General features: G+C 43.8%; 1 protein-coding gene and 1 non-coding gene across 5 annotated transcripts; both read left to right on the plus strand.

The window, feature by feature from the left end:
- Positions 1 to 4,429: 4,429 nt before the first annotated feature.
- LOC125347436 lies at positions 4,430 to 4,559 on the plus strand. The gene has a single exon (XR_007210216.1). It is a non-coding gene; the product is annotated as a small nucleolar RNA SNORA51 (small nucleolar RNA).
- Positions 4,560 to 54,645: 50,086 nt separating this feature from the next.
- Positions 54,646 to 121,456, plus strand: Cul1 (cullin 1). Of its 4 annotated transcripts, none has more exons than XM_048340411.1 (22): positions 54,646 to 54,664; positions 76,446 to 76,746; positions 87,979 to 88,153; positions 91,118 to 91,285; positions 95,023 to 95,073; positions 95,320 to 95,410; positions 96,014 to 96,177; positions 100,949 to 101,111; positions 103,494 to 103,624; positions 107,702 to 107,809; positions 107,890 to 107,996; positions 110,657 to 110,705; positions 111,024 to 111,155; positions 111,934 to 112,051; positions 113,211 to 113,287; positions 113,599 to 113,730; positions 117,509 to 117,601; positions 119,162 to 119,209; positions 119,289 to 119,371; positions 119,766 to 119,871; positions 120,071 to 120,184; positions 120,966 to 121,456. In XM_048340411.1, exons 2-22 carry the CDS (start codon positions 76,607 to 76,609, stop codon positions 121,044 to 121,046), a joined length of 2,331 nt encoding a protein of 776 aa, XP_048196368.1. In that variant the 5' UTR covers positions 54,646 to 54,664; positions 76,446 to 76,606; the 3' UTR covers positions 121,047 to 121,456. The 4 variants fall into 4 exon arrangements, with proteins under 4 accessions (XP_048196368.1, XP_048196367.1, XP_048196369.1 ...); XM_048340410.1 differs by lacking the exon at positions 54,646 to 54,664 and adding an exon at positions 54,842 to 54,972; XM_048340412.1 differs by lacking the exon at positions 54,646 to 54,664 and adding an exon at positions 71,662 to 71,682.
- The last annotated feature ends 440 nt before the right edge of the window (positions 121,457 to 121,896 follow it).

Consider the following 121,896-nt stretch of genomic DNA (forward strand, 5'->3'; position numbering starts at 1 on the left):
CTTTCCCTGCTGCTCCTACTCTTAGAAGCTCATGAACTTGACAGGATAGATTTGTCTCCTGTTTCTTCTTGTTGAACTGGCACCTGTCCGGCTTGGATAGAGAATTGCTGCATGGCAGCTGGAGCTGGCAGGGACCTGCACTGGGAGACCCTGCCACCAGCCAGATGGGGGGCACGCGACCCAGACATCCATCTGGCCACTGCGGCTTCCCAGCCTGGACTGCTTACCTTCCACCTCCTTCCAGCATCTACTCCCTACACAGCTGGGTGGCCTCTGGTGAATGCAGTATGGTGGCTCTTCCCTCCCTGGGCTTGGAAACCTTTCTCATAAGTAGCCTTAAATTTTAAACCTATAATAAACTCCTGACAACCCATCCATAGCTACTCACAAGATAGAGCTGTACAAAGCTCTCCCTAGGCAGGAATGTCATGGAAACTGGTAAGGTCCGAGAATCTAGATTCTAAGACTCGGGAATCATTAGCGGCAGATTTCTAAGAAATAAAAGCTTCCGCTGGACGGGGCGGGGGGGGGTGGACTTCAAGGACATTGGAGGCTGTGTGGACTTCAAGGACATTGGAGGCTGGGAGCGGGCTGTGGAGGGGCTCTAGGTCCTAGAGTCTGAGAGAACATGAATTATCAAGTTCATTCAAGGTCAGGGGCCCGGCCTGGTTTTGTTTATTTGTTCTTCTTGAGGTATGACCTCACTATGTAGCCCAGGCTGGCCCTGAACTTTTGCTCCTTCAGCCTCAGCCTCCCAAGGAATGCTTCTTATTTTTCTGGGTTGGGGGGGGTGGAGGAGGCAGTCCTGGGCCTTGAACTCTGGACCTAGGTACTGTCCCTAAGCTCCTTTTGCTCAAGGCTAGAACTCTACCACTTGAGCCACAGCACCATTTCTGGGTTTTTTGGTGACTAGTTGAATACAAGTCTGGCTTTGATCTGCGATCCCCAGACCTCAGCCTCCTGAGTAGCTAGGATTACAGATGTGCTCCACCAGTGCCCAGCAGCATGGTTTTTGTTTGTTTGATTTTTTTTTGTTTGTTTAGCAAAATGGATTTCAGTTGAATGATCAGCAAGGTTGCTTTAGATGCCACTTGGAATCAATTCTCCAAGCCAGTCACCCCCCTTTGCAGACTTCACCTGCTGTTGAAGAGACCGTAACTGAGGACTCTGCGAACCCACATCCGCATGCAGTTAAAATGAGGAAAGTGTCTTTTCTCCACAAGGCTCCAGCTCCCTTCCTGGCCACCTCTAAAGGACACCTGCTCCAGTGTGGACCCCTTCCCCTCCCGGGTCTGTCATCTCAGCCTCTACCTTGCAAGCTTGAGTAATTACATTTCTTTTCCTCCCATCCTGATTTCACCTGCCAGATTAGCCAGAACCAAAAAAGACTGGAGGGCCAGGAATGTGGCCTAGTGGTAGAGTGCTTGCCTAGCATGCATGAAGCCCTGGGTTCGATTCCTCAGTAGCACATAAACAGAAAAAGCTGGAAGTGGTGCCATGGCTTAAGTGGCAGAGTGCTAGCCTCGACAAAAAGAAGCCAGGGACAGTGCCCAGGCCCAGGAAAAGCAAAGAAAGAAAAAAGAAAAGAAAAAAAAATAAATAAATAAAGCATAGCTTCAGCTAACGACAAACGGCTTTTTCTGGACTGTTTCAGTCAATATGATAAAATGAATATTTTACAACAGAACCAGAAGAGAAAGTATGATGAAAATGATGCCTATGGGAAATCAAACTCCTCCCTTCAAAAATACAAAATGCCAGTGACTCATGCCTGTAATCCTAGCCACTCAGGATCTGAGGATCACAGTTCAAAGTCAGCACAGGCAGGAAAGTCCATGAGACTCTTACCTCCAATTAACTACACAAATACACATACACACACACACACACACACACACACACACACACACACACACACCCCAAAAGTGGAGCTGTGACTAAAGTAACAGAGCACTAGCCTTGAGCTTGAGCAGAAAATAAAAGCTCAGTGATAGTGCCCAGACCCTTAGTTCAAGCCCCAGATCTGGTACACACACACACACACACATACACACTCACACACAAACACAGCCTATTTATTGCCTGCTACTCTGGTGCAAGCTCTCGTCCAGGCAAGCCATACTCCATGCCTCTGTAAAAGAATGAGGTTCCTTTATGGTGTCCTGTCAGGTTAGAAAAACAAAAACAAGGGCAGGTTGAGCTGAGGTCAAGTACTTGAGGATGCCAACACCTCATGGAAAAGAAGAAAAGCAGATTTGAGGATGGGCAGAGGACAGAAAAATGAATATCCAGATACATTAAGTTCACAACAGGACAAGTCTAAAGGAAAGCAGTCTTTGGGAGAAGAGCAAATTAAGCAGGGGCTCTGTGAATTGGCAAGTTCAAGGTGATTAAGAAACACCTGCAATAGGTGTGGCTACATTAACTCAGGTATTTGCTAAGTGTCAAGATCTCTTCCCTTGCAACAGGCTCCCAGTGGCTTTAAATGAGCAGAATTCTGAAAACATCAGCAAAGGAACAAAAGCAGTTAATACAAGATGGAGGGGCTGGGAATATGGCCTAGTGGTAAAGTGCTCGCCTCGTATACATGAAGCCCTGGGTTCGATTCCTCAGAACTACATATATAGATAAAAGCCAGAAGTGGCGCTGTGGCTCATGTGGTAGAGCGCTCGCCTTGAGCAAAAAGAAGCCAGGGACAGTGCTCAGGCCCTGAGTCCAAGCCCCAGGACTGGCAACAAAAACAAAACAAATAAACAAGATGGAATCTTGGTTATGCACAGGCACCATCACTACAAGCTCCAAAAGGAAAATCACATGCTAAAGACTGTCACAACTATTGCTTCAACTCTCACTGTAGCAGCCTTGAAACACCAAGTAAAACTGATGAAATACCCTATTACTCATTCAAAATGAGGTATGAGCCAGGTGTGGTGATACAAACCTATACTCCCATCATTCAGGCATTGGAGGCAGAAGAACACCAGGCTTGAGGCCAGCTTGGGCTACATAGGATGGGGGAGAGGAGAGAGAGAGATGCATAGTGACATGTATACACTATATATATTGTGTATGTATGTATGTATGTATGTATGTATATCACATAAACAGAAAAAGCCGGAAGTGGTGCTGTGGCTCAAGAGGTAGAGTGCAAGCCTTGAGCAAAAAGAAGCCAGGGACAGTGCTCAGGCCCTGAGTCCAGGACTGGCAAAAAACAAAACAACAACAACAAAAAAAAAAAACCTTTAAAACAGGATCATAAATATTATCATAAAATGAATGAGGACAAATATAAAAAGATCAATACATTCAGAGAGAAGCTGGGCACCAGTGGCTCACATCTGTAATCCTAGCTACTCAGAAGGCTGAGATCTGAGGATTGTGGTTTGAAACCAGCTCAGGCAGGATAAGTCCATGAGACCTATCTCAGATTAACCACCAAAAACAAACAAGAAACAGATGGAGCTGTGACTCAAGTGGTTGAGGAAAAAAAAACTCAGGGACAGTGCCCAGAACCTGATTAGAAACCCCAGAACACACAGACAGACAGACAGACAGACACACACACACACACACACACACACACACACACGTTAGAGAGAATACAGATAAATGACTGAAAGAACTGAAAGAGAATAAACAATTAAACAATGTAATAAGAAAGAGTACAGGATATGAAAAAAAGACATTAAATAAAAAATTCAGTATACAAATCCCAAAAAAGAATTAAACAAATTCTTGTAATGAAAAGTTCAATTAGTTAATTTTAAAACTGTGGAAAGTCTCTCCAGTAAAATAGATCAAACTGAAGACAGAATATCAGGGTTCAAAGACAAGGTAGAAGTTTATTTAAACAGTTAGGTGGAGAAATAGAAAAAAAAGTGTGAGTGGGATATGGAAAAAAAAAAAAAAACCACTGGAAGGCTACTAAGAGTCCAAACTTTAGAATGATGGACATAGAAGAATATGTGAAAGCTAATGGCTAGAAAGTGTGTTCAATAAAATAAGAGGAAATTTCCCAAATCTTGCAAAGGAAACAGCCATCCAGGCACAGAATGCTTTCGGATACTCAACTGATCAGACCAGGAGACAACCGTTACAATATGTATTATAGTTAAAATACTAAGTGCTTAGAACAAAGGAATACCAAAAGCTATAAGAAAGAAGAGCCAGGGGCTGGGGATATAGCCTAGTGGCAAGAGTGCCTGCCTCGGATACACGAGGCCCTAGGTTCGATTCCCCAGCACCACATATACAGAAAACGGCCAGAAGCGGCGCTGTGGCTCAAGTGGCAGAGTGCTAGCCTTGAGCGGGAAGAAGCCAGGGACAGTGCTCAGGCCCTGAGTCCAAGGCCCAGGACTGGCCAAAAAAAAAAAAAAAAAAAAAAGAAAGAAGAGCCAATCACTTGCGATGGTAAGCCCATCACAATAATGGCTTCCTGGTGCTTACCACGGGCTATATTCTTACATTGACTGTATAGAAAGAGGAGGAAGAGTAAACCTACCCCATGTACACCTCAGCCCAAACACTGGGCCTGGTGTATTGTGAAAGGGGAGACACAAGGTAGGGAAAAATTAAAATGGCAGACTTCTCATGAGAGCCCTTAAGAGCAAATAGGACATGAAATGATATATTTGAAGATCTGGAACTAAACAACTGTCGACCTAAATTACTCTACCCCCAAAAAAGACAACATTCATAACTGAAGCACAAATAATCTTCCATGCTAAATAAATTTAAGCTAATTTATGACTACAAGACAGCACTGTAGTAGATTCTCAAAGGCATCCTCTACACAAAAAAAGAAGATAAAGGTAACTAAAGTATAGGGAAGAAAATATATCCAACCAGAAGAGAAAATAAACAAAGAGTAGTAAAGAATCAAACACTATAAAAACAACAAAATGGCAAGAACTACTCTGTATCAACAATAGTACTAGAACACTAATGGTGTCAGTTTTCCAGTCAATAGATATGTGAGGTAGATTTAAAAGAATAATCCCATCATGTGCTGCCTATAAAAAATATATCTAACTGGCAAAAATAAACATTGGCTTAGGGTGAAAAGATGGGAGGAAAAGGGGCTGAGGATATAGCCTAGTGGCAAGAGTGCCTGCCTCAGATACACGAGGCTCTAGGATCGATTCCCCAGCACCACATATACAGAAAACGGCCAGAAGCGGCGCTGTGGCTCAAGTGGCAGAGTGCTAGCCTTGAGCGGGAAGAAGCCAGGGACAGTGCTCAGGCCCTGAGTCCAAGGCCCAGGACTGGCCAAAAAAAAAAAAAGATGGGAGGAAAAAAAACTACAAGCAAATGGACCCCAAAAGCAGGCAGGAGTATCTGCACTCATATCTGACAAAGTAGACTTCAAACTAAAACAAGTCAGAAGAGACAAAGATCATTTCATATTAATAAAGGGAATGATCAATCAAGAGGAAATAACAATTAACAACATCAAATGTCAGTGTATTCAACTGCATTAAACTACGGGATTTAGAAGCACAGAAAGACCCCAACACAATGATTGTGGGAGACTTCAATACTCCGCTCTCACAAATAGACAGGTCATCAAAACAAAACAAAGCAGCAAAGAAAACTCCGAATTATTAAACTCAGAACTAAAGGAACATAGAATTCAACAGCAAAAAAAAACTATAGAAAATATTCAAACACGAGACTTAGCAACCCATTATTGAATGATGAGTGGGTCTCTGAAGAATTAAGGTAGGACATACAAAAGTTCCTAGAATCTAATGAAAATGAAAGACGCAGGAGAATTGAAATGCAAATTTCTCTCCTTATGTAAGTTGATGTTTAATTATTCTCCAGAACCACAGAGCATTTGAGCAGACCTCAAAAGAAAACAACCGAAAGAAGGAAGGCCCCAAACATAGGCCCCACCTAAAAGAAGTAAAGGCTGTAGCATGGTTCTAGAGCAATAAAAGAAATCATAAAGGGGCTGGGCACCAATGGCTCATGCCTGCAATCCTAGCTACTCAAGAGACTGGGATCTGAGGATCACAGTTCAAAGCCAGCCCAGGCAGGAAAGTCTGTGAGACTCTTATCTCCAGTAAAACACCAGAAGGCTGAGAGTGGCACTGTGGCTCAAGTGGTGGAGTGCTAACCTTAAGCTGAAGAGCTCAAGAACAGGGCCCAGGCCCAGAGTTCAAGGCCCATGACCAATAAAAATAAGTAAAGGGGAACAAACCATTATGACTATCACTAAGTACTCACAAAAACATCATTTCAGGGGCTGGGAAGATGGCTTAGTGGTAGAGTGCTTGCCTTGCATGCATGAAACCCTGGGTTTGATTCCTCAGCACCACATACACAGAAAAAGCTTGACATGGTGCTGTGGCTCAAGTGGCAGAGTGCTAGCCATGAGCAAAAGGAAGCCGGGGACAGTGCTCAGGCCCTGAGTCCAAGCCCCAGAACTGGCAAAAAAAAAAAACAATATAAAACAAAAACATCATTCCAGCTGGGTATTGGTGGTTGACACTGTACTGTACTCCTAGCTATTCAAGAGGCTGGGACCTGAGGATCATGGTTCAAAGCCAGCCCAGGCAGGAAACTCTGTGACACTCTTATCTCCAGTTAACAACCAGAAAACCAGAAGTGGCGCTGTGGCTCAAAGAGGTAGCATGCTAGCCTTCAGCAAAAAGAGCTCAGAGACGGTGCCCTCAGTTTAAGCCCCATAACCAAAACAAAAAAACAAATAATAAATGAAAACAAAAAAAAACAAACAGGATTTCTGAAATGCTAAAAGAAATGACACCGAATCCCCTCTTTGTACAATTAACGTATGCTTTTTAAAAAAAAAATCATTAAATTCAGGTACAGGTGGCTCACAACTATAGTCCTAGCTACCCAGGAGGCTGTTTTAAAGCCACCCTGAGCAAGAAAGTTGGTGAGACCCATCTCCAACCACCAAAAAGCCAGAATTAGGGCTGTGGCTCAAGTGGTGATGATAACCTTGAGCAGAAAAGCTCAAGGACAGCACTCAGACCCTGAGTTCAAGCCCCACAACCACCCCCCAAAAAAGGAAGAAATCAGAGTCCAAATATGGTGACTCTGTGAGATCCAGGATTCTGGGTTATATCTCCTTCATCATCTCAGAGGAAAGCAAGGAAACTTCCTAATTGATAGGGTCTGAAACAAGAATATGCTTATGGATCATTTGGTATTCATTATTAAAAATGTATTTTCCCAAGTCTTATCCCAACAACAACAACAAAAAATGCTTGAATCAATGTTCATAGTGGCAAAAAAAAAACAAAACACGGAAACAACCTAAATGCCTAACAATATCTGAACAAGCTGATATATTTATAGAATGAAATATCATAATAAATAGGAATAAAATAAACAACGGAAAGAAAGAAACTATCAAACCATACCCAACGACGTGATAAACCTCCCGCACAGGTCCTGACTCCCCAAAGCTTCTCAGGCCACAGCCACTGCCAAATCGCCAAAGTTCCAGCCGCCGTGTGGCACTGTCCTTGGAGAAGGCCTACCAGCCCATAGCGAGGTGCGTCATTTCCACCCTGGAGAAGACAGAAATTCACCTGGCTGGGATGACACGGGTATCGAATATACATTTTCCTTCCCAGATCTCCAGGTCTCTAGTCTAGACCTAAAGGAATCTAACTACTAAAATAAAATGGAACCAAAGGACTCACTGTTTTAGCCACAGCCAGGGGCATTCAAATCATGCGATTGCTGATTCGATTGCATACCCTACCACCAAAGGCCCGATGAGAAATGGACAGTCATTTTAAAGAAGTGGCTGGGGTGGGGTGGGGGGGAGGACAAGCTCGCAATGATATCCTGGAAAGATGGAGCATCATCTAACAGCATCACACAATAGCACAGTTATTCCATGGGACCACCTTATATGTTCCTATGTTCACAGAACCTAAGAATGGAAATGGGAATGACTCCATTTCCATCACCCAGCCCCCTCCTTGGGGGAATTAACACTTCCTACCCCACAGCATTGAGCACTGTGAGCATGCAGGTCCTTATCCCCAGCGCTGGGGCCCCTTCCACGCACCGACACAGTAGAACTCTCATTCCACTCTAAGCCATGGCTGGCACCAGTCATGTTAAAAATCCATTTACCAAGAGACCAATACTCAAGAAGGCAAGGGAAAGAGCAGCTATGTCCATCTGCTGCTGCACACATGCGTCAAATACTTGGGACATCTCTTGTCACACCTATGCGAAGATTTGAAGGTAAATAAATGTACAGGTGTCTGTCCATCCCTTCCCAGGCAACAGCCCAGGCTACTGGTTTATGACTGTCTTTCTTCTTTTTTTTTGTCAGTCCTGGGGCTTGAACTCAGGGCTTGGGTGCTGCCCTTGAGCTGTTTTTGCTCATGGCTAGTGCTCTATCACTTTGAGCCACAACTCCACTTTGTTTATTGATGGTTAATTGGAGATAAAGAGTCTCATGGATTTTCCTGCCCTGGCTGGTTTTGAACCACGATCCTCAGATCTCAGCCTCTTGAGTAGCTAGGATAACAGGCATAAGCCATCAGCACCCAGCTCCATCTTTTTAAAAACTGAAAATGTCACTTTTTAGTGAAGTGGAAGAACCCCCTTTTCACATCTATTTCTGGGCAGACATTCTCAGGTTTACCAAAGAAGTGGACAGATTATGGTAGGGCATGCTGAGCTAAGTGGTTATCTTGAATTGAAAAGCCAGATGGGCCAGTGTCATCAGCTTTGTAAGATTTTCTCCATTCACCTCTGCAATTCTCTTCTCTGCTTCAAATCAAGAGGCTCTGCCGCCTCCCTCTTCCTCTCCTCAGACCCAAACCCTGGCTTTGAGGGGTCCAATCTTCACTGAACTTGTTTGATCTTCCTTATCTAAAAACCTCACGATTTCTGAAGTTAGAAAAGTTGCAATCTCTTATTTCTTGCCCAACCCCCCAAAGGCTTTCTTCCCAAGGGTTAAACCACCAAATGGCTACCTGGAGTGCAGAGACAGCCCTCCCTTGCTGGCTGGGTTTTAGATGACGCTGATAAGAAGCATGGTGCGCCTTCCAGCTGCGCTGGGGCCTCTCTACAAGGCTGTGTGGGGTCTGGTTCCCACAGGTGCGTGCACACAGGTCTTAAGCCACAGGGCTCCAACCCCAGGGTCTGAGAACTGACAGCCTCCGAACTGCCTAAATGCCTTTCTTTCCCCTGCAAGTGACCCTTGAGACTCAATCTACTGGCATAGCACAGGAAACTGAAGAATTGCAACCTCAGAGAGATCCTAATTTAAAAGCTAGAGCTCATTCTCTCTTTAGATTCCCTTATCTTTGAGTAATTTAATTAGCTGGAAGCCAATGGGCTTAATTGGGGCATTAGAAACAGAAAAATAACCACTAATATGATTGCTTAGAGCCTGAATTGAAAGCCTAACTCTGCTCCTTTTGAATTATAATTAATTTGTGTTTGTTACGAAATGAGTGCATTTTGGGTACATCAAAACACACTAGACATCTGAAGACCCATAAGGTGTTTGCAATTAGGGGAATCAGGGGGCGCCAATTGATTCCAGATTTATATCGTATTTTTCAGTTCTGGTTTGGACAAAATTCTGAATGGAAGCATGAGGATCTGACTTCAAATTCTATCACTGGCCAAAAAAAAAAAAAAAACCAACTCAGAATAGGGTTAATCTGGATGTTTTTGTTTAGGAAAAAATATTGTATTTTAAGAATTTTCTCTTTTCTTCTCACATTCTCATTTTCTCTCATCTTTCCACCATTGTTCCATCTTTCCCATCCTTCTTTTCATTCTACAACACCTTTTTAAAAAAAGCTGTTTCCCCCACTCGTTGTTTCTCCATTCATTTCTTTAAATCCAAGTAGAAACTTCTCCTTTTCAAAATAATCTTTGGCGGGCTGGGGATATGGCCTAGTGGCAAGAGTGCTCGCCTCCTATACATGAAGCCCTGGGTTCGATTCCCCAGCACCACATATACAGAAAACGGCCAGAAGTGGCGCTGTGGCTCAAGTGGCAGAGTGCTAGCCTTGAGCAAAAAGAAGCCAGGGACAGTGCTCAGGCCGAGTCCAAGCCCCAGGACTGGAAAAAAAAAATCAAAATAATCTTTGGCTGGGCACTGGTGGCTCACACCTATGATCTTAGCTTACTCAGGAGGCTGAGCTCTGCGACTTGTGGTTTGAAGCCAGCCTGGGCAGAAAAGTCCATTAAGACTCTTATCTCCAATTAACCAGAAAAAAACCACAAGGAGAGTGGCTCAAGGGGTAGCAGACCAACTTTGAGCAAAGAAAAGCTCAAGGTGAAAGCTCAAGGCCCTGAGTTCAAGCCTGAGTACCCCCCTCCCCCCCCACACACACACCTACACACAACACTAATTACTATAAGTCGGGAAATGTCCAAGGTGTTAAGAGAGCACACATATTGACAATGGCAACTCAGGGATGTGCATGTGCACACGTGAGTATGGTGGTACTGGAGTTTGAACTCAGTATCTAGTGCTTTCTAGAGAGGTGTTCTTACCACTGAGTCACACCTCCAACCCCTTTTTGTGCTGGTTATTTTTGTGGTAAGGTCTTCCTGTCCTCAGCTAGGATGGCAGGCACATACCACACCACGTCTGGCTCCAGGTTGAAAAGTAATCTTGCAAACTTTTTTGTCTAAACTGTCCTTGAACTGCAATCTTCCCAATCTCAGCCTCCAGAGTAGGTGAGATGTCAGAAGCGAACCCTTAGTGCCTTCAAAATGGCATTTCCTAAGTAAAAAATCAGTAACATAGGCTGGGGATATGGCCTAGTGGCAAAGAGAGCTTGCCTCGTATACACGAGGCCCTGGGTTCAATTCCCCAGCACCACATATACAGAAAATGGCCAGAAGTGGCACTGTGGCTCAAGTGGCAGAGTGCTAGCCTTTGAGCGGGAAGAAGCCAGGGACAGTGCTCAGGCCCTGAGTCCAAGGCCCAGGACTGGCCAAAAAAAAAAAAAAAAATCAGTAACATACCTTATCCTATATCTACCTTAGATAGCCTAGAGATAGCCTTCACTACTTCTCATTCTTTTTCCCTCACATCCAAGTAGTTAGCCAAGTTTGTATGTGCTATGGATCACTGCCTTAGAGGGATGCGATGGATTCAAAATGAGAGAGAGAAAGAAGTTTCCAAGGACCAGACATAGCTCACAGCATAGACAAAAGATAGACAAGCCAACAGCATGTGTAAGATTACCTCACTAGCCAGTGGCTCAAGCCTATAATCCTAACCACTCAGGAGGCTGAGATTTGAGGATTGTGGTTTGAAACCAACCCAGGCAGGAAAGGCAGTGAGACTTCTATCTCCATTTAGCCACCAGAAAGCCAGAAGTAGAGCTGTGGCTCAAAGTGGTAGAGTGCTACCCTTGAACACAAAAGCTCAGAGACAGTGCCCAGGCCCTGAGTTCAAGCCTCACAATGGACCAATCTCCACTCCAGAGCATTTCCAAGGAAGAGCTTAGAAGAAAAGACGGAAACAAATACAGACAGGAAATGTCACTTCATCCCAAGAAGAAAGAGGCTTTTGGTAGAACCTCCAGATGGTAGCAAGATTTCAAAAAGAAAATGAAGGGGGTTGAGAATGTGTCTTGGTGGTAGAGTGCTTGCCTAGCATGCACGAAGCCCTGGGTTCCATTCCTCAGTACCACATAAACAGAAAAAGCCAGGAGTGCTGCTGTGCCTCAAGTGGTAGAGTGCTAGCCTTCAGCAAAAGACGTTTAGAGGCAGTGCCCAGGCCCTGAGTTCAAGCCCCAGGATTGACAAAAAGAAATAAAAGAAAAGGAAAATGGATGAGTGTTGTGTTTAAGCATAATAGGAATAAGCACACTGATTACCACACCAGCCAGAAAGCCTAGAAGTAGCAGAGAAAAATCAAAAGATGAGTCCTGAAGGGCCTTACAGCAAGAAGATGTTCTCCTGGCTGCCTGCACAAGCAGATAAGAGGAAGGGAGGGAAGGAAGGAAGGGAGTTGGGGTTGGGGGACTGACTGTGATGTCTCAGAAGAAAGTGCTGACAGACAAAATTCAGAACCAGACAGGCACCCCCTCCTGATGCTTCAGATTAAGCCCCTAGAATTCGTCATGACCTAAAAACTGGTTGGGACCCCAGCTGAGTTTATTCCAACTCGGTAACAAGTACAACTCCAAACAGACATTAAGCTGTTAAAGAAATCTATAGGAAGAAAGTATTTGTGCCTAGGTTGAATACTAATATCTATACCTTGGACATGTTTATTTCTGTATGGGTCTTATTCTTACTGCTAGGATATTGCTCTCCTGGCTTTATATCTCCTGCAACTACCAGGACAGTAATTTTGCAAAGCAGCTGCTCAATAACTGAACTGTGGAGTGTGTGTGTATGTGTGTGTGTGTGTGTGTGTATGTGTGTGTGTATGTGTGTGTGTGTGTGTGTGTGTGCTGGGGTTGGGTGGGGGCAGGGGCTTGGAAGTCATGGCGTGGGCACTGTCCCTAAGCTATTTTGTTCAAAGCTATCACTCAACCACTTGATTCACAGCTCCACTTCTGGCTTTTTGGTGGTTAATTGGAGATAAGACTCTTAGGGACTTTCCTGTCCATTCAGGCTTTGAACTGTGATCCTCCGATCTCAGCCTTCTGAGTACCTAGGATTACAAGCACGAGCCACCATCATCCATCTAAAAACTAAGTTTTTAGACTGAGTTGAATTGAATGAAACACAGACTGAAAAGTGTATGGCAGTCTTGGATTACTAACAACATTCTTGTTGTTGTTACTGCTTATGGGAAGAGCTCTGAATATTTTGCATATTTTCAGGAGAAAATGAGAACGTTGCACCAATGGGCTGGAAAGGTCAATGGAATGTGCTTCTCCACAACAGTGAGGGTTGTTTGACCCCAATGATTAGAAGAAGTTGGCAGCGTCACTCGTGGTCAGAGAGTGCTTATATTCTTCCAAATTAAACCACAGCATCTGGGAAATGGAAGGGATGTTAGCTATCATCTAACCAATAAATAAGTAGGGGAAACCTGATGTCTAGAAATGTTTGAAAATGTGCCCAAAGTAACATTCAGTGAGATCCACAGCATGAACCCTCTCCCTTTCTGTTCATATCAGCAGGAAGTTTGTGACCCTCTTGTAGACGCTTAACTTTCCTTCGAGTGTCTCCATTACCACCCTCCCCAGCCACAAGGTGGAACTCTACTTGGTTCAAGCCAAGATTTCCTTTCCTGTTCTTTTCTTTTGCAGTACTGTACATTGAACTGAGAGGGTTTGCCAAAGCTCTACCAATTGAGCCATGCTTCCAGCCCTGTTATTTACTGGTTATTTCTGATAGGGTCACACTTCCCACTGAGGGATACGCTTGAGCTGCAGTCCTCCTCCTTTAGACTTTTCCTGGTTACTGGGCTTACAAGGCATGCTCCCTGGAAACACAGTTCTGCCTCACACACATTTCTGCCTGTTCCGGCCTGAATCCACGACGCTCCCACGAAGCACAGCTGTGTGCCGCTGTGCCCAGCTACATGTTGAGAAAAGCTCTCTTGTTTATGTCTGGGCTGGCCTAGAATCACCATCCTGTTCTCAGCCTTCAAAATAGTTGGAATTACAGGTGGGAGCCGCTAACATCTATCTAAGCCAAGATTTCTAATGTCTTTATTTAGGAGAGCCAAGAGCTCTGCTTCAGCCCATCAGAAAGCCTCCTAGATTGGGGCCACCATGAATTCATGACTGCTGGACATGGCGGCACCCAGGGCCTTGTTCCACTGTCTGGGTCTCCAACACTAATCACTTTGTAAGTTCCTCTGCTCTCCAACTCCTGCCCAACTGCCTCCCCTTCTCAAGGTCCTCCTGAAATGAAGTCCTCAGATAAGAAAGGGGCAGGCCGGGAATGTGGCTCAGTAGTACAGTGGTTGCCTACTATGCTCGAAGCCCTGGGTTCGATTCCTCAGTGCCCCATAAACAGAAAAAGCCAGACGTGGTGCTGAGGCTCAAGAGGTAGAGTGCTAGCCTTGAGCAAAAAGAAGCTCAAGGACAGTCCTGAGGCCCTGAGTTCAAGCCCCATGATTGGTAAAATACATACATAGATATATACATACATACAGGAAGGTGCAGACACAGTACCCCCAAAGAGCACATCCATACACAAAGGACACACTCTCCATCCCCCCCCTTCCTGGACACTGTCCTCCCTCTGGGCTCTGAATTCTATCTCCTCTCCAAAGAACTCCTGCTCTGTTTATCCTCTCTCTGCTCCATCTTTCAAGTATCCTGAAGGACTGCGTATCATAAGCACTTGTGTAGCTGTAGCTTATGGCTCTTATATTTCAAAACCAAACCTCCCCGTGTCCTCTTCCCCACCTCTTAGCTTCTCCTCACGCAAGCCGTGGTGGGCTCTCATTATCCGCAATTTCCACCCCAGCCTGGCTTGCTCTCCCAGCACAATTGCTAAACTTACCAGGAGTGTATTAGTTCTCCTCTCGCCAGACAGACCTTCTCCCTGGCCAGCAGGAACTCCTCTTCTTGGAAATGCTCTCTTGCTTGCTGTCTTGGAGTTCTCTGATTTTCTCAGGGTTCTCTAGCCACATCCTGCCAGATGCCAGATTCATTTTCAAGATTTACTTTCACGGTTCATTTTCTCATATCTGTTCTTCATTTATTATTTGTGTGTGTGTGTGTGTGTGTGTGTGTGTGTGTGTGTGTGTGTGTGTGTGTGTGTATGTGTCCATACTAGGGCTTAAACTCAGGACCTCACACTCTTTTTCTTGCCAGTCCTGGGGCTTGGACTCAAGGCCTGAGCACTGTCCCTGCCTTCTTTTTGCTCAAGGCTAGCACTCTACCACTTGAGCCACAGCGCCACTTCCAGCTGTATATGTGGTGCTGTATATGTGTATATATGGTTCTATATATGTGGTGCTGGGGAATTGAACCCAGGGCTTCATGTATACAAGGCAAGCACTCTTGCCACTAGGCCATATCTCCAGCCCTGACCTCATACTCTTGTTTAGCTCTTTTCCACTCAAAGCCAGAGTTGTACCACTAGAGCCACAGCTCCACTTCTGGATTTTCACTGGTTAATTAGATACAAGAATCTTACAGATTTCTCTCTCTGGGGGCTGGTTTGAACCAGGATCCTCAGATCTCAGCCTTCTAAGTATTTAGAATTATAGGCACAAGCCACCAGTGCCCAGTTGTGCCATTCTTTAAATGTTGTTGTCCCTGAGGAGAACTGGGCTATTTCTCTGATCACTCTAAACACTGTCTCTAAGCAATTTCATCTAGTGTTGGCTGCAATTATAATCCATCCTGATGACCTCAAATATGTAGTTGTGTGCTCTGATCTGGTTCCAGGGTCCAAGATCTGTAATTCTGCTCAGCAGTTCCTCATGACACCCAGCGTATCTTCTTTACATGATGTAGTCTGTTCTTGTTGAGAGTTTCATTGTGAAGAAACCTTGTACAATCTCTGCCCTCCCGAGTCTTTACTGTAGTGAGTCTTCATGAAATATGCCCCAGAGACCTTGCATTGTAAAAACCTGTACTTATTTCGGTGGTGACTAGAATATCACACAAGTCTGTGGGCTATTTGAACATGAAGTGATAACTTTAACAACATTTGACAACCTTTCTACTTAAAACTATTTATGAGTTTCAAGTGAGTCGTTAGTAAATTAATGATAGCTCTCACTAAATAGCCCTTCTTTTCTAATGCTTTTGCTGTAATGACTTGTAATAGAGGTAGATAATGTTTGTTTCAGAAAGTAGGAAAAAGAGCACTTCCTTTAGGCTAAAATAGATGAAATTCCAAATGAACATTATTATAATTATCTATATTTTTCATTTTAAAATCTTGGCATTTTTATGTCTGTAGGTACTAGGGGTAAAACATAGGGTCTTACTCACAATATGCAAGCACTGTACCATAGAGCTAAATCACCAACCCTTGCTTGTGCAATATATTCACACCATGGGGTAAAGGATTTACACATATGTATAGTTTATTTATATATGTGGCATGTGCATATATAAATATGTACATGTACACATAAATAGCAAATTCTAACATGTTAATTCCCAAGGCATTTTCATAAATGGTAAGATTTCCATAGGTACCTATGAACATATATGCATATCTATGCACACATACTATGCATAATATTTATGCATAATGTATACATGTATCATATATAGTTATTAATAGTATGCACATGCTGATTTTTACATAGTTTTTATATATAAGCACACATACATATACATAAAATATATTATGTTCATTTTTCTTGTTTATTTCTAGTGTACAGATACGTGACATGTATAATTTATGTATACATGATGTGACTAGATATATTTATGTACTCATGTTCATATGCATCTATGGACATTTTATTCATCGGTAAAGATGACCCCAGAAATTAACTAAAAACAAAGAATATACTAAAAATTAACGTCTACTAGAAAACTATGCCACTATATATGTTAAATTGAATTTTTATTGCCTAGTATATACCACCATTTGAGAGGAAATGTTAGTAATCTTTTTATGTGGTTTAAATTTGATGCATTTCCTTTCTTTCCCACATGGCCATATGAAGAGAAAGTAACTTCAATGTGCTATAGATTTGGGAAGTGAGAAAAGCCTGTAGAGGGAAGGGGTAACATAGCTTTAAAAGAAATGTATTCATTACCTGATTTATATAACTGTAACCCCCCTGTATATCACCTTTATAATAACAATTTTTAAAAATTAACCAAAAAGGGCTGGGAATGTGGCTTAGTGGTAGGGTGCTAGCATGCATGAAGCCTTGGGTTCGATTCCTCAGTATCACATAAACAGAAAAGGCCAGAAGCGGTGCTGTGGCTCAAGTGGCAGAGTGCTAGCCTTGAATAAAATAAACTCAAGGACAGTGCCCAGGTCCTGAGTTCAAGCCCCAGGACTGGCAAAAAATAATAATAATAATAACAAAAAGAAAATCCAACTGGCGGACAGTGATTCATGCCTGAAATCTTAGCTACTCAAGAGGCTGAGATCTAAGTACGGTGGTTCCAAGCCAGGCCAGGGAGGAAAGCGTGTGAGAATCTTACTCCAGGTAACCACCAGAAAACTGCAAGTGGCGCTGTGGCTCAATGTGGTAGAGCTCAGGAGATCATCCAGGACCTGAGTTCAAGACCACAACTGACCAAAAAGAAAAAAAAAAATCCTACAGATATCCCAAACTGTTATAGAGACAGCCCAAAGTCCTTCTGAGGGCTAACTTGTGCGCCCTAGTCCCAGAGGCCAGCTGATCTTTCCAGAAGCAACTAAGGTCCACTCTGTTTACCACTGTTGCAAGAAGAAACGGAGAAGCCGCTCCCCCCTCCCCCTCCCCCCCTCCCCACCAGTGGCTGGCAGGCTGCCTCACTAGTTCCAATGAGCAGACCCTGAGGGTTTCCCTGCCCTGAGTCCCGCCCCCCACCCCAGAAGGAGGGCCAGCCCTCACATGTTTCTATAAACCAAAAAACTGGGCACATTGCTCTCCTTCTCTAGACTTCAGTTTTCTGTCAAGTAAGGGATTAAACCTAAATTATCTCAAAGCCTCTCTCAGCTCTGCCGTTGCGTTCTAACTTCCCAAGTCTCCTTTCATGAATGTGAAAAAATTAGGCCTCTGGCATTCCAGTCTCTGAGTAAAAATGCCCCACAAGTTTCATGAAACTCAAATACCTTCTCCAGCAAATACGAAGCGTGAGATCTAAAAGATTTAGCAGTGGTCAGTACTATAAAAAAAATTTAAAAAGACAATCATGCAGATAAATACATTCTACTAAGGAACTTGAGTTTGTAAAGTAACTTATCTTACTTCTGGAAGTAACAGAAATGGCTGTCACCCCTTCTCCTGGCACAGACTCTGACTGTTCTAACAGGTATAAAAATCTAAGAGAAACTAGGAGAGGTGAAGTGTGGAACACTCAACCCTGTAGTTGTAAGGGTGCAAGGTTTGCAGGAAACCCAACACATGGCTCAGGACGAAAGGAGTTGATGGGGGTGGTAGCAAACTGCCAGTCCATACAAGATGGAGGTGTGGGGAGACAGAGGGGAAGGAAGAAGGGGAAAGAGAGAAAAGAGCAAGAGAGAAAAGGAAAGAGCGTGGTGATTGTGTTGAGCTGGATTATATAGGAAAAGGTGAGGGACATGACCAGGTGGATTGGATGTGACCTCAGAAGGAGGAGGTAACTGCCTCCAGGTGTGCCAGTTACCTAGGTAACTCAGGTACTGGGTGAGGACTTAAACCGGTGGGGGGCATCTACATGGAGCCCTCCCAGGGGTGGGCCTTACACTAGTCATTTATTATATTTAGCTTGCTGACGATTTGCACTGAGGAGGAAAAGATAAGTAAAATTAGTGAAAAGTAGAATTAACCACATCATTTTTGGTTTTTGGCTTTTTTTTTTTTTTGCCAGTCCTGGGGCTTGAACTCAGGGCCTGAGCACTGTCCCTGGCTTCTTTTTGCTCAAGGCTAGCACTCTGCCACTTGAGCCACAGCGCCGCTTCTGGCCGTTTTCTGTATATGTGGTGCTGGGGAATCGAACCTAGGGCCTCGTGTATCCGAGGCAGGCACTCTTGCCACTAGGCTATATCCCCAGCCCCCGGCTTTTTCTATATATGTGGTGCTTCTATGTATGAGGGCTTCATGTATACGAGGCAAGCACTCTACCACTAGGCCATATTCCCAGTCCATCACATCATTTTGAGTGTTTATTTATCAGCAGGAGCTCTCTTGTGTAGGCCTGCTCCTCTTCCCACTGTCCACCAAGAAAGAGAGCATTGAAAGTGAGGTGTCATTTAACAAAAGTTCACAGCATACCCCACTGTGCCAACAAGAAAGAAAAGACATAATTATTTCTCCAGGGAACGCTCTCAGCATCGGAATTCTCCTTAGAACATTTGGAAAACAATGTTCTCAGACCAAGATCAGACAAGAGGGAAGTTTTTGCTTAAGCAAAATAAGAACCAGCATGTTGAACAAAAGATCACTAACTAGTCTAACCAAAAAACTCACTAACCAAAAATCACTGACTAGTCTTTCAAAGGCCTTTAACAAAGGTGTTCACCACATCATTTTACTAATTACTATTTACTAATTACTGGAAATTTTATTTTCAACTAACTGTGACAAGGGGATTAATATTGTTAGTGTTTATATTACCCACTGAAACAGAAACTACTAGTTATTGGTTTTACCCGTTTTCTTCTGTTTCATAATTTTTACAAACTGATGATCTATCACGTGATAAAACATAAAAAAGAAGAAAACAAGCATAACCCACCATAAGAGCAGATAAACATAGCAGGAACAGGGAATCATAGAATGTTAGCATTTCCCCTGCCTCAGGTCCTTAACTCCTCCCATTAGCCCCCAGATCCACTCACACCTAAACCCCACAACCTGCCCCACAACTATAATGGGCCACTCCCACTCAGCATTAAGACTTACTACTTCTCCTTTATCCCCAGAGCAGCCGCCACCTGGAAAAGGTGTGGCCGCCATGTTACTCTCTCTCCTATGGGAGATATGGCTCCACTAATAAACCTCCTTACCAACCTTCTTCTCCTGTCTGTGACTATCTCCGCATGGTCCCCTGGGATGGCTGGGACATATCCTTTCATAGAACACTATAATTTGGAGGGAAAATATCAGGAACTACAATATATCTTTCCATTCAAACACTCAATACCATTATCAGTGGACTTAATTATCCAATCAAAGATATAGAATGGAGAGTGGAATAAAAGGCAAGACCCAACTGCTCTCTACAAAGATCACATGTATGTGACAGAAACAAATACTGGTTTGATTTAAAAGTTGAAGAAGAAAAAAGTCTTCCAAGTAAATGAAAACAGGCAGGGGTGGCCCTACTCATAACCAACAAAGTAAGTCTCAAATCAAAATTAGTCTACACAAAGACAATCACTAGAGGGAATGCTATATCTAAAAGGCATAGCAATTCTTAACATCAATGCACCAAACATCAGGGCACACAACATTTTTATTTTTCTTGCCTGTTTTTTTATTTTTCTTGCCCATCCTGCAGCTTGGATTCAGGGCCTGAGCACTGTACCTGGCTTCTTTTCAAGACTAATACTCTACCACTTGAGCCACAGGGCCACTTCTGGCTTTTTGTTGTTGTTGTTTTTGTGGTGCTGAGGAATCGAACCCAGGGCTTCATGCATGCAAGGCAAGCATGTTACCACTAAGCCACATTCGCAGCCCTAGTATCCAACATTTGTTTATTGTTTGTTTTTGTTTTTGTTGCCAGTCCTCGGGTGTGGACTCAAGGCCTGAGCACTGTCCCTGGCTTCCTTTTTGCTCAAGGCGAGCACTCTACCTCTTGAGCCACAGCGCCACTTCCGGCTTTTTTCTATATATGTGGTGTTGAGGAATCGAACCCAGGGCTTCATGTATATGAAGCGAGCACTTTATCACTAGGCCATATTCCCAACCCAGGTATCCAACATTTTAAACAAACATTATTGAATTTTAAAACACAAAGACTCCAATATCCATGTCAACTGTGAGAGCCCGAAAGGATAGAGAGTTTGGAAGGCCTTCCCCCAACATACTCTCAGAACACGGGAGTTTCCTGAAGAGGGCAATCAGTCTTGGCTTAACAGGAATTCAGTACCCTCCTGGGTGTGGGCTAATTCAACCTAAACTTCCTGAGAGCCTGGGATAGACTAAGGCTTATGCAAAGTGTAAACTATTTACTGTTTAGCTCTGACTCCCAAGATAAGGAGGTCAGCTACAACTTGTATACAAAATATTGTCACTCCTGGAAGTTTATACTTTACTTCCTGCACATATTTCCCTTTTTTTTTTTTTTTTTTTTGGCCAGTCCTGGGCCTTGGACTCAGGGCCTGAGCACTGTCCCTGGCTTCTTCCTGCTCAAGGCTAGCACTCTGCCACTTGAGCCACAGCACCGCTTCCGGCCGTTTTCTGTATATGTGGTGCTGGGGAATCGAACCTAGGGCTTCGTGTATCCGAGGCAGGCACTCTTGCCAGTAGGCTATATCCCCAGCCCCATATTTCCCTTTTTTAAAACCAATAAAAAGGGCTGTGAATAAGGCCTAGTGGTAGAGTGCTTGCCTAGCATACATGAATCCCTGGGTTCAATTCCTCAGCACCACATATATAGAAAAAGCCAGAAGTGGCGCTGTGGCTCAAGTGACAAAGTGCTAATCTTGAGCAAAAAAGAAGCCAGAGACAGTGCTCAGGTCCTGAGTTCAAGCCCAAGGACTGGAAAGAAAAGAAAAGAAAAAACAAAAACAAAAAGGGGTGGGAATATGGCTTGGAGGTAGAGTCCTTGCCTAGCATGCATGAAGCCCTGGGTTCGATTCCTCAGCACCACATACACAGAAAAGGACAGAAGTGGTGCTGTGGCTCAAGTGGTAGAGTGCTAGCCTTGAGCAAAAAGAAGCCAGGGACGGTGCTCAGGCCCTGAGTCCACGCCCCAGGACTGGCAGGATCAGGACTAAAAGAATAGGAATGGACAAATGGAAAAATAAGGGGTGATGGCTGAATACAGTCATAATACTCAATGTACACGGACGAAAATGGAACTAGGAAACTTGGTGAGACTGGAGGGGGGAGAGAGAGTTGGAGAGGGGAGGATGGTTGAAGGGATGAAAATGCACTGGTGAAGATACACTGTACACATACATGGGTATGGTAAATCAAAAGCTTCTTGTGGGGCTGGGAATATGGCCCAGTGGCAAGAGTGCTCGCCTCACATACATGAAGCGCTGGGTTCGATTCCCCAGCACCACATATACAGAAAACGGCCAGAAGTGGCACTGTGGCTCAAGTGGCAGAGTGCTAGCCTTGAGCAAAAAGAAGCCAGGGACAGTGCTCAGGCCCTGAGTCCAAGGCCCAGGACTGGCAAAAAAAAAAAAAAAAAAAAAAAAACCTTCTTGTGCAACTATTTGGAGATAATATTTTCCAAGAAAAGGAGGGGAGACACCCTCAGACATTGAAATCAGGAAGTAAAAATTGAAAATCCAGAACTAGCTCCCCTCCCACCACACTACTTTTAGATGTTAGGTTACAAGAATAGGAGACCTTTATAAAGGGGCTATCTAACTCTGCCTTATCTGCTGTGTTTAAAAATGAAAAGCTATAAACTCTTTACAACAAGCAAAGAGACAGAGAGTTGGAAGGCATGCCTGCCACATGGAAGTTTTAATGTCACCCACTGTTCCTGTGCTGAATGAACCCAGTTCACGGAAGCAGCACGCATCTTACTCACCCAGAACCATCGTCTGAGGATTAGGAGTTACTGAACCACACGACCACATGCAAATCCAACGCAGAGAGAATAAAGGTTGTACAGATAGAAACTAGTATATTACGTCTTTAAATCCCATCTCCTGCCTGAGAGTCAGGAATATTTCTCTTCCCCCCTCCCCCATTTCTTTCTACCCTGTTACACAGAAATAAACAAATTCTTGTTAAAGCTTCACCTTGTGAGTCTTTCCTATTAAGAATCCTTGAAATAATTTTTACAAGTGGATCTCAAGTTCCTTTGAATTTCTTTTTTAATGGAAACTGGAAAGTTAAAGAGGAAAGACCGCAAACCTCCTTCCCCTGCAAAAAAAAAAAAAAAGTCTGGTTGGCAAGTGTGAATCGTACCTCGTTTTAAAATATTTTTTTTTTAAAGAGCTGGGAATATAGCTTAGTGGTACAGTGCTTGCCTTGCATGCATGAAGCCCTGGGTTCGATTCCTCAGCACCACATAAAAGAGAAAAGGCCAGAAGTGGTGCTGTAGCTCAAGAGGTAGAGTGCTAGACTTGAGCAAAAAGGAAGCCAGGCCCCAGGACTGGCAAAACAACAACAAAAACATTTTAAAAACATTTCCTTTTCAATCAAGAAAACACTGTGTCTGTAGTCAAGTTAAAAAAGAGACTCTACTAGAGCTATTGAAAATATTTCAAAATGTGACCCCCTGGAACAGTAAGCACAAATATTATTATGGAGAGATAGATGTGTTCTTATTTGTATCTAAAGCTTGATTTTTAAAGACTAACTTCTCTGCTTATCAACCTTGTTCTTAATTGGATGAGGACAGGATGTTATTTATTGTATTACAATAACTCTTAAGCAACATTGTTGTTAGATCCCAGGAAAGCCTCTCTCCTGTCTAAATCTCTGCCCTATTCCTGCGTTACCTAGGTAACTGGCACACCTGGAGGCAGTCTCCTCCCCCTGCTCTGAGGTCACATTCTGGACTTCCCCTGGTCCCACCTCCCATGGGACCGTGGGAGGGTCCCAGGCTCTGAGGTCCCAGCAGCATCAAGAGTGGCCGCACCTTCTCTCCACCCTTCCCTAGATAAACCCTTGTGGGAAGGTGGCTCTCCCCCCCTTCCCTTGAGGCCACGTGGGTCTCACAATAGCAGTTTGCAATAAAGTTCTCTCTCCTGCCTGAATACTGCATGGTGTTCTCCTTCTCGGTTACCAAATAAAACTTAACAATTGTCATGCACTAAGTAACTGCGAATGGCAGATCCCAAACCTGTGTTTTCCTAATGTGTCATCATAAATTAATAAGCATTGGGGGAGTCAGGAGGCGGTCAGAGACACATTGACAACATTTTGACTTTTCCCTCCAGCTGTTTTTTTTTTTTTTCCGGTCTGTCTTCATTGTTTAGTTATAAAACTGCTCCATCACAACAGACAAGAAACCTGCGCCTGGTAACACAACAGGTGTGGGGTATATGTTTAACAAAATGTCGTTTTATTAATTTAATTAGCACCTGTGATCTGGGACTGCTGACAGTAAGGACAAAAAGCCGAGGCTAAATTCTGTGCAATCTTCCCTCTCCACAGTCCATGTCCTGCTGGCTTATTCTCCTCCATCTCTTGCAGGGTGAAGACGTCTGTCGTGTATTCTAGTTGTCACTCTTGGTTCACTACCTTCTCTGGGATTAAAAAGATGAAAATGAGTCTTACTAGCAATGAGGCAGCTTGTCTTACTATTTTGTTTTTATTTACTCAGAAAAATGTTGGGCAAATTGAGAATCAATGTTCAGTAATATAAATATTTAAAGTAGAAAAATAGAATTTGGAATAATTGCAAGGCATCCTTGCTGTTGTAGGGAGCAGAGCTGACTCCATTTTGACTAGGGAAACATGGTAGGAAATGTTGGGGGGAGTCGAGCTGATTCCATCTTATTAGGTCAACCTGACCCCCAAATTCTGCTTCTGTAATGGCTTGCTTAGCTTGTGTGTTGCTTGCTCTACCCCCTGCGTCAAGCCCCTACATCTGTGCTACGCTTTTACCTTGATAAACCCCAGCTTGAGGGCTGCACGGGGTCACGGTGGCAGCTCCCGAGTCTGCCAGGTGTCCCTGGCCAGTCAGCCCGCTTTTCACTGTTGCAGTTTCAGCTCCCGAGTCTGTGCTCTGTTCCTGACGGGTCAGTTTGCTTTTTGCTTCCCCAATAAATCCATTGTTTTGCTTGAGACTGCCTCGGAGTGGTGGATTCTTGGGAGGACGGAAAACGCCTTCCCTCGAACCCCCGTAACACTTGACATCATCTAACGTCATCAGCTCACTCTAAAAATCTGAGGCCCAGAAAAGTGAGGTGTTTTGTCTAAGGCCATGGGAAAATCTGGGTTGGAACACAAGTCTTTACACTTGGAGGATCTTTCCAGATAGGAGGGTATTCTTTCAGCTTCAAGAGATAATTTTAAGGAAATGTGACACTGAGCTTGAACAGGTTGTGTCTCAGGTTGTGCCCCACAAGTGACATTTCCTAAGTAACCAAGACTTCCTCCTCTCCTGCTCTATGTTGACAGGATTAGGATGAAGACAGACAAAGCACAGTTGTCAATAAATGAATCAAATCAAAGATTAAGTCATCCGAAGGCAATCAGAAAGCACTGGGAATTTAGAAAACTTGTTAACACATGAATTTGGCTCTGCCAGGAAAGTCTCTTAGATGATCAAATGCACCTTTGTTATTCTCTTATTATGACTGAGTACTCAGTACAACCCTGTAAATTTTTCCCCCCAGTGTTATTTCCTTCAGCAAAATACTGCTTTATTTGCACTGTGATTGATACTTCCGTCTTCTTGTAGAAAAATACATCATCAACCCCTGTTGATAGCTTTATATTTCTGGTTCATGGCTACACAGAGCAGTAGTGTTTTCCAGCAAGCCACCATCTTGCCTATATCCCTTTCAACTGATTTTTAAATTGTTCTTTTATTTTGTAATTTTTTTTTTTTTTTGGCCAGTCCTGGGCCTTGGACTCAGGGCCTGAGCACTGTCCCTGGCTTCTTCCCGCTCAAGGCTAGCACTCTGCCTCTTGAGCCACAGCGCCACTTCTGGCCGTTTTCTGTATATGTGGTGCTGGGGAATCGAACCTAGGGCCTCGTGTATCCGAGGCAGGCGCTCTTGCCACTAGGCTATATCCCCAGCCCCTGTAATTTTTTTTAAGTGGTAGAAAATTGGTTCAAAGTGGCCCAGACTCTAGAGGGGCAAAGGCCTTATTCATGTGACAGAAAAGTTTAGGGTATAATACTTTCAGACAAGCTTAGCCCCCGATGTTAAAGGACGCCATTATAAATCCATTTCTACCTGGCTTCCTTCTGTTCGCTTCCTTCTCAAGCCCTCTCTTTGTGGCTGCACACCAGCATCCTATCAACTTGGTGACCTCAGAGGGGCCATGTTCTCATCCAGGAGGTGGAGCCTGTGGTCAAAGGACTTGAAATGCATTAACTGAGCTGGGTGTGGTATATTGGGATGTATCCAACAACCAGATCTGCGGTGGGCAGGAGATCTTTCTTGATCTGTAATGTTTGACAATTTTCCTGGTGTAAATATTCCCACCATGGCATATTTCAAGCTACCAATGTGGTATATGAACATCAAATTGGGAAAAGATGTGAAGAAACAATTGTTCTATTTCTACTGTGTAGATAAATGTGTAGCTCTTCAAGAATATTAATATTAATAAAGTGTAGTAAAATAGGAATTTGAGTTTTGATTATATTTTAATATCATTTATTTAATCATAAGTTTAAAAATAGTTTAATGTTAAATAATGATATATATTATATATACATCTATATGTATAAAATGTTAAATAATGACAGTAGGCTGAATTCTTACAACCTTAATATCTGGCTTCCATCAGTTAATATGAGCCTATTCTATCATTATGCTTGGAAAAGTCTGCAAAAGAAGGCTTCCATTATCAGGGGGAAAAAAAAGAGAAAACATATTGAGTAGGCAAAATAGAATGTTTCAAATAAACGAGAGAGAAGATTTTAGTGCAAGTTGGATATTGATTACATATTGGTGTGTCTTGACATGGAAAAGGAAATTCTCTGTTCTTGCCCGAACTATATTTTAAGGGAAAATCTTCAAAAATTAGAGACCTAAAGATCTTCTATGTATTTTCTCAAAAGGAAATAGCTCTTGAGTATTGCTGCTGCCTTAGCCCTGAGGGTGGATTGTTTCATACAAGAGAACTCCAATGAGCAATACACATGCCTCTGAACATTGAATATCCAGTATAGTGCTCTCACTTAGATCCTCTATAAAGGTTAATATTAATATTGAAGTAAAATGTCGAAAAGCCAGGTGCTAGTGGCTCATGCCTGTAATCCTAGCTACTCAGGAGGCCGAAATCTAAAGTCACACTTCCCAGCTAACCGAGGCAGAAAAGTCCACAAGATTCTTATCTCCAACTAACCATCAAAAAGCCAGAAGTGGCCTTGTGGTTCAAGTGGTAGAATTTCATCCTTAAGCAAAAAAAATAAAATAAAAAATTAAAGAATGGTGTCCAGGCCCTGAGTCCACACTCTAGCATTGATGCACGCGTGTACACACAAACACACACATACACATTCACACATACACACATACAAAAAAATGAAGAAAAATCCTTTGTAAACTGATGGAAGTCTAGATCACTTCTTTTGGAAAGAAGTGAAATTGCATTTTGATTTGTGTTAGTTATTTGTTACTATTTTTAGTTATATTTTCATGGAAACAGCTCAAAGAAGGAAGAATTTTCTTTGGATTATGATTTCAGGCCACGACCACTTGACTCCCTTTTGTCTGGCCTCGTGTGATGAAGCTGGATTGCATGGTGGGATCATGTGCTAGAACAAAGTGACCTGGTACATGGTAGAGAGGCGGTAGAGAATGACAGGAAAGGGCCAAGGAAAAGATATTCTCTAAATACATGTGCCCAGAAACCTTTCTCTAACCTGGCTCCACCTCCTGTTTCCACACCTTCCAATAATGCCATAAACTTATGAATTCATTAATATATTAATCGAGTAGGTCAGAATCCTCATGCTCTAATTCCTTAATAACCCAAAGCTCTACCACTGAACATTGCACTGGGGAAAAAGCCTTCAACAAGGAGCCTTCTGGGGACATTTCATATCAAACTACAGCACCTTCCACGTAGGAAAAAAAGATCCCTTATGAAGTCTGTCCTTACTAACTCAGAATGTATTCGGTCCAGCTTCTCTGGATCTCTACAATATTTAATCATGACAACATTTATGCTACTCTACACTCTGTTATAAAAGTATCTGTGGGGGCTGGGAATATGGCCCAGTGGCAAGAGCGCTTGCCTCCTACACATGAAGCTCTCCGTTCGATTCCCCAGCACCACATATATGAAAAACGGCCAGAAGGGGCGCTGTAGCTCAGGTGGCAGAGTGCTAGCCTTGAGCAGGAAGAAGCCAGGGACAGTGCTCAGGCCCTGAGTCCAAGGCCCAGGACTGGCCAAAAAAAAAAAAAAAAAAGTATCTGTGGGTGAGAGTTTTATTCTGCTAAGCATCCTATTGGCTTCTGAAAGTTTATCGTTATCCTCACTAGTACAAAGCACAGTATTAACTATATAAACTAGATTCCATAAAAAGTATGTTGATATGAAAAACCGAAATAGGGTAACTGGCTTTATGAAAAGACAATGATAATCTGATAACTGGAAAAGTAAATTACTCTTAAATGCTACATCTAAATCCTTAGGAGGGGGCTGGGAATATGGCCTAGTGGCAAGAGTGCTTGCCTCGTATATATGAAGCCCTGGGTTCGATTCCTCAGCACCACATATATAGAAAATGGCCGGAAGTGGCGCTGTGGCTCAAGTGGTGGAGTGCTAGCCTTGAGCAAAAAGAAGCCAGGGACAGTGCTCAGGCCCTGAGTCCAAGGCCCAAGACTGGCAAAAAATAAATAAATAAATAAAAATAAATAAATCCTTAGGAGCACTTGAAAAACATTTAGTTTTTTGAAATTTTATCAAAAAGAATGCAAATTTAGGGCTGGAAATATGGCTTAGTGGCAAGAGTGCTTGCCTCGTATATATGAAGCCCTGGGTTCGATTCCTCAGCAACACACACACACACACACACACACACACACACACACACACACACAAAGGCCAGAAGTGGCGCTGTGGCTCAAGTGGCAGAGTGTTAGCCTTGAACAACAACAACAAAAAAAGCCAGGGACAGTGCTCAGGCCCTGAGTCCAAGGCCCAGGACTGGCAAAAAAAAAAAAAAAAAAAAAAAAGTGGCTGGGCATATGGCCTAGTGGCAAGAGTGCTTGCTTCGTATACGTGATGAGGCCCTGGGTTCAATTCCCCAGCATCACATAGGCAGAAAACAGCCAGAAGTGGTGCTGTGGCTCAAGTGGTAGAGTGCTAGCCTTGAGCAAAAGAAGCCAGGGACAGTGCTCAGGCCCTGAGTCCAAGGCCCAGGACTAGCCAAAAAAAGAAAAAAAAAAAGAATGCAAATTTACTTTTCCAAATGGTTTCACAAAGAGACTATCATAACTGCAAGTTAGGCTCTATTTAAGTTAACTCAAATTATGTTTTTCTCAGGATCTCCTATCAACTACAGGAGATTTCACTGTACATAAAAATTAACAGCATCCATTCTCACTTTGTTGATCCTTTAGGGCCATTGTGCGTGATAAGAAAGCTGGTCATACGCAACAAAATATACAGAATTATGAAAAGAGGTCCGGGAAACCAATGTTTTATGCTATTAGAAAACAGTTCACCTGGGCTGGGAATGTGGCTTACTGGCAGAGTGCTTACCTAGCATGCATAAAGCCATGGGTTCAATTCCTCAGTACCACAAAAACAGAAAAGGCCAGACATGGCACTATGGCTCAAGTGGTACAGTGCTAGCCTTGAGCAAAAGAAACTCAGGCCCTGAGTTCAAGCCCTAGGACTGGCAATAATAAAAAGAAGGAAGGAAGGGAGGGAGGAAAGGAGGGAAGGAGGGAGGGAGGGAGGGAGGAAGGGAGGCAGGGAGGAAGGAAGGAAGGAAGGAAGGAAGGAAGGAAGGAAGGAAGGAAGGAAGGAAGGAAGGGAGGAGAGAAATAAAACAGGTCATCTGTTTTTTAGGATAGAACCTAAGGTTAGACTTTAATTTCAAATGGAAATTCCAAGTGGAATGTGGAACTCAGTCCTAGAATAGTACACAATCATTTTACTTCCCTTTGGAGGCAAAGTCATTTTTCTGGTAAGAAAATTGAAACAATTATCACTTAATCATCTTAATTGTTCATGCCGTACATTAGATCCAGTCGCAGAGTCTCCAATGCTATAATTACAGAGTCTTATTCAGTCTCTGTGGTACAGCTGTTCCCTAGACATTTCTCCCCTCCTCTTGCTAAAATAGTTTCTGGCCAGAATTTCCCAGTTTAAAGGAGATGTATACAATATATCTGAAGCCCTGTTCTTTTCATTTTCATTCCTCAGCCTTGTTGGGCCAGCTGCCTTTAGCAGATGGAAATTTTGTCCCGCTAATAGGCAGCGTCTGTTATGGTACCTGATGGCATCGTTTCTTCCCAGTTCATGTTGAATTGCATATGATTCGGTCTATGGGCTTTTCAAACTATGCTTTAAATTTTAGCTAAATTCAATTTAAATTCTAAACACAACATGTCAGAGCAGCAAATAAAAACAGGTAATTAGAAGTTGGCAAATTTCTGATCTAACAACAATATGAAAGGCACAGAAAACTGTATAAATGTGGAATTTATTTGTGCCAAACTCACAAATGTTGCTCAATCTCTCCTTCCCTCTTCCCATACACAGAGGGACACATACTATTTTTTAAACTGTCATCAATTTTCCTGATATCCCCAGGATTTACAGAATATGATTTTTGCATAGCTAATTTCTCAAGCAGTTGGATAACCATGTCTTTAAGAAAGAAACCTTTAATCATTCTTAATTGAATATGTTTCAAGCTGTACTATATAAAATTTATAAGTATAATCACTTCTTAATGACTTGCCATTAACATTATGAACATTGCTTTGTGCTGCATTGTGGTGACAGCTAACAGGAAGACAAAAATAAGTCCTGCTCATTTCAATACCACAAACATTTGTTTGTTTTCCCTTCCAGTGCCACACATGATGTTGGACTCTAAGAATAGAGATGAAAGAAGCTTGGGCCAGAGTTGCTAATTCTTGCTGATGGTACATGAGAACACAGAAAATGTACAGTGAGAGGTCCAAGACACCCTGGCATTTGATAGGTAAGCAAGAACCAGATCATGGGGGACTTTTGGACTTGACCTTGAAGTGTTCATGAGCAGTAATATGATCATATTCAAGGGATCATCCAAAGGGCAATGTGAGCACTGAACTGGGTAGAGGAAAAAGCACAGCCAGTTAGAGAAGTTTGGAGAAGCTTTCTCTAGCCCAAACAAGAAACGATGCCAATATGAGTTAAGGCAGTAATGAATTTAGGATCTGGTGTCCATCTTAATGAAGGAATAAAGAAGTAATAATCTTGTATAATATCCAAGTCTCTTACCTGGACAAGTATGTAAATGATGCCTTTAACCAAGATGGGGCATTCCGAAAGAACGGGCTTGACAGGAAAGGTATTGAGGTGTTTGTTTGGGAAAGTCTTCTATTTAGCCAACCTGCCTCAGTCTCCCAAGTGCTGGGATTATGAGCTTGTGCCGCCACCACCAGCCTGCCTGGGTTTGGGTTTTCACTCCTTTATTCAACCAATATTTATTGGCCATCCAGTATCTACTAGACTGCCACTGCAGACAGAAGAAAGATAGACAAGATCCCTGACCTACTGGGCTTACAAAAGAGGATCGATTGAGTAATCACGAAAGTACATGTGTGGATACATCAACTGTGATGATTGCCAAAGCACAGAAAGGGCATGGTACTGGGAGGGTTAATCACTGGCGATTTTTTTTTTTTTATTTTTTTGCCTCTTCAGGGGATCAGGTTAACTTCCTGAGGAATTAGTCTTGGAGCAGAGATAGGAAGGATGAGCAAGAGCCAGCTAAGCAATGGAGGGAAGAAAGAGTCCATGTGGATTCTGTAGTCAAAATGAGGTAGAGCTGCGGCTGGAAAGGCGGACCGATGGCAGCTCGCAGGCGGCCATGGAGGCCATGGATGGACCACCCGTCTAGCCCAGTGTGGCCCTGCTGCCATTGAGACATGACATACTTCAGAAGAAAGACAACACACTGGCACATGACCAATTATCCAGGTCTTTCAGCATTCACAGGAGTAAGAGCCAAGGAGGACACTGTCAGGAGAGAACGGGACAGGCACCATGGCTATCAGATCATACAAAACAATGTTTATGCAAATGAACTCCAGGAAGTAGAAACAAGGGGCTTGTTTTGCCTTTGTTGCTGTTTCTGTTTTCTTGTCTTTTTGTCTTGTTTCTTCATTTCTCTCTCTCTAGGAGGGCAAGGGGGCACAGAAATGGTAGGATAAAGGGTGAACAAATACTAGATACTACATTGAAAATGAATACACAAGTTAGAGGTGGAGACAGGAGGTAAAAACTAGGAGAGAGTGAAGGAAGGGGTGACACTGTTGAAAAAGAAATATACTCTTACAATAACAATAAATTAAATAAATACACACAAAGGCAAAAACCTTACACAAAGAATGATATAGAAAGAGGAAGAATAATACAATAAAATTAGAACCAGGAAACAAAAAAGACATTGCTTATTTACATACCAAGTGATAATATCTATTGTACTAAGTTTCCCTGGTGTTCTTGCTACTCCACAGACATGATTCCATCTCTTACCCCACCGCACCCTTTCTGTGCTTCCCCCAAAACCTAGCAAGCAAAAGAGAAATGTCTGGTATGCTGGCCTGTTCTGATGAGTCAGTATCTGTGAAATAATGGCTGTTAAATATTTTGATATGAATAAGGAAACACATCTAAGTATGTGACATGATCCCATACATATTTTGAAAATGTAACTCCAATTGCATGAAGAGATGGGGGGGGGGGTGTCAAACTGAAGGCAGATGGACTATCATTTGGTAAACTGTTATTCATTGATTTCTTTTAGGGTGAAGAAAAAGAAACAGAAAAGAAAGAAAAAAAAGTCCAATCAAAATCCCAGCAGAACTAAACACAAGGGTATATTGCCTGCAAGCCCAGCAACTATGGCAGAGATTGGGAGAATCATCATTTGAAGAGGTAAAGATTGGAATGATCTAGGGGAAAAAGTAAGTCCCAAAGTTCTGGACAAGTGCTCTGTGGATCAAATCCAGGTCCTTGTCATTTCTAGGCAAGTGTTTCTCCACTAAGCTATGTCTCAGCCATTGGTGGGTTTTTTTTGTTGTTGTTTGGCCAGTCCTAGGGCTTGAACTCAGGGCCTGAGCATTGTTCCAAAACATCTTTTGCTCGAGGCTAGCACTCTACCACTTGAGCCACAGTGCCACTTCCGGCTTTTTCTGTTTAGATGGTGCTAAGGGGTTTCATGCATGCTAGGCAAGCACTCTACCACTAGGCCACATTCCCAGATGCCTTTGGTGTTTTGAGATAGGGTATTACTCTATAGCTAAGGCTGGCCTTGAACTTGCCGTGTAGCCCAGATTGACCTCAAACTTGAGACCTTGTGCTTCCATCTCCTGACTAGTAAGATTTCAGGCTTTTTTTTTTTTTTTTTTGGCCAGTCCTGGGGCTTGGACTCAGGGCCTGACCACTGTCCCTGGCTTCTTTTTGCTCAAGGCTAGCACTCTGCCACTTGAGCCACAGCGCCACTTCTGGCCATTTTCTGTATATGTGGTGCTGGGGAATCGAACCCAGGGCTTCATGTATACAAGGTGAGCACTCTTGCCACTAGGCCATATCCCCAGCCCAGATTTCAGGCTTTTGATACATGCCCAGCTCCTAGTCACTGTTAGTTAGATATTGACCAAGCATGTAAGCTCTGTAATCAAATTGCACAGAACCATATTCAAGCACATTAACAATGTGCCCCAATGTGTCAGAATGACCCTCCTTTTCTTCTGCCAGTTTACATTGACCTTGAGGAATGAGATGACCTTCATCTGATCTCCAGCAAGATATGTGACCTCCTGAGCCTTTGTTTTCACATCTGAAATATTGGAATTTTTATTGTGGTAAAATACACATGGCATAAAACTTATCATTTTAATCATTTTAGATGTATAGCTCAGTGGCATTTAATAAATTCCTATTGTTGTTCATCCATGAAAACTACCCATGTCTCCTACTTTTGCTTTCTCCAAAAATGAAAATCTGTACTCATTAAATAATAACTTCTCATTTCTTTCTCCTCATCCTCTGATAATTTATCTACCTTCTGTTGGGCTATCTACCTTCTGTTTCTATGAACTTGACTATTTTAGGTACCTCATATAAGTGGAACCACATGGCATTTTGCATGTGGCTTATTTCACTCATCATATTCTCTTTTTTTTTTGGCCAGTCCTGGGCCTTGAACTCAGGGCCTGAGCACTGTCCCTGGCTTCTTTTTGCTCAAGGCTAGCACTTTGCCACTTGAGCCACAGTGCCACTTCTGGCCATTTTCTGTATATGTGGTGCTGGGGAATTGAACCCAGGGCCTCATGTATACAAGGCAAGCACTCTTGCCACTAGGCCATATCCCCAGCCCTCATCATATTCTCTTCAAGGCTCATTCTTGTTGTTACATATTGTGTCAGAATGCCCTTCCCATTTGTTTCTGCAGTATTGTCAATTGAACCCAGGGACTCAGGCATGTAAGGCAAGTGCTCTATCCTTTCAGTCATGCCTCAAGTCCAGAATGTTCTTCCTTTCTAAGACTGAATAATACCCACCGTGAGGAGAGACTACATTTTGCTTATCTACTCACTGGCTGTTGGGTCCTTGGGTTTCTCCTTGTTAGTTATTGTGAATAATGGAGCCATGAACAAGATAGGACAAGTGTCTATTTGAGTCCCAGTTTTCAATTCTTTGGCATACGTACCCAGAAGCAGAGTTGCAGGATCATGTGGTGATGATTTTAAACCATCATAAACATATGAAGTATAACTGTCTTTGGTAGTAGCAGTGAGGGAGTGTTGTCAGGATGAGGGATAGATGGATAGAATGAAGTGGACGATATGATGAGATCATGGGATACAGTCTTTTAAGCTTTCAAAGAGGAACAGTTCCGGTTGATGGATGAAGAAAGGTCCAGAGTATGACCATAAAGGGAGAGGTTAAGTCACTGAAACTGAAGTTGAGAGGAGCTTAGGGACACTGAATGAAACAAATCACCTTTATACTCTATAAATTCCCCTTAAAAAAAAACCCAGCAGAATGAAGAGAAATGCTCAGCTTGGGGGAATAACTGTAAAATAACAGCTGTGATTGATAAATGTCAGTGATAAGCAAGGAAGGTAGTGTGTGACTGTGAAGTGGAAAGAAGGAGTGACAGGCAGAGAGGAGTGACTGGCTGGCTCACTGTACCCAAAGCGGGCACAATGCAGACACGTCTCCCATACTGTGGTCAATACGAGACAGGAGATGGAAAGCCTGAGGAAAAGCAATTACCTTGAAAACAACAACAACAAACAATCCTCAGGTTTCAGTCAAAATCAGGCAGTATAAAGAGCCTTTTCCAAAGAGTATGGGCCTGTGGGGAAAATAGGGAATCAGAAGGCTCTCAGAAAGAGTGTGGAGAGAAGGGCTGCTCTGCAAGTGGGTGGGGCCAGCATGCCCGCTGCACCTGCCCTTTGAACTATAGGCAACGCTGGGTGTGGTGGGCAGAATAATGGATACCTTTGGGTCCTTGGAACCTGGGAACACATTACCTTACATGGCAAAAAAAAAAAATCATTTTGCAAGTGATTAAGTCAAGGACCTTTACTCTTGGGGAGACTCCTGGGTTATCTAGGAGGGCCCAGTGCAATCACAAAGTCCTTATGAGGGAGGTAGGGAAGTTAGAGCTACTCAAGAAGGAGACGTCATGATATAGAAACAGAGGTTGGATTTCCAGAGTTGTGAGTTAAGAATTGTGGGCTGCTTCCAGGGGCAGGAAAAGATAAAGAAGGGGATTCTCTCCCACCACCCCCAGAAAGAATGAAGACATGCTGATCCATTTTGGACTTCTGATCTTCAGAACGGTAAGGTACATAAGTTGGTGATCTAAAACTTATGTTACTTTGTTAGAGTAGCAATAGGGAACTAATCAGTTGGCAAGGAATGAGAGCTAGTTTGGGGTTGGCTTGCCACAAGAGTTCTCTCTAGACTTGCCAAGGTCCTATCTGGCATTCCACAGTCCTGTCAGAGATTCAAGTGGTAAATGCCTAGGAAGTTGCCTTATCTCAGGAGATATTTCCTGGTGGACAGGGAAGGTAAACTTGTTACTTCTAGGAAGGTAGTACTCACCTGTGGCTGTGTACCAAGTTATCTTCCAACAAATATTTTAAAATCTCACATTTTTCTGTATATCAAGAACTTGAAAGGGCTGCGAATATGACTTAGCAGTAGAGTGCTTGCCTAGCATGCGTGAAGCCCTGGGTTCGATTCCTCAGCACCACATAAACAGGAAAAGCTGGAAATGGCACTGTGGCTCAAGTGATAGAGTGCTAGCCTTGAGAAAAAGGAAGCCAGGGACAGTGCCCAGGCTCTGAGTTCAAGTCCCAGGACTGGCAAAGGAAAAAAGAAGAAGTAGAAAGTGGCTGAGCTGGATGGCTCTGTCTCAGGCTTCCCTTCTTGTCACTGGAGACTGTAGAGCTTTCGAGAGGAAAGAGTGGGCAGGGCAATCTATTCCTATGATGGCTCATTTCCGGGACTGATAACTTAGGCTTTGGGTGTCCACCACTTGGCGATGGCCTTATGACCTGGCAACTAACTCCCTGCAGAGCAAGCGAGCCAAGGGAGCATGAGCAAGGGAAGAGGCCGCCCTGCCTTTATGACCACGTCTCTCAAGAGTAGCAATGTTACTTTTTATTTTACTCTGCTTATTAGAAAGTTAAGTCTTCAAGAAATTTAGCTCCATTTCTTTAAAGAAAAAAGTTGTCTGCATAAGGTCACCTTTAAAGAACATTAATTCCCACACTAGTAAAATTCAGAGTCTGAGGTCTCATCAGGTGGACAGAGTGATATACAACAAATAAAATATACAATTTCGCTGGGAATATGGCCTAGTGGCAAGAGTGCTCGCCTCGTATACATGAAGCCCTGGGTTTGATTCCCCAGTACCACATACATAGAAAACATCCAGAGGTGGCGCTGTGGCTCAAGTGGCAGAGTGCTAGCCTTGAGCAAAAAGAAGCCAGGGACAGTGATCAGGCCCTGAGTCCAAGCTCCAGGACTGGCCAAAAAAAGAAAAAATATACAATTTCACCTAGGCAAACAGTGTCTTCAAAAGATGACAGTTGACACTAGTAGAAGCCATATCATTGCTGACTTTAAAATTAGACAAATAAGCAAATCTCTTTGCATTTATATTTCCCTTGTTAATACAAGGCAGAATGAAAAATCAAATGTTTGGAAAGTTCCACTATTAACAAGGTGCTCTTTTCAGATAATCCTCTTGAAATATTTTGACTATACGTCATGTTATAATTTACCAAAAAAAAAAATCTAAAATACTGAATACCATACTGTACTTGTTTTTTTGTTTTTGGTTTTAGGGTTTTATTTTGTCAGTCATGGGGCTTGAGCTCAATGAATGCCTGGGCACTGTCCCTGAGCTTTTTCACTGAACACCACAATGCCACTTCTAGTTTTCTAGTGATTAACTGAGATAAGAGTCTCACGTATTTTTCTGCCCAGGTGGCTTTAAACTGCAGTCCTTAGCCCTCAACCTCCTGAGTAGCTGGGATTACAGGTGTGAGCCACCGGTGCCTAGCTCCATATTGCACTTGTAACTTGGAAATTTTATTTATATTATTTATTAGCAGTTTGAATGTACTGCTTATTAAATATGTATGTGAAGTCTAAGCACAAGAGACTTAAAAGCCAGAAGAAAATTGTTTCATAAATTCTGAAATTTTTGAGAAGCATCTCTGTAACTTTCCTTTTTAAAAAAATTTTTTTTTATTAAAAAAAATTTTTTTTGGCCAGTCCTGGGCCTTGGACTCAGGGCCTGAGCACTGTCCTTGGCTTCTTTTTGCTCAAGGCTAGCACTCTGCCATTTGAGCCACAGCACCACTTCTGGCCATTTTCTGTATATGTGGAGCTGGGGAATTGAACCCAGGGCTTCATGTATACTAGGCAAGCACTCTTGCCACTAGGCCATATCCCCAGCCCTGTAACTTTCCTTTTTGTTATTTTTCTGATTCTTTTAATTTGACATCGTTTCTTACAATAATTATTCTATACTTATGTTTTGGTTAACTGTGAAAATCAGCATGAGGCTCCTGAATAGCTATAATTAGAACTACCCATATGATCCTTCTATGCCATTTTTGGTCATATATCCAAAGCTAGGTAGGTTAACATACTGACAAGAGACCTGCACGCCTATATGTATAACAGCACTGGTCATAATAGCTAAAACATGAATCAGCCTAGGTGCCCACCAATCATGAATGTATAATGAAAACATGGCATATATACACAATGGTGTGTTATACAGCCTTACAGAATGAAATTATGTTTGTAAGAATGAGGTTGGAACTAGAAATCACTATGTTAAATGAAATAAATCAGACTGTTCTCTCTACTATGCAGAATCTAACCCCTAAAAATGAATGACATAATGTAAAATAGGTTCTCTTGGGGTGTGAGAAAAAGTGGTTCCCTCCTATGAGAAAGGGAAGAGCAAAAGGATAGGGTGAAGAGGGGTAAATGTGGTTGAAGTATTTTATATACATGTATGAACATAGAACAATAAAATCTGTTTGAAGGAGGGAAGGGAGATTAGGGTAAAGGGTAGAGGAGAGGAATTTGATCAGGGTACATTGTATGGAAATATCACAATGGACCCCTTGTACAACTAATCTGGGCTAATGAAAATGTAAAAAAAAAAAAAAGAAGAAAAGATTTTTAAAATAACACACACACAAAAATGCTTTGGCTAGCCATGTGGTGTAATCCTAGCTATTCAGGAGGCTGAGCTCGGAGGATCACAGTTTGAAGCCAGCCCGGGCAGAAAATTCCGTGAGACTCTTACCTCAAATTAATTTCAAAGTGGCACTATGGTTCAAGTGGTAGAACAGTAAGGACTGCTCCCAGGCCTGGAGTTCAAACCCCAGAACCAGCACGCGCGCACACACACACGCACGCACACACACACACACACACACACACACACCTACCTCTTTGCTAAAACACATAATTTCATTACAGTTAACTTTACTTCTTCTAAAAAAAAGGGGGGAAAGACTTAATTTTTTAAAATTGAGTTGAGAATCTTGTTTGAATCTGCTACCTGGCAGGGTGTCTTTCGAAATGAGGCCATACAGATAGATGTGCCTGGACTCGGTGCTACTCCAAGGTACAGCTTCCATGGCATAATATCAGAGGAAATCCTTCACTAGTCCCAGGGTTTGGAAGGTCCTCAGTGGGAGTCATGGTCTCATTCACAATCTGTTTTAAGATTAAGATGGACTGTTCTTTATTTGGAACAAAACACTGGGCAAGACTTTTTGAAAGAATCGTCCCATGTGACCCGCACTTGAAACAGGGGCATCACCATGACTCCTCTTTTAAGGCTCCATAGATAAAAGTAACTTGGTCAACAAGGGCTGAGAGCTGTTGAATCTCTCTCAACTTGTAACTAGTTGGGGCCAAATGCAAACTCTCAGGCTTGTTATTCCCAAGTCCTGGGTCTTTCCACTGTACCAGGTGAGCTCAATTCATACTGATATATAATTGATATATAAGTCGCAGATGTCAAAAGTGTGCGCTGGAACATGGCTGCACAGATGGAGAGAGAAGAAGGTAACTGCTAACTGGTAAATGAAGTGGATAACGGAGTGTGGCTGTCTGGGTCCATGCAGGAGATAGAAGCCACGTGGCAGAGTACACAGGGAAGATGAAATGTAAAGAATTATTCATTAGCAGGTATGGTGGCTCAGGCCTGTAAACTAAGTCATGTGGGAGGCTGAGATTGTAAAGAACATGGTTGCAGACCAGCCCAGGCAGAAAGTCTGAGAGACTCCCATTTCAACCAATAAAATCTGGGTATAGTCACATGTGCCTGAGAAGCATAAATAGAATCACAGTCCTGGTAGGTCTAGGCATAAACGCAAGACCCTATGTGAAAAATAGCTAAAGCAAAAAGGGCTGGGGGTGGTGCTAGCTCAAGTGGTAGAGTGCCACTTGAGACTGCTGAGTTCAGCCCCCCAGTACCACAAAAAAGAAAAGAAAAAAAGAATTATTCATTATGATGAAAGATTGACAAGAAAATAAAAGATACCCTTGGACTGCTCAGGATTTGTGGAGGCTCTGGTTTCTGTGTCCAGATGTTGGGGAAGACCAGGGACTGGTGGCTTACACCTGTAATACTAGCTACTCAGGAGACTGAGCTCTGAGGATCATGGTTCCAAAGTAGCCCAGGTTGGGAAGTATGCAACACTCTTAGCTCCAATAAACCACCAAAAAGCTGGAAGTGGAGCTCTGACTCAAGTGGAAGAGCACTAGCCTTGAGCAAGAAAGCTCTACCAGGCTCAGGCAACGAGGACAAAAAAGTCTGCTTCTCAAAGACCTACAAACTAATTCAGCAATCATTTTACTCACCTTTATAAGACCTCTATTATTGCCTCTTTCAATACAAGTTTATTCAATACCTACGGTGAGTTATCTGCAAAGCAATACAGCAAAGGCACTATAAAAAATGAAGACAGGGGCTGGGAATATGGCCTAGTGGTAAAGTGCTTGCCTTGTATACATGAAGCCCTGGGTTCGATTCCTCAGCACCACATATACAGAAAAAGCCAGAAGTGGCACTATGGCTGAAGTGGTAGAGTGCTAGCCTTGAGCAAAAAGAAGCCAGGGACAGTGCTCAGGCTTGAGTCCAAGCCCCAGGACTGGCAAAAAACAAAACAAAAAAAACCCCACAAACAACAACAACAAAAGAAACAAAAAAACACCAAACAAACAAAAACAAAAAAATGAAGACATGCCTGGCCCTTGAAACTCAGAAATAGTATTTCACAATTTTTTGATAGTTACAAAACCAATCCAATGGAGGAAGGATACCTTTTCCAGCAAATTCAGCTGGAGCAATCAGATCTCCACAGGTGAACAACTGGACCTCCATCTAAACTATACATCCAATACAAAAAAATGAGCTCAAAATGTGCCCCACAGTTAAATGTAAAACTCCAAACTATAACATATTTTTTAAAAGTCTTCTGAGAAAAACCTCAGAACCTAAAGTCCAGTGAGGATTTCTGACACTTGACAGCAAAAGCATGATGCAGAAGGAGAAGAAAAAAAGATGAATCTGACAACATTTTATGAAAATGAAAACATTTTATATTAACTGGAAGAACTGCCAGGTGCTTGTGGCTCACACTTGTAATTCTAGCTACCCAGGAGGCTGAGATCTGAGGGCCTAGGTTTAAAGCCCACCTGGACAAACAAATTTAAGAGGTTCTTATCTAGTTAACCAGCAAAATGCCAGAAGTAGAGGTGTGGCTCGAGTGGTAGAGAATAAACCTTGAGCAAAAGGACTAAGCAAGTACATAAACCTGGAGTTCAAGCCCCAGTACTACACACACACACACACACAGACACACACAGAGAGAGAGAGAGAGAGAGAGAGAGAGAGAGAGAGAGAGAGAGAGAGAGAGAGAGAGAACAAGGGACAGACCGGGAGCCTAGAACTTGGTGAAACAGAACCACAAACTCCAAGGTTGTGATAAGAGATCTAGACAAAGTACCACAGTGACAAAACGGAGGGTAAGTCAACTCAGAGACTCTCACAGGTCTGCTGAGGTGGGAACTGACCTTGTCCTGAAGGACAAGAAGAATTGATCAGGAGGAAAAGGAGCAAAAGCTTGGAGGAAGAAAATGCAGACTGTTGAGACAGTGCTCAGCCCAGTGTAGGTTACGGGATGAGAGAGAGGGGCAGAGACGGCTGGGACACACTGTGTAAGGACATACCCTGTGGATAGCTCCAAACTGCTTATAGCTAGACTATGATAAATACAGTAAGAGATGCAGACGACTCCAGCAGGTGGGAAATGTAGAAGGTCAGAAGAATGAGGGGTTTTTTTTGGCCAGGGTCATTCTGCCACTAATCCTTTTTTTTTTTTTTTTTTGCCTTGAACTCAGGGCCTGATCACTGTCCCTGGCTTCTTTTTGCTGAAAGGTAGCACTCTGTCACTTGAGCCACAGCGCCACTTCTGGCCATTTTCTGTATATGTGGTGCTGGGGAATCGAACCGAGGGCTTCCTGTATATGAGGCAAGCGCTCTTGCCACTAGGCCATATCCCCAGCCCAAGGGTCATTCTGAAAGCTACCTATCTGCTCCATGGAGAGCCTGAGAGCTGGGACAGGAAAGGCAGGCTAGGCCGCCTCCCTCCCTGAGCCTTCCCTCGGCTGCCTCCTACCATGGGTAGAAGCTGGGATACTGCATCTGTCTTTGTCTGCTGGAAGTTCCTTACTTTCTCAGACTGTGGAAAGGACTAGAAAACAGCTGACCTGCTGCTCAATCCCAGTGGGAGCATATCCTGCTCTGCAAGGTAAGAGCCAACCCTACTGCCCGAGCAACAGTGCAGTTCTATGGACTGAGGGAAGAAAGAAGCAAAGTAGGTCAGTTAGTAAGTGGTTCACGAAGTGCTTACTCAAGAAACACATCTCGGTAAATGTTTCACTCTATTTTTCAAACTTGTGCCCACGCTGTGATAAAAGATCACTTTATTTTGACCATTAGAGGTTTATAACCACCCTTTATATCCATTCACCTAATTCTGCCAAGGGAAGTTGTACCCTAATCATCTCAGCCCTAGGTAAATGTTATTCCACTGCCGGTTTGTTCCAGGTATTCTTTCTGGTACCTTTTGCACCATTTAAGGAACATTTCCTAATGTAAAGGCAATTAAATCAACAGTCCTTTTTTTTTTTTTTTTTTAAATCCAGATGGCTATTTACCAGAGAGATATCCAGAGCACCTGCTTGGCATGTAGAGGTCCTGGCTTTGATCTCCAGGACTAAAGAAAAATAAACTAAAACAAATCCCAGGCCCTAGTGACTTATGTTTGTAATCTTACCTACTCAGGAGACTGAGATCTGAAGATCAAGGTTCAAAGCCAGCCTAGACAGACAAATACTATTTCAGAGTACAGGTCCTTCCCTCCACCAGGTAAAGAATTAAGAGCAAGAGGGATAGGCAAGTATAGAAAAGCAGTGAATTCACTGAAAGTGAGAACACAATGTGGACTCTCCATGGAGAGAGGCCCAGAGCCAGGAGTATGATAGTCCTCTCAGAAGGTGATTATTATAGTATGGGCTTCTCACATACCTCCTCCCATGGTCATTGTACAGATTACTTGATCACACACACACACACACACACACATATGTATCAATCACCTCAGCTCTTTCTACTGATTGAATGGGAACCCAGGAAATGATGTGGAAAAGCATTCATGCAGGAACCCAAAGCATTATGGGAGAAGCATTTGAGAGGTGGGCCAAGGGCATTGGGGGAAAAAGAAGTGCCACGATGGGCCACATCTGTGACATCATGTCTGCCTTTTTTTCTTATCTCTATCTACCTAACTGAGGAGGCCTAAATCTCCCTCACAAGTAGGAGAGATTCTTATCTCCAATTAAGCAGCAAAAAACCAGAAGTGGAACTGTGGCTCAAGTGGTAGAGCATCAGCCTTGAGTAAAAAAGCCAAGGGAGAGGTCAGACACCTGTGGTTTATGCCTGTACTTCTAGCTACTTAGGAACCTAAGGTCTGAGGATCACGGTTCAAAGCCAGCCTGATCAGGAAAGTCCGTAAGACCCTTATCTCCAATTAACCACCAAAAAGCTATTGTATTTCATGAAACAATGAGAGTCTGGTTTCTGAACTAATTCAGTCAATAGAATTAGCCAGAGCAATTAATCCAGATTCCAACTCTGAATTGAACACATGGTCATTAAAAAATGGTTAGAGATATTATGCAAATTCTAAAGAAGGATCTTCATTTGCTTTCCCATAAAAAATAAATTAGAGAAAAGCAATTGTTCACAATAAAATAGTAATATAATTGTTTTTTGGTTATTCTTTTTTAATTAATGATTCCAGTCTATAGGCTCTTTTTTTTTTTTGCCAGTTCTGGGCCTTGGACTCAGGGCCTGGGCACTGTCCCTGACTTCTTTTTGCTCAAGGCTAGCACTCTACCTCTTGAGCCACAGCCCACACCTCTGGCCGTTTTCTATATATGTGGTGCTGGGGAATCGAACCGAGGGCTTCATGTATAGGAGGCAAGCACTCTTGCCACTAGGCCGTATTTCCAGCCCTCTACAGGCTCTTTCAATGCCATTTTTCTACCTCAAGAGTGGATATAGACTCAAAAGCAATTGACTTTACAATACAGAAAAACAAACTCCAAGGTCATTATAACTTCTTGAATTCTCTGCATGTTCCCTAAATATAATAGTGGTTCTTTAAAATATATCATACTAGCTGGTACCAGCTGCTCACGCCTGTAATCCTAGCTACTCAGAAGGGTGAGATCTGAGGATCATAGTTCAAAGCCAGTCTGGGCAGGATAGTCCATGCGATTTTTTTTTTTTTTTTTTTTGGCCAGTCCTGGGCCTTGGACTCAGGGCCTGAGCACTGTCCCTGGCTTCTTCCCGCTCAAGGCTAGCACTCTGCCACTTGAGCCACAGCGCCGCTTCTGCCCGTTTTTCTGTATATGTGGTGCTGGGGAATCGAACCTAGGGCCTCGTGTATCCGAGGCAGGCACTCTTGCCGCTAGGCTATATCCCCAGCCCGGTCCATGCGATTTTATCAGAAAACTGAAAGTGTCGCTGTGGCTCAAAGTGGTAGAGCACAGCCTTGAGCAAAAAACTTAGAGTTCCCAGGCCCATGACTGACAAAATAAATAAATATCATATAAATAATTAGTATTGATAGGCTGTAAGATTTCCTATTATGACACTGGATATCGGTGACTCATGCCTGTAATCTTAGCAACTAGGAGGCTGAGGTCTGAAGATCAAAGTTTAAAGCCAACCCAGGCAGGGAAGTCCGTAAGACGTATTATCTGCTACTAACCAGCAAAAAAGCCAGAAATGGAGGTGAGGCTAAAGTGGTAGAGAGCCAGCCTTGAACAAAAGAAAAAGCCTTTCCTGGCATGAATGTACTGTAACCTGGAAAACACACTTCATCATTCATGCCTAGAATATGCACTCTAGTTTACGCCAAGAAAAAACTTAGAATAATCCAAGATATACTTTACACATGTTACATAAGCACATTCATACAAAAGTAGTAGCTCCAAGCTTAGACTCCATTTTTGGCACAGGGGAAGTTTGGGATGAGAAAATGTCTCAGATATTTGGGAACAATCCTCAAGACACAGTGAAGGGACAGAGAGAGAGAAAGAGAGAGAGAGAGAGAGAGGCAGGCTGAGGAAACTTCAGAGAAAATTTGACGTTGAATCAGGATCTGGAAAAATGATGAATATTTTCTTCAGAGAAAAATATTTCTTTCCAAGAAAAGAAGCTACCAAAAGAACCCACATGGCCCGAGAGCATCTGCCTTAGCTTGTGACTACAGCCCACTGTCTGGGAGGAGCTGTGGCCAGATGGATGCTGGGAAGAGAGAATGCGGTCTCCCTGTGGGATTCACTATTGCAGGGCTTATTTCAAAATGTGAAACCATTGAATTTTGTTTTTGTAGCACCAATAAACAATGAGAGTAAATGTTAATACTTCCTACGTATCAAATATCCCACACCGTGAAATATCCCCCTTAGATCCCACACTTATATCTTAAAACTACCCTGTGAAGCTGAGCACTGGTGGGTCAGTCAAGCCTGTAATTTCAGCTACTCAGGAGGCTGAGATCTGAGGATCGTGGCTGGAGCCCAGCCTGGAAAAACAAATTTGAGAGAATCTTTATTATCTACACCTAACCAGCAAAAGCCAGAAGTGGCTCTGGGGCTCAAGTGGTAGAACTCCAGCCTTGAGAGAAAAGGTTAAGCAAGAGTGTAAGGTCCCGAGTAAGAGCCCCAGTATGGCACAAAAAACAACAATAAAAAATGTTCTGTAGGGACTGGGAATATGGCCTAGCGGTAGAGTGCTTGCCTAGCATGCATGAAACCCTGGGTTCAATTCCTTAGCACCACATATATAGAAAAATCCAGAAGTGATGCTGTGGCTCAAGTGGTAGAGTGCTAGCCTCGAGCAAAAAGAAGCCAGGGACGGTGCTCAGGCCCTGAGTTCAAGCCCCAGGACTGGCAAAAACGAAAGAAAACAAAGAAAAATGCCCGAGCATGAGCCTTGAAGAACCTATTAGCAGATTAGTGTTGAGTGATGTTCCAGGGAGGAAGGTCATTGATAGGGAAGAGGCCTTTGCTGGCCCCTTGGGTACCAAGTTCTTGATGTGGTCGTAGACAATAATTTGAGAGGCAGGCACTTCTTCAAAATATGACACGGTAGCCAGGTGCCAGTGGCTCACACCTGTCATCCCAGCTCCTCAGGAGGATAAGATCTGAGGATCGTGGTTCAACGCCAGCCGGGGCAGGAAAGTCCATGCACCTCTTATCTTCAATTAACCATCAGAAAACCAGAAGTGGAGCTGTGGCTCAATGTGGTAGAGTGGTAGCCTTGGGCAAAGGAACTCAGGGACAGCTCCAAGGCTCAGAGTTCAAGCCCAGCAACTGACCGCCCCCCCCCAAAAAAAAACAATTTGAGGAGACATCTAAATGGAGACCAAGAAAGCTTATTAGTCAAGCAAAAAGAAGGAACAATAGCTAGAACACCTCCCAGGCACAGGTGTGGGCACATCTGATAACAGGTGCAAGGAGTGCTTTAACCTCGATGACATTTATGTGAAAAGAAGGTTGGTATTTGGCTCAAATTTAGCTTAGGAAAAATGTTTTCCTTTGTTCTCCCACTTGGCACATTTAATCACTCTTGTTATACTTTTATCAATTTGGTTCGGAGACTTTTAAGACTGACCTGCTCTTTAAACTTTGGTCATTGATATCTGGACACCCCTTTAAAGAAAGGGTGGATTTTGTCACATACTCCCTTCAAGACAGGAGTCCATCCTTGAAATCAGTAAAACTTCTACATACCTTTCCCAAGTGTTTGTTTTTCCAAGGTAAGTATCCTTGAGATAACCTCGCTCAGTTTCCAGAGCACACTACTTACTTTGGGCCAGCAGGCAAGGTCAGAAGGAAAGAGCTGCTCTTTCATTGCAGCTTCTGAGAGAGTGTAAGTTTAAAGCAAGGAAGATAGTGCTTCTGTGTTTCTAATAGAGCTACTCACTAAGACAGTAGTTGTCTCTTGTTGCTAACCGCAACCCAGGCAGCCCGACAGGATCCCGGGCTGAAGAAAATTAGAAAAGGCAGGGGCTGGGAATATGGCCTAATGGCAAGAGTGCTTGCCTTGTATACATGAAGCCCTGAGTTTGATTCCCCAGCACCACATATATAGAAAACAGCCAGAAGTGGCGCTGTGGTTCAAGTGGCAGAGTGCTAGCCTTGAGCAAAAAGAAGCCAGGGCCAGTGCTCAGGCCCTGAGTCCAAGGCCCAGGACTGGCAAAAAAAACCCCAAAAAACACACACACACACTTTTGGCTGGGAATATGGCTTAGTGGCAAGAGTGCTTGCCTCTTATACATGAAGCCCTAGGTTCGATTTCTCAGCACCACATGTATAGAAAGGCCAGAAGTGGCGCTGTGGCTCAAGTGGCAGAGCACTAGCCTTGAGCAAAAATAAATAAATAAAATCTAAATAAGAAAAGGCAGAGACAGAGGGATGGTAAGAGATGAGCATCAGCAGGGCCCCGGGGTTCCCAAGGCTCTCTGGCACTTGGTCCCCAAGTCCCCACAAGCAAGCAGTTATTTTAGTTTACACAAGGAAGGTTACCATGGATACATGCAAAAAAATAAAGCATCTATATTAATATTACAAGCAGAGCTAAAAGTTTGTGAGACACTCGTTCCATTATGTTATTATTATTATTTTGCCAGTCCTAGGGCTTGAATTCAGGGCCTGAGCACTATCCTTGAGCTTTTGCTCCAGGCTAGCATTCTACCACTTGAACCACAGTGCCATTCCAGCTTTTTGTTTACGTGGTACTGAGGAATTGAACTCAGGGCTTCATGCATGCTAGGCAAGCACTCTGCTTCTAAGCCACACTCCCAGCCCTCCCTTATTCTTTTGAGATAGGAGACTGCAGCCCAGGGAAGGTCCAGACACAGTGTCCATATATTTAGCCCAAGGTTAAGTTGCCAAGGCCCCTGGCACAGCTGCCAGCCCAAGGATGGGGGGGGGGGCATCCCAGACTCTTCTCTCTCTCCAGAGCTGCCTGTTTTGACCCTTTCACGGCTAGCTTTCAGCATTACGAGTGCTGTCAAGGTAGCACTACAACCTCTCAAGCCTTTTCCAGGTTGCACAGCTCAGCTTCAGAGTTCCCTACAGTCTCTGTAATTTTGAATTTAGATTCCCATGCCTCATTTTGCCTGATCTACCCTGCTACAAACCCATATTTAGGTGATGGATGTAATAAAGCCAAATGGAAAGCTATCATCTAAAAAAGAGTCACAAGCCAAGTGATGGTGATTCACACCTGTAATACTAGCTATTCCAAGGCTGAGATGTGAGGACCACAGTTCCAAGTCAGCCTAGACAGACAAGTCCGTGAGACTCTTATCTCCAATTAACCAGCAAAAAGATATAGCAGAGTTGTGACTTAAGTGGTAGAGTGGCAGCCGTAAGCAGAAAAAGACAGGCAAGAATATGAGGCCCTGAGAGCAAGACCCAATACTTATACAATAAATAGTAAATCAATAATCTATGAGAATGAAGGAGGTAGGAATGTGCCTTAGTGGTAGAGTGCTTGCCTAGCATGCATGAAGCCCTGGGTTCAATTCCTCAGCACCACATATACAGAAAAGGCTGGAAGTGGTGCTGTGGCTCAAGTGGTAGAGCGCTAGCCTTGAGCAAAAGAAGCTCAGAGACAGTGCCCAGGCCCTGAGTTCAAGCCCTAGTAGGACTGGCAAAAAAAAAAAAAGGGTAAGTGCCTTCCAGGTAGAGAAGTACCATATCAAAGGTAGAAGAGAAATTCCAGATAGGTAGACATGGCTGGAGTACTCCAAGGAAAGAAGTTAATCATTCTAGTGGTAGATATTATTACCTGTCAACTTACTAGGCCATGGTGCCTGGACATTTGATCAAACATTTCTTAATGTTTCTGTGAGTAGATTTTAACACTGCTGATGAGTTCATCTACTAATGAGTTTTGTCATCCATGACATAAGAGTGGGCCTCACCTAATCAGTTGAAGGCTATGTTAGAACAAAGATGTTGTGATTCCCTGAGCAAAGAAGGAATGCTGCCAGAGTTGAAATGCAATGTCAGTTCTTCCCTGGGTGTCCTGTTTGCCAACTCACTCAGCAGAACTTGGATTTGCTGGCCTCCATAAGCATATGGGTAGTGAATCTATTCCTTAAAATAAATATCCATGCTAAAAATCAATGTCTGCCTATCTATCCATCCATCCATTCATCTACTATTTTTCTCTGGAGAACCCTAATATAGTTCTACAGGGATACAAACCATACTTAAGAATGTCTTCAAACCCAGGCACTGGTGGCTCACGCTTGTAATCCTAGCTACTCAGGAGGCTGAGATCTGAGGCTTTCAGCTCAAAAGGGCAGGAAACTCTGTGAGACTCTTATCTCCAAGTAACTACCAGAACACTGGAAGTGGTGCTGTGGCTCAGGAGGCAGAGCACTAGCCTTGAGCTGAAGAGCCCAGGAACAGCACCCACACCCAGAGCTCACTGGCTCATACCTGTAATCCTAGCTACTCATGAGATCTGAGGATCATGGTTCAAAGCCAGACTGGGCAGGAAAGTCCATGAGACTCTTATCTCAAATTACCAAAAAGCCAGAAGTGGAGCTGTGGCTCAAGTGGTAGAGCACTAGCCTTGAACACAAAGGCCCAGGGACAGTGCCCAGGCCCTGAGTTCAAGCCCAAGGACCAGAAAAAGAAAATGTCTTCAAGAAACTTACCCAATGCAAGAAAGGAGAGGATTTCATATCCAGTTGAGGAGCCAGAAAGGTTCCACTAAGGACAGTGCACTTGAGGTGGCCCAGGAGAGACTCGACAGGATAAACAGTGGTTGGTCAAGAGAAACTTCTATGGAGGAAATAGTTGGATGAGAACATACAAGGGCCTGTGCATTTATAGGCATCAGGAATCCAGTTTAAGCTTCCTGTAATACATACTAGAAACCAATAAGGACAAGCCAGAGGGATCAATCCATTGGTGTTTTGGTCTCCAGGATAGACCTCAAAAGATGACTTAATTAATGACTACTTTGTGGCAGCACACTCTGGATTCTGAAACAGATCTAGGACTGGCAACACACAAAAATCAAGGGTTTACATCCTCTCCTGAACTCCCTTCCTGCTTTAAGGTTCCTCTTCTCAGAACCTTGACCAAGCCTTTCATCCTACCTGAGGCGCTGAATGTTTCTGCCAAACTTGATTTGCCCAAAGCATTCCCATTCTAGTTAGAAAGTAGGCAGTCAATCTGATTCATACCTGGTAATCTTTGCTGCAAATCTAGGCAGTAAAAGCAAGGCCTTTACGTTGTCTGAATATATAATTTAGAAGTCAAATGGGAGGGGAGAAGTGGCCTGCTTGTGTAGTCTCACCTATATAGGAAGCTAAAGCAGGAGGATCCCTTAGTCTGTAAGTTCAAGGCTAGCCTAGGAAACACTACCACCTTGTCTAAAAAAACAAAAAAACAAAAAACCCCAACGCTCCCAAACAACAAATAGAAACAAGGAAGAGTGACAAGAGTCCAATTCTAAAGGAGAAAGGAGAGGGGAAAGGAGAGATGATTATGATTAAAGTACTTTACATATGAAAATGGAATTATTAAGCCTGTTAAAAATTATGCAAGCTGGGCACAGATGGCTCATACCTTGAATCCTAACTATTCAGAGGCTGAGATCTGAGGATCACAGTTCAAAACCACCCAGAGCAGACAAATCTGTAGACTCATAACCACCAAAAAATCTGGAAGAAGAGGTGTAGCTCAAATGGTAGAGTGACAGCCTTGGGCAAAAAGAAGCTCAGGGACAGTGCTCAGGCCCTGAGTTCAAGCCCCAGGACTAGCAAAAATAATAATAATAAAGGAGAGCATTCTAGCCCTGAGTTTAAGCCATGTACCAGTACCTTCTTATTCTTCCTGCTACTTACGAGGTTAAGGCAGAATTGCTTGAGCCCAGTTCTTCAAGGCCAACCTGAGCGAAATATACTGAGACCCTGTGTCAAAAACAAAATCTGATTTGGCTCATATTTCTTATAATAACTACACTGTTTCAAAACAATTTTTAGGACATCTGGTAATGCTCAGTAATGGAAAATTTAACATTAGAAACTGGAAGTGACAAAGCAGTAGGAATGGGTCATTAAATCAATGGTTCCCATATTATGGTGGGTCACAATGCAAATGGAAAGACAGGAAAGAGGGGCTGGGAATATGGCCTAGTGGTAGAGTGCTTGCCTCGTATACATGAAGCCCTGGGTTCGATTCCTCAGCACCACATACACAGAAGAAGCTGGAAGTGGCACTGTGGCTCAAGTGGTAGAGTGTTAGCCCTGAGCAAAAGGAAGCCAGGGACAGTGCTCAGGCCCTGAGTTCAGTCCCCAGGACTGGCCAAAAAAAATAAAAAAAAATAAAAAGACAGGAAAGAAACCAGAACCTGGAAAACCATTTGGAAGACTCACGGAACAATGAGGTATGAAAATGCCCTGGTAATAGTTGCTATACATGAGTTTGGTTATGCCATTGGCCAACCTCAGTGGCTTGGAGTAAGTTATAATGCCTACGGCCTATAGGCTTTCTCATTGATGATGATGGTCAAAATAAGGGTTTCTCAAGGACATCGGTAGCTCTAGGATGTCAGGTAATGGGTATCTTTATTTCCAAGCTTGCATCATTCAGAAAATATGAGTAGCAACAGGGAAATTGCTGAACGTCCATTTTGGTGGAAGATGAGGAATGATTCAGATCAGTGAATGATTCAGAAAATACTTAGCGCACACAAGCTCATGAGATACTAGTTTTATTCCCAATTAATAGCTGACATACCTAGAGCAAAATATAGTCATTTGAAGGTGAGGTTGGAAGAGAACAATGAAAGGGTGACTTTGATCAAGATGCATTATACTCATAAAATGACTTGAATTGAAACCCCTGTGTACAACTGAAATAATTTTTGGTTTTGGTTTTGGTTTTTGCCAGTCCTGGAGCTTGGACTGAGGGCCTGAGCACTGTCCCTGGCTTCTTTTTGCTCAAGGCTAGCACTCTACCACTTGAGCCACAGCGCCACTTATGGCTTTTTCTCTATCTGCGGTGCTGAGGAATCGAACCCAGGGCTTCATGTATACAAGGCAAGCACTCTACCACTGGGCCATAATCCCAGCCCCTGAAATATAATTTTTTTTTTTTTTTGGCCAGTCCTGGGCCTTGGACTCAGGGCCCGAGCACTGTCCCTGGCTTCTTCCCGGCTCAAGGCTAGCACTCTGCCACTTGAGCCACAGCGCCGCTTCTGGCCGTTTTCTGTATATGTGGTGCTGGGGAATCGAACCTAGGGCCTCGTGTATCCGAGGCAGGCACTCTTGCCACTAGGCTATATCCCCAGCCCTGAAATATAATTTTTTAAAAGATGCATTATAGTCACAAACTGACATGTCAAATTGGAACAGCTAAAGATAAATTTTTTAAAATAACAAAAAACAAAAAAGTCATTTGAAGCCAGGCACTGGTGGCTCACGCCTGTAATCCTACCTAGCTACTCTGAAGGCTGAAATCTGAGGGTCTAGGTTTGAAGCTAGCCCAGACAGGAAAGTTCGTGAGATTCTTATTTCTAACTAACCACCAGAAAACTGGAGGTAGTGCTGTGGCTCAAAATGGTAGAGCACTAGCCTTGAGCAAAAGAGCTCAGGAACAGTACCCAGGCCCTGAGTTCAAGGCCCATGACTGACCAAAAAAGAGAAGTAAAGTCGTTTGAGTTTGATGTAAACCAAAGTCAATCCAAATCTTATATCTTGAGCTTTTCCAATTATATGATTATTTACTTACTTGTAAACCTATTCATTATTGGTTTGGGCTTGAGAGTCTAGTTTTTGAAACTGTTTTGAACTTTGAGTTTGATGTCTACCAAATGATCTTTACAAACTTTAGGTCATTGAAGAGAGATACCAATTTACTGTCATAGTCAGCTTGAGATGGAAGAAGGGTGTTTTCAAGTGGAACCTGAGCAGGTGGCCCTGTCCTGTTGAGGACAGAGGCAAAGTTCTATGCCCAGGTAGATGCAGTCTGGCTGGAAAGTGGACATGGCGGAGGATGGTTTGTGCAGACATTAGCTAAAGACAGGAGAGTTACACAGAGGCCTTGAGAAGAAGAGAAGGAGTGAAGGAGATTAATTACTTGCCTTTGAAGAAAAACAAGAGGTTGGAGAAAACACTCTCATATTTAGCCATGGGAAGTCACAGAAAAGGAGACTGCATGGAATAATGACATTTGAGAAGCCAGGTTGGGGAGTACAGAGATAAGGCTGTTGTCAATTAAGCAGTACCTAGGGTCAAGTAAGTAAAATAAATGAGTATATTCTAAAATAAAGGCTTGACAGGCACTGGTGGATCATGCCTGTCATCCTAGCTGCTGAGGAGGTTGAGATCTGAGGATCAAAACAAGCCCTGGTAGGAAAGTCCTTGATATTCTTATCTCTAATTAGCCACTAAATACTAGAAGGAGGGCTGTGGCTCAAGTGGGAAAGTGCCAGCCTTGAGAGAAAAATACACACACACACACACACACACACACACACACACACACACTCAGGGACAGTGTTCAGGCCCTGAGTTCACAAAGGCCCTGACTGGCATAAAAATATAAAAAATAAAAGACTCACATCCACAGTGGAAATGGTCCACTATGGACCTTCAAAGAAGTTGCTAATCACATCTACATATAATCTTTTGACTAGGTTAGTTTAAAGCTATGGGATCCCAAAACTAGAACTTTTAATCTGGGGGAGGGGGGGAAGTCAAAGGATTACATGATTTGGGGATAAGCATATGCAAATATGACTTCTAAAGACACTCAACAGAATGACAAAGGACCTCATTTCAACAGAAGGGACCACAGATACCAATGGCATATTTCCTCTGGAAGAAACCCACCTCTGCCAACACAGTTGGGCCCCGACTGGCTGCTCCCTGAAAGGGGTCCTGGAGTCTCAGTGGTGTTCCAGGTTGGGGAGAGGCAGGAAGTGACATCCATGGCCTTTATCTAAAGCCTTCTTTACTCAGGGATGGATGGCAGACGAAGCCACAGCTGGCCAAGGCTAGATGCGGGGTGACGTCCACGCTTGCTCCAGACTCCACACATAGTGATGAGAACTAATTTCAAACAAGTGAGATTAACCGCGTGAAGGATCCATGCGAACGATACTATCTTATAGTCACACACACACACTCATGCCGTGCCCTTGCACAATCAAAACCTATGATTTTATTCATTTGAACTTAACACATACTAGGGTATTTTTTTTTTTTTTGGTTCAAACTTGCCCCCCCCCAATGAGCTGACCGGAAGGGTCTTGGAGAAGCCTAGTTTCAGAGACACCCCCCCCCCCCACTCACACAGGTACGCTCCGGTTCTCGGGAGCTGGTCCCCAAGGCCGGAGCCCGGCTGCCCCAGGAGCCACCTGCCCCACTCGCGTTCCCGCCTGCCCGCCCCCCCCGCCCCCCCCCCGCCGCCCGGGACACCGGGCCTCGGGCGCCGCTTCGCCCCGGGGCGCGGCCCGCCCCCCCGACACCCTCGGCCCCCGGTCCTCCGGGCGCTCCGCCGAGGGTCTCGGCAGTCCCGAGCCCCCCCCGCCGCCCCCCCCCCCCCGCAGCCCGGGTCAGCCCCCCGCGTGTCCCAAGTGGCGGGAACCCGGGCCCGGGGCGCGGGCGGCGGTAAAACCCGGCGGAGGATCGGGCGCGGCCCGGGGCCATGGCCGGCAGGTAGGGCTCGTCCTCGAGCGCGGGGGCCCCGCCGGGGTCGGGGCCGGGGTCGCGGGCGCCCGCGGTCGGCGGGCAGGGTTCGGGGCCCCTCCCGCGCCCGCGGCCGGCGCGGCCATGGCGGTTTCCCGGCTCCCCCGCCCCGGACGCCGATGGCGATGCGTTCCGGCCCTCCTCCCCCCCCCCCACCCCCGCCCCCCGCGTCTCCCCGCGGTCTCCGGAGCCGGTGAGGCCGGGAGGGCGGGGAGCGGCACAGGGCAGGCGGGCGGGCGGCGGCTGCGTGGTGCCGGCGGCGGCGGCGGCAGGAGGCGGAGGAGGAGGAGGAGGAGGAGGAGGAGGAGGAGGAGGAGGAGGAGCAGGGCCGGCGGCGGGCGAGCGGGCAGGGGAGGCGGAGGCGGGCGCCGTGTCGCACGCAGCTCCAGGCGGGGCACCGGGGTGGCTGGGGGACGCGGCGGGACGGGGTTTCTCGGGGCCCGGGCCGAGCGAGCGGGCGGACACGTCGCCGGAGCCGCCGGGGAACGCTGGGAGATGCGGGTGAGTGCCGGCACCGCGGGGACGACCGAGGCCGGCGGCGCAGGCCCGGCCCGAGCCGCGGTGTCGCAGTGACGGGGGCCGCGGCGAGCGAGGCCTCGGCCGCCGGGTCGGGGCCGGGCGGAATGGCGGCCGGGGGGCCGGGGGGCGCTCGTGGGTGGAGGACGCCGGCGGGCGGAGGGGAGCGAGCGGCTCCGGGCCTGAGTCACCTCAGGCCGGCCTCGGGCCTGGCGGGGCCGCGGCCTCGGCGCTGGCAGGCCCGGCTACGCACTGGGGAAAAAAAAAAAGAGAGAGAAAACAAAAAGCCGCCGGATCCACCGCGCCCGGAGGCGACGGCCTGGCGGCCCCGAGCCGGCGCGGCCCCCCGGGGTGGGGGGGAGGTGGGGGGGGTGCCCGGGCGTCCGCGCCGCGCCTCGTGCGGCGACCCTCAGCTCCGCCCGGGGGTGTGTGTGTGTGGAGGGGGGGGTGGGGGTGGAAGGCGCCTCCGCCCTCGGACGTCTGGTTCCTTCTCCCCGGAGCCCGGGCTCGCGCGCCCCGGAGGAGCCTCGGAGCCGGGCGCTTGGGTTTTCCGGCTCCCGGGGTTCCCCCACCCCACGCCCGCTCGCATTGTTGCCGGGCGCGCTCCTCTTGGGTTAATGGCTGTCCTCTTGAGGAGGAGGCACTGGCCGGGCCAGCCCCGCGGGGGATGCCGAGGGTTGGCGGCCGGACCGGGGGGGACCGAGTTCCCCGGCGCCGGCGGGTGAGTGAAGGCCGGGCCCGGCGCCTGGGCCTCTCGGCTCGGCGCGTCCCCGGCCCGGGCGGGCGGGCGGGCGCGCGCGTGCGCTCTGACCCCGGAGGGAACCGGGCGCCCCGCCAGGCTGCGGGAGTCTGGGGGTGCCCCGGGTCCGCGCATCGCTGACTCCTAGCACGCGTGTGGCCCCCGACAGCCCCGTCACCCCGGAACGAGGACCGTGGAGGAGAGCAGGAGCGCTCGCACGCATTCCTTGAGAGCCCTCCTCCCCCCCCCCCCCATCAAGGGTTTCTCTCCCCCCCCCCCCCCGCCCCACTTCTCTCTAGTGTTGCTTTTATGTTGTAGCCGGGGGTTCGTGGCTGGCGAGGGCGCAGATAACAGAATCACCCTCGACTTGCTCAGATATTTCTTTGCCCCCGTGTAATTGCCCTTCCCGGCATCCAGATAGTCAGAAGTTGGGGGGGTGGGGGTGGGCAAGGGGACCACACTTTCTGGTTTGGGCTTTTCTTTTTTTTTTTTTTTTTCTCTTCTACCTGGACAAGTAGCGGATATCCCAAAGACCTGAGAAGTGGATGGGTTTTCTGTAGCTAAGTGATGATACTTAACACCAGCCAAGTCCTTCGTTTCTAAGAAAAGTAGGCTGTGAGGTTTGTCTTTGTCGGCAAGGTTTGGGGGACGCTGGGTTGTTTTGTTTTGTTTTTTTTACTTTGAAAGTTGAGTTTGTTGCTGTTCATAGTTGCATCGGCAACTTTCAAATTCCAGAGCATGCAAACACCAGGCTGGCTGGCTGGCTTTAACTTCTATTATTATGCCCATTTTTGGAGGTTTCAGGAGAGTGCTCATTAAGCTTGAAGGGGATGGCTGAGTTCCTTTTTTTTTTTTTTTTTAAATACTAACCTTTTCTGTTGTTTCATTGGTATCTTTAAAAACCTCTTTGTCCACCCCACCCCCCAACAAAAAATACAAACCAAGTTTAGATATGCTAGGATTTTCCACTAGCCTGCTCAGGCCCATTGGCTTCCCCCACTCCTAATGTGCCACATCCGAATTCTGAGACAAATGTCTGAGCTGGGTCTCTGAAGTGCCCTTAGATATGCATAAACTCCTTTGCCCTTCATGCACTATTGCAGTCCCAAAGTAACAACTTGATTAGGTTATCTTGTGAATTAGTGGTTTTAAAAATAATTTTATTCTCACTACAGGGTTTGACCATACTTGCCCTAATGTTGGCCCTGTAGAGAAAACTGTCACTGTCCTTTAACAATGCAAGCTTTATTATTACCCTGTGGGATGCTTCTTGAGGTCCCTCCTCTTCTTCACCTCCTCTCCCCAGTATCTGGTTACAGTACCCCAGCAGAAGATTGCTCACAGAACAAGTGAGACACTTTTAACAAATCTAGTTTTAAAGTGCAGATTAAAAAAAGTTTTTGTGTTCATTTTGTTAATTTGAAATAAAACTGATTTTCTCCATGGCTGAAATACCACTTTGAACTGAAGCAGTTTGGTGGTGGAGTCTCTCCCTGGTTAGCAAGAAACAACCTTCTAGCATAAAACATTAAAATGAACGGACTTTAAATTTTTTAATCCAATTGTTACTTGTTGTTCTCCAAATTTAAAAAAAAATTAAGAACCAGAAACTTTATGAGCTTGTCATAGATAGGTCCCAAAGCACAGCCTTTCTAGAGTCAGTCTGGGAGACTTGTGGCTTCCTTTTGAACTTATCTTTAGATATGTCTCAAGAAAAAGGTCCTCATTTTTTAAGAGCAATTCATAGTCTACTTTTGAAAAATTACCTGGTAAGCCAAGTGCCTGTAATACTAGCTCCTCAGGTGGCAGAGATCTGAGCGTCACAGTTCAGAGCGGGGAGGGGGAACACAGAAAAATCCCCAGGAAACTCTTATTGCTAATTAACCACTCAAAAACCAGAAATGACACAGTGGCTCAAAGTGACTGAGCAGTAGCCTTGAGCAAAAGAGCTCAGGGACAGCACCCAGGCCCTGAGTTCAAGCCCAATGACTGAAAAAAAATTACCTGGTAAGTTTATTTGTAGCCCCCCCCCCCCAAAAAAAAAAAAATCTCAAGAAATGAGTGTTGAATAATGAATCATTTGGGTGAAATCCTTGTACACTTCAGTGTACATTTACTAGTACACACAATAAGAACAATTACATTTTATGGCTGAAATTTTTTATTTATAGAAATCTTCTAGCTTCTAAAAGAAGTTGTAATTTATTTTTGCTTAGATGTAGGATATTTTGCTTGAGATTTCCCCCCCTGTGGTCCTGTGCATTGAACTTGCTATGCAGTTGCTCTGCCACTGAGCTGTACCCTCAGCCTGAGATGTTCTTGTTGTTGCTGGGGTCTGGAGGTTGTTGTCTTGTGTTTTGATTTTTGAGGTAGGATTACTCTGTAGCACAAGCCATCCTCTAACTCTAGATCCTCTTGCCTAAGCCTCCTGAGAACTAGTGCTGTGCACTGTCACACCCAGCTCTAAGATGGTTAATTGCTATTTTAAGATTTCTTTAGACCTTAGAGCTTGAAGGTTTTACAGGAGTATCCTAACTTTACAACATAAACAATGAGGCGTTGGAAAAACTACCTTCTAGAACATCATGTGTTCGTGTTTGGAAAGTAGAGTTATGAAGTGCAAGTTGGATAATCATTTTTATTTTTCTTTGCGAAACTTGGACCAAGTAAGCACTTCCATGGCTTCCTTGCTGCTTCAACATGATTACAGCTGTGTAGTCCCAATTTTTTATCTCTTCCTTTTCCATTCCTACCACCCGACAGCTCAGGCATTGCCATCTCTTGACAAGCTGGCCCCGCCACCCAGGTTAGGAGCCCTCCCTGGATTCCGGTGATGTTCTGCCCCAGGTACCACCTGAATGCCCAACCTTCTGATGGTCAGTGGTGGTTTCTTTCCCTAGACTGACCTTTAGGTTAGGGACAGTTGTCATCTATCTGACCCCACTGCCTAGCACACTGCTCATGACAGCATTCATGCCTCTTGAAATCTTTACAAACCCCTATGAAATACAGATAGTATGTTTTAACCCTCTTTATTTAAAAGGTAAGTTTCACCTTTTGCATGGTTATGGTCAAGGCTAGAAAGGCTTTTGAGCCCACATTAGAATAAGATAGTAATCCCAGTGCTTGAGCTTTTAGCCAAGTGTTCTGCCTAAGTGTTCAATTGATTACTGAAAAGGTGAGAGAAATCTAGGAGAGAATAAAAGAAGTGTTTTAAGGATTAATGTCTGATAAACTCAGCAGAACTATTATTGACTCCTAGAAGGAGCATATTCTTCCCAGTCTTTGGTAAACACTGGAGGAGAATAATTGGGCACTGATGGCATAGACGTGAACAGCTCTGGAACTTTGGGGCTATTGTTAAATTGGGTGTGATGTTATGACTCATTGGCCTTGCAAAAATTTGTACACGCATTTAAGACTACTCAAATCTTAACAAGCTGTGATTTTTAAAAGGCCTGTGTCAGAAAATAGGAAACACGGTGTGAAATGGGTGCAACCATTTAAAACACAAAGTATACGCACTAGTGAAAGGTACAAAATTGTTATAATTTTAAGGTGGCAAGCATGTGTGATAGGTTTTGTTTTTGTTTGTTTGTTTGTTCTTAGCAATTGTGGGGCTTGATCTCAGGGCCTGGGAACTGTCCCTGAGCTCTTTTGCCCAAGGCTGGTACTCTTCTACTTTGAGCCACTGTACCATTTCCTGTTTTTGAGTGGTTAATTGGAAATAGGAGTCTCACGGGGACTTTTCTGCCCGGGCTGGCTTCCAACTGCAATCCTTAGATCTCAGCCTTCTGAGTAGCTAGGATTACAGGTGTGAACCACTATCACCCGACTGTGTGACTGTTGTTTAGTACTTCTCAGAAAAATACTAAGAACCAAAAGAATAAGATGGAGAAAACCTAAGAATACCAACAGGAGAAGCTGTAAAGGAGAAGATTCATTTGATTACTGTACATAATAATAAAAGAGATATATTCCTTGCATATGAGGGGAAATGAACAAACCCTTAATTTATACAAGGATCAGGAAACATGAAACGTTTTCAGCTTTGCTAATAATATTCCCCATAGTGCAAATCTGTGAGGTTTTTTTTTAAGAAAAATTAACATAGATTAAAAAACTACTTCAGTTGAGAATATGGAGAACTGAGCCCACTTATTGCTAGAAAGACTGATTTAATAGGATTTGAAGAACTAAGTATGCAACAAAAACTCATGAGATATGTATGTCTTTTGAAATAGCTAATCTTCTAGGAATTCAGACAACAATATAAAAAAGTGATTAATGGATTAATTGCCCTGGTTATGTTGTTTAATGCCCTCTTATTGTGCATTTGTTTCCATTTTGGGATTATTGAATGTTTATTGTAACAATGATTGGGAAAAACTTTGCAGTTCTATAATGGTGTATTTGAGTACGAAATACAGACCAGAAACACTATAAAACAACATAAACATATAATGCATATAATTTGGGGGGGAGTGAGTGTATGCATTTTTACATAATGTTAATAGTTTTCCAGAGCACTTATTTTTATATTTTGGCTTTTCTTTTAGATTCCGCCCCCCCCCCCCCCCCCACACACACCCAATGCTGGGGAATTAAAACCTGGGCCTCTGCTTGTTGGGCAGGTACCTACCACTGTACTATACCCATCCCAGGGATTTGATTTACAAAACTTCTAAGAGAACAGAAGCAGGGGACTGCCTGCCTGCACAATGCTGAAGTGACTGGTACTTCCTTTACCTGTAGCTCCTTTGCTGGCTTGTGGGTGCACAGGATTAACCCGATTCGTGCCCTTGTTTCCAGTAGTCAGGTTCTGCCTTTGTCTGCTCTCCCCATTTATACGCCAGTATTTGTAGCCTGTGGACATGGCAGGTTCCCTTCACCAAATTGTCTTACAATTTTATGGAATTCTTTTGGTTTTTACACTTGGTGTTTACTTAAACACTAGAATAAGCACTGACGAATTGCCGTGAGAAGTCTCCTTTTTTTTATTAATAACAGTGAACATCCTATTCTGTCTTGTTTAGTTCCTACCTTCTTGTGATAATTTAGATAGGTGCAATTCTGATTGAATATTTGAACTTAAAATGCCATTATATTTAAGTTTAAATGTGCTAAAAATTAGAAAAATTGAAAGATTATTTGTGGCTTATTTTAAGAAAGATACTCTAAATGAAGAAATAGCTGCCTAGAAATGGGTCACTAAATGACTTTACTAAGAAATTACTTCTAAGTAAAATACTTGCTTATGTCTGATAGCCATCTGAAAGTTAGAATGAGGGGCGAGGGGAAGCATGGCAGCTCAGACCTCCCTTACTGAACAAGGAAAAGGAGGCCAGCTCTGGGCAGAATGGAAGGGAAAGTATGGAACCACACACTAGGCTAATCTTTCCTTAGAAATCTCCTGAGTGGACAGAGAGGCAGGCCCTTTCTCCCCTCCCAGACCTCTCCTCCAGTTTGTCCCATCATCTTCTAGAACTTGGAGGCTTATGTTTGGGGGAGGGCGAAGAAGGAAAAAAAAAATAAGTGTAGTTATTTCTGACTTAAAATTTTGAGCTGGCCAGGTGGCACACAGCTGCAATCTCAGCTACTTGGGAGGCAAGAGGTAGAATTGTCATCAGAGGTGACTCAGGCCAAAGCGCAAGCAAGACCTATCTGAAAAACACTAAAAGCAAAAGATCTTAGGCGCTGCTCAGTGTTACAGTGTTTGTCCAACAGGTACAGGTCTTGAGTTCAATCCCCAATACCACCAAAAAATAAAAAAGGAAGAAAGGATCCCATCTTTGAAAGAGTTAGTTACTTGTTGATTTCTTTCACATGTAATAATAGCACTTAGTGCTCAACATAGAGTACATGCCAAAGACCTGCTGAACACGTTTTGTGACTTAATGGCTGCTTGTTCCTCAGCTTTCTGCTTCTTGCAAATGCCTCATATGTCTGTCTCCACTGCCCTGGTTAAAGTACTTGAACATGAAAGCCCAGCTAAAGGCTTGTATGACATCTGTCCTCTTATAGAGATTCCCTAAATTCAACTCACCTGAAGTAAAGAATTGTTCCTTATCAACAAGGGACCCAAATGTTCAGAAAGGAAGACTTGGGGTTGGTGAAGGCTCACTTGTCTGATTGCACAGTTAATTGTTTTCTTTGTAGGACATCTCATCACTTGGGATATTCTAAGGCTTTTGTTAGTTTTGGTCACTACTATTTTTATAATTACGGATGCTATCACTATTGCTGCATTTTCAGAATGTTTTGTTTAGGCCAAGTTTTCATTGTTTTGCCCCACATATCTTCTATGAACATTCTGAAGAATGCATACAGTCTTTAAAAATCAAAGAATGGAAAATAATGTGCCTTACAGTAGCAGTATGGTATGGAGTAAATCAATAGGTTCCTTTTTTTCTGTCTTCGGTGAGCATGATTGGCCCCTTGAAGCACATAGTGTTCATTTTTAGAACATCGTTTGGGATGTGTCATAGAGGCCAGGATCCTAATGAATTCAGTTGAAGGTTTAGATGTCTAGTAAGGATTTAATTTTTTTCTTCATTAATTTGTATATGTGGGCTTGGGGGTGGTTTGAGTATCAAATCCAGGACCTAGTGCATGGTAGACATAGGAATTTCCCCTCACTTTAGTCCTCCTTATCTGCATCTTGTATTTTCTTTTTTTTTTCCCCTGGTCCAAGCCAGAGACTTGGACTGGGAACCGGTAGCCACTTTAGCCCATTGGCTAGCACTCTACCAAAAGAGGTATGCCTCCAACACCTGTGTCATGTATTCTAAGTGCTGCTACAGGAATTATCTTTACATTTCTCAAAATGTATGGACTGCAATAATTACCACTGAAACAGAACAGCACGTGTGTTTCATTCACATTTTATTGGTAGTATCAAGTACTTGTTAAATTTAGAAAATATTGTTGAAGCATTAACCACCAAGATATTTCAAATTGGGTTTTGTTGTTCTTTGAAAATCTAGATGCTGGGCTGGGAATATGGCCTAGTGGCTCACGGTTTGATTCCCCAGCACCACATATATGGAAAACGGCCAGAAGGGGCGCTGTGGCTCAGGTGGCAGAGTGCTAGCCTTGAGCAGGAAGAAGCCAGGGACCGTGCTCAGGCCCTGAGTCCAAGGCCCAGGACTGGCAAAAAAAAAAAAAAAAAAATCTAGATGCTGAATGGGTAAATCGGGGTAGAATGCTTTCCCAAATATTCAACAAGGACCTGGATTTCATACCCAAGTACCCACTTCCCTTATGCCTGAAACAATGTCTGAAACTTCCAGGTTTTAAAAGTATCTAGGTACTTCCCTTTAAAGTTCTCTTACATTTCTGTTTTGTGAGATTAGTTGTATATCTGTGGCATCTAGAGTGTGAACACTGTGTATATGATGATGTCAGGTCAGATTGCCTTGGGAAAGTAACTACTTCATTTTTCTACAATCTCTTGTCTCTTCTGCAGAGGGGACATAATACCTATTCTCCTACTTTGGGACCAAGTCACCCTTTTTTATGGTAGGCTCTGCTCTATCTTTGCGAGCCCTTCACCACAGTAATCCCTTCTCGTGACGTTTGAGAAAAACCCTGACGGCCTAGTAGTGTGTGCAAGGCTAACATGCTCTCTCTTTATCTACCCTCCCATTCTACTGGCTCTGTTCTGCTACTGGAAAATGCTAGTTCTGGGTTTTTCTCATGATCCTAACTCTTCAAGACAGAATTATGATTTTTAGTAATAACATCAAAATTCCAATAACTTGTGAAAGTTCTGTTAATTTTAAGATTTCATAATACATTATAAATGTTGGAAATTTCTTTTGATAGACAAATTTGCAGAAACATTTGACTAAAGAATTCAAAGATGCCAGGCATTAGTGACCTATGCCAGTAATCCTACCTACTCAGGAGACTGAAATCTGAGGATCATAGTTTGAAGCCAGCCCAGGCAGGAATGTCTGTGAGATTATTATCTCCAATTAGTTGCCAGAAAACCAGAAGTGTCTCTTTGGCTCAAAGTAGTGTCAGAGTGTCAGCCTTGAGCAAAAAAAGCTCAAGGGTAACACCCAGAACCTGAGTTCTAGCTCCACTACCAAGAAAAGAAAAGAAAAAATAATTCAAAGATTTTCAGCAAACCATATATTACACTGAAGTTTCATTTTTAAAGTATGATATGTAAAACAAATGTTTGCTTTTTATGAAAGGTAACATTGTTGTGTGTAACTAGGACAGTAGAGTCCCTTAATAGTTTTAGGAAAAGTGATTGGGGGCGGGGGCAGTCCTGGGGCTTGGGACTCAGGGCCTGAGCACTGTGCCTGGCTTCTTTTTGCTCAAGGCTTGCACTCTACCTCTTGAGCCACAGCACCACTTCCGGCTTTTTCTGTTTATGTGGTGCTGAGGAACCGAACCCAGGGCTTCGTGCATGCTAGGCAAGCACTCTTATCACTAAGCCACATTCCCAACTCCAGGAAAAGTGATTTTAAAGAACACGCCTGTAATCCTAGCTACTCAGGAGGCTGAGATCTGAGGATAGTAGTTTGAAGCCAGCCATGAATCCTGCTAAGGTAGGCACTCTACCACTTGAGCAATGTCTTTGGGGTTTTAACATGTTTACATGCTTCACTGTTTTGTTACTAGTTTTTGTTTGTTGTTTTTGTGAGATACTAGCTCATATTTTATTAAGATATAAACTATATTTTCACCTAGGAATGTACATGATGGTTTTCAGAATAGGTTACCTGGTAAGTAGAAAGCCTCACTTGAGAAGTTAATGAAATAATTTATGTGAAATGAAGAATACTAGTGGTATTTTTCTGATTAGAAAACTGCGGCCCTTCTCTCACCAACCAGTGCAGGGATGGAAGCCTTAGCTTCTCCACTTGTATGTGGCCTGTGCTTTATGCTAACTGAACACAAGCCTCAGGCATGGCTGAGATGCAGGTGCATGGCTTTCTCTTTTCTCTGCCCCTAAATAAATGATCTGGGGGCCAGAGGCAACTGTACTCCCAACTCCTAAGGTGGCTGAACTGGGAAGAGCCCTGGAGTGTGAGCCAGCCTGGGTACATCTCACAGAAACAAAACAATAACCTCCCCAAAGCCCATCATTTGTATACTGACAGGTAAAAACAAGTGCAGAAGCCCAACACTGGTGGTTCACACCTATAGTCCTAGCTACTCAGGAGGCTGAGATCTGAGGATCACAGTTCAAAGCCAATCTGGGCGGAAAGCCCATGAGACTCTTATCTCCAGTAAACTACTCATAAAAAGCTGGAAATGGCGCTGTGGCTCCAAGTGGTAGAGCACTAACCTGTGTGAAAGAAGCTCAAGGACAGCACTCAGGCCCACAGTTCAAGACCCAGGACTGGCAAAGAGAGAGAAAGAGAGAGAGAGAGAGACGAGTGTAAACTATGAGAGGGAAGTTAATTAGAAAGGCCCATCTAGAGAAGGAACAGTCCAATTAAAAATCTTTAGCAAATGTAAAATACTGGAGATGTACCTGTTCTGAAACCATCTTCTGAAGGGACAATGTTATGGGGTTTACTAGATTTTTCTCCTTTGTAATACATATAGCCAGATTGTTTATGGGAAGCAAGGTTGTTGTTTTTTAAAGCTCCTCAAAAGTACAGTTCCTTATTGCCAATGGTATGTTTTCATCACCTCAAAAGACATACAGCAATAATTGATTCAGAAACTGTTTAACCACAGTTTTCCTTTATTGGTTTTAAGCCCACATTTAATTGTACATTTGTGTGTACATAGATGTGTATGTGTCCATATCCTTACACCCTTTTCCCAAAGTTATAGTTTCTGAAGATACTAGTTAGTAAATACTAGCTGTTCTAGTACCTGGAAAGGAAGTCAAGATGGTTTTTGGCAAATGTAGGGAGACCACGTTGGGAGCAGGTGCAGATCCAAATAGTGGAACTCCGGATTCAGGAGATGACATCAAGTTCATTCTGAGCCTTGAAGCATTGCTCATACTCCAGGAACATCTCACCTGAAAGGCCCTGGGTGCACTGCTCATTTCCTTCCCAGGCGTAGACAAAATAGTAAATTGTCTTCAAATGCAAACTGTAGAAGCTCTGATCAAAAGGAGTGGTGCATATTGTTTTAAGCCAATTTGCAATGAAAGAGGAATGTATTTAAATCTTAGACTAACTAGAAAAAGTTGCTGATTAGCATTTTAAATGACTGGGTAGGATTAAAATATTGATCTTAGTGGAAAGATAAGAAATGGAAATGTGTTTTATTGAAAACTTTGATATCACTTCGTGATGTACTAGCTTTCTAAATCTTACTGAGCAGCTATGATTTTCCAGACATACCACCAACCAACTACAAGACAAACTGGTCACTGTACCCATGGCACATTTGGAGGTTCATTGACTAGAATTGAATTCATTAAATGGTAGTCACAGCATTTGTGCATCCTGTACTGAAGCAGGTCTCCCTAGAGGAGTGAGGTAGAGAGAAAGACTTGCTCTACTACCAAGTGTAGCCTCATTCTTTAAGGCCAGCAGATTGTTGGCACTTGGCAATCAATGACTTTTTCATATTCATGCGGTGGCGATCAGGTACACATCTGGATTATCTGGATTCCCATTCTCCAAGGCCTGACCATGTTCCCCAGACCCTTACTTCCCATTTGGCTTTGAAAGCACAGAGCCAGTTTCTGTTTGTGCATTTGGGTCAGCCCAGATTCTGTCACAAAACTGAATAGCAGCTTATACAGTTTAGCACAGCAGCAGCAGCTCATTTCACCTATCTCCAGTAAGACAGGATGGTTAGCAAACACTTTGGCCTGGCCTTGTATTGAAAGCATGTTATTTGCAAAAGCACATATTTCATGGTAGAATGAAAGATTGACATAAATCAAAGAAAATGGGAAGTTTATCACTCAGCTGTTTAAGCTGGATCCTGAGGCCCACTGGGGAACAAAGACATCCTGCCTTCTACAGACAGGAACAGTTTGGCAGGAATTTGGGGAAACAACTGCCCCAGTGTCTTCATTACTAAAGATACTGTGGACTTTTTAGGCCATGTTAATTTTACTTCTTTTTGACATAATACAGCATTTTTGTTCCCATTACAAATAATGAAGTATAGACACTGACACTGAAGGTCAAAAATCTACCCAGGCTCACACTACTAGAGAGTTGTAGAGCCAGAATATCCACATTTATAAGCCCTTTGAAATAGTCTTTTCCCAGTATAATGTTAGTTAGTGCCCTGTGGAGTTATTTCTGTAGTAAGACATGCATTCTGTAGAACAACCCAGTGTATTCACAGGCATGACTGAAAAAGACACACTGAATAGGTCAGGTTGAGCCTCCTTAACCCAGAAACCTGAAGTCTGAAAGAAAGAAATGCTCTTTAGATGTAAAGTTGAGGGCCAGTCACCAGTAGAAAATTCCACACGTGGGACATGATTTGTGGTGGCGCACCGGTGCCTTTAGCCCTTGTGCATGAAGAGTATGTGGAGCATACACCAGTTTGCTTTTAGATCTGCAGAGCCTCTTCTTCCTGTGCAACTTGTGCATTTGGACTGACATTACCCTCCCCTACTTAGTTTTTAAAAATTGCTTTAAATTAGGGAACAGAATTACAGAAGGAAGCAAACGTTGCCTTCTAGTTGGAGTAGTCCTTGGCTTGTTTTGGAATCTATATTGGTCTCTTTGGTATATTTACTCAGTGCCATCTGGTGGTAATCTGAGTTTGGGTCATCTTGATGAAGTTGCCAAAGGGACTCATTTTAGGGGCAGTGAGAAGCATGAGCACCTAGGCAGAATGTGGCCTGTGCCACATTCACATTCAGAGCTGTGTAAATTCAAGTGTGAAATGTATACAGCAATTTTCCTGCTTTTGTCTGGGGGGTGGTGGTATTGGTACTGGGGGCTTGAATTCAGGGCCTTACACTCTAGCTTGGCTTTTTTGCTTATGGCTGGTGCACTACCACTTGAGCCATGCCTCCAGTTTGTTTTTTATAAGGCATGTGGTTTGTTTTGGAAGTTGATGCATATTAGTTGCCATATCTTCATTTGCAAGTTTATAATAGTTATACATCCTTATTGTAGCTTTTTAAGTTATTGTAAATGGATAATATTTATATTCTAGCTTTAGAGCTTCAAAGGAAAACTCAGATGTCACCTGTACTGCCATGTGTAATGGTGAGTGAGGGTAATAGGCATCACATCTCAGCTGCTGGGACACCAGCTGTGTTGCCATTATATTCAATGGGCCATTTTCCATTTCCACTAGGCTACCATTGGTTTTCTTGCTTTCTACTCTTATTTATCCATCCATCTCCCCACTCTCCTGCTAGTTTTGAATTTGAACCCAGGACCACCTTGCTCTACTACCAAGTGTAGCCTCATTCTTTAAGGCCAGCAGATTGTTGGCACTTGGCAATCAATGATTTTTTTCATATTCAACCTTTGATACTGTTGAACTAGAAGCTGTGTTAGCTTTTCTGTTTCAGACTGTGGCTCTCTCATTTCATGCTCTCTGTCTCATAGAAGCATTCTTTGCCCCTTTTTGGGGAGATGGGACTAAAGGAGCACATTGTCCCCATGTCCTATAATAAAAAATTCAGTCTTTAGCTCTGTTTTATTCTTTACAGTTTTAATGTGTTATCCAAGCTGATGCCCATAATTTTACCATTTGGACTAGTTATTTTATTTCTTTAGGTATGATTTCTTTTCAGCTATTTTTTCTTTTTTAATTGCGTTATTCTCTTTTTTTGAAGTTGCTAACTTTATTTTTTATTGTCAAGATGATGTACAGAGGGGTTACAGTTACACACTTAAGGTAGTGAATACATATACATTGTTTGTCATACTTGTTACCCCCTTCCTCATTTTTCTCCCTCCTTCCCCTCCCCTAACCCCTCAACCCACCCACCTTGCTTTCTTCATTAAAAAAAAAAACACACCTTACCCTTGATGTACATTGTCCATCTAGTCTACAATGCTTATGACCGCTATGATTATTAACCGTAAAACGATTCCATCCAGATCAGGTGTTGTATACATGTACATTTCATTTCTTTCCTTTTGCTTAGTGTAGTTTTATATATATATATATATATATATATATATATATATTTTTTTTTTTTTTTTTTGGCCAGTCCTGGGCCTTGGACTCAGGGCCTGAGCACTGTCCCTGGCTTCTTCCCGCTCAAGGCTAGCACTCTGCCACTTGAGCCACGGCGCCGCTTCTGGCTGTTTTCTGTATATGTGGTGCTGGGGAATCGAACCTAGGGCCTCGTGTATCCGAGGCAGGCACTCTTGCCACTAGGCTATATCCCCAGCCCTAGTTTTATATTTTTTAAATGCCTACTTGGTCATTTTCATCTTGATGTCATTTTTTTTTGCCAGTCCTGGGGCTTGGACTCAGGGCCTGAGCACTGTCCCTGGCTTCTTTTTGCTCAAGGCTAGCACTCTGCCACTTGAGCCACAGCGCCACTTCTGGCCATTTTCTGTGTATGTGGTTCTGGGGAATCGAACCCAGGGCCTCATGTATATGAGGCAGGCACTCTTGCCACTAGGCCATATCCCCAGCCCCATCTTTTTTTTTTTTTTGCCAGTCCTGGGCCTTGGACTCAGGACCTGAGCACTGTCCCTGGCTTCTTCCCGCTCAAGGCTACCACTCTGCCACTTGAGCCACAGCGCCGCTTCTGGCCGTTTTTTGTATATGTGGTGCTGTGGAATCGAACCTAGGGCCTCATGTATCCGAGGCAGGCACTCTTGCCACTAGGCTATATCCCCAGCCCCCCAGCCCCATCTTGATGTCATTTTAAAAGTCACATTCAACCTATCTAAAATTAAGCTCTTCATCTCCCCTCTAGCTTAGGCTTCACAAAATATAGCTGCTTTTCTTCACAATCCCCACTTTTTCCTGTAAGGTTTCTTTTTTTCTCCCAAACTTCCTTTTCCCCCTGGGAGTTGCCAGCATAGGATTTTTTTTTTTTCTTTTTTGCCAATCCTGGGGCTTAAACTCAGGGCCTGAGCACTGCCCCTGGCTTCTTTTTGCTCAAGGCTAACACTCTACCTCTTGAGCCACAGTACCACTTTTGACTTTTTCTATTTATGTGGTGCTGAGGAATCGAACCCAGGGCTTCATGCGTGGTAGGCAAGCCCTCTACCGCTAAGCCACATTCCCAGCCCCTGTTAATGGGATTTTATACTTGTGAGTTCATATTTACAGTTAGTGTTATTGCCAAGTGATTATATAAAGCAAGGAGTGCAGTTGGTTTGGATCAGGAGTGAGGAATATCCAACCCTCAGACTGTGTAAGACTCATTTAATATGAGACAGGACAGGCTTATGTTTTTCATATGCTTCTTGTTGGCTGCCTATGGCCTTCTGCCCATGTTCATTTTTCTTTTGTTATTGGTGGTGGTGGTGGTGGTCATGGGGCTTTAATTCAGGGCCTAGGCATTGTCCCTGAGCTCTTTTCCTCAAGGCTAGCTCTTTACCACTTTGAGCCACAGCTCTACTTCTGGTTTTTTAGTGATTAAAGATAAGAGACATGCAGGGCCTTTTCTGCCAGGGCTATCTTCAAACAGATCTTCAGATCTCAGCCTCATGAGTAGCTAGGATTACAGGTGTGAGCCACTGGCTGGCACCTGCCTTGCCTTTTTTTTTTTTTTTTTTTTTTTTTTTTTGGCCAGTCCTGGGGCTTGGACTCAGGGCCTGAGCACTGTCCCTGGCTTCTTTTTGCTCAAGGCTAGCACTCTGCCACTTGAGCCACAGCGCCACTTCTGGCCATTTTCTGTATATGTGGTGCTGGGGAATCGAACCCAGGGCCTCATGTATATGAGGCAGGCACTCTTGCCACTAGGCCATATCCCCAGCCCCCCCTTTTTTTTTAATCATAAAAGATGAAGTGTTATAAACTGTAACTGCTCTCTACATCACCTTTATAATAAAAAACCTTTTTCTAAGATAGTAAAGTACAGCAAACCTGTCCACCCCATAAGTTAACATATTGACTTTGTATTAAAGAGCTAATGGATGAGTCCTATGACTACTATAATTCTGAAATAAGCTTAAATGATGCTGTCATGGGACACTGAAAACTTTTTTGATTTTTTTTTTGACAGAACAAAAACTACTGTGGTCTCTTGCCAGCATTCATAATTGGAGAAACTGTCAAATTTCAATTCAAAGTTAGTGGAAATAAAGGTGTAATTTTCTTCCTTGTCTGCTTTCACAATGCCCTTGAATTGAATTCTCTTATCTGTATGGTCCTACTACTCACTAAAGTCTTGTGTTCACCTACCACCCCCACCCCCCAGCCTGTGTGCTTCCTCCTTAGTGGGTAGTTATTTTCGTGTCCAGTTTATTCTCCTAGGTTTTCTTTTTGAAAAAGAGAACATACCTGTATATGTTAGTATTCACTCTTCCCTATCATACATAGACGTCTGGTGCTTTGTTCTCTTGTTTGTGTCTGGAGAAAGCCCTGTGGTCAGTGCTGGGAGGCCCTCCTCAGTGATTTGCATTCTGCACCAGGCACCATTGTGGAAACTTGTCAGAGTTCATTCTTGTCCCTGTCAGTGGATTTTTGAGTCAATTCCCAATCTTCTGTAATGACTAAGCTTGAGTTTACAGCTTCTTGTGGTTTGGGCCTGTTTATTTGGGGATAGATTCCTAGAAGTGAATTACTGGGTCAAAGGTAAAATATCTGGCATGTTATTTTTAAAAATCCAAATTCCTATTTGGATCATTGAGTATTTTCAGCAGCAATAGCTAAGTTGTTTTAAATTATTAATCTGTTCTCTTTCAAGTTCTGTAACTGGTAATTGAGAGTACATTGTTGGAGGGTTGAAAGCACAAATGTGAATCTACTTTCATTATCTTCAATTTTTTTTTTAAAGACAGGGTCTCACTATATAGTCCAGGGTGGTCTCAAACTCATGATTCTCCTATCTCAGCCTCCTAATTTTGGGATTACAGGTATGTGCCACTTGTGCTTAGTCAGCCTTGATTTTTTTTTTTAACATACTTATCCTACTCATTACTATAATTCTTAGTAGGGCTGTCTTTTCCGCCTGGGCTCTCTTTTTCCGTGACTGTTAGTCTAAGTTGTTATTAATCTGAATTCTCTGTGTCCTCATTAGTTTCATTGCCTATGTCTTTTCTCAGGAAAATTCCACAAAACTGTCAGACCCAGTGTTTTTAAAGTCAGGTCAGTTGTATCCATTTCTTTCTCTGAAACCTCCCATAACTCTTACCCACACAGAGTAAAGGCCTGTTCACTGACTACATACCCACCCATCCTACCTCTTACAGTTTCTTACCCAGATTATTCTTTTAGCTTCATGTTATTTTTTTTTTCCTGCCCCTTGCTTTTATACAGTACCCTGCCTGTTCCTTTGAGAGGTGGTAGGAAGCTCTCATTTTAAAGTCTTCATCATTCTGGACAGGAAGGTCTTCTTTCCTCTCTGATGCAGTGCAGTGCCACTTTGTTGTTGTTGATGTTGGTGGTGGTGGTGGTGGTGGTTGTGGGGCCTGGGTACTGTCCCTGAACTCTTTAGCTCAAGGCTAGCACTCTACCACTTGAGCTACAGTGCCACTTCTGGTTTTCTGGTGGTTAATTGGAGATAAGGGTCTCACAGACTTTCCTGCCCAGGCTGGCTTTGAATCTCCATTCTCAGATCTCAGCCTCCTGAATAGCTAGGATTACAATGTGAGCCACTGGTGCCCAGTGCAAGTGCTCTTTTGAAAAAGCCCCTTCCACTCCAGAGTCCATGGACAAAACAATTACTAGTATCAAAGAGGATATACCCTTGAACATCATCTAGTTTTTCACTTAATGCTTCTCAGTGAAGGAATCTTAATGCACCTTTTTAATCTTGAGAAATAGGCTGTTTGATTACTTCACAGCTGGAATCGTTAGAAAACTTGTTTCATACTGATTCTGTTGACTTTCATCTTCCTTTGGAATAATCTTTTAAATGAGACAAATACTTAAATATACAGCTTCTCTTCTATTAGACCTATTTTGACTGTTGTCTTTCTATTCATTCCATTCTTGTTCCTAAGATGAGGCAAAAACTAGGAATAGCAGCTGGGTTGTAATAATTTGTGCAGGTTTTGAGTCAGTGGTTGTACCATCCACTCTTGCCCTCGGTTGCTGGCATTTGGAAGCTTGGTTTTTTACAAGAAAATGAAGGCTGGGCCTCCCAGAGAGCATTGAGGTAGTGAGGGGACCCAATCACTTCATGGCGGCTCTCATTCCCTGCTCAGCCTGTCCTCCCAAGTCATGAAGCAGCAGACCTGCAGCTTATACATCTTCCAAAATTCGTGTGCCTTCATCACATTTCATAAACCCTGTAATGCCCAGAGTCCTTCTGAAGACAATCTCATTTCCTAAATGTATTTGTTTTGATTATTTATAGGGTCAGGGGACCTCCAAAGCTTTCTGTCTTACACGATATGTTTTATTAGGAAGAGATTTTTACCTCTTACCTGTAAACCATTTGAACCTTCCTAGGTAGAGAAATCTGCCTGAGATTATTGATGGTTTTGATAACCTGGTTATGAGCTGGAGGATATATAGATTGTAGAGTGGCCTGTTCCTGAAAGTTGAACACTGACAGATAAGCCAGGCTTCTGTGGGCATCTGTGTTCCATTTCAGTGCTCTAAGCAGATTTTTTTTTTTTTACAGTGGGTTCCTCCAAACCTTGAGTGATACATAAGTAGAATTAAGTGGGCACTCCACCTAGACTGGAAAAATCCAGGACAGTCTCTATTGTGGCCCTTCAAGGAGGGTCCTGACTGGCCAGCAGCCACCTACAGTCAATTGTTATTTATGCTACATCTAATGTATGTATAAGAGTCATGGTCTTTCCTCTCTTTCTCTCTCTCTCTCTCTCTCTCTCTATATATATATATATACATACGCATGTACATACATACATACACACATACATACTCACAATGACCAGACAGCATAAAACATGACGTAAGTGAGAAATTTAAGCCTAAGAGCTAGTATTTGATGGAAAAAATTAACAAAAAACAAGAATTTTGTTGGTTCTAAAGAGAGATTTTCAGCAAATTCAGATGTTCCGTGATGATGGTTGTTCTTATTTTGGAATCTTACAGCTTTTTAGTTTCTTGACTTATTCTTTGGTTCATTCGTGTAAAACGTTTTTAAAGTTGTGTCTTGTACCCTGTTCTCGCAAGAACACCGGAGTAAAAAGGAGGCCCTGTGCCCTGTCCCTTTCTCACCAGGGCGGCAGGGAGTTGCAGTGAGGGAGCAGACATGAGGTCACCACCTTGAGCAAGCACTGAGAAGGAAACGGCCCACCCAGAGAGCAAACCAAACCTCTTCTGGGGCTTGCCCTGAGTCTCATCTGTGCTATAATAGGACTGGAAGATAGCTCAGAGGACAAGGGCAGTAGCCACAGCCAGAGGTCCTCAGAATAGAAAGCCATGTCCAGAGAAGGGGAAGAACCTGTGCTGCTGTCTTGGAGACAAAAGTATTTTGTAAGCAGATGGAGACAGAGAAAAGGATCTGATTGAACCACAGTAGATTTCTCAGAGCTCTCATTTATTTGCTCTTGGGATAGCAGCCTATTCAGAAATAGGATACAAGCAATTTTAGGCGGACCACCTAAGATGGGATGAGGATGCAAATGGATGATGGCCATCGGGGAGTCCACCTTAGATTACTAAAATAGTGTCCAAAGAGTCAGGATGATGGTTGCAGAAAGAAAAAAAAATGATGGTGAGCAAATGGATTTGAAGTGCCTGTGACAGCTAACATCAATATTTGAGTATGAAAGATGGCACCAGAATTCCTCCTGGATTCCTGACAGGTGGAGGCAGTGGTATGCTGCTTGCTAAGCAGACAGAGGATTTTTCATTGGTTGCTGGTAGAAATTAGAAAAGGAATGTCGAAATGGGTATGAGAAAGTTCCTCAAAGACAGGAGTAACTGCTCTGGTTAGTTGGAATTTATTCAATGTAAGTGATAATTTCCTGGCAGAAGAAAATTAAATGAGAGAGGGAAGGGTAGGTTTAAAAGTTGCTGTCAGGTGGCAGCACCAGATCAGGCATGCTGATTCTTAATAAATGGAGTGTCACTATGGGAAAGATTTAAATTGCCTAGAAAACATTTGCAGAGTGATTGCCTAGTTGTTTGTTTCTTTATACGTGCAACAATGTTTGTGTTCAGATATTTCTATATTTAACATATGAACCTACCTGTTTTAAATACAATACTTCCAGGACCAGGAATGACAATGTGATTTCATAAAATATTGAGGCTATAACTCATTATAAATGTAGAGATGGTTGAGGTTCCAGGAATTCAAAAAATCCATAAACCTGCCCTATTCCTTAAAGGTACTTGGGATTTCAAGGAGTTCTGGTGTGCAGTCAAGGAGTTATTGGGCTATCTATGGGTTTAGACTTGGATTTGCAGAGTTTATTAATGTATGCTTGAAGTTATTTCATATTCCGTTTACTTCACAGTGATACATAGTTGGAGATATTGATATTGTACTGAGGATTTAACTCAGTCCTTTGGGCTTGCTAAACAGCTATTCGTACCACTTGAGCCATTTATTTCTCCAGCCCTTTTTTGTATTGCTTGATGTGTGTATGTGCTTATGCACACACATGTGCATACCTGCACAGTCCTGGGGTTTGAAATCAGGGCCAGGGTGCTGTCTCTGAGCTTTTTTGCTCAAGGCTAGCACTCTCACCTGAGTCACATCTCCACTTCCTGGTTTTTTGGTAGTTAATTAGAGATATGAGTCTCGAAGACTTTTCTGCCTGGCCTGGCTTTAAACGCAGTCCTCAGATCTCAGCCTCCTGAATAGCTAGGATTACAGGTGTAAGCCACTGGTACTCAACTATATTGACTACTTTTAAGGTAGGGTCTTGCTTTATGCCCTGGCCTGCCTAGGTTCTGATCCTCTTATTGTACTTCTGTAGCTGGATAACAGGTGCGCACTACCACCCATCTGTTGGTTGAGATAGAGTATCCCAAACATGCCTGAGGAACATGAAGCCCCTAAAATAATTCATTGATTCTTTATACTAAAAAATACTTAAAACCTCAACATTTTGTTGTGATATACATAGATAACCCTTAAAGTAAGTCTGGAATGTTGCACATTGAGAAGTACTAACTTCATAGAATATGAAGCTCATAGGGGTCTTATACTTATGGATCCAGTATCTAAAGCTTCATACATGGTGTTTTGTAGTAGCTTCTTTTTTTTTTTTTTAGTAGCTTCATACACAGGAAAAATTAGCTGTCACCATTTGTTAAACATGTACTATGCCTTAAATGTTTTATATTATCTTACCTAAACTTTACAGCTGTCATTTGAGGAAAGTAATTGTCCCCATTATCCTCTGCACCTTTTTCCTTTTGGAGATTGTCTACCTAATAGTTACATTGACTGGGTGATTTTATTTTGCGATAACTTCACAAGGTAAAAACGGACAACAGAGTTTGTTGGGCTTAGCAAAGTTTTTCTTAGCTTTTGTTGTGAATGCTAATGGTCGAACATCTTGGGTGAAATGATCTAAGTAAATACAGTTGTATATAGATTGTAAAGTAAATGTGTTTCCATATTGAAAGATAGTACCTGTGAATGTTCAGAGATTATTCCTGACAGTGTATGTCACCCTATTATTTACTTACCCAGGGGTTTTAGAAAGAATTCATCAATTCTCTTTTTTTATTTCCTCTTTAGGTTTTCCTGCAATGAAATTTTCACTCTTTACACTTAAAGGACATCCTTTCTGAACTGTGTGAATAAATTTGGAATGATACTATATATTTTCAACTAATGGAGAATTAGCTGTGTCTTGAACAAGGATTGCTGCACTGGACAACTTCAGAACATTATTCACAATGTCATCAAACAGGAGTCAGAATCCCCATGGACTGAAGCAGATTGGCCTCGACCAGATTTGGGACGACCTCAGAGCTGGAATCCAGCAAGTATATACCAGGCAAAGCATGGCCAAGTCTAGATACATGGAACTTTACACGTATCCTTCTGCTTAAGCTGTGATTAGTTTGTTTAGAATTCTGATTATCTTGTAACATAAAACTTTTGATTTATTAGTACTTTTAATCATGCTTTTTCTCCCCACTTGATCCTGTGATAGAATCAATAAGTTTGCATTGTGTTATTTTAGCAAAAGTAAAAATGACTAGTAAGTAGAGTGAGCACTAATTACATTTAAACAGCTGCCTCTTTATATTCAAGGCAGGACTGGACAGTAGAATGAGCACTACTAACTACATTTAAACATCTGCCTCTCTATATCCATGGGTTCCGCATTCATATATTCAACAACCACAAAGTGATGGTACTTGGTAAAAAATCTTCACTGAGCACACATAGACTTTTTGTTACTTCCTAAGCAATATAGTATAACAACTTTAACATAGCATTTATATTAGGCATTTTAAATAATCTAGAGATATGTGTATGTTGCATGAAAATATTAAGCCTTTTTTATGATGAATTGGAGAATCAGTAGATTTTTGTATTAAGGTGAACCAATTCCCCTTGGACACTGAGGACTAATTTAAAGATTCAGTTCCTTAGTGTGAGCTATATTTTAAGTGCTCTGGAGTCAGATAATAGGACATTTCTGTCAGTGTAGAAGTTCTGTAGGTTAAAGTGGAGTAAATGAAGTTTCTGGCTGCATTTATGTTAAATAAAGGAAAGAATTTTAAGTAGTTGTATCAGAAACAATCTGATCCACAAAGCCTAAAATATTTAGTAGGCCCTGAGCTTGAAAATTTTGTTGATCTAGAACGAAAGCTTTATACTCTTAGGGTCCTATTTTACAAATATGGTATTAATACAGAATTTCTCTCCTTATTTGCTCCACCATAGTCTGTTGTGTGTGTTTGAAGCCAGGTGGGTGTAAATGATGTAGTTCCTGCTGTTACATACTCAGAGGCACACTGTTTTAAGTGATAGAGTTTCTTGGTTCCATACAAATATAAAACAGAAACTAATCTGAAGGATCTATTGCTCAAGTGGTAGAACAGCAGCCATCAGTGAAAAAGCTGAGCAAGAGTTTGAGGCGCTGAGTTCAAGCTCCTGTACCAGCACAAAAAAATATTAATAAAATAAAACTGAAATTTAAACTAACTTAGTAGAGAACAGAGTACAGCTAAAATAACTCAGAGAAGAGATTGTTACTAATTCTAGGACTTTTAAAATCTACTGTTTAATGGAGATTTAGTTGAAAGATGAAGTAACAGTGATAATCAAATAAGGTTTCATCGTATTCCTTCATGTCCTCAAATTTATATTTATATTTTTGTATTGAGTATTAATAGATATTTTATTAATAAGGTACTTATAACATTAATTTATATAGATTATAAATTTAAATTTATATTGAATTTATACATGTTCATGTATGTAAATATATTTTGTTATATAGAATGCTTAACTATAATAGCTTTATTAAAAGAAGATTCACAAATGATAAATTTTATCCACTTAAGAAGTGTACAAGCTGGGTACTGGTGGCTCACACATGTAATCAGGAGGCTGAGATCTGAGGATCACAGTTCATAGCCAGCCCAAGCAGGAAAGTCCGTGAGACTTATCTGCAGAGAGTTAATGATCAAAAAAGCCAGATGTGGACCTGTGGCTCAGGTAGTATATAGTACAGTAATTTTCAGTATATTTGCCATTATTGTCTAACTTTAGAATGTTTTATTACCCCCAAAAGACAATTTGCACCAGTTAGCAAGGGATTCCCATACTCCCCACAATCTCTGGCAACTACTAATGTAGAATTTGTCTATTTTGGACATTTCATGTAGACAGGATTATAGAATAGGAAGTTTTCATGTCATTTACTTTCATTTACTATGTTCTTAAGCTTCCTCATTGAAAAATGTATCAAAACTTCATTGTGACTTCATTGTATGGCTATTTTACATTTTGTTTTTATCCATCCCTCAGTAATGGCTCTGAGTTGTTTTCCCTTATTGGCTGTTAAGAATACTGTTCTGTGCCTGTCCATCCTAACTTCTCAGAAGGCTGAGATCTGAGGATCGTGGCTTGAAGCCAGCCCACACAAGAAAGTCCATTAGACTCAACTTCAAATAACCACCAGAAAAAAAGTAAGGCCAGAAGTGGAACTGTAGAGCAGTAGAGGGCTAGCCTTCAGCATGGAAGTTCCCAGATAGCACACAGGCCCAAGGACTGGTACCAAAATAATAATAATAATAATAATAATAATAATAATAATAATACTGTTACAACATGCTTCCCTGGCTGGAAAATTGTTGGATAAATGCCTGAGATTGGAATTACGGAGTGAGTCAGGGACACAGTAAAGATGGAGTCCACTTTGTGAGGATCGTCTTCACACAGAGCTCGGGCCTGCTGGATAAAACTGATTTTTTTTTTTTTTTTTTGGCCAGTCCTGGGCCTTGGACTCAGGGCCTGAGCACTGTCCCTGGCTTCTCCCCGCTCAAGGCTAGCACTCTGCCACTTGAGCCACAGCGCCGCTTCTGGCCGTTTTCTGTATATGTGGTGCTGGGGAATCGAACCTAGGGCCTCGTGTATCCGAGGCAGGCACTCTTGCCACTAGGCTATATCCCCAGCCCCAAAACTGATTTTTTTGTTGCTGTTGTTAGCAAGTAGACTTGCAAGCTTGTGACTCTAGTGGCAAGTCTTGACACTTGTTGGGACCATAGGAAACTTCATTGCTGAGTCTATGAGGAATTTTTGTTTAGAGAATGTCAGGATCTCATTGTGCAGCCCAGGCAGACGGACCACTCCCTAACCTACTACCTCAGCCTCCCGAGTGAAGGGGATTATAGGCACACACCACTGCTCCCAGCCCTGGGAAATTTGCTAATATGTAATTTCTCACTAAACTGGGTTGGTCCTTTTTCTGCTTTTGCTTGTAGATATGTTGTGTTCTTGCAGATACTACTAAGTTCTTTTTCTCTAAGTAACTGTTTTGTGTCTATTCATACATACAACTTCAATGTTTTTGTACTGCCGTTCAAATTGAGTGTTCTTTTTTCTTTCAATTTTTATCTGAGAAGGCAGCAACTTCATGTATTAACATTGGAGAATCTAACCAAATCAAAAATAATTTTAATTCTCGGGGCTGGGAATATGGCCTAATGGTAAAGTGCTCGCCTCATAGACATGAAGCCCTGGGTTCGATTCCTCAGCACCACATATATAGAAAAGGCTGGAAGTGGTGCTGTGGCTCAAGAGGTAGAGTGCTTGCCTTGAGCAAAAAGAAGCCAGGGACAGTGCTCAGGCCTTGAGTCCAAACCCCAGGACTGGCAACAAAAACAAAACAAATAAACAAGGCATTATCTCATTCCTGTCATAGGATTTTAAAAAATAATAATAATTTTAATTCTTGAGTATTTCTAAAATAATAGCTATCCTTTGAGTCTTGTATGTCAGGCACTGTGCTAGAAACCCTGCACTCCTCACATTATTAGCCTGAGGGTTGGTGGAGTAACTTCCTCTATTGATGTTGGAGAATCTCCAGTAATTGGCCTTGTCCCGCCTCCTTATTTTCTAAAGAAACAACATACTTCTGCTTGCAAAGCAAATGTTCCTAGAGCATTTAGGGACCTCTCATATTTGGAAGAGGGCTTATTAAACATTTTTCTTGATTTTTTTCAATTCAGAATGGTAAGAGAGAAAGGAGTAAAGGAAGGGGAGAAAGTAGCCCAAAGCATCTATTAAGCAAAAATCGGACTTCCATTAACTTTGCTCCCAACCTCTCCTCAAAACTTTCTTCTCCTTGCACCTGTCTTGTCTTGTCCTGTCCATTGAGCACTTCCTACCAGCATTCATCTCTGGTTTTCTATCATATCTTATGCACATGCTGTTACAATACAATATAGTAGATGTCTGTTCTGTGTAGGAAGGTGAATAATAGTATGTTCCCTTTGTGAATTTGAAATAAGTATGGAAATCTCTCTCTCTCTTTGTTTTTGCTTTTCTTTGCAGTCATGGGGCTTGAACTCAGGGCCTGGGTGCTGTCCCTGAGTTCTTTTGCTCAAGTCTAGCACTCTACCACTTGAGCCACAGCTACACTTTTGGTTTTTTGGTGTTTAATTGGAGATAGAGTCTTGGATTCTCCTGCCTCAAATGGCTTTGAACCATGATCAGATCTCAATCTTTGAGTAGCTAGGATGACAGGCGTGAGCCACCAGTGCCTGGCTGAAATCTCTTATTCATTTTGTTGACACCATTCTATTTCATGTAATATACTAGGTCCAGAAAATAAACAGCTAAGTGAAGAGGACTCAAAGGGGTGTAGGGATGTGTGGGGCCCCACCTTGCTTGGCTAAGGGTCAGGCCTGTTTGTTGAGCATTTTATCAAGGGCCCAAAGCTGCCTGCCTCTCATTTCCAGGTCAGAATTTCTTTTTCCTTTTTTTTCCCTCTAGTAATCAAAGTTCAAAGCCCGCAGGGCAAAAATGTCCTTGAGACTCCATCTCCAATTAACTAGCAAAAAAAGCTGGGCTGGAAATATGGCTCAGATGGTAGAGTAGAACCTGTGGGGGGGGGGGGGCAAGTTCAGAGCAAGAATACAGGCAGAGTTCAAGCCTCCAGAACTATCACAAAAATAATTGATTTTCAGCTCACAGCCAACATGATTATCTAGAGCTACAGGTATTTCTCTATAGCTCATCATTTGCAGAGAATCCACTAGTGTGTTCTCTGCTGCTACTCAGTTCACTTAATTTCAGAAAGAAAAGCACAAATTGGCAAAAAACAGGTTTTGGATCTCAAAGTCAAGTACAATAACTTAAAAAAACAAAACTGTGTTAGAGTCTTTTTTTTTTTTTTTGGCCAGTCCTGGGCCTTGGACTCAGGGCCTGAGCACTGTCCCTGGCTTCTTCTTGCTCAAGGCTAGCCACTCTGCCACTTGAGCCACAGCGCTACTTCTGGCCGTTTTCTATATATGTGGTGCTGGGGAATCGAACCCAGGGCCTCATGTATACAAGGCAAGCATTCTTGCCACTAGGTCATCTCCCCAGCCCTGTGTTAGAGTCTTGATCCACATTTCAGTAAAGGATTTCCACCTTGAAGAGAAAGACTTCTCCATTCATAAATTGGGTTTTCTTTCCTTCCTTATTAGACCAAGAGCAGCATTTCATTGTTGGATATTACCACATGTGTAAAATGGGGTTAAAGAAATCACAGGAAGCATCTTCAGTATTCAGCTGTTCTGCCGGTACCGCAGTTCTTCGTGGTTTTTTTTTTGTGTGTGTGTGTGTGTGTGTGTGTGTGTGTGTGTGTGTGTGTTTTAATGTGAACCTGAGGTAGCAGATGTGCCCTTCCATGAATTTCTCTTCAACAGCATAGGAACAAGCAGACCACGCTTGATCACCTGAGGCTCCCCACTCCATGCAGTCTGTTTTTCGAAAGCCCCCTCTCCCCACCAATATCATAATGGTCTCATTCATCCTTCCTAGCCTTGCCGGCTTATCTCTCATCTCTCTCATCTCAGTAACTCATAGCACTGCGTATTCCACACACAGTCCTCTGTTCTGGGGTGCTGTGGTTTGCGATGACTTTTGGTGGGGGCTGTTTGCACTTTTTACCCAGAGTCAGTGGGCTGAGCTCTTGGCTGCCTGCCGCACACACTAGGCAGAGACAGCGTGTCAGGCCACACTGATGCCAGCTGTTGCCGAGCCCCCACCGGGTTCAGTCACATCGCAGCAGCCATTCTTCCCCTCTCAGTTCCCTGGGCCTTCTCCGTTGGTGGGCACTCTGGGTGTAGAGGGTTCTAGGTAACAGATTTCCTACTTCTGCCTGCCTGCTGCCAACCTTGTTTCCTTCATAGAAGAGCAGATCAAGTAGAAGGAATAACAGATGATGATGATCCTCGTCCATTTTGGAATAGCATCTAACCCAACAAATGTTTGAATTTTAGATCTTTTACTCTCTAAGTCTGCTCATCTATGCAAACTACCACTCATATGTCTACATTCATCCATACTCTTAAAATAAGGCTGTAAGAACATAACTAGCTTACAGAAAGAAATGCAGATAGTATGTAGCAAAACGCTAAGGCTCATAGCTATTAAAGTTCAAATGAAAAAAAATTTTAAGGCAGTCAAGAGAAAAATGGTTTTAATGAAATGGTTATTGTCAGGGTTGGTGAGAAGGAAAGCAGGTTTCTGCAGCACAGGTACCAGTGCTAGCCTGCTATCTTTCTGGAGAGAACTGAGAAATATATTCCTTTTTAAAAATTCTTTTTATCCAAGTCCAGAAGTGGACTTGAACAGGGTACCTGATGCTTTTGCTCATTGACTAGTGTTCTGTCAACTGAGCCATGCCTCCAACCCCAAGAAATACATTCCCAAAGACATAAAAATAACCATGCTCCCATGGCTCCCATTTAATCATTCCAGCAGGAATGTGGCTCAAGGCTAACCTGGGCAAAAGAGTTCACTAGACTCCCAACCCCAAAACGCCCAGCAAAAAAGCAGGACTGGAGGTGTGGCTCAAATGATATTGTGCTAAGCATAAGCCCTAAACTCAAACCCCAGTACCACCAAAAAGGGGGGAAACTCAAATATACTTTGGCCCATTGTTTTATTTTTAGTTTTGTTCAGTCTCCAACATGTCTCTTCACACACACACACACACACACACACACACACACACACACACACACACACACACACACACACACAAGAAAGACTGGGAAATTGTGTGTCCTACCAAAAAAAGGCTGAGAAATTGTGTATCCATTTTGGAACAAGAGCCCACAGAAGTTACTGTGGCAGTAATTTTCTGTTTCTCTTCTGACTCTTGCTCATGTTGCCTGGTGCACAGAAGGTGCCCTCCATAGGACCCTGTCACAGCAACTTGTTCCAACCAAACACAAAAACCATGGCATTTCTAGTATGACAGGAAAGTGGTCGGGCCTGCTCCAGAGGCTGAACCAGGCTGGGCTCTGTAACATGATCCACCATCTTAAAGCATGTCTGACCTTCCTGTGTTACCTGAACCTGACAAGCCTCTTGGAGACCGCCATCACTACTCAGGTTCTCAAGTTGGCTCTCCCTTGCCACAATATTCAAGAGGTATAAGTCCATTCCAGTTGACAGAAAAGGGAAGAAACATGAAGCATAGAAAAAGAATTAAAGTATATAATACAAAGGATGGTAGAGGTTAATTCAAATAATGTTACGAAACAGCTTAATTATAAAATTGAACTATCCCATCAGAGACGATCACATTCATTTTTTTAAATGTTTATTATGCTTTAGTGGTTTTTTAGTATACATACCAAAACATAGGATTATAGTTAAAAAGAGAGACCAAAGATATTTGAGGGAAATTCTAACCAAAAGATAGGTATAGCCATATCAATATGAAATACAATAGGTTTCCAAAGCAGTGTTAATAGGAATAAATGCAACTACCTCTTAATGGTAAAAGTCCCAAGTCACCAGGAACATAATTCCAAATTCAAATTGATAATACCTTGAAACATAGGACAGACAGGTGTGTTACCAAGTTATAAAACAAATTGAGGGCTAGGAGTATGACTTAGTGGTAGGGTGATTGTCTAGCATGCATGAAGCTGTGGGTTCAGTTCTTCGGTACCACATACACAGAAAAGCCGAAAGTGGCGCTATTGCTCAAGTGGTAGAGTGCTGGCCTTGAGCGAAAGAAGCTCAGGGACAGTGCCCAGACCCTGAGTTCAAGCCCCAAGACTGGCCAAAAAAGAAAAGTCAACAAGACCATTATTGGATGAAGTACAGTAACAATTTCTCATTAATAGGGGTTGGGAATATGGCCTAGTGGCAAGAGTGCTTGCCTTGTATACATGAAGCCCTGGGTTCGATTCCCCAGCACCACATATATAGAAAATGGCCAGAAGTGGCGCTGTGGCTCAAGTGGCAGATTGCTAGCCTTGAGCAAAAAGAAGCCAGGGACAGTGCTCAGGCCCTGAGCCCAAGGCCCAGGACTGGCAAACAAATAAACAAAGAAACAATTTCTCATTAATAAACAGGCAAGTCAGTAACTATAAGAGATCTGAAGACTATTTGACTAGCAGTCTCTAAGGAGTCTCTACCCAACAGCTAGGGAGTGGCCCTCTGCCCAGCACACAGGGAGTGCTGGAGCACTTCCTCTCCTGCCCAGCTTGTGGAAAGTCTCACCAGTGCTCATTCCAGTATTCTTAACGTACAGTAAGACTTGCAGCTCTGTGTGATTCCCCCACTCCCCTCGTAGGAGGAGAAGTGTTCAAGCTTCAAAATCACACAAGTCTGAAAGGAGAGGGGTGTCATAAAGGCAGCTTTTCTTTTTCTGAGAAAAAATAGACATGTACTACAGAACTATTTGAAATTCCCCATTCACAGTATAAAGCTTAAGGGTAGATAGAATTTTTACGTTTATGAGTATTTGTCTGATTCTGCCTCTTCTTAGCATGGGTAATCTTTATGTGACATATAAAGTGATCTGATGGCCTTATTCGGTCTTTATTTTCTATTCATCAAAGATTTTCCCATGTAGGTTATTGGACATTTACTGTAGCACTATCTAATTTTGAAAGCTGTAAATGGGGCTGGGAATGTGGCTTAGTGATGGAGTGCTTTCCTAGTTCCTAAGTTCTCATAAACAGAAAAATCCAGAAGTGGCACTGTGACTCAAGTGGTGGAGTGCTAGCCTTGAGCAAAAAAAAACTCAGGGACAGTGCCCAGGCTCTGAGTTCAAGCCCCAGGACTGTCAAAAAAACCTAAACAACTAAATAAATTTATACTTTCATCTTGAAACAAGCCTGCTAGTTTGTTTATAAAAGCAAAAATGGAGAGGGAGGCAGGAGTAATTTCAAGTTAAACTATTTTGTACCTAGTGACTTTATGGTGCATTCACTTGAGATACTGACTCAAATTCAGTACAAATTCAGCTATTCATTGCTGCTATTAAAATAAAAGCACCCTCAGTGTCCTTTGTTCTTAAATTTTCAGTAGATAAATGGATATAGGGACACAAGACCACACTGTAACAAATAAAGTTGATTTCTGAAGCATATAAATTGACATCGTTCTACCCTTAAAGAGTTGATCTTAAAGAAAATAGAAGGCCTGACGTCCTGTGGGTCATCTGTATTTGAGTGGCCTTCCCCATCTTAACCACCCAGAACCATTGTCTGAGGAAATGGAATCACTAGATTGACATGACCATGTCCATCAAAACTATAAATAGGTGACACAAAAAAAAATTTTTTTTTTGGTCAGTCCTGGGGCTTGGGACTCAAGCCACTGTCCCTGGCTTCTTTTTGCTTAAGGCTAGCACTCTACCTCTTGAGCCACAGCATCACTTCCAGCTTTTTCTGTTTATGTGGTGCTGAGGAATTGAACCTAGGCCTTCGTGCATGCTAGGCAAGCACTCTACCACTAAGCCTCATTCCCAGCCCAAGTGCCATGATTTTGAGTCTTTAACTCCCATGCAAGAGTTTTTTTGGTCTCTATTTCTTCCTACTTTTTTACCCTGTTATATACTAACTGTAACTAGCTATAACTTATATAGCTAGTTATGGAGTGGACTTGATTATAACTCTTGAGTAATGTGGTAAGGGAAAGCCAACCTGAGCACCTGAGTAGTGATGGCGGTCTCCTAGAGGCTTGTCAGGGTCAGGTAACACAGGGAGGTCAGACATGCTTTAAGATGATGGATCATGTTACAGAGCTATAACTTTATATATAACTGCTATATACTAACTATAACTTTTTTAAAAAGTTGATCTTAAGAGTATGGCTGAACATCTCCATATCAGTGTAAAGTCAGCAAATAGGCATTAGAGAATCTTTTAAGAGAAGAGTAAACATGAAGGCAGGACACTTGCACAGACATATACAGTTGAAATATACAGTTTTCTACAAGTGAAAAACTTAGAGTGAGGACAAGGTGGAGTAGCTAATTGGCTCGAGATTTAGAAACCATTGCTCATCTGAGCAGAAAGTACACTGCAGACCCCACTAAGGAAGTCGGGTCTAGGTGAACAGACTGTTGAAACATTGACAGAGGGAGGATTACCTAAACCTGGCACAAAGCATCACAAGCCATCCCAGAGAATTAGCATAAAGTTTGTGGTGATAAATTAAGGATTTCCTTTTCTCCCTGTGGTTTCCACCGGAACAGGTTATGTCACGAACAAGAAGACAATTGGGGTATCTATCATTAATGGACCCATGTTCCCAATTCAGGTCCAAAAGAGAGCTCTGTTACTCAGTGGGTAGCAGAAACACTCCTCTGTGTGTGTAGCCTTTTTGAAATGAGGATTTTTTTTTAATGAGTTACATATTGCAAAATGTACAGATCTTCAGTGTATGACTTGAATACATGGGGAGGGGGCAGAACTGGAGATTTTTTTTTTATTTTTTGTCTGCATTCAAGGTACTACATATTGGGTAAGTTCCGTGTATTTATTTATTTATTTTTATTTTTTAATTTTTTGCCAGTCCTGGGCTTGAACTCAGGGCCTGAGCACTGTCCCTAGCTTCTTTTTCTGCTCAAGGCTAGCACTCTGCCTCTTGAACCACAGTGCCACTTCTGGCCATTTTCTATATATGTGGTGCTGGGGAATCAAACCCAGGGCTTCATGTATATGAGGCATGCACTCTTGCCACTAGGCCATATTCCCAGCCCCAGAACTGGAGATTTAATGCAGGATTTCACTTTTTTTTTTGCCAGTCCTGGGGCTTGGACTCAGGGCCTGGGCATTGTCCCTGGCTTCTTTTTGTTCAAGGCTAGCACTCTACCACTTTGAGCCACAGCTCCACTTCCGGTTTTCTGGTGGTTATTTGGAGATAAGCGTCTCAATGGACTTTTCTGCCTGGGCTGGCTTTGAACCCTAACCCTCAGATCTCAGCTTACTGAGTAGCTAGGATTACCTGTGTGAGCTACTAGCACCTGGCAGCTTTTTGTTTTCTGTGAAGTAAATTCTATAATTGTTTTTCATTTATAAACTTTCTTGAGGTTTCCATATAGTCAAAGTCCAGGTTTCCCTGGTGTTCTTCCTCCTGGAATGTTCTTTTCCAGGCCTGTGGGCATACTTGTAAATGGAGCTGCTAGCTTTCAGCTTTATCGATAAGAGTAGAATCTTTTTTCCATTCTGGTTTTTGACAGATTCTGGCCAATATATTGTTATTGTATTGACATTGAAAGAAATATGCTCATCTTATGAGATCACTGTTGCCATTTGTGTTGCATATTAATTCCTTTAACTTCTCCAAGTCATGTTTATAACTACTGTACTAGTGTACACCAGTCCAATCAAGCACGGGGCGCTGGAGTCCCTCCTTCCAAGTCGAAAAAGGGGCAGACACCTGGAGGAGCTCAGTTTGTTGGCCTGGAACTATACAAACGACTTAAGGAATTTTTGAAGAATTACTTGACAAATCTTCTTAAGGTAAGATTATTTATTGCTCTATTGAGCGTAGGATAAGATGTTTAAAAAGTCGCCATTCTTGTACCTTAAAAGCTAAACGTTTCATGTGACTTGATCACTGCTTCCCTTGAACATGTACTTGGAGATGGTTGAATATTGCTTAGTGTTTTACCTATAATGAAGAAAAACCATATACCATATTCTGTTCTTTTACTTTGTGAAATTAGACACTTTTGATAACTTTACATAGTATTATTTTTTTCTTCTTAGCTAATTTATATCTGATGTTAAGGTCGATGAGTCTTCTCATTTAGTGCATATAATTGTATACTCAGATTACTCTTACTTTGAGTCCAATGTATTTGTTCTTCAAGATACATCAATAAGGACATATAGCTCAATTATAGCGCACTTACCCAGCAGGTTCAAGGCCCTGAGTTTCATCCTTCCCCTGCACTGTCCCTCTCTCCAAAAATCAAGTGTAAAAGAAATGCCAAGATTATGTAGATTTTAGCCATTGTGTTGTCAGATGTCATACAGCTGCTTTATGAAGAATATTTCAAATGGCGACCATAAACTAGTTTGCATGTCACGACACATATCCGTGTCCTTTGAGTCGGAGCCTTTGCTCGGGCAGCAGGAGGGCTCTTTTCCCTTTTCTTCAGTCTCCATGCTCTAGCAAAGGCAATGTGATTCTTGACACCAGCCACTGGTGGGCAGGTAACTCCTTCATCTATGCTGTGCATGCTAGGCAGTGAGCAAAGACTTCTCTCAAGTTCTTCAGTGACTCTTCGCTGTGTATGGCCAAAATCATTTTATTTCATTTTATTTTTGCCAGTCCTAGGGGGCTTGATCTTAATCTCTGGGCCTGGGCACTGTCCTGATCTTTTTGCTACCACTTGAGCCACAGCACCACTCCCAGCCTTTTCTGAGTAGTGTATTGGAGATAAGTGTCTCACAGACTTTGCTGCCCAAGCTGGCTTTGAACCATGATCCTCAGATCTCAGCCTCCTCAGTAGCTAGGATTGATTATAGGCATGAGCCACCCGTACCCAGCATGGCAGAAATTTTTTACAAAGAAAATATGCAAAAATTTTGTCATGCTGAAGATTGCTTTCCTTAATTATTTTATAACCTAATTAGGAACACATTATCCTAACAGACCATAATTGATTGGCACAAATTGTGGTTTGTGTAATATAACTTCCATGTTCCTCAGTGTTTATGAAGCAGCCATTTTGTCCACAATGTCCTTGGTATTTGCAGCACCTTATTATTGCTTGGTACCAAAGTGAAGGAAAAGTGCATTGTGCTGTATAAAAAACGAGATTGCCAGAGCTAGGTAGGTGCCTACAATCCAAGCTACTCAGGAGGTTGAGATCTGAGGATCATGGTTCAAAGCCAGCCCGGGCAGAGAAGTCTGTGAGAGTTTTATCTCCAGTTAGCCACCAAAAAAGCTGAAAGTTGAGATGTGGTTCAAGTGGTAAAGCGCTAGCTGTGGGCAAAAGAAATTCAGAGACTGAGTTCAAGCACCAGGACTGGCACAAAAAATAATTAAAAATGAAAACATGAGATAGCCAGGCCATCAATGATGTGTTTGCATTTTTTGAAAACTCTATACCATCTATCATCTAGAATAGTTTGGCTTTACATCTTAAAGATTTCATGATATTCAAATGAACAAAAAAATTGTGTTTAGACATGATCATATCTTTTTTTTTTTTTTTTTTTTTTTTGGCCAGTCCTGGGCCTTGGACTCCGGGCCTGAGCACTGTCCCTGGTTTCTTCCCGCTCAAGGCTAGCACTCTGCCACTTGAGCCACAGCGCCGCTTCTGGCCGTTTTCTGTATATGTGGTGCTGGGGAAGCGAACCCAGGGCCTCGTGTATCCGAGGCAGGCACTCTTGCCTCTAGGCTATATCCCCAGCCCTAGACATGATCATATCTTGACATGAGTGGTTGAGTCACTTGAGGACCTGATTTGTGGAGCTTCAATTCTGCAGACCTTTGGCTCTTTTTTATTTTTTTAATTATTTTCTATTTTTGTTGGTTGTGGGGCTTGGACTCAGGGCCTGAATGCTGTGCTGTCCCTGAACTTTTTCACTCAAGGTTAGTGCTTTACCACTTTGAGCCACACATACACTTGCATTTTTGGTGGTCACTTAGAGATAAGAGTCTTAGGGACTTTATGGACTTTTCTGCCTGAGCTGGCTTTGAACTGAGATATTCAGATCTCAGCCTCCTGAGTAGCAAGGATTATAGGTCTGATCCATTAGCGCCTGCCTGTCTGTGGCTCTTCTGGAAATCAAGGAAGCTTGAGAGACATGCAGCTCCTACCAGCTTTTCCTGCCTTCTCTTGCAGCGTGTGTTACAGCACCTGTGAAATGAAAGAAGTATTTTTAAAGTCAGGACACACTTTGTAGATGCCATTAATACCTAGGAAAAGTTTCCAGCTCATTTCCTCCATGTAGAAATTTGAGGTTTAATTATAGAAATCTCAATAAACATGATCTTAATGAATGTAATTTTTTACGATGTTATTAGTACCATTGTATTCATTTTGTTTTTGTAAAATGCAACTGACCAACAGGCATATCTTTTATGATTTTCAATCAACTTAGCTGGGTGATTAAATTGTACTAAATTATTAGTAAGACAGTAAGCTTTTAAGCTGGGAAATCAGCAAAAGTAGAGATGATTTTGAAGTGAATTTTTTTATAAAAAGAAACTCTCCTGTTAGTCTAAAAGTTCAGGGTACATTTCATGAGTGTATATGCATGTTTAATGGCATGAATTTGATGTGAAAGAGTTCTTTGTTGTGCAGTTGTCAGAATTCAACTAGCATAGTTTTATTCAAAGTAAGTTAAGGAACCCACCTGTGATCATTTATATCAGTGTCTTTTGATATAATAGATTTTTTTTGTTAACTTTTATCTTTAAGGTTTTATGTGATAAAGTTATTACTGCTTTCGTGTTCTTGTTTTTAGGATGGAGAGGATTTGATGGATGAGAGTGTACTCAAGTTCTACACCCAGCAGTGGGAAGACTACCGATTCTCCAGCAAAGTGCTGAATGGAATCTGTGCCTACCTCAATAGACATTGGGTCCGCCGTGAATGTGATGAAGGACGGAAAGGAATATATGAAATCTATTCAGTAAGCTTCATTTTTTTAGTAATTCAGATGTGAGTTTCTTAATGACATATTATCTTTCAGTAAAGGGATCTAAGCCATTGTTCCACTGTTTTCATAGTAATTATCAATAAATGACCATTAAATATTTGGGGCTAGGAAAGTAGAAGGCTGAAAATTTGCCCCATCCCCACCCCCCATTTTAGTGTGTGAAGCTTGAACTCAGGGCCTGGGTGCTGTCCCTGAGCTTTTTTGCTTGAGGCTAGCGCTCTACCCCTTTGAGCCACAGCACCACTTCCAGTTTTCTGGTGGTTAATTGGAATCTCATGACTTTCCTGCCTGGGCTGTCTTTGAACCAGGATACTCAGATCTCGGCCTCCCGAGTAGCTAGGATTAGAGGGGTGAGCCACCAGCTCCTGGTTTAACTTACTGACCCACCACCCCACATCCCAGTGGAGTCTGAATTTAGGGTCTTGTGCTTACCAAGCAGTTTCTCTACCACTTGAGCCACACTCTAGCCCTCTATTTTTTGAATAGCATCTTCACTTTTTGACCTAGCCAGCCTGGACCACTATCTTACTTACTATTCATACTTCCCATGGAGCTGGGATGACAGGCCTGTATCACAGAGCCTAGCATTTTATTCATTGAGGTGGGGGGTCTCATAACTTTTTTTGCCTGCCGACCTTGAACTTCTGTCTTCCTGATCTCAGTTTCCCAAGTAGCTAGGCCTGGCCTAACATGTTGTTTATATTTATATCCACACCACCTAGAGGCATTTTTCATGTACTTACATACTTTCAACAAAACTTTATAGGTCTATTTTTTTATTTGAAGTTTTTATGTTTCCCTTTTTTAAAAGTATTTTTACAGTTGACAAAAATATTCTACATTTATCACCTATAGCATGTTTTGAAATGTTTGTTTCGATTGGCAAGTGTGCTTCTGCTTGGCTTTTCCATGTACAGATGCCGTCTTGAGGCTGAGTTGGCCAGCCGGCATGGTTCGGTTGGTTCCCTTTGAGGACCCCATTTTTGACCTGAAGTACTGTGTTTACCCAACAGCAGCCATAGACTCCAGAAGTCTTTCTTTTTGCATACTTCATCCCAGCCAACTAAGATTTAAGTGGTCTACTTCCAAAACACACGCTCTCTACATCCTTAGATGCTGTGGCTGCTTTTAGAAACGCCACCTAAGTTCAGCGTCTCCACCTAGAAAGGGTTCCACAGGGGGCCTGCAGAGCAGCACAGTGTACATAGTACGTGGGATAGTGCCAGCCTCCAGATGCGCTCCTTTGTCATAAAATCACCTCACAACAAATTAGGAAATGTGCCCCTCCCCCATGACACTAGAGCTTCTAACTATAGAAGATTGCTTGTTTTCCTCTAATTAACCAGAGGACGTAAGTTAAATTTCATTCTTAATTTACTAATGGGTTTCAGCAAGACTTTACCCACCCACCCCCCCCCAACAACTGGTTATGAAATGTCTTGGGTTTACTCTTAGTCCTGCTTTCTCACTCTGCCTGGCTTCTTTGAAAGTGACAAATTATCCAGAGTCAAATTACCTGTGTGGAAGGTGGTCATGACTGAGGAGGGAGGTTATTTTTAAAGTATACTAGTTCTTTGTTAGAAGTCAGTGGCATTATGACATTTTCCCTGCTGCCTCACTCCTGTCTGAGGGGGCTGAAGAGTACAGGGGTAGCAGCGGAGACTGTCTAGGTTAAGAGGGGACTTCGGGGCACCGCCCCCCACCCTCACCCCCCAGGTGGCTCTGTCCTGCAGAACAAGGCTCCTGCAGCACCTTCCAAACATCATAGCACAGAATTTGTCTTAATATTATAGTCTTGGGCTATACATGGCTTTATGTTGAAATTCTGCATCCATGCTGTTTCAGTGGTTATATCATTTTGAAAGTTCCTTATAAAATATAAAATTTACATATAGTCTTTTCAGAAGGGTGTATACCTTATAAACCCAGTTTTATCTCTAGTTAAATTTAGGAAATATAAGACTGGTGACACTTAGGCTTAAATGATTTTCTCAGAAGTTAGGTTTTTTTTTGTTTTTTTGCCAGTCCTGGGGCTTGAACTTGGGGTCTAGGCACTGTCCCAAGGGTCCAAAAGAGGCTCAAGGCTAGCTATCACAACACTACTTCCGGCTTTTTCTGTTTATGTGGCACTGAGGAATCGAACCCAGGGCTTCATGTATGCGAGGCAAGCACTGTAAGCCACATTCACAGCCCCCGATTATTTTTTGCTAAACTTAAAAACTTGAATATTATTTGACACATTCTTTTCCCAGCAGTTTCAAAGTCATGTTTAAACTAAACATGGTCATGCACTTCTGTAATTCTAGTGCTCCACAGACTGAGGCAGAAAATCATGAATATGAGGTCAGCTTGGGCTACATAGCAAGTCCCTGCCTGTCACAAACAAATTACCTAATTAATTAATTAATGGGGAAATTGTGTATAAATTCTAACACTTTCTTTTAGAGAACTTTTTTTTTTTTTTGGCCAGTCCTGGGGTTTGGGACTCAGGGCCTGAGCACTGTCCCTGGCTTCCTTTTGCTCAAGGCTAGCACTCTGCCACTTGAGCCACAGTGCCTCTTGGCTTTTTCTGTTTATGTGGTGCTGAGGAATTGAACCCAGGGTTTCATGCATGCTAGGCAAGCATTCTACCACTAAGCCATATTCCCAGCGCTAGAGAACATTTTTATAATAATTAGTCTTGGCATTCCTCCTATAGGAAGTTTAGGGAAGTGGGAAAAATACAGCATGTCATATTCAGTTTATAAATGTATGTCTCACACATACGCACAAACACAAGTACATTGGGAAGTCTGAATAATTTATGTACAATACTGTACACATTTAAAGAGTGGTTTACATTTACTTGTATACGCTTGAAGCCTTATACAAGTGTAGAAGGACTTTGCAGGACTTGAAATGTTTTATAACCTATGATTTCTCTTGCTGAGTTTTAAGAAACTATGATAATAAATGAAATTAGTTGTTATCAAGTGTTTTGCCTCAAAAATTAAATTTGTTTGGCCCAGGGAACAAATTTATAGATGAATCTTCTTTTCTCCTTTAAGCTGATAGAAAGGTTCTTCTTAAATCAAAGGGTTTTTTTGTATCTTAACTGTGAGCTGATAAAAGAAAAGTATGAGCTGATAAACACCTATGCTTCTATACTACTTGAAGTAGTCAACCTCAAGACTGGCACTATGATGATGATACATTTTACTTTTATAAAATTTAGGATTTAAACCAGGCGCTGGTGGCTCACACCTGTAATCCTCGCCACTCAGGAGGCTCAAATCTGAGGGTCACGGCTTGAAGCCAGCCTGGGCAGGAAACTTCCATGAGACTCTTATCTCCAATAAATTACTCAAAAAACAAATAAAACTACAAGACACCATGTTGAAAATGAACTATACAACTTGCGGGTGGAATGGGAGGGAAAAACTGGGAGAGAGCAAGGGAAGGGGAAGCACTGTGCAAAAGGAAATATATTCTTTGCCTGACTTACATAATGCTTCTGCTTAATAAAGGTTTTTTAATTAAAAAAAATAAAACTACAAAACAAACAAAACCCAGAGGTGGCTCTGTGGCTCAAGTGGTAGAGTGCGTGGGACAGAGCCCAGGCCCAGTGTGTAAGCCCCCAGGACCAGCAAAAATAAATAAACAGGATTTGCGTTATTTTCTATTAGTCTTGGGAAAAACATAGATTTTAATACTTCTCTCTTTTCATCCAGCTTGCATTGGTGACCTGGAGAGATTGTCTGTTCAGGCCATTGAATAAACAGGTACCTACTTGTGTGCATGTGTGCATTCATGTGTGTGTGCATGGGTGTGTTCCCATATGCACTTGTCCATGCCTGCATGCCTCTGTGTGTACATGTGAAAGAGGCTGTATTTTATTAGAATCCCTTCCCACTTTCATCACCGAGCCTTCATCTTCCTCCAATCTCTGGAATGTTTGAGGGCTATGTAGCCATTGTGTTCTGCAATCTCTAATATCTTACATCTGCTTATATATTTTTTTTCTAAAGGTAACAAATGCTGTTTTAAAACTGATTGAAAAGGAAAGAAATGGTGAAACCATCAATACAAGGCTGATTAGTGGAGTTGTACAATCTTACGGTAAATCATTTTCCTTTAATTTGCTCAGTATTCATATCACATGGAAATTATAATAATGCCCTAATATATTTATGTTAAAAACATTTTACTAGTATTTGCTAGCATTTCCAAAGGTACCTATCATTTTCTTTAGGTCAGTGATTTTATTAGATTTTGTCCATCATAAAAGTTGTTTTAACCCTGTGCCTTAAGGACATTTTTAATGAAAAAGAAATTTGAATTCTTTTCTGGTCTCATATAAACTATGATAGAGTTGTTAATCAGATCTATATCAGCTTGAAAAATTGAGATTGTATTTCCTTGAAAGCTTAAAATGAAAAAAATTTAACTAGTTTTGGAAATGTATAAGTTCTCTGAATGAACTTCATGATAATTTTGAAGATACCTGGCCATAAATCAGAATTATTTGTGTTTAATACATCTTGAATTTTTTTCTTTTACTGAAATAAGTGTACCTTAATACTAGTGGCTAAGAGTGACCTTGTACCCTCCATTTCACATTGATCTTTTTACACATAACTAAATGAATGCTACACCTAAGTATTTTCTGTGAAATATAACAAAAAATAGGGTAATTGAAATATAGCTCATATTTATTTCTAGTGGAATTGGGGCTGAATGAAGATGATGCATTTGCAAAGGGCCCTACGTTAACAGTGTATAAAGAATCCTTTGAATCTCAATTTTTGGCTGACACAGAGAGATTTTATACCAGAGAGAGTACTGAATTCTTGCAGCAGAACCCAGTTACTGAATATATGAAAAAGGTAAGCTTAACTATAGTACCTAAAGTAGACGTAAGTTGAGTCGTTATTGCTCCTGGACGCGCTGTCAGGCAGCGTCCTTAGCAAGCACAGGCACTTCTCTCCTTCAGGGAACCGTTATAAGCTGTTCTGGTAATCACAACTGAGTGTTCCTTTGGCCATCCTAGTGATAAACTCTTGGTAGCTGCATGCCTTCTGTATTTTGAAGTGTCTTTTCTGGAATGTGGATCTGTGCCTAATGGGTGTCAGTGAGAATGTTAAGAAACAGTTTGTAGTAAGGGACAGGGCCTTTTGCAACAGAAGGACCTAAATGCTGATTTGGGAGAAAAAAAGATCCAAGATGGATCTTTCTAGCTGATGCTCCCAGGAAGTTCTAGAAGGGGTGGTTATTTGTTCTTTCCTAAAAATTGAAGTGTTCTGGATATAGGCTGGGGAATGACCAGAAATCAGCAAACTTTCTTTTCCACAGAGTCAGGTAGTAAATAGGTTAGGCTTTGCTAGCTATGTTTGCTTTCTGTTAAAGCTCTTCCTCTCTGTCATGAGATAAAAGTTTATTTTCAGAATCAAATTAGGCAGTAGCAGGATTTGACCTACAGGCTAGAGTTTGCTGACCCCCGACCTAGAAGTACTAGATATCCAGGTAATCTGAGTCATGCTAAGTCTGATATCTGCTGTTCCCTTTCTTTCCTACCCCTTTGTAGATCTAGTGAATCAGCTGCAGAGATAGAAAGTAAAAGCACCCGATCTGCTCTTGTTGAATAAAATCTACCCAGTTTGTGATATGGGAGACAATGTTTGTAAGTAGGGCTTTCAAGTTTAAAGTGAAAGTCCTCTACAAATTTCAATATCTCAAAATCCGACAAAAAGGGAATTATATTTAGAATAGTAATAGTTAATTTGTCTATATTTTGGGTTGATTTTGCATGCTGACTGAAACCTAAGAAGCTCATTCAGAGTTTCAGACAAATGCCTCACAAATAAGACTTTTCAAACCTCATCTGCTGTGAATCGTAGCACCTATGTTCTGTAGAACAGGTTTCTCGTTGAACTCTACCATCAATGGTGATTCTTTTAAACTGTGTTTTTAAAGTGGAACTTCTGTCAGGGCCCTTGCCCGTCTGTAGAGTTCCTCTTCTGTTGTGGCCTTCATTCTCTCTTGCCCATGGTGTGGAAGGGGTAGCACGCTGTGAGGGCCACAGCTTGTTTTATACGGAGCGATGTGATTACTCCCGAAGCAGGGAGGCAGATAGGGAGCAGCGATGTCCAGTGCACTTAAGGAATGCTTCCTATCCCCCCCCCTCTTTTTTTTTTGCCAGTCCTGGGGCTTGAACTCAGGGCCTGAGCACTGTCCCTGAGCTTCTTTTGCTCAAGGCTAGCACTCTGTCACTTGAGCCACAGCGCCATTTACGGCCTTTTCTGTTTATGTGGTGCTGAGGAATTGAGCCCAGGGCTTTGAGCATGCTAGGCAAGCACTCTACCACTAAGCCACATTCCCAGCCCCCAAATACATTTCTTGCTAGAGGAATTTTAGGTTTGTCCGACATCCACTTAGCTCATACCAATCCCATTGTGCAGGGAAGCTACAAGAATAAAACCAGAATTTAACCACAGAAACTTCTCATATTTTTTAGTCGTTCATCTCAAGCTAGATTGTGAGCCCAGTTTTAAAACTTCATCTCATCATTTATTATTCTTTTCCTCAATGTTCTCACTTGTAAAGGGGGAATAATACAGGATAGCAATGAAAATTGAATGAACTAATTTTGAAATAATCGAACATGAGATGTAAAGGTGTGGTGTGTGTGTGTGTGTGTGTGTGTGTGTGTGTGTGTGTGTGTGTGTGTGTGTGAAGATATACAAGCAAGTGTATGACAAAAATAAACCTGATGGGAAGGTTTGTTCTTAGACATACCCACCTCACAGAGCTTCCGTTGTGGTGCCAACTTTCAATTCAATAATTTAAGGAAAAGTTATGCCTATCAAAACACACAAATAGAAAGCCAAGCCCATGAATAGTGCTGTGATAGTAAACCCTTAGGAAGCATCTTGCTTGCTTTCCCCAGCAGTTTGGGTTAATCTTCACATCCCCTAGGATCTCTATTAACTTTGCTGTTGCTGGAAATACTTTAGTGGAAACATGAAAGTCTTTGACCCATCTTTGTGAGGATGGATTTGATGACTGGACACTGCAAGTCATTTTATTAAAATATACCATTTCCTGTGACTGAGATTAATCTGAGCTCTAAAAATTGTGTGACTATTCTAGTGTCCTAGTGTTTTGTTTTGTTTTAACTTCAGAAATAAAATGCTAGCCAGGTGCTGGTGGTTCATACCTGTAATCCTAAGCTACTCAGATCAAGGTTGAAGACAGCCTAGGCAGTAAAATCCATGAGACTCTTATCTCCAATTACCCACCAGAAAACTAGAAGCGGAGCTGTGGCGCAAAGTGATAGAGCTGTAGCCTTGAGCACAAAAGCTCAGGGACAGTGCCCAAGCCCAGAGTTCAAGCCCCCCAAAATAAATAAGTAAATAAAATGCTGACCCTTTGGGGACCTGTTCTTTTATTTTTATTGGGAACTGATTAAAATAGAATTTATTAGGGGGGAAGTCCTTAATAAATTAAAATTAAGTTATTAATTTAGTCATTTGAATTGGTCTTGGTGTTCTGATAGTCATTATTTGGAATCAGTAAAGATCATAAATGGCTATCCTTTCTAAAACCTAATGACAACACTCAGGACTTGGGTTTCTTTACCAATCAATATATGAAATAAGCTACGTTGGAGGCCCTTCTGGCCACCATGGCTCCCTCACCATGTAGGTACCTGCTTCTTCCCTCCTGCTGCTCGCCCGCCCTCTTCAGGAAAGATCTAGAGAGGACAACTACTTTCTCTAGCTAAAAAGGCAGAAAGCCAGTAGCACTCGAGTGAATCAGCAGTGACACCAACGTGCTAATCTTTCCTCTTGGGGAAGGATGCAGGTTTGTTTTGCTGCTCAGAGTGATAGTCTTCCAAGAAACCAGTGTAACGTGAAGCAGAAAGTAATGCTACTTGGTCTGCATGTTCCATCTCATCAACTTCTGCCCTTGAGGTAACAGGTTGGATGAAACACAGGAATGCAGCAGCAGATGTCAACATACAACTTGTGGGTTCATGCTCATAAGGATTCTTGGAAGAGATACAAAAATGCACATTAATTTTAGACGTTTTAAAAAATATGAATGATATAAACATGCAAGTCTTGGGGCACTGTTAGCAGTTATGGGTGTGAAGCAGCTTGGGATGGGGCTATCGGCTTTTTTGTAACCTTTTCATTAATGATTTGTTAGCATATATAACTTAGTTTAGCGCCTTTTATGTTTTTGCTTTGTTTTGGTTTTGGTACTGGGGCGTGAACTCAGGATCTTGTTCTTGCCAAGTAGACAGACACTCTGCCACTTGGGTCATGCCCCCAGCCCAGCACATTTTAATCTTATAAATTAATTTTACTTGTTACTGGTTTTTTGCCAGTCCTGGGGCTTGAACTCAGGGCCTGAGCACTGTCCCTGGCTTCTTTTAGCTCAAGGCTAGCACTCTACCACTTGAGCCATAGCCACTTCCAACTTATTCTGTTTATGTGATGTTGAGGAATCGAGCCCAGGGCTTCATGCATGCTAGGCAAGCACTCAACCACTAGGCTACATTCCCAGCCCTTTACTTGAAATTTAATGAATTCAAGGTTTTTATTATAGATTTATAAATTACTCCCTTTCTCTTGTTTTCATTTGGATATGTGCATGTTGACTTGTTAGAGACCATTGCATAGGAAGGTTGCTGGGCTTTTGATATACACTGTAGATGCAATCCAGGTTTATTTTCTTGGTGAGCCCTTTCTGTAGAGTGTGTAATTAGACAACAGCCTCTTTTGGTGGTGCAGCAACTGACCACGGTTAATTTTGATGATGCAAACATTGCCTACTTAGTTGCTTATGTTTTCTTGACTACCAAGTATAACTTTGTTTACAACTAAATTTTTCCAATATATCTAAAATTATACCAAATCTGAAAATCATTTTGGAGAGTTGGAGTTTTTACAATCCAAAATATATAATTTTTATCTATCTTTGTTCAGACCACCTGGATAATTTTAGTTTATCAGTGAAATTTCTATCTTGCTTTGGTGATTTAGTGGTTCCTAAGTGACTCTTCACACATTCATTTTTGTGATGGATTCTAACACATACTGACATTTGATCACTTTACTGCTATATTAAATTGCATATTTTTCTGTCTGCCATGGAGGGTAACACAAAAAGTTGAGATGTATAAATAACCCAGTAGATTTCAGATGTACATATTCAGTGATTGGCAATAGTTTTGTTGTTGTTGTTACTAAGGCCTCTTCCCTGCTAGTCATTTCTAGGACTATGTTGAGGTGATCCTTGACTTGAGGCCTCTTTCCATCGGAGGTAGAGCCTTGTAATGAGGTGTCCATACATAGAGAGCTTCCGGGTTTCTCAGAGGGTCAGGAGGTATGCTGTCCCCTGAGGATGAAGTATCATCACTTACGTGAAGGAAAAAGTGTTAACGATGTTTGAACTGGTTACGATAACATTTTAAGGAAGAATTGAAGCATATAAATTGCAGAGAGAAAATGGAGCATATCAATGGCTATTTAAATATGGTTAGCCTTTACCCTAAAATCAGAAAGCCTCATGCCTTTTTTTTCCTGAATCCTATTTTATTGGAGCAGATATATGAACTGAGTTTGCTGTTATTCACATAATTTTCTGTAGGCAGAGGCTCGTCTGCTTGAGGAACAGCGAAGAGTTCAGGTTTATCTTCATGAGAGCACACAGGATGAATTAGCAAGGAAATGTGAACAGGTCCTCATTGAAAAACACTTGGAGATTTTCCACACAGAGTTTCAGAATTTGCTGGATGCTGACAAGAATGAAGGTAAGCCACTAAGACTCCTCTTACACTCTTTATAATCTCAAGTGTGGGAGTCATTTGAAATTCCTGGAGTTTGCACCTCCAGTGCTAGCATTTTCTGTTTAAAAAAAAAAAAAAAAAAAAAGCCTGATATGGGCCTTGTTACATAGTTACTTCAGATTTCTTTCTTTTTTTTTTTTTTTTTTTGGCCAGTCCTGGGCCTTGGACTCAGGGCCTGAGCACTGTCCCTGGCTTCTTCCCACTCAAGCTAGCACTCTGCCACCTGAGCCACAGCGCCCCTTCTGGCCGTTTTCCATATATGTGGTGCTGGGGAATCGAACCAAGAGCTTCGTGTGTAGGAGGCAAGCGCTCTTGCCACTAGGCCATATTCCCAGCCCCGTTACTTCAGATTTCTGATTTTTTTTTTTGTTTTTGTTTTTGTTTTGTAAGTTACGGGGCTTGACTCAGGGACTAGGTGCTGTCCCTGAGCTTTTTGCTCAAGGCTAGCACTCTGCCGTTGTTTTGAGCCACTTTTTAGGTGGTTAATTGGAGATAAGAGTCTCACAGACTTTCTTGCCCAGGCTGGCCTCCAACTATGATGATCAGATCTCAGCCTCCTGGGTACCTAGGATTACTGGCGTAAGCCACCAATGCCGCGGGGTGAACAACTCCGGAAAAACATCTTTCTGATTTAATTTGGATTATATAATTTGTTCCATACACTTTAGTGTTAAATTATTTCACCCATAACGTTTCTCTGAGTATTTCTCCTTTGAAAGCTCTCTGAGATAGAAGAACACTTCTGTTTTACAGCATAAAGAACCTCAATGAAAGCTGTTGATCAGCAGAGGAGAGGGCAGGGAAAGAAACAGGCTCTATGGACGGAGTGTTACTGTCAGAAGGGTCTTAGGGCTAACAAGGAGGTTGATTATGGTTAGGATACTTTGTTTCCATTTATGAAGATAGACTAAAGAAAGCTGTTGAAGGATTGAGAAAGGAGGAAAAGAGAAAAGGGAAAGTGGTAGAGGGGTTGAAATGGATTGAAATACATTGCAAAGGTGTGGGAATGGATAACTAATATAAACTAATGATAATATAATCTTTTAAATTTCCTTTAATTGCTTTCTCTTAATTCTTAGGAACCAAACAATCATTGATGTTTGGATTTGGGGGTTTTTATGTTGAACCTTGGAGGGCCCTTTTGTGCCATGTTTGGAATAGTTGAAATAACTGCCTATATTCTCCTTAAGTATATTCATTTTTTGAGGTTCATTGTTTATTTAATAAATTTTATTGACAGGGTGACATACAGAGGGGGTACAGTTACACAATAAGGTAGTGAGTACATTTCCCATCACATTTGCTATATTCTCCCTAATTTTTCCTTCCCTTCCCTAGTTCAGATAAGCACATATTAAGTATATTCATTTTTAATGTAAATATTTGAGTGCTTATTTATCAGGGTATAACAGCTTAATCTTGAGGATTAAATATTTTAAGAAGCATTAAATGTAGTTTCTGATTAAGAAAAATCTTTTACTTCCTAGTGCCATATAATCCTAACTACTCAGGATGCTACGGTCTGAAAATAGTTGTTCGGAGCCAGCCCCGGCAGACAGATTTCACAGACTCTTATCTCCAATTAACCAGCCAAAAGTAGAGATGTGGCTCATCTCCAGCTATAATTTTTTTTTAAATGAGTGAGAATGTGAGGCCCTGAGTTCAAGCCCTGACCAAAACCAATCCTTTCTAAACCAGGCGCTGGTGGTTCACACCTGTATTTTAGCTATCAGGAGACTGAGATCACGGTTCAAAGTCAGCCCAGGCAAGAAAGTCCATGAGATTCTTATCTCCAATTAAACATCTGAAGTGTGTCTGTATCTCAAAGTGGTAGGGCACTAGTATCGAGCAAAAGAGCTCAGAGACAGAGCCCAGGTTCAAGCCAAAAAACCAACTTTATTCTTATGGTAGTAGATGCTCATAGTAAGGGGGGAATCAATTTCTATAATAGCCTAATTTCTTTTACTTTTGCAAAAATGTAATCATGTGGGCTGGGAATATGGCCTAGTGGCAAGAGTGCTTCCCTCCTACACATGAAGCTCTTGGTTCGATTCCCCGGCACCACATATATGGAAAACGGCCAGAAGGGGCGCTGTGGCTCAGGTGGCAGAGTGCTAGAGCGGGACGAAGCCAGGGACAGTGCTCAGGCCCTGAGTCCAAGGCCCAGGACTGGCCAAAAAAAATGTAATCATATAGAAAATAGTTTCAATGATATACTTTTGTTTATTAATAGCTTAATAACCACCATCTTATTTCACATTATCTCTCATCCCAGTATAAATACATAATTAGCAGAATCGATATGTACAGTTTGTTTCTGTGCATAAAGGTGACCATCTCTTTCAGATTTGGGCCGTATGTATAATCTTGTATCTAGAATCCAGGATGGCTTAGGAGAATTGAAGAAACTGCTGGAAACACATATTCATAATCAGGGTCTTGCAGCAATTGAGAAGTGTGGTGAAGCTGCTTTAAATGTAAGTCATCCTTGCTTGATTGAATAACAAGTGTAACTTTTCGTGCGTAGTGGCGGCATGTGTTGTGCTTCTCCGCGTGAGAATCCAGCAGATAAGAGGTTGCTGAGGCAGTGGCTCTACGCTTCAAGATGGTAGAGCACTAACTTGGAACGAAAAAGCTCGGGGACAGCGCCCAGGACCTGAGTTCAATTCAAGCCCCACAAAAGAATGTTGCTAAAATTCCCGTAGAAAACCTATCTTGGGATTTTGAAGTAGCAGGTTGACAAGCATTTCTGTTTAGAAAATATCTCTATAAGTCATTTTCCGGCATCTTCTGGTCATTGGAGATGTCAGCTTTCCCGTTATGTCTTTGCCCTATTGCCCCTTTCTCCCATAGAAAGCTGTGAGCCAGTGGATACCTGTAACTGCAGCTACTCAGGAGGTTGAGATATGAGGATTGTGGTTTGAAGCCAGCTAAGGAAGGAAAGTCCATGAGACTTTTATCTCCATTTAATTACCCCTAAACCAGAAATGGAGCCGTGGCTCTAGTGGAGCTGTGCTAGCCTTGAGCAAAAGAAGCTCTGAGACAGACTCCAGGCCCTGCGTTGAAGCCCCAGGACCAGCACAAAAAATAAAAGAAAGAAAAGGTCCTAGGAATGTATGTTCAGCCGTTTATACTTGTAGTGGCTCAAGTAACTTTGATCTGAGTAGTAAGCCAGTGTGGTTTGCCTCACGCATACTGAATAAAGCAGCAGCAAAAGTTGTTCAAATGAAAACAAAATCACAATTATTACATAAAAGTCTTGATGGGATTTAATTATTGTGAGAACATGGCTTTCAAACTCTGGGAACCTTTGCCTAGTTGAATTGGATCCTAGCATATGAGAATCGGTTATGATGAGGGTATTTTATACCAACAAGGCACACTATTGTAATTGAATGTTTAAGGGCAAAAGAGTTGCTTCAAGTTAGGCTTGTCTCCTTGTTTTGCACTATGCTACTGTATGTTAACTCCCAGAGTGTTCTTAAACTTCTGAGAGACCTAAATGGAGTTCTTTTCCTGGTCGTTCTGTGATTCTGTTTATCTAGAATAATTTGGTTAGAAAACCAGCTTTACTGCTATTTGATGCCTGACCTAGATTAAAGTTATTGGTTTTATAATGTGATTCCAACAGATTTTAGTGGTTAGATGCTTTTCTGAAGGCTTTTTCAAATAGAACCATTAAGAAGGAAAGGTTCAGGGGGGAATTTCCCGTGGTGCCTCACTCCCAGCCCCTGAGAAAGTTGGCAGGAGCCCTGCACCATGCACTGCCCTGCCAGACACCGAGCCAGCCCTCTGGGAACACCACAGCTGCCTCCCTCGGCCTCCCTGGGTGCACAGCATGAAGTGGTCGGTGTGGGCCTGTCATGCACACCTGCAAGATCCCGGTGTATTTGAAGAGCCCTGTCCAGCCTCACCTGGGGGCTGGGGCACTCATGCCCCACTGCTGTGCTGCAGGACAAATGAGCAGACTGCATTTGGGCACCAGGATATGGAATGCTTTATGTACACACACGCGCACACGCACACACACATTCAGATAGAAGATTCAAAACTGGTTTAGAGCAGAGAAAAGATAGCTTGACTTAGATTGGAAAGAGAGAGGGACAGCAGACTAAATTAGCACATTTAACATTATGAGACTTTCTACCTTTTTGGTAAATCAAAAACTTGTGTGTGCTTGCATTAATGAACCAAAGGAAAATTAAGTTCATTGGTGGCAGTTTCGTAAATCTGCAGTAATGCGTACAAAGAGCCTGGGCCCCACACACTTGGAGAGCACTTTGAAAGCAGGGACCATACCTCCCTATGGTCATTTTAAAAGACACAGAATGCTATGGGTGGGGCTGGGAATATGGCCTAGTGGCAAGAGTGCTTGCCTTGTACACATGAAGCCCTGAGTTCAATTCCCCAGCACCACATATATAGAAAATGGCCAGAAGTGGCACTTTGGTCAAGTGGCAGAGTACTAGCTTTGAGCAAAAAGAAGCTAGGGACAGTGCTCAGGCCCTGAGTCCAAGGCCCAGGACTGTCAAAAAAAAAAAAAAATGCTATGGGTGTATGGCCCTGTAGTAGATTTTCCCCATTTTTTAATCTCCCAAAACAATTAGCTATTGGATGATGCTATTGATTTTACAACTTAGACCCAACAAATGTTTCAGATAAACTCCAAAGAAATATTTTCATCTCTCAGTAAACCCTTAACAGCAATTCTATGTTAAGTTTGGTTGGTTGGGTTTGTTTTTTTTGGGGGGGGGGCGTTGTTTTGAGGGGAAGGTTCAGTCCTGGGTATTGAACTCATGATGCTTTTTAGACAAGTGTTCTACCCCTTAAGCCATACTCCCTACCCCTTTTGCTTTTGTTTATTCGTTTCTTTTCCTTTTTTTTTTTTGGTAGTACTAGGGCTTGCACCAGGGACTGTACAACTTGAACCATACCTTTACACTGCTTTCTTCTGGGTTTTCTGTGTATATATTTTAGTTTTGTTTGTTTGTTGAAGATAGCATCTCCCAGATTTTTCTGCCCAGGTTGAACCAGCAAGAACCTCTAGATCTCAGCCTCCCAAGCCTCCCAAGGAGCTAGGATTATAAATAGGAGCCTTCAGCATCCAGCTTTAGTTTGTTTTTTTTTAGATAGGATTTTCTGTTTTGCCTAGGTCAAATTTGGACAACAGTCTTACTGCCCCCTGCCCACCACCACTTTGTATGTAGGAATACAGACCTGTAAAACCACACATAGCCTTTGTGTGTGTGTGTGTCTATATCTGTGTGTCTCCACTGTGGAATTTCAACTCAGGGCCTGGGCTCTGTCCCTTAGCTCATTTGCTCAAGGCTAGCACTCTTTGAAGCCACTTTGAACCACAGCTCCACTTCCAGTTTTTGAGTGGTTAATTGGAGATAAGAGTCTCATGGGGACTTTTCTGACCAGGCTGGCTTCAAACCACGATCCTCAGATCTCAGCCTCTTGAATAACTAGGATTAGTGAGCCACCGAAGCCCAGCCACACATAACCTTTTTTGTATGTACTTAATGATACTGTATTTCCAAAATGAAACATCAATGGAACATTTCAGTTCCATGAACCTTTGGTTTGTGATGAGCAAGTCAGGAGCCCTACTGGCCTGCCTTCCTGGCTCCTCTTGTGTCAGTTGGGCCATCAGGACTGCCCAGGCCTGGTAGTGGTCTCAGCAAGTTTCATGTGGCCTTCTGATAAGGTACCTGGGCTGCTTCCTTTTCCACGCCATGGAGACCACACCAGACTTAGGTGCACCTGCCTTAGTCCTTGCCTCGCCTTGCTGCTACTACCCAGGTCTGTGTCAGTTCCCATTGTGAATGTGCGTGTGCAGACCTCCCTGCCCCGTCCAGACCTGCTGACCTCCACATGGTCAGTCTCACTGGCTGATTGACTCTCCAGACTCAACAAAGTCCAGCATTTGAGTGTTTTTATTGTTATTATAAAGGGGTTTATTGTTATTATAAAGGGGTTAAGTTGGTACAGTTAAGTCAGGCAAAGAGTACATTGCTTGTGGACAGTGTCACCCCTTCCCTTGCCCCCTCCCAGGCTTCCCTCCCATCCCTACTCACAAGTTGTATAGTTCATTTTCAACATGGCGTCCAGTGAGTACCACTGCTGTGTTTGTTACCCCTTTGTCCCTCCATTCCTGTGCTCCCCTTACAATCCCAAAGACATTAAACAAACAAAAATAGCAAAAATGAAAAAAAAAAACTCTTATTCAGCACTTGATTTTTAACAACAAAAGAATTGGTTAGCAAAGCTGTCACTTAACATTTTACATTTGTGTGATCCCTTTGAGTTTTTTGCTTTTTTTAATATAGGCTTGAAATCAGTATTTACTTTTGAGCCTGAAGAATATATTTTGTTTTATAAAATAATGCCCTGTGTGTTTCAGTGCTAGAACCAAAAGTATTTCTGATTATATTCACTAGCTTCTTTGAAGATATATCTAATTCTTTAACAATTATAGAATTTGTGAAAGACATTAATATATACTATTCAGTTCCCAACTTTAGTTTCTGGTGTTTTTTTTTTCCACTAAGGACCCTAAAATGTATGTACAGACAGTGCTAGATGTTCATAAAAAATACAACGCCTTGGTGATGTCAGCATTCAACAATGATGCTGGCTTCGTGGCTGCGCTTGATAAGGTAGGCGTGTTGCAGTTGTAACTTTCCTCCATTGTGTGTGGCTGGGACATTGTTCTCTAACCAACTTGTATATGACACAGGCTTGTGGTCGCTTCATAAACAACAATGCGGTTACCAAAATGGCGCAGTCATCCAGTAAATCCCCAGAGTTGCTGGCTCGATACTGTGACTCCTTATTGAAGAAAAGGTATTATTCTTACTATACCTATCAAATCTCAGCTTTTATACAAGGAACTAATGTTTGTGTTATGTTTTACCTCCATTAAGTTACAATTTCTTTATCTTTTGAGAAAATAAAAGTTAATAAGACATTTCCAGAAATGGGAGTCAGCACGTGCTCCCACTGGCTGTTTGTGAAGGACAAGACTCTGGGTCAGCATCATAGTTGTTCCCTGTCATCCTAGTCGCTCAGTAGGTAGAAATCGGGAGGATCCTAGTTCAAGGCCAGCGGGGCAAAAGAATCCACGAGACCCCTTCAAGAATGAGAGCTGGGTGGGGTGGTGCGTGCCTGTCAAGTGAGCTACATGGGTAGGGTAAATAGGATCACAGCCCAGGCCAGCCCTGGCTGAACCGGAGACCATATTCTTAAAATACCGGAAGCGGAAAGCACTGGGGTGTGGTTCAGGGATGGCAGAATCCATGTCCAGAAAGCATAAAGACCTGAAGATTTTCTTGCCCTACAAATTTTTTATTTGATGAGTTTGTCGTGTTACGGTTTTATATTCATTTTTAAATTATTTCTCAGCTGAATAGTTTTCTTAATCTACCTGGGGTGTTGTGAGCTGGCTCTGCAGATTCTGTGCAGGCCTCGGGGAACTGGGCCCTGTTCTCTCCCCTCCTCCTCGTGGGCCTCAGGGAACTGGGCCCTGCTTCCCCACCCCCCCACCCCCCCACCCCGCTCTGGTCCTCACACAGGCTCCTCCAGGCACAGGGCTGGTTCACCACCAGCCACATCAGCAACAGCTGAAGACTAACAGTTTTCTGTCACTCTAGTTTCCCATGCCCCCCAATTGTACTGTTTCTAATATAGTACCCGTAAGATATACTTCAAATAGCTCTCTAAGGTGAACATGACCTCATAACAAAAAACATTGAGAAAGAGACCACAGACACTCTTGCACTAGCGAACTAAGCCCATGCGTGAGCTAAAGACAAGTCCTGAAGCTACAGTACCTAGAGCTTCGTAGGAATAGCGCAGCTAGCATGCACTGTGTAATTGCCATGGTAACTGAGAGCTACGTGAGAAGCTGTGTGGGCTTCCTGGTAGATGATGGGAAGCTTTTGGCAAAGGTCAGTCAGCTGTCTTCTGTCTTACAACTGTTTTTTTAGTCTCTACATAGTCAGTACACATGTTTTGTTTTGTTTATGTGCTACCAAGGAATTGAACCCAGGGCCTCAGGCATGCTGGGCCAGCACTCTGCCACTAAGCCACTTCCCCGGCCCCCAAAGCTATGTTTTAATAGCTTTTGCTTTTGTTTTTCTTTCCTTTTTTTTTTTTTTTCTTGTCTGTCATGGGGCTTAAACTCAGGATCTGAGCACTCTTCCTGAGCTCTGTTGCTCAAGGCTAGCACTTTACCACTTAGAGCCACAGCACCACTTCTGGTTTTCTGGTGATTAATTGGAGACAACAGTCTCACCGTCTTTCCTGCCTGGGCTGGCTTTGAGCTGCGCTCTTCAGGTCTCAGCCTCCTGAGCAGCTAGGATTTACAGGTGTACGCCACCAGCGCCCAGCTCAGAGCCATCTCTTTTTTTTTTTTTTTTTGGCCTGTTCTGGGGCTTGGACTCAGGGCCTGAGCACTGTCCCTGGCTTCTCTTTGCTCAAGGCTAGCACTCTGCCACTTGAGCCACAGCGCCGCTTCTGGCCGTTTTCTGTATATGTGGTGCTAGGGAATCGAACCCAGGGCTTCATGTGTAGGAGGCAAGCACTCTTGCCACTAGGCCATATCCCCAGCCGCAGAGCCATCTCTTAACCTTGCTAAAAAGCAAGTAGTGAGTCCCTCTCCCCAGAAGGCGTGGAGACGGGGACTTTCGCACGCTGTGTACAGGAGGCCCACCCAGCCTGTGCTTCCACTCACTTGTTGTGATAAGGCTTATGTCCAGCTTACTGGCTGTGGCTCAAAAAGAACACACTTTGAGTGGTCAGACTAGGTGCAGCTGCTGCCCAAAGTTAGTTCTAACAGGTGGGCTGTACAAAGGAGGTGGGAAAATGAAGTTTATTTACCAATAGTTAAATGGATTATCTTAAAGGAAATTGTCATCCATAATTCAGGAAGATTCAAAAACATTTTCATTGGTTTTCATCTTGGATCTCTCTGCCTCCCCTCCTCCCCCTCCCTCCCTTTTCCCTCTCCTTCCCTACAGCCTCCTCTCACTCCCTCCATCCCTCCTTCCCCTCTTCTTCCCCTCTCCTTCCCTGCATCCTTCCTTTTCTCTTTCCTTCCCTCTCCCTCATTCCCTCCATCCTCCCCCCTCCCTTCTCTCTTTCCTTCCCTCTCCCTCATTCCCTCCATTCTTCTCCCCCCCACCCCCCCCTCCGGCTGAGGAGAGTTTGGACTTAGGACCTGGTGTTTGCCAGGAGGCCCTCTGCCTGTTGTTGAGCCAGACTACTAGTCTAGTTGTCACCTTGGATATGCTCACGAGTGTCACCTGTTGTGTTCTCTCATGATAGTGTAAGATTGCGAATTGCCGTGGTGAGGGAAGTCACCCTCCGCTGGCCCAAGGACTCGTCCAAGGAGCACTGATCACCTCAGTGCTTGAAACCCCCTTCCTTCCAGTACAGCATCTGGGCAAGTGGTACTTGTGTAAATATCTGCTCATTTGTTTTAAAACAGTGTCTTTAAATTTCAGTTCCAAGAACCCAGAAGAGGCAGAATTAGAAGACACGCTCAATCAAGTGGTAAGGTGCTCCCCACTGCACGCGTGCTCCGTAGCTGTGTGTGCCTCACTCCTGTGAGGCTGCTTAGCCCGGGCATCTGAACTGGGAAGTAATCACAATGTTAAACCTGTGGTTTATTCCTTAAATTGAATTACTGCTTTTAGCATTGGTACTGCCCTCATTAACCCATGTCTAGTCCAGCTGACTGTGGCTTGAGGGATGGATGGAAACGTGAGCCCTTGTGTTGGATGCACACCGACACACTTTGGCTCCAGGGGTGTGCCGCGACAGTCGGCCCAGGAGTGCTTCATTTGTGTGTTTTCTTGGTGACTCTTCTAGATGGTCGTGTTCAAGTACATAGAGGACAAGGATGTGTTCCAGAAGTTCTATGCAAAGATGCTGGCCAAGAGACTTGTGCATCAGAACAGTGCAAGTGACGATGCTGAAGCGAGCATGATCTCCAAGTTAAAGGTGAGTTTGTGCCTCTGGGACACTCCAGCCCATCAGGCAGGCGCTGTGGATGTGGTCGTTGGTGTCCCTGAGTTGTCAGTGGGCCAGTCCCCTTTGAGCCTCCAGTGCCCTCCACCTTGGGCACCCCTCTGTTGTGCCCAGTCCTGCTGCGGTCTACTCCCCATCCCTCCTGCTTCCCATTCCTGGGCCCCTGCGCGCCTGTGCTCCTCCTTTGCTCTGTCTCCTTCATTCTCCCTGAGTGTCGGGGTTGTTGTGTAGACCTCAGAGCATATTCCACTTTGACCTAGACTTGGTGCGGATCTTAGTCAGCTCAGACTGCCCAAACAAAATGCCGTGGGCTCAGCAGCTCACACGACAGAAGTCCAGAATCAGAGCGGCTCATCGAGCTCTCTTGCCCTGTTCTGGGCCCACCCTCCTGAGTGTTCCAGGACCTGGGGGAGAGAGAGGGGGGCGCGGAGGGGCTCAGTCTGTAGTCTTGGGGTCAGAGACGAATTACTTCTTAATATTCTACCACAGTAACAGAATGCCTCGCTCTTAAGATGCGTAAATCATGGTTGTGTTATGAGACTTAGCTGTTCAGATTTTAATTATTTTATTCTCAGTAATGTTAATTTGAATCAGTACATGTATATGTATAGCATAGAAATAACTTACTTAATTTAGTACCACACAATTAAGCATGTATGCTATAACATGATTTCACTTAATATTGACTCTCTTGTATATATATATATGGATATGCTGTAAAATTAGTGAGAGTTCTCTGGATTTATTTCAGCAAGCTTGTGGTTTTGAGTATACCTCCAAACTTCAACGAATGTTTCAAGACATTGGTGTAAGCAAAGATTTGAATGAACAGTTCAAAAAGCACCTAACAAATTCAGAACCACTGGACTGTGAGTATCAAGTGTCGGTAGCTGCTCCGGGGGCTCCAAGTGCAGAAGGCCAGGAAGTTCCTCCCCAGTGCCCCACCCCCTTCTCCCGGGTTTCCAGGGGCGGGGGGCGGTGTTGGATGAGCGCCTTGGCCAGGTCACTCAGATGCCGGTCCCAAGCTCAGACTTCTTAGTGCTCACCTGCACTGATAGTGCACGCGTGGCTCGTGTTGCCTTACCTTATTGTTACAAGAAACTCTTGGCCTAAACAAATACAAACAAAAACTGGACTTGGGCTTGAGCTAGACAGTGCAGACGGGCTGCCGGTGATGCGCCGTGCAGAAGGTGCCAGGGTGGGCATTCTAGCGTCTGGCTGGAGGCATGGATGGCAGGTTCATGCTGACGTCATCCGAAGTCGCAAGTGCCGTCTCCTTGCTAAGCCTCGCTGCTTTGCCACTGGGCTTCCCAGCCATCTGCTAAGATGAAGTGATTGTTTGAAGTTCTGGGTGGCGAATGTCCGTTGCTGTGCGTGCAGTTTCGCAGGGGAGGCTGCTGGGGTGGAGCTCATGTTCGCCTGAGCCACGGCTCTGGCCTGCCCGTGTTCTCATGCTATGGAGCACACACACTCTCACTCTGGCTTTGAGCCTCTCGGGTCCTTGTGTTGGGAGCTGTGGTTCCACGCCTGGCCACACCAGGCCCGTCCCTCGTGGGCTGAACTGTCCACCACAGAAAAACCACGGCACGCAGCGTAGAGCCGCAGCGGTTTCCTAGTTCTGCTTTGGCCATGAAATGGAAAACTGTCGCTCTGAAGGAAGTAATTTCTAGCGCTCCCAACTTTTACGAATCTGGAGAGTTCTTTTGATGGACCCTAGCACAGGAGTTTTCCCTGCAACCCACGCTGGCCTGAAACTTGAGATCTTCCTACCTCAGACTCCCAAGGGATGGGTGAGGTTCCCCCCCCACACACACACCCCATGCATAGCTCCCCCTTTAAGCAAATGAGCTACAGTTGTGCTCAATTCTTGCTTTTTTTTTTCTCTTCAAGCAAGATTTTTAGTGTCATGTATTTTCTTCCAATAAAGAACACTACTACCCTGCATGTCTCTGGAATGATAGAATGTTCCAGTTTATAAGACTAAATATGTTCTGGAATTCTCTCCCCACACCTGTTCTGCCCTCCCAGTGGATTTCAGTATTCAAGTCCTGAGTTCCGGGTCCTGGCCCTTCCAGCAGTCTTGCACGTTCGCCTTGCCATCCGAGGTGAGGAGGGAAGGGCAGCCTGTCCATTGGCGGCTGTGGCCTCGGTGGAAGCCATGCCACGGTGGGGGGGGGGGGGGGCGGCGGAGCGCTGGGTCAGCCGGAGGTGGTCGTTTCTATCCCAGTCAGCGGGCACGGCGCTTACTCCTTAAGAAGAGCCTCATTGGTTCTGAGAGCGTGGCCTCTCACGGGTCTCCACTCGCCCCACTGCTCGTGAAATACACGCCCTCTGCGCTGCGAGCTCAGGGCAGCGCGCTTCCCATAGCACTGCTGCTCACCGAGTCCACCTAACCTAACCCTGTCCTTTTGTCCAGTTGGAACGCAGTTACCAGCGATTCACAGCTTTCTACGCCAGCCGGCACAGTGGCAGAAAATTGACATGGTTGTATCAGTTATCTAAAGGAGAATTGGTAACGAACTGCTTCAAAAACAGATACACTCTGCAGGTAAGATAACCTTTCCATTTTGAAAAGGAAAAAGTCATTCTAAATGAACATAAGACAAATTATAGAAATAGTCAAGTTACTCATATGCGAAATGTAGAGTTAAAGCTTTTGGTAAAATTAAGTCAGACTGGGTGCCAGTGGCTCGCGCCTGTTATCCTAGCTATTCAGTAGGTTGAGCTCTGACAATCATAGTTTGAAGCCACCCCAAGCAACAAAGTCTGTGAGACTCTTACCTCCAATTAATGACCAAGACACTGGAAATGGCGTTGTAGCTCAAGTGCAATGACAGTGCCCAAGCCCTGATTTCAAGCCCCAGGACCAGCACACAAAAAAGAATTGTTTTAATGAAGTCAGATGAGCTCAATTCTAATTCCACTGGCTGAGGGCAAGAGTTACTTGATACCTGAGTCTCAGTATTCTCCATCAGATGGGCATATGGAAGTTCAAGGGTGGTGTGAAAATTAGCAGAATAGTGTTCTTAATGAGTGTTTGCTTGGCTCGTGCCAGCAGGTGGGCTTAGGCTGGCACTTCGTTCTTCACTCTACCTTTCTTTTGTCTTTCATAGCATTTTCTCATTCATAAGAACTCCTTGGGGCTGGGAATATGGCCTAGTTGCAAGAGCGCTTGCCTTGTATACATGAAGCCCTGGGTTCGATTCCTCAGTAGCACATATGTAGAAAATGGCCAGGAGTGGTGCTGTGGCTCAAGTGGCAGAGTGCTAACCTTGAACAAAGAGGCCAGGGACAGTGCTCAGGCCCTCAGTTCAAGGCCCAGGACTGGCCAAAAAAAAAGAACTACTTGTTCTTACAGCCTAACTGAATACTGGATAACAATTGTGGCATTACTCGTCATATTTCCGGTCTGTAGATGAGAACCACAAGCTCCGTTTAATTCAATCGATTCTCTGCATCTTAGTTCAGTGTAATTCAAGCCATTCTCTGCATCCTAGTCCACGTGCAGCAAAGCCAAAATTTCAGCTGAGCTCTTCTGTCTTTAACAGCCCAGGCTTGCCAGGTGTCCGTAGCACACGCGTGTGATCTTAGCTCCCGGGAGGCTGAGACCTACCTAAGACAACCCAGGCAGAAAAGTCCTGAGGCTCCATGTTCAATCAACCAGCAAAATACTGGACTGGAGGTGTGGGGCAAGTGATAGAGTATACTGTGAGCAAAGAAAGCCAAGTGAGAGCCTGAGACCCTGAGTTCAAGCCCTAGTAAGCACCAAAAAAAAAAAAAAAAAAAAAAAAAAAAAAAGCCAGGTTTTTTTCCACTCAAGTTTGTACTTGGTGGGCTTCACAAATAAAGGTGTAATGAATGGCAATTCGTCTTTGAGAAGGGCTCATGGGTAAGCTTGAAGTCCGCTGTAACACTTGGTGTTAAGAAAGCTCCAGCTGGGTTCCGCGTGCTCGGGCCGCGCACCCACTTAAACTTCCAGTCGTTAACGTAGTTCAGAAGCAGGGCCTGGGCCCAGAGGTAGAAGAAGGCTTGCGTTTAGTCTGCCGTACCCCATGGGCCCGTTCCCTGTTCCGCACGAGGAAGAGCTTAGCCGGGCCTGCCCTCCGCCACGGCAGCACACGCAGGCCTCCGGGCGAAATGCCAGAAGCGGGCTCCTTCCTGCCTGGTAGGAGTGAAGAAGAGCAGAGAAGGCCCTGTGTTCCACCTTGGTTTTATTTTTGATTCTTCAAAAGCAGTTTTTTTTGCTTTGCACACGTGTGCGTGTGTGTTTGTCAGTGTGTCAGTCCTGTGGTTTGAACTCAGGCCCTGGGTGCTCTCCCTGAGGGGTGTTTTGCTCAGGGCTAGCACTCTACCGCTGAGCCACGGCTCCACTTCTATCTACCTTGTTTGTAGTTAGTTGGCGATAGTCTCACCGACTTTCCTGCCCCCGGCTGTCTTCAGAGCTCAGTAATCCTCGGAGCTCAGCCTTCTGCGTCGCTAGGGTTACAGGTGCGAGCCCTGGGCACCTGGCTGTCATCAGGTTTATTTCTGTACCGCAAAAGGCATGCATTTAGAGCAGTGTAGTGTGTATATGGAAGACAGCACACAGCTGGTTTTGGCTTTAGTCACTGCTGTTAGGAAGAGCGTAGTCACCTTATTTTCAGGCATCCTGTTCACTGTCTTGGGTGTTGATTTCAAAAGCCTTTTTACAGAGTCTTGCTCTTTTGCCTCCGTTTTCTGACGAGCATTCTTAGGCCTGCCATGTGAGATACTGTACAACAGGCATCCAGGGTGACTGGTACCTTCACTATTCTTGCTCCGCAGCCTTGCCTAGGCAAGTGCTGGCTCCGTGCTTGTTGTGGTGAGTCTTTAGGAGAAGAAGGTAGGGACCCATGAGCCACCAGGTAACGGAGCCGGCTGCATGTGCTGTGAGAGGCGGCAGTCCTGGGCACTTACACCGCATTTCCCTGTTCGCTCGCTCGCTCGCTCGCCTTGAACTAAAGTCCTCCTACTCTTTCTCCCTCTCTTGGATGGCACTCTGCCACTTGAGCCACACCTCCATAGCTAGCTTTTTGCTAGTTGATCAGAAACAAGAGTTGTCTTGAGGATTTGTGCCTGGACTGGCTCTTAGCCACCAACCTGGGATCTCAGCCTCCCGGGTCACTAGGCGTGCAGGCCTGAGCCCTGTGTCCAGCTCTTTTCTCTAAGTGGCTATGTGGCGCTTGCCCTTGCTGGCTGGGGACTCGCCCATCCGAGCCACAGCTCCAGTTCCTTTTCCTTTCGTTTGCTTTTACATTTCAGTTAGGGTCGTGCACTTGCTCAGACCAGCCTCCGATCACAATCCTACCACCCCTGCTTTTCAAGTCGCCAACATCACAACACCTAGCTATTATGTGGAGATGGAGTCTTAGAAACTTATTTCTGCATGGTACTAGTGATTTTACTGAGAGTTCCACCCTCTGTCACTTGAGCCATGCCCTTGGCCCTGGCCCCCGTGTGTGTGTGTCTTGGGACTTGAACTCAGGGCCTCAAGGCTAGCCCTAGTACCACTTGGGAGTTTATTGGAGATAAGAGTCTTTTTTTTTTTTTTTGGCCAGTCCTGGGCCTTGGACTCAGGGCCTGAGCACTGTCCCTGGCTTCTTCCTGCTCAAGGCTAGCACTCTGCCACCTGAGCCACAGCGCCCCTTCTGGCCGTTTTCCATATATGTGGTGCTGGGGAATCGAACTGAGAGCTTCATGTGTAGGAGGCAGGCGCTCTTGCCACTAGGCCATAATCCCAGCCCGGAGATAAGAGGCTTACAGGTTGCTCAGGCTGGCTTCAAAACAAGATCCTCAGATCTTACCTCCTGAGAGGCTAGGATTGCAGGCATGAGCCGCCAGCACCTGGCTTTTGAAGTTGGATTTCACTTCATGCCAGGCCGGCTTGGCTTCCCCGTGTGCCCGTCCATTATTTGATGGCTTCTCCCTGGCCGCTCCCTCCCCCTCCCCGCGCTGGCCGGGAACCGGGATCCTCCTGATCTCAGTCTCCCGAGTAGCTGACGATAGGCTTGCGCCACGATGCCGGCTGGCGTCCTGCGAACCTCCAACCACGATCCTGGTCCCTTTTCTTGTTTTTTAACTTATTTTATATATTGATAGTGAAGGACTATAGAAAAGTAGATAGGTTAATGTCTATTGAAATTCTGCATGCAGTTTGTTCATCTCAATAACTTTGTGTTCTCTTAAAAGAACCTTCACGTAGTGTGTCTATCTTCTGCCTCTGAGGACTTTGATTGGCCAGCGCGGTCTGCGCGCCTGTGGCCCCGTTTGAAACGTGTCTGTCTCTCTGTCTCTCTCCCGTGCCGCAGGCGTCCACGCTGCAGATGGCGCTGCTGCTGCAGTACAACACGGAGGACGCCTACACCGTGCAGCAGCTCACCGACAGCACGCAGATCAAAATGGTACTCCCTCCCGGCCAGCCGCCCCGTCCCAGTGGGAACTGCGGGGTTCTGGAGAAAGCCTATGGCAGTGCGTGACCCGCACAGCCGGCTTGCCAAGGGCCTGGGGGCAGAAACACATCCCGACCCCGAAACAAGATCAGGAGGCCGGAGCCCGGGCGTGGGCGCCGCGGGTACCCACTAGCGTGCGAGTGAGAGTGAGGCCCCTCCTGTATAACCAGGGAGCCAGGGGAACGGAGCGAACGCGAGACCCGTGGATGCGCTTCATCAACGTGAACACGAAACCCGCCACCAGCATATGGGTTGGGTTCCTCTGCCTGAAACACTTGGGGCCAGAAATAATTTAAAATATTTCTAATTTGGCAAATTTTGAAATTCTAGAATATTTTTATAAGCTTTACCATAATCCAAAAGTCCAAAATCCAAATACACAATCACAGTTTGTGGTTGTGATTGTGTATTAAGACATCATAGTGGCGCTGTGGCTCAATGTGGTAGAGCACCAGCCTCGAGCAAAATAGCTCAGGGACAGCACCCAGGCGCCCTGAGTTCAAGCCCCAAGACTTACCACAAGAAAGTGAAAGAATTTGTAGCTATATTTTTGACCCCGTCGGAGCTAGTAAGTAAAGGTTTCAGGATCCCAGCAAGTCTCAAGTTGGCTTTGGTGTGGCGCTGGCTAAGCGGATCCTGGCCTCGTGTGGCAGCGTTAGGGAGCCAGGATAGCGACGGCGATTTTGAGAAAGAACCAAGATGGGAACTGTGAGTCAGGAAAGTCATTTACTTCAGGATAGCTTTCCAAGTTATTTCCAAATAAATCTGTTCCTAATAACCAGATGATTTCCCCCTGGTTCAGAGAAATGTTTTCCTGATTCCTCTTCTCCGCTGTCAGAATGACGGCAGGCTCGACGTCGCCGACAGGATTGGGGGGAAGGTCCCGCGCATGGGGCCGCAGTGCGGGCTAACAGTGCGCTTGCGCCATGTCCGCTTGCCTGCAGGGCAGGCTGGCGGTGTGTGTGTAAGGAATCCTGGGCTTTCTCAGCCCTCCACACCAGCATCTCTGCTTGGTTTTCGCATGAGGGCGCCATGTGGGGCCCAGTGCCCCTCCACGCCCCAGAGGCAGCCCGGGGTAGACAGCAGGAGTAGCCGGCCAGCGGCCACAGCCAGGCCTCGCCCCGGCGGCTCAGCACGGGCACCCGTTGTCGGGGCCAGGGACCGGTCCTCTGCCCATCCCTGCCGAGCGTGCAGCCCAGGAAGTGCTCCCGACGCTAAAACCTCAGAAGTGACCACATCCTCCACGCCCCCACGAGTCACCTGACCCGAGCTCCCGGCCCGCGGTAGAGCACCTGGGTTGATGTTTACTGGAGGGCGCTGAAGGCCAGAAAGGAGTGACAGAGGGATTAACACGGCTCCGCTCAGAGCACGGGAGCTGGCTGGAGCGCAGATGATCACTGCGAGCGAGCACACCTCCGTTCCTCTAACTCCCTCTCCCTCTCCCTCTCCCTCTCCCTCTCCCTCTCCCTCTCCCTCTCCCTCTCCCTCTCCCTCTCCCTCTCTCCATTGCAGGACATTTTGGCACAAGTCCTGCAGATCTTACTGAAGTCCAAGTTGCTGGTAAGTGTGTGCGCTTCGTAGCGTCCGCCAGAAGCAGCCGTGCGCGCTCAGCTCCTCACAGGTCTTTCTTTCCTTCTAGGTCTTGGAAGATGAAAATGCAAATGTTGATGAGGTGGAATTGAAGCCAGATACCTTAATAAAGCTATTTCTTGGTTATAAAAAGTAAGAAAAATTCATAAACAGATGGTCCCAGACCAGACTCACCCCCCCCCGCCCCCCGCACAAACCGAAGGGCACTGCTTGCTGCGTGAAGAGCTGAGTGCGCTCTCCGGTGATTCTAGATGCTTCTTCATTTGGTGCTCGAGCTTGGGTTTTCTCTTCACTCTTCAATGGTTCTCAAGTGTCTGGGTTTCCTTGCACTTGGCAAACGCCGAGGGGCGATTACGGACCTGGGTCTCCTGCGTGCTCCACACGGCGGGCGGGGCCCCGCGGAGCCCGGGCTGCTGGGCGGCGGGCGGGGGAAGCGAGGCCGCCAGCGGGCCAGGCCCTCGCCGCGCGGGGCGGTGGCGGTGCCTTTCCAAGTCACCGGGACGGGTTTCCTCCGCGTCCTTGACAGTAAGAAGCTACGGGTGAACATCAATGTGCCGATGAAAACGGAGCAGAAGCAGGAACAGGAAACCACGCACAAGAACATCGAGGAAGACCGCAAGCTCTTGATTCAGGTGGCTGGGCGTCCGGGGTGCGCGTGCCCCACGCTGCCCGGGCCGTGCGTGGCGAGGGGAGGGCTGGGGAGCAGACCGGGGGGGGGGGGGGTGTTTGTGACATTAGACTCGAAGCCGCCTGTGAGGCCCCCTCCCCCCCCCCGGACCCTGCCTCTCGCCGGTGCCCCCTGTAGACCCCGTGTTCCCTGTGGGTTGCTAGGCGGCCATCGTGAGAATCATGAAGATGAGGAAGGTCCTGAAGCACCAGCAGCTACTTGGCGAAGTCCTCACCCAGCTGTCCTCCAGGTTCAAGCCTCGGGTCCCCGTCATCAAGGTGAGTCCTCATGTCACAAGAGAGGAGGGGGAGCCGCGGTGCTCATTCAGTACATCATAGAGCAGAAATAGGCTTCATCTTCACTGTGCATTGAAGTCACAAATCCCAAGTACCGATTTCCACCAAGTAAATATACGTGGATAACAAGCACAAGGCTAAGGGGTCACCAGCACCCAAAAGGCTCTCTCCACCCCTCCTCTGCCCCTCCCCTCCCCTCCGAGCCCCCAGCCAGCCACCTTTCCCTGTGAGCTGTGGCGGCTGGGCGTGCCTGGCGAGGCCTCTAAAGCCCTCGTGCGCCTGGCCGGCCTGGGCGGAACCGGCTCCGCATGGACGTGGGAGCCGGGGTGGACTGCGTGTCTGCCGGGCCGGGCGAGGAGCACGCTGGGAACACGCTGGCAACACGCTGGTCTCCACCGCCCTGGCCTCCGGTTGAAACAGTAACAGGAGGCGGAGCCTCAGGGCCGCCTTGGCCGGGTCAGGAATCCCCGAGGCCCTGCTACTGGGTTTGGGGGTTCTTAGCCCCCCGGGCCCTCCTGGAGGAACCGGACTTGGGTAGAAGGGACATGGCAGCCCTGAGCCCTGCTCTGGGGTGCCTGCCGGGCACATGTGCGGGGACTCCATTTGAGAAGGCAGCATCTGCATGGCCAGCAAAAGTCAAGGCGCAGCAGAAGTGGGGTGCGTTGGCTCCCCACAGCGGAGAGTCCCAGCGGGGGCGCCTCTTCTGTTCTCAAGGCTGTTGCTCTTCCTCCCCTCCCCCTCCCCTCTCCATCCTCATGCTCAGAAATGCATCGACATTCTCATCGAGAAAGAGTATCTGGAGCGAGTGGACGGTGAAAAGGACACCTACAGTTACTTGGCTTAACGCTTCTAGAAGGGTCTGTGGGACCCACAGAAACTAGTTCCAGTGGGAAGAAGGAGAGCGAGTCAAGTTCCTAGCAGCCGGCCGGCCGCCGCGAGGCCCTCCCTCCCACACCGAGTCCCGGCCGCCATCAGCTGCTCTCGGACTTCAGCAGAACTGCTCAGGACTGACACATTTCAAGTCTGTAAATACGACACCAACGCCATTTAACCTAATTTAAGAAGCGAGGGAGCGATCCGCGCCGAGGGCTGCATGCTTGTGCACTTCAATCAACCCCTCGGCCGCGCCACCAGCTGCCGCCCGGCAGCACCTCGAGCGCGCGTCTGGACGGAGCCACGTGTAATCTGCTACGAAAACCCATTTGTATAGTGTGTTTCATTTTTTAATGTGTGAAAATAAAGAAAATTAAAGGATTTCTGTACAAGTTGCATTTGGTTTTGTTTTAAGTTTTGCTAATTTCTATATGTAAATAAAAGATTTAATGATTGTGCAACTTTATATTCCCAGTGTCTTCCTGTAGCTAAAAGGGGCTGTGTGTTTATTGAAAAGTTAAAACCTTCATTTTGCGGCCCCTTCAATCCTGAATCTTGCCTTCTTCCCCGTTTACCTCCTTCCTTTCCTTCCTGCCTTCAATTTTTTTTGATTTTGAAGACAGTTTCGCTCTGTGGCCCAGGCTGGCCTCAAACTCTTGGCCTCCCCGGGGCTGGGGTCACAGGTGTGCACAGCACACCCACACTTCACCTTTCTTTCTTTTTTTTTTTTTTTTTTGGCCAGTCCTGGGGCTTGAACTCAGGGCCTGAGCACTGTCCCTGGCCTCTCTTTGCTCAAGGCCAGCACTCTGCCACTTGAACCA

This window comes from Perognathus longimembris, chromosome 2 (genome assembly GCF_023159225.1).
Source record: "Perognathus longimembris pacificus isolate PPM17 chromosome 2, ASM2315922v1, whole genome shotgun sequence".
Taxonomy (NCBI): domain Eukaryota; kingdom Metazoa; phylum Chordata; class Mammalia; order Rodentia; family Heteromyidae; genus Perognathus; species Perognathus longimembris.

Bases quoted from the DNA above. Each gene is read 5' to 3' on its own strand.
- Cul1 (XM_048340411.1), top strand. From the start codon at position 76,607: ATGTCATCAAACAGGAGTCAGAATCCCCATGGACTGAAGCAGATTGGC. The intron at 113,288-113,598 runs GTGAGGAGGGAA...CCTTTTGTCCAG, and splicing joins CGTTCGCCTTGCCATCCGAG to TTGGAACGCAGTTACCAGCG. The intron at 113,731-117,508 runs GTAAGATAACCT...CCCGTGCCGCAG, and splicing joins AAAACAGATACACTCTGCAG to GCGTCCACGCTGCAGATGGC.